At 33.2% G+C, this 144179-nt stretch overlaps 11 protein-coding genes, 1 non-coding gene and 2 pseudogenes across 15 annotated transcripts; 9 read left to right on the forward strand and 5 right to left on the reverse strand.

Annotated features, from left to right (window-relative positions):
- Positions 1 to 5591: 5591 nt before the first annotated feature.
- Positions 5592 to 20578, forward strand: LOC145567722 (kinesin-like protein KIN-14J). 3 transcript variants are annotated; one of them, XM_081627086.1, is made up of 23 exons: positions 5592 to 5833; positions 7170 to 7264; positions 7867 to 8063; positions 8174 to 8316; positions 8474 to 8569; positions 8960 to 9203; positions 11369 to 11424; positions 11518 to 11601; positions 11717 to 11794; positions 11875 to 11967; positions 12091 to 12120; positions 13448 to 13789; positions 13886 to 13967; positions 14062 to 14157; positions 14250 to 14429; positions 14583 to 14689; positions 14788 to 14966; positions 15525 to 15689; positions 16469 to 16722; positions 16832 to 16995; positions 17657 to 18156; positions 18518 to 18615; positions 20069 to 20578. In XM_081627086.1, exons 3-23 carry the CDS (start codon positions 7952 to 7954, stop codon positions 20140 to 20142), a joined length of 3177 nt encoding a protein of 1058 aa, XP_081483212.1. In that variant the 5' UTR covers positions 5592 to 5833; positions 7170 to 7264; positions 7867 to 7951; the 3' UTR covers positions 20143 to 20578. The 3 variants fall into 3 exon arrangements, with proteins under 3 accessions (XP_081483212.1, XP_081483211.1, XP_081483210.1); XM_081627085.1 differs by having other exon boundaries at positions 7170 to 7226; XM_081627084.1 differs by lacking the exon at positions 7170 to 7264 and having other exon boundaries at positions 20069 to 20577.
- An 861-nt stretch (positions 20579 to 21439) lies between these two features.
- LOC145566821 (translationally-controlled tumor protein homolog pseudogene) lies at positions 21440 to 21962 on the reverse strand (annotated as a pseudogene).
- Positions 21963 to 25441: 3479 nt separating this feature from the next.
- LOC145567723 (cucumisin-like) lies at positions 25442 to 31309 on the forward strand. The gene is made up of 9 exons (XM_081627087.1): positions 25442 to 25515; positions 26053 to 26153; positions 26291 to 26537; positions 26770 to 27280; positions 27830 to 27930; positions 28051 to 28272; positions 28744 to 28855; positions 30472 to 30685; positions 30786 to 31309. Exons 1-9 carry the CDS (start codon positions 25442 to 25444, stop codon positions 31307 to 31309), a joined length of 2106 nt encoding a protein of 701 aa, XP_081483213.1.
- A 3104-nt stretch (positions 31310 to 34413) lies between these two features.
- Positions 34414 to 39455, forward strand: LOC145569139 (cucumisin-like). Its single transcript, XM_081628504.1, has 9 exons — positions 34414 to 34487; positions 35060 to 35160; positions 35265 to 35508; positions 36357 to 36876; positions 37122 to 37222; positions 37338 to 37577; positions 37780 to 37891; positions 38017 to 38230; positions 38932 to 39455. The coding sequence occupies exons 1-9, from the start codon at positions 34414 to 34416 to the stop codon at positions 39453 to 39455; spliced, it is 2130 nt and encodes a 709-aa protein (XP_081484630.1).
- Positions 39456 to 42332: 2877 nt separating this feature from the next.
- Positions 42333 to 55405, forward strand: LOC145569140 (cucumisin-like). The gene is made up of 11 exons (XM_081628506.1): positions 42333 to 42406; positions 42625 to 42725; positions 42850 to 43084; positions 43915 to 44434; positions 44838 to 44938; positions 45024 to 45079; positions 48100 to 48115; positions 49489 to 49638; positions 49939 to 50050; positions 54472 to 54685; positions 54885 to 55405. The coding sequence occupies exons 1-11, from the start codon at positions 42333 to 42335 to the stop codon at positions 55403 to 55405; spliced, it is 2100 nt and encodes a 699-aa protein (XP_081484632.1).
- A 1551-nt stretch (positions 55406 to 56956) lies between these two features.
- On the forward strand, positions 56957 to 64703 carry LOC145569141 (dihydroxy-acid dehydratase, chloroplastic-like). Its single transcript, XM_081628507.1, has 15 exons — positions 56957 to 57096; positions 57756 to 58397; positions 58942 to 59013; positions 61574 to 61621; positions 61787 to 61941; positions 62023 to 62217; positions 62299 to 62410; positions 62533 to 62602; positions 62692 to 62750; positions 62854 to 62977; positions 63392 to 63462; positions 63596 to 63697; positions 63810 to 63890; positions 63998 to 64156; positions 64324 to 64703. The coding sequence occupies exons 2-15, from the start codon at positions 57843 to 57845 to the stop codon at positions 64372 to 64374; spliced, it is 1854 nt and encodes a 617-aa protein (XP_081484633.1). The 5' UTR covers positions 56957 to 57096; positions 57756 to 57842; the 3' UTR covers positions 64375 to 64703.
- A 970-nt stretch (positions 64704 to 65673) lies between these two features.
- LOC145566822 (protein neprosin-like) lies at positions 65674 to 68459 on the reverse strand. The gene is made up of 8 exons (XM_081626117.1): positions 68307 to 68459; positions 68036 to 68122; positions 67684 to 67918; positions 67363 to 67502; positions 67221 to 67271; positions 66918 to 67079; positions 66465 to 66833; positions 65674 to 65775 (listed from the first exon to the last, which is right to left on the reverse strand). Exons 1-8 carry the CDS (start codon positions 68457 to 68459, stop codon positions 65674 to 65676), a joined length of 1299 nt encoding a protein of 432 aa, XP_081482243.1.
- A 1358-nt stretch (positions 68460 to 69817) lies between these two features.
- On the reverse strand, positions 69818 to 78719 carry LOC145566823 (uncharacterized). Its single transcript, XM_081626118.1, has 12 exons — positions 78576 to 78719; positions 77788 to 77943; positions 77598 to 77651; positions 77372 to 77518; positions 76780 to 77137; positions 73386 to 73492; positions 71506 to 71778; positions 71019 to 71174; positions 70881 to 70931; positions 70604 to 70750; positions 70256 to 70415; positions 69818 to 69933 (listed from the first exon to the last, which is right to left on the reverse strand). Exons 1-12 carry the CDS (start codon positions 78717 to 78719, stop codon positions 69818 to 69820), a joined length of 1869 nt encoding a protein of 622 aa, XP_081482244.1.
- A 1339-nt stretch (positions 78720 to 80058) lies between these two features.
- Positions 80059 to 86807, reverse strand: LOC145566824 (protein neprosin-like). The gene is made up of 8 exons (XM_081626119.1): positions 86649 to 86807; positions 86444 to 86530; positions 86035 to 86274; positions 84463 to 84621; positions 84330 to 84380; positions 83989 to 84135; positions 83774 to 83869; positions 80059 to 80256 (listed from the first exon to the last, which is right to left on the reverse strand). The coding sequence occupies exons 1-8, from the start codon at positions 86805 to 86807 to the stop codon at positions 80059 to 80061; spliced, it is 1137 nt and encodes a 378-aa protein (XP_081482245.1).
- A 2608-nt stretch (positions 86808 to 89415) lies between these two features.
- Positions 89416 to 89488, forward strand: TRNAA-CGC (transfer RNA alanine (anticodon CGC)). The gene has a single exon. It is a non-coding gene; the product is annotated as a tRNA-Ala (tRNA).
- Positions 89489 to 97994: 8506 nt separating this feature from the next.
- LOC145569142 (signal peptide peptidase-like 2) lies at positions 97995 to 105971 on the forward strand (annotated as a pseudogene). The gene is made up of 14 exons (XR_014096055.1): positions 97995 to 98304; positions 98831 to 98989; positions 99076 to 99187; positions 100821 to 100939; positions 101121 to 101272; positions 101440 to 101613; positions 101782 to 101816; positions 102414 to 102570; positions 102685 to 102738; positions 104405 to 104497; positions 104596 to 104738; positions 104980 to 105050; positions 105231 to 105314; positions 105618 to 105971. The product of XR_014096055.1 is annotated as a signal peptide peptidase-like 2 (transcript).
- Positions 105972 to 114762: 8791 nt separating this feature from the next.
- LOC145569143 (putative aquaporin PIP1-4) lies at positions 114763 to 118393 on the forward strand. Its single transcript, XM_081628508.1, has 4 exons — positions 114763 to 115216; positions 115622 to 115917; positions 117801 to 117941; positions 118064 to 118393. Exons 1-4 carry the CDS (start codon positions 114850 to 114852, stop codon positions 118175 to 118177), a joined length of 918 nt encoding a protein of 305 aa, XP_081484634.1. The 5' UTR covers positions 114763 to 114849; the 3' UTR covers positions 118178 to 118393.
- Positions 118394 to 128076: 9683 nt separating this feature from the next.
- Positions 128077 to 131508, forward strand: LOC145567725 (short-chain dehydrogenase TIC 32, chloroplastic-like). Its single transcript, XM_081627089.1, has 8 exons — positions 128077 to 128236; positions 129286 to 129517; positions 129731 to 129810; positions 130021 to 130174; positions 130334 to 130412; positions 130505 to 130589; positions 131055 to 131101; positions 131206 to 131508. Exons 1-8 carry the CDS (start codon positions 128122 to 128124, stop codon positions 131365 to 131367), a joined length of 954 nt encoding a protein of 317 aa, XP_081483215.1. The 5' UTR covers positions 128077 to 128121; the 3' UTR covers positions 131368 to 131508.
- A 9-nt stretch (positions 131509 to 131517) lies between these two features.
- On the reverse strand, positions 131518 to 140232 carry LOC145567724 (mitogen-activated protein kinase kinase kinase YODA-like). Its single transcript, XM_081627088.1, has 12 exons — positions 140168 to 140232; positions 138072 to 138808; positions 137253 to 137936; positions 136894 to 136981; positions 136598 to 136660; positions 136213 to 136373; positions 136027 to 136102; positions 135700 to 135759; positions 135507 to 135614; positions 135044 to 135283; positions 134134 to 134225; positions 131518 to 132313 (listed from the first exon to the last, which is right to left on the reverse strand). Exons 2-12 carry the CDS (start codon positions 138623 to 138625, stop codon positions 132010 to 132012), a joined length of 2430 nt encoding a protein of 809 aa, XP_081483214.1. The 5' UTR covers positions 138626 to 138808; positions 140168 to 140232; the 3' UTR covers positions 131518 to 132009.
- Between the last annotated feature and the right edge of the window lie 3947 nt (positions 140233 to 144179).

Genomic DNA, 144179 nt, shown 5'->3' on the forward strand with positions numbered 1-144179 from the left:
CTTTATGCATTTAAGGTGTATTTGACACTGAGGTAGAATTAAAAAGGGTTCAACATTAAATATTACGTGGTCACTAATTATTCAAGAATTAAATTGGTATATTTGATTGTTTGATTAATTATTGTTGATTGAATGATTATGGTTTGAGAGTCATCACCGAGTTTAATAATCTGTAAATAACGTAAAGTGAAAGAGATTACGCACCAAAACACTTGAAACGTATATACCTTGAGTATGAACATATGGGGGGAATTATGGGGTTTTATATTTAACCATAACTTCTACTAGAGTACATGACGTTGTACACTCCTTTTATTATTATTATGCGTAGGAATTCCGCCACTTACGAGTGGTTTTTGATGCTGGCACGGTTAGCTCTCGTGTCAGTAACCTCAATTTATTGGGGGGGGGGGGGTTAATGGGAAACCCGTTCGATGCGTAATCAACGCTAAATAAATTATTTAGTGTCTAGTGAGAACTTTTATTGAATGTTGTATGCTTGAAAAACAGGTGCAACAAGGTAAGTCGTGTGTTGATAGGGAATTGTATGCTAGTGTGTTAATTACGCTTATATACTCAGCTTTGCTGATTGTGTGTTTTGTGTGTTATTGGCCTTGTCTTTATCATGGCCCTATGATGACCCATTTTTAATGGAGAGTAGTGGAAATAGGTAGAGATAAGCATTTCAAGTGATGAAGTATTTTCATAAATGGGCATGAGTGAAGAGCGAATCATGCTAGTTTCTATAAGTATATGATGTGTTTATTGCTTTATTTATTTATGACTTGATTATTATGCGTGGCTAACGAAAAGGTTTTAAGTTCGGTTTGGTTTTAATAAGGACCTATAATGGTTCCAAGTTGTAGGTTGATTTTATTTTACTTCGTTTGACTTTGGTTTGACTTTACTTTCGTTGCTTGACTTTTTCAAGTTGACTTGTTTTGAAAGGTTTTGAAATTAGTCTTCCGCTGTGTGTCTTTGATAGTTGCCTTAGCCGTTTTCACGGTGGCGGTAATGTCTTAGATATTCCTATTTAAAGTTTTATACAGGGCAAAACAGGTATTTTAAAGGAAAGGAATTTCTAGGGTATTACAGTGATACACAATTTTAAATACTTATTTGATTAAGAAAAAGAAAATTTTATACTAATTTATCATTAAATTTCTAAAACACTTATGTGGTCTAACATGTAGATATAGTTTTAATATACGGAGTACTCATTTGTATAAGTGACTCTTTCGTTATATTTCATGCTTCATTTCATTGTATAGTATACGCAAAATAAGAAGATAATAAATATGTTATAAATGTATTTTAACATTTATTATTATTGTCAAAAATATTTAACAACCGTGCATTGTACGAGATTTTAACCTAATTAATAAATACTTAATTATTTGTAAATGTCTTTTAATAAACATCAAAAATTAATCAAATAAAGAGTGAGGGATAGCTCAAGTGGTTAGAGCTCCCCTCTCGATTCCAAGTGATCTTGAGATCGATTCTCATCATTCGCCCTTATGGCGCTCTAAACACCAAAAAAATTAATCAAACAATGGACTAAAATCTCCGCTAAAACTATTAGCAAAAGTCACTAAAATCTCCACTAAAACTATTAGCAAAAGTGCACAACATACATATAGATATATTAATTACAAATACTATATCACCTTTTATATATAAGAAAATAAATACTACTCTGACCATTAATGACAAGAACAATCGATAATTGGGCAACACTAATCTATATTATTACATTTTTTGTTTATGAATTAATGCTCTATGGACATATTGATATTTTTAATTACGTAATTTACAAAATCATTAATGCTATTTTATCTTTCCCTTATTAGACAATTGATCCATATAATAGTCAAACACAACTTTTATTTTATAGTTATAGTATACTCGACTTATAAATCCTTAATTTGTGATAATATATGCGTAATAGTAAAATTTCAAAAACAAAATTGTAATTAATTTGAATATATAGTTATATTAAAATTGAAATAAAATAATAGCTAGAGGTATTTGAAAAAAAATTAAATGATGTTTGAAAATAATTTCTCTAACATCAATTATATGAATCAATTTTATTATTACTTTTTTGGAAAAATCTAATAATGCTCCGTTTAAAAGATGATTAAAAAAGAGTTGAAATAATTATTTAGGTAAATGTGTATTGAAAAATTATGAACACCAAATAATAAGGAATATATTTTCCATAAAAATAATATGAAAGATTTAGAATAATATTAGTATAGAATAATCAAATGTTAACAAAAAATAAAATAAAATAAAAAATAAAAGTGAAAAAGGGAAGGGGAATTTTGGAGGAAAAAACAACACCAGGATATGACACGTGTCACCTCCGGTATCTATTTTAGTATTAAGTATTGATGTTATATGTAGCCCTGTAGACACCTAAATGTGTCTCCCTAAAAACCAAACCCAGTGATGAATACTTTTCACGTCACTTGATTATCGAACGAGGTGAAAGTATGAAAAGTCTTGTGATATGGTCGTTTTAATAAAAATCTTTCCTTCTGTTTTCGAAAATCTACTCTATTTATGAAAATAGCTAGTCCAATTTAGCTTGGTCCATAACAAGGGTCCAATAATAGTGTAGTTGGATCGGGCTCGCAAAGAGCTTTCCAATGATATATTATAAGTCCACTTTCGATGAATAATGAGGAAGTTATGGCCAAAATACTAAAATTGGGTCTGAAATAGTTTTATGGGCCAATGATCTAGTGGGGGACCCATTAATTATTATTTCTAAAATTATTAGGATTAATTATAATCTTCTAGAATAATCTAGAAGGTTAATTTGAGTTCTAATGAAGTTAGGATTGATATTATCTTTTGAGAATAATGAGTTTGATTTGAAATAAAACAGGTGTTTTATTATGATAAAATCTGATTTAAAATTGATAAACACGGAGTTTAATTGCTTAATTATATTAGGAAAAAGATTCCGTACAAAAGCGCGTTTTATCTTTTAAACCAGCGCCAAACGACATAACCTGTCGCCATGCGTGATCCCTGTCCTTTCGCGTTGGGTCTTGTCGTTCGCAACAGGAGCCAGTTTTATTCTGATTCAAATTTTAATTCTTTTCTATCGTTTCCAGACTATATTCTCTATAAATTGGGCCGTATTTCCTCGTTTTTAATCATCAACAATCATCATTCATTCTCTCAAGCTAATAGCTTATTCTTCTCCCTCTTTCTAAATCTTTCCCTTTTACAAAATACCGCATTCACGAGATCTAGACACACCTAGCTAAGTTCGAAGTTGTCTTCGCCCTAGACGTGAAAGAAAGAGATACGAGGCATCGAAGTAAGTAATTCGATTATTTACTAATCTTTTGGTATATAAAGCATGTTTAGATTATTTTAATTCCTAGTATCATGTTATGATACTTTTATTGCTTTCTAGTATCACGTTTAGGTTGCTTCCTATTTCTTCTATCATGTTAGTATCATGCTAGGGATAAAGCTTTGATCTTTATTGTTTAGTGACATGTTAGGGTTTGTTATTAATCTTGTTAGTATCATGCCTAGGATTTTATTAATATTATCATGCTTTGATGAGAATATTATTATGATAATGATTGTTGCTTGATATATTATTATTGTTATTGCTTGATCATGCCTTCTCTTGCAGAATTAAAGGGAATTTGTACTTGTAATCACGCTTAATAAGATAATTAATAATCTTGTTTAGGCTAATATGATTATAATTCAAGTGATCACCAATAACAGATTTATTTATGCATTAATATTCAACCAATATAGATTAAACAGGTTTAGGATTAATATATTGATTGTATGTTAGTCAGAAAGCGCACATGAATATGAGAAGAACAAAGTAGAGGCCTATTTTTAGGGCAGGTTCAATCTCTTTTAGGTTGGATTTGTACCTTCATCCCCGAATATTCAGTCATGGTTTCGGACCACTATGGAGTTAGCGATCTCATGGATCGTGAAGGGGCGTAACCTTCACTCTGGGAACGGTTTACAAGTTCCTAAAACTTGTTAGCGACTCTTTTACTTTAGCTTCCTTCCCTTTGGACGCCACCATACTTAAGTGTATGATCACAGTGGGGCTCAAGTGTGGGATGCTTGAAATATTCCCTACAAGCCCTAAGGGCTATATATAAGCATTAAATACACCTTGAAAATTGTATAAAATTAGGAACTTCATGATAAAAACACGCGTAAATCAGTGTAATTAGTATTTATATTTTTATGATTTCTTAACTTTTTATGATTTTCAAGTGTAAATTTAATGCTTATATGTAGTACTAAGGGTTATGTATAACATTTTCCATTTTTTAATACAATTTTTTTTCTTTTATTGATTAAATTTAGTGAATAACCGTGCATGACACGGGACCTAATCTAGTATATATCTCAAATCATGTACAAGCCAACGAAAATGGACCAAGCTTTTTGGGCTATACCTCTATAGCGAGCTTTTCGTGTCGAAGTGGAATACTGACGATGATTTAAGGTTATTATTCATTCAAACGTGCATTTTTTTACATGGGTTGGATCATGCTAATGATGCAGGTCATTTATGATCACCTCTAATGACATACATCTTATAAATAGAAAAAAACTAATAGATTTTTACCTAGACTAATTAATTTAGAATGGTACTAGAATTTCATGGCCCTTTAATTAATTTATGTTATTTTTTTTACAATGTCTATTTATAATAAATTTTCTATTACTCTTATAGGTTGTGTGAATTAAATTTGTGATTATATAAAGTTGATTATGAACTATGTCGCCTATATGACTAATTAAATTTGATTAAGTTATTTGATTTTCTTATAGAAATTACTTACAAAGAGTGGTTGAAGTCGTTGAACTACAAAGCTGTGTAGGTAGCTGTTAGCTGTCAACAACCTGTTAGCTACGAATATAGATAATTTAGGTATGAGTGTTCGGTAGATTAGCGGTTGACTAGCTGATAATCCAACTCCCCCACTTATTTCTTATTGTATTTAGGTTAACTAAATTGCCTAAAATTTTGTATCGGTCAAAGTGTGACATTTATTAAAACACGGAAGAAGTACTTCTCAATAACAAATGAATGGTTCGAATTATAAAACTATACAGATGACCCCTAACACTAATAGATTTTCTAAATTAAATTAAACATATATTCAACCCACTATCGATTTGGTCAGGATGAGGTTGCCGCCGGGGAGGTGCCGGGATGCACATGTGACGGAAGTTGGGCATGGCCACCCACATGGGGGTTTATTGTCGTTAATAGAAAGGCCCATCAACTTATAAGTTTATTCGAAGTTCAAGATCCAGGGAAACAAAGACAAAAAAAGATCCGATCTACTTCAATTAGGCGGGAACTTTATTCTAATTATAGAACAGTGGGTCCAATCAATTCAAAACTCCCAAAAATAACCTTTGTTTTATTTTTATTTTTTTATTCTACGAATTTCCTTAAAATACGTCACAAAATTAAATTTTGAATACTCCTAACAATTTTGTACGAACATTAATTTTTTTTTTTAAAAAAAACAGACAAATTCCAAAACCAACCCTTCATCAGCCTTCACCATCTTTGCTACTGCACGAAAATATACAGGACACCAAAAAGAGGAGAGAGAAAATAAAAGGCTGCCATTTTTTCTCAAAGCAAAATTTAGAGAGAGAAAGGGAGGAGAGAGAAAGTGAGAAGGGTTCAACAATTAGGGGTTTCGTCTCCATTTTCCGATCTCATAAACCCTAGCATTTCCTTCTGTTTTTCTCTCTCTCACCTTCAATTTGCTCTTCGGATTTTCTTCCTCTTATTTTTCAGGTATGTTTCGCTTCATTGTTTGCTTGTATTTTGATTTTGTAATGTGGTTCTTAGTAGGTTTAATTTGTGTTTTTTTTGGCGAATTTGTGTGATATTTTGGCTGTTTTGACCTTTTTATTTGTATATTTGTGAATGCTTGTTGTAATGGATTAAGGTTGAATTGTTATTTGTGAAGATGAATCTGTGGAGATGGAGAATTTAGGTTAATGTGATGAAATTTTCTGAATTTGATACCTCAATTAGTTGGTGTTTGGATTTTTACTTGAGAATTTTGCTGGATTTTTTTGATTCTATGGTTTGATTGGATTTTCATGAGAGAAGAGTAAGGATTAGGTAGTTATGTAGCTGAATTTCTCGAATTCGAGCTTAGCTATGGACCAAGATTGTGCTTTTTAGCTTGATCTTGAGCTGGAGGAGAGCTCCAAGTTGTGGAGTTCAAGAATGTCAAAAGGAAATTGAATGAGCATCAAGCTATGGACTGGATCATCTTGATAGAAGTTCCCAAACGCGTAAATTAAAAGTTCATATGGTAGCTCAAATATTGCGAAGGATGAGGCTGACTGATGTAAGGAGTTGAAGCTTGCTATAGCACTATATGGTGGTAGGCTTGTAGCAATTAGGCCAACAATAAAAATGATAAGTGGAACTTTGATATGTTTATTTTGTTGTTTCAGTCAGCTATACTGTTAAGTTGAGAATTCGGATGGCTGTTTTTTGGATAGAAAGTGCTGAGATGTTTAGGATGTTATAGCTCAAGTAAATTAACGGTTGCTTTCCGTGAGATAATTATGTAGTGTACATTCACTGCACAGATGGAATGTTTTGTAATGGTTATATCAGATATGGAGTAATTGTTGAAGTACCAACATGATTGAAAGCCTAATGTGGAATGATTTAGTACGATTCTTTAGCTGTATACCTTCATCTCAAAACCTTATTTATTGTGCAATGTTTGCCTTGTGATTAAATACTTATGCTGCAAGTCAACGGTTATGAGATTGTTGGAAATGTTAGGTTGTCTATTCTTAAGGTAGTTACTTCCAGTCTTCTACTAGTTGTGCAATTCTTGGGGAAGGCTATGTCTATTTCGGTATTACCTCTATCGATCTTTGTCAGATTTACTGATAGAGCTAAGAACACTTATAATAGTTCCTAAAGTTTGAAGGTTTATTTCTATCTGAGACTCAGAGATTTTGTCGGGCGGCAATTTCCATATTTGTCATTACCTCATTGGAAATCTTGTATTAAGGTTCAGTTAGTGATGAATGTTATTTATATCTCATCTTCTGGTCAGTGCCTCACTTTTTCGCCTAAGGTTCTTATTGATCTATTGTAGGAAATGTGGCAAGTGAAAAGGTCAAATACTGTGGGAGACATATGGGGAAAAATAAAAGTATGCTCAATGTATTGTTCTCCGTGGCAATTTTTATCGTACGTGTTATGGACTTATGGCATTTACATCAACCAGTGCAATTTTCTGTGGCACATTTTTTTTGTGGAATTAATGAGCATTACATTACTCACTTTCATATTAACCTTGCAATACATCTGTCTAGCAATAATTTTATCTGTGCAAACTTTTGTCATGCTGTGTCAGTGATCCTAATTTATAGTCTTTGCTGCTACTAACTACCTCTTACCTACTTTTACGCTTGTATATTGGTAAATGGTAATCTTATGATGATGATCTGAGGTATACAATCTGTAGAATGTCATGCAATTAACAATATTTTCCCCTTCATTATTAAGAATATTAACTATATCCGACTACTGTCCCCACTAAATTGAAATAATAATAAATGGGAAGTTGTGGACTGCATCCTTCAGACTAATATAAAAAACAGTTTGATATTAGTTGTGAATATTCAGTATATTGTAATTCTGTGCTGTTAGTTCCAGTATTCAAGGGCGGTCTTTCATTCTGTTTCTAGCCCTTTTATGATGTTCCACTTGTTTTGCACGCATCTGAAAGATTAAATCATGCATCCTATGTTTTGTTAAAATGACGGTGTTGCTGTTTGGTCAATTTTCAGGGACCTGCCATGATTTTCTTGTGAGTATTTTGAAATTGCAATTGTCAGTGCTTGTGAGAAAAAAAGCATTTTTTTAAGATTTGCTATGGACCTCCAAACACAAGCGCACTTGGGAGGCAATGGGTTATTGAATTTTAATGGTGAAGCTTGTAATGGAAATGATGGAAAAACTGATTGTTTCAATAGAACTATCATGGGTACGCTCATACACATTATAATTGTTCTCAATTCTCAACTCTTCTTTCTTTACTCAGCCGTGCTGATGTTTTTTCTGTACTGCGTGCATGTACTCTAATTCTCCACTTAGACGTGATTGAGTGGCTGAATGGGCAGCTCCCTGATTTGAATGTTCCAGCAAACTCTTCACTTGAGGACTTAAGAGTTTGTTTGCAAGATGGAACTGTTTTATGTCACTTGTTGAATAGGCTTAGCCCTGGAGCAGTTGAAATGGTATATGCACATTTTTTTGTTTTTTGTTTTTTGTTTTTTGTTTTTTTTGGGGCGGGTTGTTGTTTCAGAAGCAAACATATCTATTGATTTTTTCTATCTCCATGTCAGTATATCAATCTTATTTATATATATTGATAACTGCTTTTTTCTGCTTCAGGGTCATAATTTGGAGCCCCAAGCCATGGTTGAAAGGTTTTTGTCAACTTTGGATAAAATGGGTTTGCCTAGATTTGAAGTTTCAGATTTAGAACAGGTACTTTTATGTTACACCCCATATTATACCTCTTGAATTGAGCAATGCAACTTGGGTTGGTGAAATGAAGAAATGCTCCTCATACAAAATTGGAAATCGGAAGAAAGCATGGTATTACTGTAATTTACTAAATTAATCAATAAGTGCATGTAGTAAAACTCCCAGATTGAGGCCTTGTCCCAGTTGCTCTATTTTTATTATATGCTTTTTAGAAAAGTTCTTACAAATTCACAGAGGTTCATTTTTGTCATATAACTGGAGCAGAAGAGTTCAAACAACTTTCACATCCCTTAGCGTGAAATTGAATAGAGTTGGCTTAGATGTGTCCTCTAGTGCTCAATTTATTCTTTTATTTTTAATTTTTTATTGTAAATTCCGGATGACGTGTAGGGTTCAATGATCAAGATCTTGGAGTGGCTTCAGGTGTTTAAGAGTAATTTTAGCTCTAACATTGATAGGGAAGCTGCTCGCAACCATGTGAGAAAGAAATGGAATGTGCCAGAGATTGAAGATTTGGATACTACTGATCATTCCCAGCTGGATGCTCTCAATTCTACGAAGTTTGGACCAGATAAAAGAAGGAATTCATGGGAATCAAAATTTCAAACTGTCCTTCGCAGTACTACTTTATCAGGTTAGGTCATATTCTTTTATCATAGGAATGAGTGAATGACACTAATTTTGGGAAATATTTCATAGTAAATGTCCATTGTTTCTTTGTCATCTACTGACAAACAATGAGCATGATTGTAATGCCCACTGCGTATACTTCAACATGTTATGATGTCCTCAATTACCACTGTCATAATTTCTTTGTTGTGTTTTGTAGGCCTTGCTATAAAGCCTGCAACCCCACTCTTGTATCCTGTACTGTTTTATTTTATCTCTTGAATTGAACCAGAAAATGGCTAAAGGACATTTCCCCATCCCAGTTGACAGTTGTAGCAGTAATGAATTTTGAGTACCAATCTCATGAACCAGGATGCTTGGCCTATGCTATGTCTATGCCATTTATAGACCTAGGCCTTGTTCTGCTTTCTTTAAATCCACAATAGTTAAGTTAAGTTCATATAAGGATTAAATAGTCTAGATAAGCTAAGATAAGATCTGTTTAGGTAAGGGTTAACCAATTGAAATATATAATTTTAAAAAATCAAATGAATGTAACACACCTAATGTAACAAAACATTGTTCACTGGGCTGTGTTGGTATTATTAATGATAAAGTAACTATAATGGGCGCAAATTTTATATTTTTTGGCTACCTATTTTTTCAAAAATTGATTTTATATGGATTTGTAAGGAGTGAGCTCCCAACAGAAGGTGGCATGTTCCACAATTGCTTGTTGTATATGCAGTTATTCAAAATTTTGTTTTTTTTATTATTTATTTTCTTAATTTTTTTTGTTTAATTAGTTAATAACCAAAGCATTGCGAGATCAATGTTGTGTTTTGTATAACATTCAAGCTGTGTTTCCCTTACTTAATTCAATCATTTTGTGCACCATCCCATTGTCTTTCTCCTAGCCTTTTAGGTGAATTGTTATGCATTTTGAGAAATACAACTACTATACTTAGAGTTCCAAAATTTCCAAATTTATAAAATAAAGTATGACTGAAACAATGTTTGCATTTGGTGGAGTTAGTTCAATGGAGACATATGGATGGTGCTTGGGTGAAGCATGACAGTCTTTGATCTGTCAATTTATTTATGCATTGATGTGACCTATATATACTAGTCTCCAATGCTGTTATTAATTCAAATATACACATATCAAAAACTTTTATAGGGATTTGAAAGAGATTGAGATGGAGACTTTAGTTTGACCTGCAATTTAGTGCTTGTCTAGTTAACCCAATAAAATGAGGGTTGTTGGAATTCATGGGAAGTATAATTTTTTATACCTATTTGTTAGATACTAAAAAGAAGAAATGAAGTTTTAGAATCTTACTCCCCTTAAAACATGGGAATATAGAAATTCATGGGAATTGAAAATTCCTTTATTGTCAACCAAACATGTCAAAGTTATTTCCTTGGAATTGCATAAGAATAACTTCCCTTAAAGTATAAATTCTAATGGGAATTTGATTCCTAAGCAAACAAAACAAGCTATAAGTGGGTTTTCTCCAGAGCTTGGTTCCCAGCTCCCATGGTAAATACATCATTTAAGTGCTGTCCTTTGTATGCGGTCCTCTTTGATTGCTTTTATGGTTGTCCCAGCAATTTCAGACTTGTACATCTGACTATATATATATATATGTGTGTGTGTGTGTGTGTTTGCATCAAGTTACTTAACAAGCCATTTTGTAAACTACACTTATAGCATAAAGGAGTTTTATTTTACTTGAAGACTGGAGCTCATTGTAATAAAAGTGGCTCTAGTATTGGGCATTTGGGCTTTGAAATCGTCTATCCCAGAATGAAATCCACGTGTAGTCAAAGGCAAAAATAAAATGTTTAGTATCATGTGGAAGTGGAACATTTGGCTGTTGATGAATTCATCGAATCATTGATTGTACTAATGTATGCAGTGTTACACAAAAATGATTGTATTAATGAAATAGAAGTTTAAATTTTGTCTCTATGTTTTGCTCTAATTTGGGTGAGGGAAGTCAGGGAACCTTATGTGCTTGGCTATTGTGGCATTAGATTGAAGTTTTTCCTTTTTTAGTTAATTTTGACAGTTGTTAGGTCTTGTAATACTGTTTGCCAAATAAGCCTCTGCTAATTTATCTAATATCAAACTAACCTAATTTTTACTACTATTTTCTAATCTGAGAACGATAATTTGTGTTCCAGGAAACCTTGGTCCTGATGTCAAGGTGTCAGAATTGATGAAGTGGAACAGCTTAGATGTAAGTTTCTGCATGTTTATTAAATTTCTGTGAGACTTTACCTTTACAAATCTGGCACTGGTTCTCATTCTCTTTGGCTCTTTACAAGTGCAGAAAACTCCTATGCAATTGCTGTTTAGCATGGTGGACAGGGTCTTGGATGAAAGTTTGGATAGAAAGAGTGGGGATGTATCTCATGTAACGTTTTTTTTTATAATCTTTTTTAAATGTATTTTTCTACTTACTTTTGTTCTGTTTTTTTCTTTTCCCATGTTTAAGTTCTTTTTCATTATAGTTTTAATTATGTGTTCAGCGTGTGGCTTGCCTTTTGAAAAGACTTGTACGAGAGATTGAGCGCCGGGTGTCAAATCAAGCAGATAAAATAAAAAATGTAATGTGCTTGAACTATGCAATTGATGTAATTAATCTATTTCCTAAAAGCCCGGGCTCTCATATTGCATATTCCTGCAGCAAAACAATCTCTGCAAAGTTCGTGAAGGCAAATACCTATCGAAAGTGAAAGCCCTTGAGACGCTTGCTGTTGGGGCCGCTGAAGAAAGTGAGGTAGTCTTGATTTATGCTTAGAAAGGGAGGTAGTCTTGATTAATGCTTAGGATTTCATGAGCATTTACTAGTTTTTGATTTTGAGTGACTTTTTTTTTTTTTTTTTTTTTCCTTCATTGTTAGGTTGCTGTAAACCATCTTCGGCAAATTAAGGTGCTCTCTTAATCTTTTAATTAGTGGTTCTTGATGCTTCTTATATGGTACAAAGTACCATTTCTGGATATGCTTTGACTGTATATTTTTATAAGTGCATGTATCTTCTTCCATTTCCAAAGGTCTAATATTACATATTATATACAAAGTATACATGATGTGAAGACTAACTCAAAGTATACATGATGTGAAGACTAACTCAAAGTATACATGATGTGAAGACTAACTCAAAGTATACATGATGTGAAGACCAACTCAGACCCTATTCTATCCAATTACACCCTTTTTCCTTGCTTAATGCCCAATCTGTTTTTGAATTTGGAGGGACATCTTATATTCTTCATTTAAAAGCTCCTACTTAGGGATGCCAATGGGGCGAGCAGGGCGGATGTTGGCCTTCCCATCTCTATCCCTGATTCCCCACCTAACCCGTCCCCATCATCATCCTCATCCTCTTAGCAGGTCCAAATCCATCATCATCCTTATCCTGATGGGTACAAATCTAAAATCATCACCGCCCCATCTAATCCTCGCCTTCTACACATAATCCCCGCCTTCTACACATAATCCCCCAGACCCACCTAATTTCTTCCTTAGACCCGCCTCCATAAAATGACAGCGCTACATCCTATATAAAATGATGATACTACGTATTATAGTAAATTACGGGAACAAGATCACTTAATATTACACAGTTCTACTGCTGTTGTACTACTCCCTCCGTCCCAATTTATAGTTCCTATTTGTATTTTTTCACGGTATTTTAAAAAAGTGAAAAAGTACATTAAAGTTAGAGAGAGAGAAAAGTACAATTATAGACAAGAGTTAGAGAGGGAAAGTGAAAAAAAGTACAAGACATGTGCAAAATTCAAGGGTAATTTAGGAAGTATAATGAATAAAGTTAAAAAAAATTAGGGTATAATGGTCTTTATATACTATCTAAAAAAAGAAAAAAGAAAACAAGAACTATATCGTGGGACGGAGCGAGTATTAGGCTATTATTATAATTACTGCTATATTTTACTTAAGTACTTTTTTTTTTACCAAAGCATAAAATTATATAATTTTTATTTTTTCAAATATATGAATGCCGCTCATGCAAGTATAGAGCGGGTTTGAAGGATTGTACAACCTACAATGAGTACAATCCACCCTTGCCCCATCACTCATGGCGGGTATGATTTTACTACAATCCTGTTGTTGTATTATGGTTGCTATAACACACTTGTATTAGACTTCACATCCTTCTATTTTCTCAATAATGGTAATTGATATACAAACTCATTTAATGTAGTTTATACCAGCTTTTTCTTTCTTTCTATTTTAGACAGAGAAGACCAAATTAGAGGAGAAGAAGAAACATGGCGAGCAGGATGTGGTTAGATTAATGAGAGAAAGGGACGAGCGTGATGCAGAGATAGAAGCTCTCAAACAAGAGCTAGAGGAGGTTAAAAGGTTGAATGAGAAGCATTGCTCACAATTGGAATCTGAAGCGAAAGATACTAGAGCAAAGTTGCAGGAGAAGATCATGGATCTTGAGTCTCTTCTACAAGTTTCAAATAAAAAAGTAAATGAATTGGAGGAAACATTTGAACGCGAGACTCAGAAATTGAAAATTAGAGACCTTCGTTACTCTTGCTTTGTAGATTCCCAATTTGATGTTATGAAGGTATGATATTTGTGGGTTTTGCATTTTGTTACCTGTTTGTATCTTTTTGTTTAAATGAAAGTTCCTGATTAGACATAATATTATTGTTTCGTGTAGGCACTAAGGAAGGAATTAGATTCTGTAAAGAAAGAACTTTTGATGACGCAAGACTGTTATCCTCTTGAATTTCAAATTCTAGGTAGAGATTCTCTCTGACCGTGGTGATTTCAACTTTTCAAGTCTTTCCTAAGGCTTTTTTTTTTTGATATATCTTTACTGAAACTATCTTGCAGGCACAAAGCTCAAGGAACTTGTAGATGCTGCTGAAAGTTACCACATGGTTCTTGCAGAAAATCGTAAATTGTACAATGAAGTTCAGGATCTAAAAGGTACACTTAAGTAGGCAGATTAGCATTGTGCCATTGTTTATCAAGTTTAGCTGTGTGTTTACTAAGTGATTCAATGCACTTGTATTTGGTAGGAAATATCAGAGTTTATTGTCGTATAAGGCCGTTTCTTCCTGGGCAGAATGAGAAACAGACAACAATAGAGTACATTGGTGAGAATGGAGAGCTTGTTGTTGTTAATCCCCTAAAACCTGGGAAAGACAGCCGGCGGTTGTTTAAGTTCAACAAGGTCTTTGCTCCAGCAGCTAGTCAAGGTTCTTTACTTCTTTCAGTTATTTGCATCTTTATTGTATTCATGGGATTGTGCTACATATTTTTTCTTATTATTTATTACTGGGTATTTGGAAGTTTCTGTTGCCATACAATATTGTCTATTGATGATTTGTTGACTATGTATTTGTTGGCAGAGGAGGTATTTATTGACACTCAACCACTAATTCGATCTGTTCTTGATGGGTATAATGTATGTATTTTTGCCTATGGTCAAACTGGTTCAGGCAAGACTTATACTATGGTATGGTTTCATCTTCTGTTTTGATGCTTTGCTTACCTAGTTACTTCATTTAAAAATTTCTCCTCGCTAATTTCTTCTATTTAATCCTCTTTATCTAGACTGGACCTGATATGACGTCAAAGAAGGATTGGGGTGTCAATTATCGAGCACTGCATGATCTTTTCCAAATTTCACAGAATAGGAGAAGCTCCATCATGTATGAAATTGGTGTTCAGATGGTTGAGATTTATAATGAGCAAGTCCGAGATTTGCTTACATGCAATGGTTCACAGAAAAGATATCCTTTAATTTTTGTTTATTTATTATAATTTCCTGATTTTTATCCCTCTATATGACTCTGGCAACTGTTCAGGTTCATATTATGAGCTATTAAATGTTATATTCTGATAGCTTTTTTCCCCCCTTCCACCTTTTGTCCTGCAACTTGGTTCAGTTTGCACTAAAGCACTTACATTAGAATGTTATTAATTAAAAAAAATATTGGCTTTCCATGCTTTTATCTGTAGTTTCTCTTTATTTATCAACTTATTGTTGTTGGCTTGTTGCCACTTATTTGGCCCCAGAATTATGGATTTTCCAAAAACTCCTGACTAGGCTCGATTAAGACATTTACACATTAGTGAAAATGTGACATAGAAGTACTTAATTTCCTCATTTTGCTGCATGCTTATGTGAGCACTGAGATTGACTCTATTGTCCCTATAGTATGTTAATTATCTTATGTTTTCAAATAAAAAAATGTTGATTATCATATTTATACTTGTACTTCGTGTTATCAAGATATAATAGTAATTTTTTCTGTGCTACTGGTAATGTTTTTCTTTGACTTGCACACACTTGGGATTTGGAGTTCCAGTCAACCGAATGGCTTGGCCGTCCCAGATGCAAGCATGCACCCTGTTAAGTCTACTAATGATGTGCTTGAGTTGATGAATATTGGCTTTATGAACAGAGCTGTAGGTGCCACAGCATTGAATGAAAGGAGTAGTAGGTCTCATAGGTTGTTTTCTAAAACTTCTTCTATTTATACTTGTGAAACCTATTTGTTGACTGTGCTTGTTTATGTAACACTCTTAACCATTTTGATGAATTTGCTTAACATGACACATTTATTTTATCAACTGTGCTTGTTTAAAAAGATGCACTTATTTATGCACAATAAGCTTGCATGATTACTACCCTTTCTTTGTTATTTTTTTTTTACTTGCCACATTTTTTCTCACGTTTGCCAATGCATATACTTCAACTGTTAATATGTTTATTTGCATTTGTAAATTTTATAGAAATTTAGTTTTAATAAAGTAGACATTGAGACAGATCTAACGAAATCCCATATGACTATATTTTTCTTTTAAGTATAAATCACAAAATTTAAGTAATGTGGAGTATTTGAATAGTGTACTTTATAGAAATGTTAAGTACAAAAAAAGGGAGGAAGTATTTAATAAGCTCCGGTATTGTGGCTATATTTAGAGACCATATGTTTCTACTTTTCTATTTTGTGGAATGATGACTAGGGAATTTTATGGTACTTTTGTGGCTTGAAAGAAGGATCAAAATGTCAAATATTTGATAAGATTCCTTTTCTGAGTAGAGTTGTTTTCTCTGTTCCATCTCATGCTTTACGAGCCTTTAGGCATATCTCTTGTACACCATAATTGGAATTCTATTTTCTCTATTCATAGGGAAGATTTTATCCTTAATACATGTTTGGTACATTTTGTCTTAAAAAAATTGCAATAATACTTGTCTTATAAAAAAACTCAATGTAATGTGCAGCATTCTTACAGTCCATGTCCGTGGCATGGATTTGAAGAGCAATTCTGCCTTGCGTGGTTGTCTTCACTTGGTGGATCTTGCAGGGAGTGAAAGAGTGGATCGCTCTGAAGCAACTGGAGATAGACTAAAGGAGGCTCAACATATCAACAGATCACTCTCTGCTCTTGGAGATGTTATCTTTGCATTAGCTCAGAAGAATTCTCATGTGCCATATAGAAATAGCAAACTCACTCAGGTTCTTCAGAGTTCACTAGGTATTTGGCTAGTACTTAATCCTGTGTTATTATCTTAACAATTGACTATCCCTTCATGAATTTCTTTCATTGAATCATCATAATGAAGAATCATGTAAATATGATTCAGGTGGACAAGCGAAGACATTAATGTTTGTGCAGCTTAACCCTGATGTGGAGTCTTACTCTGAAACTACCAGCACTCTTAAATTTGCTGAGAGGGTATCCGGGGTAGAGTTGGGTGCGGCACGTAGTAACAAAGAGGGAAGAGATGTTAGGGAACTCATGGACCAGGTTTGTCTCTATAATATATCTTCCTTCTGATTGATTCTTATATCCTTTAGAAAAGTTTTTCTAGACTAGTTGTGATTTATGCCCATGGAACTATGGAAGTGCCTTGTCTGCAATTTTATAGTCTCATGAGGAATTTGTGCTGGACACAGTTTACTTGTCACTATGCATTTATTAGTAGATCAACTTGGAAGCATGTTTCTCCGTAGGAAACAATTGATATTAAGGACAACGGTATATTAATTTATTACTTTTTTTGCTTGAGTTGCATTTGTGAGTCATACTATGGTGTTTGGGCTGAAAGATGAATGATATGAGAATGCCCCAGATTTGAATGACCTTTTCTGGCTTTGTAATGTTTAACATTATGAGTCATGAAGGAATCAAAATAATTTTCTCATCGAATTTTGCTTTCTCTTGAGTAAGTTGACTTTAAGAATTTATTGCCTGAACAGTTGGAATTCACTTATTTATGATAAGGGCTTGTCAAAATATGTTTTTCCCTCAGTGTCAGGCCTCTTTAGTGAAAGGATATTGCACTCAATGGCAATCTTCAAAAATACATGCAACGATTCAATTTTATAAGCTGACAACTGTGAAGCTCTGGATAACCTATAAGATCAAATGAGTTTGTACTATGCTCTAATTATTAGCTGTTTTGTAGGTTGCATCTCTGAAAGCTACCATTGCAAAGAAAGATGAGGATATTCAGCGCTTGCGTCTTGTCAAGGCTAGTACCAACAGTGAGAAGCGTGGTGTGAACCCTCTAAAGCCTGGGCTTTCTTCTCCTGGGAGACATTCCTTTGGGCCAACTCAATCGTCGCGCAAATTGTCAGGGCAGACTAGCAGACCAACTTCTGATCAAGATTATGGTTCAGAACATAGTGATAGACATTCTGAAGCTGGTTCACAGCATTCGGCTGAAGACCTTAAGAACCAGCGTGAAATCTTGAGGCATCCAGACCTTCCTGCATCTGATGCAGTTCATAATTTTAATGATGATATCGATCTTTTGGGATTTGGAGATGCGGACTCTGAAGAGAGATTAAGTGATATATCTGATAGCGGCCTTTCAATGGGGACGGAAACTGATGGTTCTATTTGCAGTGTTGTGGAGTACACACTTTTTCCTGAAGCGGCCAAACCAGAGGAAAACCTAGAAAAGTAAGCCTTTTTACATTTTTCATTTCTATGTTGCTATAGTAATCAACATGATACTGAGATACTCCATTTCTTATGACCTTGGATATGATCTATGACCTTGGATATGATCTTGATCTTGTTTACGTGTCTTCGTTTGTCATAGTATTGATTCTCCTTTTAGCAAAAATCCTGTGTTTGCTAAAGCAGATTATTGTGATAATTTGGTTGAACTTTACAGGACAGATGCATAGTGATAACCAGAGTTATCTTTGGTCATATTTTGTTTGAGATTCAAAACATACTGACGCTTTTTGCATAGGCAATTAGATTATTGAGTATGTTTCATTTTGTCTTTGACCCCTTTTATGTTATATTGTTGCAGGTCAACCATGCCAACCAAACTTCCAAAACCTCCACAAAAACAGCGGTCAGGGTCTTCTCAGTTGTTACTTGGCAAGACTTCCTCTAAAGCTGTATCAAGTATGTCTATTGCTCATTTATATCATCTTTTCAGCTATGATAATTTTTGGATACATATTGTTTCTCCTTTTATTAAAGTTTTAGTTTGTACATTACACGGACATGTATTTTGATGGGAAGATTTATGTCTTCCTTATTTTTCTATGAGGATTTTCATTAGCTTTTTTACTTTTCCTGTTGGGCAAGAGTTTTAGGAAATTTTGACTTTTACCACCTCCAAAAAACGACTTAATTGATTTTACCACCTCCATAAAAAAAAAGATTTATTTTACCACCAACAAAATTTCCAAAAATTCGATTTTACCACCAACTAACGGATTTCGTCCATGAACCTGTTAGTAGGGCCCACCTATTTGACGTTTCTTCTTCATCTTCCTCGATCTTCCATGTCAACCAACCAGCAACGAAATCAACTACCACGGTTGTCGAAATTTCGTGTAGGGCTAAGGAGGGGCCGGAATTTGGTGTGTGGGTTAGGGAGGTGGTCGGAATTAGGTGGTGGCTAGGGTTTTAGGAGTGCGGAATTTGGTGGTGGCTAGGGTTTTAAGAGTGGTCAGAATTAGGAGGGGCTTTATGGGTGGTCGGAATTTGGTGACTAGGGTTTTGAGGTCGGAAATTGGTGGAAAGGGGGTCCAAATTGGGTGTGGTGGCTGTGGTTGTGTAGTGCGGTGCGGTGGTCGTTGTGTGGCGAAAACAACGAAACCCAAAACCCTCGTTTCCCAAAACGGCCACGAATCTGGCCACAAATGGCCGACATCGGCCGGTTTTGGGGCTTAGTGGCCTTAACCGGCCGATTTCGGCCTTTTAAGGGCGGATTCGTGGCCGTTTAGGGGGGACAAGGGTTTTGGGTTTGGTGGTTTTTGGGGGCGATATGGTTGCGGGAAAGGGAGGGGGAGGGTTCAGGTGGGTTAGGGCTGGTGGTGCGACGCAGGTGGTGGTTTCGGGGAGGGTTGTGGTGAGTTAAGGGGAAGGCGGCGATGGCGCGGGGGTGGCGCTGTGGTGGTGGCTGGGGTAGTTTTAGGTTTTTTTGGTTTTTTTTTTTTAATTTCTCTTTTTTTTTAACAAATAAAATGCTGACACGTGTTACTGTGGGCCAATAATATGGCAACACGTGTACAAGGTAGGCCCCACTAACGGATTTATGGATGGAATCCGTTAGTTGAAGGTGATTGGTGGTAAAAGCCAACTTTTATTTTTTTATGTGGTGGTAAAATAAATCTTTTTTTTTTTATAGAGGTGGTAAAATCAATTAAGTCGTATTTTGGAGGTGGTAAAAGTCAAAATTCCCTTATTTTCTATTTTCTAAGGAATCGATAACACTCTTCCAATTTTACAGCTCCAGATTTTTGACATTTTTGCTGCATGTTGCCTCATGCTGTTGGTAATTTTGTCTATGACAATCTAAATGCACTATTTAACACTAATTGCTACCTATTGATCTGATATATCACAGGTTCTAAGAAACCAGCGCCTACTAGCTCTTCCTCAGTGAAGCCTAAAGTCAGGCCTCCAAAACGGTGGGCTTGAAGCTGCAATGCTCTTGCAGCTGTTGTAGGCTGTAGCGTAACTATGTAATATATATCTGTCTATCTTCTTTCAATCTTTCGTCTCTCACCACATAATGTTAGCTTAGTATGCACTTGATTTGGCAGATGTAACATATACGCGACTGTAGCGTAGTCTTCGATTGTCGAGGGGTTTATCTAACTGTCCTTTATGCATGCTATAAGAAGCAGCTCAATTACTTCATGGACTTGAAACAACTTGGTAATATTTGTAATTATGTACAGGGGGGAAAAAAAAAAACAACAAATGTTGAAATGCTTCCTACTTCGAAAATCAGATTTGCCAAATTATCTCTTGTTTTGCTCACTTGATCTGTTAAATCCAGATCTGGATTATCGAATGTTAATGAGTATTACTGTATTAAATTACTTATAAAATAATTACTGTATTTAACCATAAAGATTAATTTTTTTGTAGTGTTAATTTAACCTTATGGCATTTCTTTATGGTTTGGACACATAGTAATTATTTGGAAAATTTGTTAATTACTACCATGTATTAATGCCATTTTTAAAATTACTTTTGCGAATTAAAAAAACTTGTGACTTATTACCGTAAAATTTTTTAAAAAATTTATTTTACTATCAGGTTCGCTTTAAGTCAATTATGATATCACTTTAGACCTTTAACTTATGTTTAACCCTTAGTTAAACAATTAAATATTTTAACCCATGGTTACCCTTCTATAACTAACTTAACTAAACACCCCTTTTCAATTCTTTTTCCCTTTCACCATTTGTAAAATCCCTAATTCCCACTGATTCTTCCATCTATCTCTAATTGATCCAGGTCAATATTTAATTTGTTTAATTTCCTTTTCAAAAATTAATCTTTTACTGTTTTCGATTTTAGGGTATATTGAATTTAACTTTAGGGGTTTTACAATTTAGTAAATGTTACGTATAAACAATATACTGTAATAATTAAACAAATTAATAATAAGTTGTTTTTTTTTTTTTTTTTTTTTTTTTTTTTTTTTTTTGGTACTTTATGGTTTAATTAGGGCATATATATATTGGTGATGATTGTATAGGTTGGTACTATATTATTACAGATATTAGCAAAATAACATAATTTCAAACACTCAATATATGCTAAGAAAGTTAATTATATTGCGTTTAGGAAATTTAATACGGAGTACATACCAAAAGTTAACCAAATTAATGCAGAAAGAAAACTTAAACAACATAATAATAACCAAATCTAAAAGACTAGAATTATGCCAAACACTACTATAGTCCCTTAGCACTTGCACCCTTCAATGCTTGACTCCCTTCAAACCATGAGCGAAGTACAAGAAAGTCGGATCAATAGCACCATCCTTGCAGTAAGCCATGACCGTAGCACCATCATCGTGCATACTCTCACCCACGAAAAACTGAAGATCATTGAGCTTCGACATCAGAAACTTAGTTGCTGCCTCGACGTTCTTCTTGAATTCATCAGCCTTATCACCCTCCAACTTGGCGGTCAAGTTCTTGATGTACCTCTTAACCCATGCAATAAACTGTTTCTTATCATAGGCAGGTTGTTCTTGCAGCCTAAAGTTGTCGGCAATGTCGACAACCTTGACAGCCTCTTCGTCATCAACAACTTCTTCATCTCCTCCTCCTTCGGCAGAAGGGTTTGCACCAATGTCGACTTCAATGTGACCGCCTTTGACAACCCACTTCCCTTCTACCTCCCAAAGACACCCATTGAAGAGTTCGCTGCACCGGTACGAGTCGGACAAAAGCTCGTCGCCACTAATGATATCCTCGTACACGATCATTGTTCTAGACTTTTTTTTCTTCTTCTCTTCTAACTTGCTAAGAATAAGAATCAATCTAATATGTTTTTTTCTTGTGTATTTTTTGTTGGCATTAGTGTAATGTGTTATGGGTATATATAGAGAAACTTAAACCGCCTTAAAGTAACCTAATTCAATAAGAATTACAATTTTTGCAAAGTTTAGGAAACTTTCCTTTCAAAAATAAAAAGAGAGTTACGGGAAACTTAACAAAGGTGACGTAACATACAAGAGTACAAGGTATGTAATTTCCTAATTACACCAAGTTATCACCGCCTTATAATTTCTCCCATTGGATTGATAATCGGATAAAATTAAAGCACTCTCATAGGGCTTTTGTATTTTTTTTTTTTTTTTTTTTTTTTACTATAAATGTGAAGTCAAAGTGTAAGAGAGAGAAAGAGGGATAAAATGGGTTGGTTTAGGGGGTAACCATGGGTTAGATGGATTTTAATTTTTTTTAAGGTCGTTTAAATGCTTAACTAAGGGTTACACGTGAGTTAAGGGTCTAAAGTGACGTCATAATTGGTTAAAAGTGGAGCATGATAGTAATATTAAAATTTTAAAAGTTTTTACAGTAATAAGTCACAAGATTTTTAATACGCAGTAGTAATTTTTAAAATTACATTAATGCGCAATATTAAAATTTTCCTAATTATTTTAGCTTAGTAGATTAATGCAAGTATTTGTTTGTATTTTTTTTTAATTATTTTTTTTTTCTTTTGTGTGCGTGTTTTGGTAGATGGTTGAAAGTAAGAAAAAATTAGCTATACTAAAAAAAGTCTCTTTGTTTCCTATTAGTTGAGTCTTGAGACGGTTTAATTTTGACACAATTCTCCTAATAAGTTATTTTTACTTACTTTGTCATTCATCCTTAAAATAAAAATTTATTAGAGTATCATGTTAGGTTTATCTCAATATATATTTTTCGAATATGTATGTTTCTTTGTTTTTTCCTATTTAAATGTAAATATATCGACGTTTGTAAAACATGCATTACAGCATTAGGCCTAAAGAATTGTGTCCACAAAAAAATTAAGGGAGAAGCATCTTTTAATTATGAAGTAATTTCAACTAAACGACTATATTATCTTTTTTAATTATAACATTGAGATTTTCAAGCTTGCCTACATATGCACATTTTATAACGTTAATATATTTAAATGACTTTAGTAAAAATTGTGCAAAGTTCATATTTTGAAAGCATAAATTGTAAAAAATTTAACAACAGACATATATGACTAAAATGAGACATGGATGAATATGGAATTCTTGACGTAGGAATTGGAAAGGATAATTAAAAAGATTTGTGTGAATGGTGTAAAATTTTCAGTATTGTGATTAGAAAAATAAATAGAGGAAGTACTACGTAGAAGAAATCATTTGCAAATACGGTAACTATTATTTTATCATTACACAAAACAACTGTGTTCATCTGTATTTGAAGTTTTGAACATAGATTGACGAATTTTTCTAAGTTTGATGCTGTCGTACTATATATAGTGGATGATTATTTACTACTATTATTACTAGTACTCGTATGCTATAAGCTATTACGTATAATAATGTTTATAAATAAGATGTCAACGAGTCATAAGCTCCGATCATAACACTTGTAGAGTTGTAGCCTTGTAAGTGGGGTACAAATATGCAATTGGGTCTTAAATAGATATCAACTTGTATGCTAAAAAAGGAAATCTTCTGATATTTCTTGTTCATTAGCAACGGTCTTTTCTTTTTTAAAGAACCAACAATATTTAGTGACTATTTTCTAGTGTCCCTATTTTTAGTCTTATTTAACTTTTTACGGTCACTAAAACACAATTTTATAATCATTTTATTTCTATAGTGCATAAAAATTATACAAACTTTTTATTAATAAAATATACAAGATTAATAGAAATTTATAATCAAAGTTTTTTGAAATTTGACTCATTTATTGACCCATTTATTTGCAATGGGGCCAAAAAAAAAAAATATTTCGACAAAATACAAGTATCATCATAAGTTCTGCTGTTTTGCGATATTATGAGCATACACACTACAAAATTTTAATAAATTGTATTTTTCCGATTATAAATTGTCAAACGTAATTTTTTTTTTTTTTTGTTTTGTTTTGATAATTAAAAGCTTAATTAAAAGTACAAAAGTGAGTTTATTTGGTTAACAGAATTTAAATACGTACCTAAAAATGTTATCAGTGATGAAGCCAATCGATCAGAATACATAGATTGATGATAAAGGAATTTTAATGGACATGAGAAACGTGGATGCATATAAGAAGGGTTTTTGCATCTTACTTTCATGGGTTTTTTCTCAACCTTGTGAAAATCTCTCCAAAACTCCAACTACTGCTACCATACCAGCTACTCACACTATCACCTTGCCAAACACTCTATTTTTACCCAGGAGTAGTGTTTAGATCTAATAAAAACATTACTCATTACCCAAAATGCTACTCTGTTGAACATCCTTTGTATGTAACAACCCATCAACAACAATATAATTGTGTAAAATAATGTTAAGTTCATTATTTGATTTTAAACGGAAGTTATTTATCCTCATTTTGTTTAGAGAAACCGATCAGATCACTGACAAAAAAAATGCAAACGATCACGTGAATTATATTTTTAATCTTTAGAAGTTATTGACATGATATGTTTGAGATGCTTCAAATTTAATTTAATTCACTTTAACTTTTGCACTTATTTCTCTATTACTAAATTGATACCAGATTAGTAAAATAATAAACAATATAATTAGAAATTTGGAAAGTAATGTCATAGGAGTATTAGATTCTTGATACATTAGGGTCTTTTCATGGGTTAGATTTTTTCAATCTTTCAAAAGGTATGACATTAATTTTGTTACACTTTGTCAAGTTCCAACTTCTAGGCCAGAATTATTAACAAAATTCTATTTGTAGGTTGTTAAATATTCAAAAATTGTGAGGAACCTTCTTCCTACTAATAATGGAAACAAATACCACTTACTAAAAGTTCTTACATAGTTTTTGTTTGATTGAGTTCTTCTCTGAATTAATCAACAATCAAAAGAATGATGACAAAAAGTCAAAGGAACCTAGCCTTTGATTATAATTATTATTGTGTACGATAGAGTTGGAATATTTTTATTCTAAAATAATTGCTATATAACAAGCTGCCAAACATGTTTCAAAATGTATGATAGTAAGGAGAACTCCAAAAAATTGTAGAAAATGACTTCCAAATTGTTTTCTTACTATTCATATGTTAATCTCTTTCTAATTTTCTGTTTATTATGGCTTCAAACACCCATTATTCAAGCTGATCATGAACATCAGAGAAAGGTAAGCATCTTCATTCTTGTCAAATTAACATGCATGCCAATAATTTCTTCAAATTGAATTTTGAAATAATGTTATGTTTATTGTATTTAAACTTGATTTGAATTATATATATTGTATGATTTTTGCAGATTTATATTATATATATGGGGGATCGGCGTTACTCTAATATCTCTGCTAAGGACTTCTATTTGGACATGTTGACTGGTGTTCTTGAAAGGTCAGTTGTACATGCTTACCATTGAGAAAAGAGAAAAATCAACTGAATGAAAGATGATGGAAAAAACATTTTTTTAAGCTTATGATCATGTTTATTTTTTATTTATTTATTTTTTTTTCAACGAGATTTAATCTCATGTTTTCGGGATTTTTCAATCATTTAAAGTACGTATGAAATTATGTTGAAGTCAAACAAGGACTAGGAAAAACAAATTCTAGACTTTGCCATACTTGTGATGAAGGTTACAACGTGCGTAAGTGGTCCTCATAATTGTCATTTTTTATAGTAATCTATTTGACAATTAAGTTGGATATTGTAATAAATCTTATACTTGTAAATTAAATTATCTTCTTGTATGTACTTCAATTACCTTTAACTAATTCATGCTCATAGGCTGATAGACACACGTTAGAAAATCCCTATATTATTATTATACATGGTGTTTCGGTTCTTGGTCTTGATTATTTTTCATGCTATATATTTTCATAAAACATGAACTAATGTAATAACGTTATGCAATGAAAATTGCATTTGCAGTGTCCCTTCAGAAAAAACTTCAGAATATCTACTTTATACTTACGAGAACTTCCAAGGATGTGTCGCAAAACTTACCGAAGATGAAGCAAAGAAAGCATCTAGTACGTTCGTTGCGCTTACTTTAATATATAGTTTCTCATATTATTGTTATTATTATTATCAATTGAAATGATTTAATTAAAGTGTTCTTTGCCACCTTTATTACATATTTATATTGAGATAAAATTAATTATGATAGGGATTAATGGTGTGTTTTCGGTATTTCCCAATCGGAAGAAGAAACTTCATACAACAAGGTCATGGGATTTCATGGGTTTCTCTCAAGATGTTGAGAGAAGTGCGATGGAGAGTGACATTACTATTGGAGTATTCGATACTGGTATTTGGCCGGAATCCGAGAGCTTTCGAGATGAGGGTTTCGGTCCACCACCCTCCAAATGGAAGGGCATATGTCAAACTTCAAACGATAACTTCACTTGCAACAAGTAAGGTTCCTCTACATTATTAGCACCTTTTAAATTTTATATTCCCCTTGAGGCCTGAATAAGTGCCCTAGGGCCGCGTTTAATGTTTTTTTTTTTAATCTTTTTTTCAATGTGGGATAACTTATATGTAGACAACATATAAAGATGTTTTAATATATCTTATAGTTCAATTGTAAATCACAGTTTGAAGGAAAACGTACTTTGATATTAATTTTTGCATTATTGTATGCAGCAAGATAATAGGGGCACGTTACTTTCGAGCGGATGGAGAAATTCCAGAAGATGACATAGCGTCACCAAGAGACACAATGGGGCATGGAACACATTGTGCATCCATAGCCGCAGGAGGAGTGGTGAACAAAGCAAGTTTCCTAGGACTAGGCGAAGGAACTGCTCGAGGCGGTGTACCATCAGCTAGAATAGCTGTGTACAAAGTATGTTGGACAGATACTTGCTGGGAAGCTGATATCCTGGCTGCATTTGATGCCGCAATATCAGATGGAGTGGACGTCATATCGGCTTCACTTGGATTCGATGCATTACCATACTTTGAGGATACAATTGCTATAGGAGCTTTTCATGCTATGAAACATGGGATCTTGACCTCGAGTGCTGCCGGAAATAGTGGTCCAAGACTTAATACACTCAGTAATATTGCACCATGGTTACTCACGGTTGGAGCTAGTACCATAGACCGTAAATTTACCACACAAGTCATACTTGGTAATGGCATGGCTATTGAGGTTAGTGAATTTTTTTTTTATTTTTTATTTTTTATTTTTATTTTATATAGGCGGATTATAATCCTTGAATACCATTTTCAAGACTTTAAACAACTAAGCTAGTTAGTATGTCATCTACTAGAATAAATTGATTATAATTATGTTAACCTTTTCTATTTGTACTCCTACAAATTGAAAGGGCAAATAATGGAAAGAGTCCCGATATATATAGGTCAGGTCAAACTGAATATCATGAGTTTCTAATCAGAATTGCATATCAAATTGAAACACAAGCTAGATCATATACCTAAATTCTAGATCGTATCAACCAGCAGATCCTTAATTGGACTGACCATATCAGATTGTCATATCAAATTGTCATATAGTATTTTATATATATATATATTTCTGAGTATCAACCATTAGCTTAAGCTTTTGGTTGAATTGATCCTTTAACATGGGATCGGTGCCAGTATGACACAAAGGTCATGAATTCAAATCTCATCCATCCCACTTTCAATATTAGAGTACATTTAATATTAGAATTTAATCTTTCCTTACTTGATGCAGGGAGTTTCTCTAAATACATTTGAAGATGATGATAAGACATTCCCCCTAATTTATGGAGGAGATGCAGCAAACAAATCATATGAAGAGCCATTACTCTCCCGGTAAATGATTACAAAACATGATATTCAATTCTTAGCATGAATTTGGTTTTGAATATTGAAGAACTAATTATAATTATTATGTTAACTAGTAATCACATATATTATGTAACAAAATTGTAGGTATTGCGATTTAGACACATTAAATAAAACATTGGTGAAAGGCAAGATTGTAATATGTGATTGGATAATACCTGGGGAGGAGCCTTTTGTTGCTGGCGCGGCTGGGATGATAATGCAAGATGTCGAACCCCATGATCATGCATCTTCCTTCCCTCTCCCTGCATCTTATCTTCGTGTTGATGATGCTGCTCGCGTTCTCTCCTACACTAGAAATTTAACGAGGTATTACTCTTTTAGTCGATGTACTCTCTCCGTTTTTAAATACTTGTCTCACATTTCTTTTTCGGCCGTTTTTTAAATACTTGCTCCATTTCCTCATTTAATTTTTTTTTACAATATTTAATTCATTTTTCTCAACTAGTGGACCCAACATAATCATATTTTATTAATTTCACATTCTCTCCTCTCTAATTTTTTTTTTTCAATGAGAACACTCTCCCCTCTAATTCTCTCAAGTCTCAACTATGTTACTTATGCTTTTTTTTTATAATTTTTTTTATTCTTTCATCTATCCCATTACCTCCATATTTTATTATTTTCTTCAATTTCTCCTAAAACTCCGCGCATAGAGCAATTAATGTGTACTCCGTAACGTGTAACATACTATTATACTTATACAACACCTTTATCAAGTTAATTTTGGTTGTTTGTTTTTACAATAATGTATATATTTCTTATGTATTTATGTAGTAGTACACCAATTGGAACAATAAAAAGAAGTGTTCAAGTCGAGGATACATCAGCTCCTTTCGTTGTCTCATTTTCCTCAAGGGGTCCTAATCCAATTTCTCCAGGAATCCTTAAAGTAAGAGTATACGAAACTTGTTCATACCATCATTGCAATAATCTACATATTTTTAGCAAGTAACAACTTATCAATAACATAATACTAAAACAGACATCAAGAATGACACATGTCAATTCCTGGTGTAGTTTTTTTCTCTCCAAAACACCCCTTTCCTATTTTACTAAAATCTTCTTTGACAATATTAATATAATATAACTATCATAATATTATTACAAATCTTTTATAATAAATATATTCCTTTATAGTATTTTCTCCGTTTTCCATATCTTTTAATATATTACTTTGTATATCATATATTTAATACATAATATTTTATTCCTTTAAATAAGGTAATTTTGTAACAATATTTAAAATGATGAATCTATTAAAATGATTCTTACTACACAAATTATTATTATTGTTATTGTTAAACGGGGATTTCGATTTTTTTAATACTTTAATTGGTTTCTCGCCTAATTCTTCTAATATGAAGAATATAACAAAATGAAGGAAGATTAGCAACATATTGTAACATTATAAACATTTTATCAATGCATGTAATTAGGTAAGAAAATTTGATTAATTAAAATTTTATTCTTTTTATTTGTATATCTCCAACACTTTCATATATTATAACATTTTTGGAAATTTTTTTACCAATTATCATTAAATTGGAATTATTATTAATTAGAAAGACTTGCGTGGACCTGGTCCACAATAATATTATTGTGGACCCGAGATTATACACACGCAACTGACATTATATTGAATATAGTGACCCTTATTTTTAACATAGTAACCTTATTTTTAACATAATAACCTTTATTAAAACTTTTATAACGTTTAATATTATTGTGAACTTGAATACGACGTTATGACCCTAATTTTAACATCGTTACCTTTATTATTCATATTGACCATTATATAAAATATTTCATTAAAAATATTAACCTCTTACAGCCTATATATTACCAAAATGACTTTTATTTCAACGTAATGACCTTATTTTTATTATAGTGACCTTTTTTTTTATATTATATTAATAGAACAACCATAGTTTCTCTAATATTAGTGGTCCACAATAAATTAGTGTGAACCAGGTTCATTTAAGAATTTATGATTATTAATTCTACCTATTATGTGTAATACATAATTTTAGATACCTATTTGGTTAATAAAAGAAAATTGATACTAATTTATCATTGAATTTTTAAAACAATGGTCTAATATGTAGTTTTAATAAATTCATTTTGACTATTTTGTTATATTCCATGTTTCATTTCATTATACACGAAATATAAGAAGATAATAAATATGTTGTATTTTATTTTTAATACATTTTTTTTCTTTTATTGATTAAATATAGTGAAATAACCGTGCATGGCACGGGACCTAATCTAATTAATATATAATACTTACCTCCATTTTTTAGTTGACACATATTCCCTTTTAGAAAGTTTATTTTTAGTTGACACGTTTTCTTTTTGAGTAAGTTTTATATCTTGTTTTTTTAATGTACCCAACTTTGCTGTAACATTCTCTCATTATCTTTCCTCTCCTTAATATATGTGCCTAAGTTGAGCGTGTCGCTAATTGATTTATTTGGTCTGCGTGCCAAATTTTTAATTTCTTAGCCAGATTTGATTGCACCCGGAGAAAGCATCCTAGCAGCATATTCACCGGTTGCACCTCCTTCCGGAATTATGGGTGATCAAAGGTCCGTGAAATATTTTATAGCATCAGGGACATCCATGGCTTGCCCTCATGCCACCGCAGTTGCAGCTTATGTTAAGTCTTTTCATCCTACTTGGTCCGAAGCTGCCATCAAATCTGCTCTCATGACTACCGGTACAAATATTTTTAGCCTTTCGTAAAAATGTCTGCAAACTGATAACTCGCTTATCTTTAAAAGTTTATAACTAGTAATTTTCAATGTGAAATTTAATAGCCTTGCCAATGAGTAGCGCTACAAATGAAGAAGCCGAATTAGCCTATGGTTCCGGCCAAATCAATCCATTGAAGGCAATAGACCCTGGCCTAGTATACGACGTTGGAGTAAGTGACTACATGAAGTTCTTATGTAGTCACGGCTACAATGAAACTGCAATAAGGTTTATCACAGGAGGAAGTAGTTGCGGTCACAAGAGATCTACCAATTGGGATCTGAATTATCCTTCAATCGCGCTACCTACAAGCTTAGGCCCCTTTGACACCGTGTTTACGAGGACAGTCACAAACGTTGGTTCACCAAATTCAACATACAAGGCTATAGTAACCGTGCCAAGAGACCAGCCTATTGTGATCAAAGTACAACCATCTGTTTTGTCATTCAAATCTGTTGGCGAAAAATTGTCATTTAAAGTGAGAGTTTATGGGACAATTGGTATGAGAGCTTTGATATCATCTTCTTTGGTGTGGGATGATGGTCAACATCAAGTTCGGAGCCCTATTGTTGTTTTTAATTTGTCTTAGAATTGACAAGTTGAAAATTTCTTTTTCATCAAAATATGGGGAATAATGCAAATTAAAGCTGACTTTTACTACTTATTTTCAGAATAATTCTATTGGTGTACACTTGTATAGGAGGGTTGAATTTATTTAATTATTTAATTTATGCTTCAAGTAATTATTTTATCAATGTAATCTATCAAATTCATTAACTATTGAAACCCTAGCTTTTACTTTTCCATACAATTGAGAATATGAACTATTTATAAAGCTTTTTTTTTTTTTCCAAAATTGGATAGAATTTCCAAGTAGTTCACGACCGCATTGCTTTGAGTTTGATTTACTTACAAATCTAAAGTGCAAGACCGATTGAAAATGGTATGATTGAGAGGATTAACCTCTCAAGCTTACCGGTTAATACATCTCTATTTTTCAATGTAATTATGCAAGGCAACTCACAAGTGCACAATAACGGCTTTTACAGATAGTGTTTTGTACTTAAAATCACTATATATACTTAGCCAGTTAGGAGATGTTACTAAACTGAGTTGAACTGATTGAAAATTAGAAAATGAAGAAAATTAGGAAATGAAAATAAGCTGAAGGAACAGACCCTTAGTACGGAGTAGTACATATACATCATCTCACTTTTAAAAATTTGCAAGACATGACGGAGACGTTATAAGTCAATAGTATTATATTGAAATGTTCATTCTTCTTTGAAATATTCTTTTCACGCTATTATTCTTGAGCTTTGATGATCACTACTTTTCCAACCTTTAAAGTTTACTTATGAGAAGTTTAGAATTAGCAACTAGCTAGTAAAATAGTCAACTCATTTTTTAATTTGTAGAGTACTTCAATAGTTCAATTTAATTTGTTTTAGAAATAATCTTTATCAATAATAAGTCCAATCGATCCACTAGGTTTAAAAAATTAATGCCAACTAGTTATATGATGTGTGACCCGACCCATGTTTGATTTTTTTTTTTTTTTTTGAACACACCCGACCCATATTTGATTTTATTATAAGGAACTTTGTGAAATGAAATTTGTGAAATTAATAAATTAAAGATAAATATAATTAAAATTTGAAATCCCATAAAAAAGCTAGAAATCTAATAGAGGAGTGACCTTGATATATCGTGTATCAGACCTAATATGTTCCGTTACTATTTTGTGTTCTTACATATATTTGTATTAAAATGTTTACTATCTATTTTACTAGATATATTATGGAATGGCTTTCTGCTATAAAGTGATAACAATAATGAATAAAAAAATATGGAGGTAAGTGTAACATTACATAACATCTATGTGGCCTAGGTAGCATGGTAGATATGTTTGTTTTGTGGATTGGTATATGTAAAGGGTGACAGAAATAACTAATAAGTGGATCTTGGTATGATCCTTTGTAAATGGGAATAAAGTTTGATGTATGAGGCAAATTTATAGCAGATTGACTATGATAGTGGTTGAATATATCATTCTTATATTATTTGATTGATTTAAGGACTAATAAGCAAGGTTTGATGGAGTGTAAGAGATTGACTCATGATTTGAAGGTCTTGGGATCGGATCAAATTCTGTGACCCAGTAAATAATTCTTGGAGGTAGAGATCCCCTTTTCTTCCCCCTTACAATCTTTGGATCAAATTGGATTGATATGGGAGAAATTTCGTTTCATTACCTTAAAAAATTTAAATAAACCATGTAACTACAATTGCTAGCATGGTTGAAGGTTTATATTAAATTAGGATTATTAAGAAAACTTCACATATATATATTTAAGAATCATATCTTCTAGTACTTGTATTTCCTTTTTTTCATTCAATCCATTGTTTGCCTTCATTGTTGTAAGAAGTAAGAATGGTCTAAATCTCAATCAATTTTTCATTTTACGACCTCTCCAATAGTAAACAAATTGTTCAATAATTATGCTAAGGATCTATTAATCTGATACAAGTGCTGCTTATTAACAATTTAATATTGGTTTTGTTGGATAATTTACTTTATTTATACTTAGCTAGATTAAGTATATATTTGAACTAATCAATTATAAGCTAAGAAGGAATAAAAATGTTGTTTTCTTCACGTACACAACCCCCCCATCCCCCCCCCCCCCACCCCAAAAAAAAAAAAAAAAAGAGATGAGAGAGAGTTAATTATTCTTTTGAATCCATCAAAAAAAATAAAAGTGTTACCAATTCTCTTAAAGTGGCATTATAAAAGAAGCTTAGTTCAGTTGTAATTGTTCGTAGCTAATGACATTTGAGAGTATGGCTCCCAAATTATTTTCTCTCTATTATAAGTGTGGAATCCTTCTAAGCTTCATCTGTTTATGGCTTCTTGCGCCGCTTAATCAAGCTAATCAAACTCAAAGAGAGGCAAGCATGCATATTAATCAAATATTTTTGTTTTACACTTACACTTATTTTTGCATTTTTTGAAAGAAAATTTGTTGCTTGTTATTCTTTTTTGATATACTCATTTTTTTTTTTTTTTTTTTTTTTGTTTTCGAATCTAAATATATAATACCTTAATATTTCTTTCTCTTCTTAATGGTATAGAAATTAGTCCATGCATAGATGGCTTCTCCTTAATATAAACTACTTGGTCATTGTATCAATATATAGTAACTGAGCATAACAAAAAAGAACAAGGGGAATACATCTCACTAAAAACATAGTTTGATTATTCTTCCTTGGAACGTACAAATTAAGGAATAGCTATCAATCATAAGTATGTAGGTAAAATTTAAAGTAAATTTTAAATACTACCTCCGTTTCATATTATTTGTAACAATTAGACATTTTTCCTCTCTACTTTTATCAAATCGTTGCAAATAATATAAAACGGAGGTAGTATTATGTTTATTAGCTCTGGATCGAATCTCCTCAAAACCACCTAGCTGTGTGATGCATGAGTTTTATTTCTTTATATTATTTAATAAAATTTGCTTTTGTTTGTAATAGATGAGGAAAGATTCATGGAATGAAAGTTTAAATTTTGACTATAGTTTTGAGTTTGAAGAACGTTATTGAAATTAGGAAATGAAATTGGTTCACTCGCCTTATTATATCTTACTAATTAATCAGAGTGTATTTATGTAGACTTATATTGTATACATGGGTGATCGGATTAATCCAGACGGTTCTGCAAAAAGCCTTCATATTGACATGTTAAGCAACGTTCTTGAGGGGTGAGGACAATTTTCTACTCTACTTATCATATTATATTTTATATTATTATGGGTTTTTTAATGTAACATTCTATAAAATTTAATAATATTCAAATATAAATGTTGAATTGAAGACTGGCCACATAAATTATTTTTTTTATTTTTTTATTATTTTTTTTTTCTGGTCACACCGTATGGCTAGTTGGCACACACTAAGTAAACCCCTTACTTACGAGTAATTCTTGACCGGAAAACCTCTGACCAATTGAGTAACCCCTGACAGAGTAAGGGCCTGTTCTTTTCAGCTCCAATCAGTTCAGTAAATCAAAACAGGCCCTAAGTACCCCTAATAGAGTGAGTAACCCCTATAGTACTAACAAAGTATTCGCATGATATATGGTTGGCCATACAGTGTAGCCATCCATATGCATATGAAAGTTTGTGTTTCTTTTAAATTTTGTTGCAATGTAACAATAATATTCTTGCCAAAAGTTTCTTGATAAAATTTCCATTTATCCTCAAAATCAACCTCTTTATAATTTACAATTTATATGTTGGTGTCATTTTACATATGGACGAAACAACTATGTTAGTGTGCCTTCTCACAAGGTTTCGGAACACCTTCTATATTCATACGAGAATTTCCATGGATGCGTAGCAATACTAACTGAAGATGAAGCAGAGGTTATCGCTGGTACATTACTTTGAACCTTTAATTGTACTACTCTCTTCTAAGAACTTATTTTCCCTAATTGTACTAATTGGAACTTACGTACAACAATATATCGATTATGCAAGGCATGAATGGAGTTGTTTCCGTTTTTCGAAACGAAAATGTTTACCATCATACAACAAGGTCTTGGGATTTCATGGGCGTCCTTGAGAATGTTGAGAGAAGCAACATCGAGAGTGATGTTATTGTTGGAGTTATTGATAGTGGAATTTGGCCTGAATCTGAAAGCTTTCAAGATGAAGGTCTTAGTCCACCTCCCACCAAATGGAAGGGCCGATGTCAAACTTCACAAAACTTTACATGTAACAAGTAAGATTTCTCTTTTTATACTAAAGTATGTCAAAATTTACATTTTTGTAAATTTGTGAAATAAAAACTATTCTTTAATCGTCTAAACTATATACTCCCTTCGTGTTTTAATAAGTGTTACACTTATCAAATACGGTCGTATTTTAATAAGTGTACACTTTCATTTTTAACAAAAAGTTACAATTTTAATATTATATCTCTCTCCTCTTATGGTTCTCATCCAAACTCACCACTACTTTTTTTTATTTTTTATTTTTTTTTTATTATTATTTTTTTTTCTCTCACATTCATTATTTTTCAATAAATTATTAACCACCCCATCTTTTTTTTACAATTTTTTTAATACTTTAAGTACCTTACTTACCTCTTATCTTATTTAAGTCAATTAATTTGCCTAAAACTATGTGCCAATCAAAGTGTTACACTTATAAAAACACAGTGAGAGCGAGTAATATAAATATTTATATAACATAATACTCCTTATAATAGTTTATTTTGAATATAGTAGAGCTGATCATGTTATGCCCATCTCGATTTTTGACCTGCTGGCCTAGCCAGATGTCAAGTTGGGCCCGACTAAATATTTTTTTTTTTTTTTTTTTTTTTTTTTTTGTTTTCCTGTGGGCCTTAGACATGTTTTGGCTAACCCGAAATGTAGCCCTTTGATCACCTCTAGATTATAGGATTGTGGGAGGAACCTAGCCTTTGATACCATATCATGTACTAGTATTTAGGATGAATATAGCCAATCCTTGACTAGAGAAGCTTGATGGTATATACTCCATATACTAGTAATAAATTTTGAAACAATTTAATCTTACCATTATTATATGCTTTCACTCTTGTAGCAAGATAATTGGTGCTCAATATTTTCGAGCTGATGGAAACTTCAGCAAGGACGAACCATCACCAAGAGACACAGTTGGGCACGGAACACACACTGCCTCCATAGTTGCTGGAAGAGTTGTACAAAGCGCAAGCTTCCTAGGCCTCGGCCAAGGAATTGCTCGAGGGGGTGTACCATCAGCCAGGATCGCCGTTTACAAGACGTGTTGGTCCTATGAAGGTTGTAAATTTGCCGATGTCTTGGCAGCATTTGATGCAGCCATATCAGATGGAGTGGACATCATTTCAGTTTCACTTGGAAATCCTGAAATCGAAGCATTACCGTACTTTCGTGATCCAATAGCCATAGGATCATTTCATGCAATGAAACGAGGAATCTTGACTTCTACGCCTAGTGGCAATACTGGTCCTGGTCTTCGAAGTCTCAGCAATTATGCACCATGGTTACTCACCGTAGGAGCCGGTACTATAGATCGTAAGTTTATCACTAACGTCCAACTTGACAATGGCCTGGTGTTTGAGGTGAGTTACATACTATTCTTTACTCCCTCCCAAAAATTCACATTTAGTCGTGTGATATGTTATTAAATTCATCTCGATGTGTAGTTTCATAATGTCAAGAATTTATATTTTTTGGTACGGAGTAATATATAATCAAAGATATTAATGGTCAAATGTAATCCGTAAAGTAGTTGTATTTAGAAAGTTGAAAGGCTGAAAGCTGTAATGTTCAAACATAAATTTTGTTAAATGTACTCTTAATGCAGGGGATTTCACTAAATACATTTGATCTGGAAAATAAGACTTTCCCCCTAATCTACGGAGGAGATGCCCCAGACACGTTATTCTCAAACTCAACACTTTCAAGGTATTATTATTGTACAATTTGTGAGTTTATGCTTAGATACAGAGTTGCTGCATAAGTATATTTGCTTTAATTAATTGTGAATAATTTAATAGAGTAAAATTTCACAAAATTGCAGGTATTGTTTACCAGATTCATTAAATAAAACATTGGTGGAAGGCAAGATTGTAGTATGCGACATGCTATTAAGACCCGACCGTGGGTTAGAGGAGGTTTTTGTTGATGGTGCAGCTGGGACAATAATGCACTTTGTTGAACCCAATCTTTATGATACTGCACTTTCTTTCCCTCTCCCTGCATCTTATGTTCGCGATGATGATGCCGTTCATCTTATTCCCTACACTAGAAACTTAACAAGGTAGTATTAAGTTTGAACTTTTTTCCCGACCCACAATATGAATTAGATTTCATGTTGTCTAAAAGTATTTTTATTATTTTAAACTATGGAGAATCACAACAGGCAATGATGACACATCTAATTTAAGCTCGTGGGTACCACTCATAAACGTTTACCACGACTTGTTGCCATTATTAATTATTTTCAATTGTCATGTGTGTAGTACCCCATTTGGAACAATACATAAAAGTGTAGAAGTGAAGGATGCATCAGCACCATATGTAGCTTCATTTTCCTCCAGAGGTCCTCATCCACTCTCACCCCATATTCTTAAGGTAAGAGATTATGTACTCGTCTAATGAACTGACCGATTAATCATCATTAAGATATAACTAGTACAACTACGCTAAATCAAGCCAGAAGAACTAACATACATACCGGGGTTGATTGCTAATTATAGCCAGATCTAATTGCCCCCGGAGTGGACATTCTAGCAGCTTGGTCACCGGTTGCATCTGTATCGAGAGTTGAAGGTGATCCGCGATCTGTGCCTTATACCATAGCATCTGGGACTTCCATGGCATGCCCACATGCCACTGCTGTTGCTGCTTATGTTAAGTCTTTCCATCCTACTTGGTCCGCTGCTGCCATCAGATCTGCTCTCATGACTACTGGTACGGTATATCTTTCTTTGAAATATATTATTGTTACCATATATCTAGACTTAGTTAATGATTATATATGCTATATACTCTCTTCATTCCTGTTTAGTTGACACACTTTAACTGTCACAATGTTTAGTTTTAGACAAATTAAACTTAATAAATGACTCTTTGTAATTGTATGATACGAGTATTTAATTAATTGGATATGGAGGTTTTTTTTTTTTTTTTTTTTTTTTTTTTTTTTTTTTTTTAAATACAATTAGTGCGTGATTGGATATTTTTTTTATGTAGTGTTTGAATAGTACGCAATATTTTATAATAGGCAATGGATATATAATGGGTAAAAGATGAGGTGAATAATAATAATAATAATAATAATAATAATAATAATAATAATAATAATAATAAAAAAAAAGTGGATTTATGTGATTATGTAAAAAAAAAACAGAAGTTTGTCAGCTAATTATGAATGACTTTATGAAGAAATCTTGTCAGCTAGTTAAGAATAAATAAATAAATAAATAAATAAAAATAAAAAAAATAAAAACTAGGAACATATGTAGTTCATATATTCTTGGACTAGAAAATTGGTACTATTTGTTGATGTAGTGTATCTAGGGGTGAGTAATAGTAATATTAGAGCTGATCAAAGTTGGCCCGGCCAGAGTATAACACAGCTAATATCTTCTTACGTTTATGCAATTTGACAGCTCTACCTATGAGCCATGCTAAAAACGGAGAAGCTGAATTATCATATGGTTCAGGCTACATTAACCCCTTGAAGGCTGTAAACCCCGGCCTTGTATACGATGCTGAAGAGGTTGACTACGTGAAATTCTTGTGCAGTCAAGGCCTCGATGACAATAATATGAACCGAGTAACAGGAGATAATAGCAGTTGTCAAGGAAATACTACTAATTGGGATCTTAATTACCCTTCAATCGCGCTCCCTACAAGTGTAGGCTCCTTTAGTTCAATGTTTACTAGGACTGTCACTAATGTTGGATCCCCTAATTCGACGTATAACGCTGTAGTTACTACGCCTCAAGGGCAGGCATTGTCCATCAAAGTGCAACCATCTGTTTTGTCGTTCAATTCTCTTGGACAGAAAATAACATTTACAGTAAGGGTTTCAGGGACAATTGGTATGAGAGCTTTGATATCATCTTCTTTGGTGTGGGATGATGGTCAACATCAAGTTCGAAGCCCTATTGTTGTTTTTAATTTGTCTTAGATGTTTCATGTTTGGCTTGAAAACTAGATCTATATAAATTTGGATAAATGGGTCAAGTTTGTACATGCATTGTTTTTGTTGATTAAGGATTAAATTGTTCACAATTTGTAAATATATTCAGTAAAATATATTGTAGTAACATGTGTTTGTATATATATAGACATATACATTATACATACTAAACTTGTAGTTTTGTATACTTGTATGTCAATTGGATTGAAATGGATTATTTTGTGTTGATCATCCACTCCACCTCCAGCGGCTTGCATTGCGGACTTGGTCGCCAAATAGACAAGAGCGTGCTATATGATATCTATCTAGCGTGAAAATACACAAGATGTGTAAACAATATAAATATAGGTTAGTACGTAGACTGTAGACTTTAATTACATTCTCCGTTCCACAAATATTGCAACAAAGAATGGAATTTCATATCCAAATCACGTTTTATATATTAAATATCTATAATTATATAAGAGTAAAAATTATAAGAAGTTGATAATGTGAAAATATTTTACAAGACGAATATAACAGGATCTCACTTGGCTATATTTTACGTTACGTATAAATCATAATATGTGGTCAAACAAGCTTTATAAATAATGTAAAAGTCTAATTGTTGCAATATTACTAGAATGGAGGAAGTATATTTTAATAAATGCCAGCTATTTTCATTTCATTTTTAGCCTCCTTTATTCTAACAAGCAAGATATTTCATTAATAATGTCATCATCCATCTAAAAAAAGTTGTAATTGTTTACTTGTTTGGTAAAGAAAACGTACACAACGTTTTGGTACGGTGTATGCATTGCAAGTTGTGCTTATATATAACTTTTTATATGATAAATTACATTATAATATGATCAAGTATTAGAAGTATATATTAGTTTGAATTTATCAACTACAATAAGAGTTAAAAAGTCAAAAAAGTTTGTCACACAAACTTATAATATCATGCAAGAAATCTAAAAATTAATCACTTAAGTGAGACCTATTCTTGTTATGAATGAATCGAATTGAAAATTATAGTCGCCCAACCAGGTGGTTGGGCCGTTTCTTTTGAAATGGTAATATAAATGTTAATAGTAATTTCATTTTATATATATATATATATATATATATATATATATATATATATATATATATATATATATATATATATATATATATATATATATATATATATAAACACGAATTTGATTAGGAGAGTGATTAAGATCAATAAGCTGATTATGGCTTCCAAATTATTTCCTCAGCATTGTAATTACCACGTTTATCTTCTCAACCTCATTATCTGTTTATGGCTTCTTTCACCCCTCACTCAAGCTACTCAAGATCAAAGAAAGGCAAGCATCATCTTAATTTCTTACTTTATACCTACAATTTTTTTTCCTTTTAATTTTTATAATTTTGTATTGTGATGTGTTGCAGCTAAATTAAATCATATTACTCCGTCGGTCCATCCATTTAGTTTATTATTTTGGGTTACAAAAAAAAAAAAAAAAAAAAAAAACACGGATTAGAGTGTAGGCGAGAGAAAAACAAGTAATTTATTTAAAGGTATATATAAAAGTAGCCTTTGAAAATTAGTGTAAGCAAAAGTAGGGAAGTTATTGTTTGTTGTATGTGCCTATGTGGAGTAAGTTTGTATGGGATTATAAGCGATAAAAAATGGATAAAATAAAGTTTGGCATGAAAGATCGAATGAGTACGTGAAGCAAAAGTGTAACCAACAGTAGTCAATAGCAGCATCAGCAACAATAACAAAAAAAAAGTGTCACTATGAAACACAAGGAGTGTAAAGGAATTCATAACCAAATACTTTCTATGTTATTTTTTACTTGACCTGTTTCTTTTATCACGTTTGTCAATGCAAAACTTTAACAATCAATAACTTTAATTCTCCACGAGTAAAAATTATAAAAGTTATATATTACGATAGTAATTATTGAGACGAATTTTAAAAAAAAATACTTTATGAATATGTTTTTCCTTATATATTCTTCACAAAAGACGGTTAAAGGAGGGGTGTTGAATAGTGTAAAAGTCAAAGCGGGTCAAGTAAATTAAAAAAGAATGGAGGAAGTAGGAATTACGGTGGTTTGCTAAGAAAGGAAGATATGTTATTCATGCATGCGTGCAAGAAAAATCAACTATATAGCCCTATGGGGGTCTAGGTAGTTGCATGATTTATTTATTTATTTTATTTATTTATGTATTTATTTATATATTTATTTATATATTTTTAATGGAGTTGCATAATTTTTTTAAGTGTAACTTGAATCCTACATGGATTTGATAAACTCTTTGGAAAATATATATATATATATATATATATATATATATATATATATATATATATATATATATATATATATATATATATATATATATATGAATAAGGCTCTTTGTGGTTCATTTCAATTTGGCTGAAATTATATTATTTGATCATATATGTCAGATTAATTTATTTGAATAAAGAATATTTAGTATGAAATTATCTTAACTTATTTGAAATTGTTTGAAATTAAGTCTTAAAACAACTTATTTTGTTTGAACTAAACTTACTCGTATTTTAGTTAAAGAGAACGAAAAAGCTCTCTTATATATTATCCTAATCGTAATTAGAAGAACTAATGATAATTGATCGGATTTTGATTGGGTGGAGGTTCACCCACATCCATCTGTCATTCAATTCCCTCCACCCAAATTAATTCTACCGTTCATTTAATTCGGGTTTTCATCCATTCATTTGAAATGGGTAGATCGGGTTTATGGATATCCATTTATTTTGGACATCCTTAGTAATAGAGCAATAATCCTTCGTTTAACTTACCTATTGTTGTCTATTTAATTATGTAGTCTTATATCGTATACATGGGTGATCGGATTAATCCAAACGTCCCGGCAAAAGACCTTCATATTGATATGTTAAGCGGCGTTCTTAATGGGTGAGGACCCTTTTTTTTTTTTTTTTTTTTTAATGTTTTCTTCTAAGAATTCAAAAGCATTAGATTTTTTTATCCTACATTTTAGGTGTATGTCATTTAAGTGTGAGTTAAGTCTAGTTGGTAACTAATGGTATAAAATGGACATCTATTTTCTTTGTACTACGTAAATTAAAACTAATGTAATTGAGATTTTTTTGATTTTTTTTTTTGTGGTTTAGTGTTCCTCGTCACAAGGTTTCAGAACACCTACTTTATTCTTACGAGAATTTTCATGGATGCGTTGCAAAACTAACTGAAAACGAGGCAAAGATTATCGCTGGTACGTTACTGTGACCCAGTTCTTTAGTTATACTCCGTAGTTACATAGACTTTTTTTTTTTTCTCTCGATTTTATTGTACTAAGAAAATATAAATTGTAACGTTTTCGTTAAAAATTGTGCCAGATATGGTAGGAGTTGTTTCAGTATTTCCAAATGAAAAGTATGACCTTCATACAACAAGGTCCTGGGATTTCGTGGGTTTCCCTCTTAATGTCGAAAGAAGCAATACCGAGAGCGATGTTATCGTTGGTGTTATTGATTTTGGTATTTGGCCTGAATCCGATAGCTTTCGGGATGATGATCTCGGTCCACCACCCACCAAATGGAAGGGCCGATGTCACAATATTACTTGTAACAAGTAAGTTCTCTTAACATCTCAAAGTTCTTAAGTTCTTAACACTTTACATTTTTACGTTTGCAAACCTAACACTTTGACTATTAATATCTCTAATTTTGTATTACAGAATAGTAATAATAATATTTTAAAAATGACACTAGTAATAGAACTTACAAAACATGGTCAACTAAACTGGATTTGTTCACCATGTATAAAGTCAAAAAATTAAAAACTTTCAGAAACGAATGTAATATATAGTATTTCCTCTTTGCCATAATACATGACACAGTTAAACATTACACACATGCCAATGTATTAGTTTGACTTTATTTTTATAAGCTAAGCGACACACGAAAATTCGTATGTGAATATATCAGGCTCGATTCTCTGTTTTTTCTTTTTGGATGGAAGATTTTTTTTTTTTTTTTTTTCAGATGGTAGCTTTTATAGGTGGTAGTTTTTTTTTTGTGTAGATTTTTTTTTTTTTTTTTTTTTTGTAGCTTTTTTTTAAAAGACAAAATTCAGAGGGGTATTTGTGGAAAGTGAAATTTATCGCCCAAAACCCCTTTTCACTTTATATATAGGATATAATTAAATATTAATGAATTTTTTTAAAAAAAATTATATTATGAAACATTATATTAAAACCTATCTAACAACATATTTAGTGATAAATATATTTTTATTATGTTAGTAAAAAATTATGGTCAAACCTATGAATAGTGAAAAAAGTTCAACCTCTTATATATTGTGGGATGGAGGGAGTAGTATCATGGATTTACATAGCAATTAATTAAGTCAAGTTTGTGTTCTCTAACCATCATCTAATTATAACACCATAATTATTGCAGCAAAATAATTGGCGCACAATATTTTCGAGCGGATGGAGAATTTAGCAACGGAGACATAGCATCACCTAGAGATACAAACGGACATGGAACACACACTGCCTCGACAGTCGCTGGAGGAGTTGTGAAAATGGCTAGCTTCCTAGGCCTCGGCCAAGGAACTGCTAGAGGGGGCGTACCATCTGCAAGAATCGCGGTGTACAAACCGTGTTGGTCTGACAGTTGCTTATTTGCTGATATATTAGCAGCATTTGATGCAGCTATATCAGATGGAGTGGACATCATTTCAGTGTCACTTGGAAGTAGTCGAGCCCGAGCACGACCGTACTTCATTGATCCAACAGCTATAGGTGCATTTCATGCAATGAAAAAAGGTATCTTAACTTCTGCTTCTGCTGGAAATAGGGGTCCTGGACTTCAAACTCTTGGGAATTATGCACCTTGGATACTTACGGTTGGAGCTAGTACTATGGATCGTAAGTTTACCACTAAGGTTCAACTTGGTAATGGCATGGTGTTCGAGGTTAGTCTGAAAATAAATTATTAGAGTGTAATCAAATTTGATTAGTAGGATAAAACTTGATTTTTTTTTTTTTTTTTTTTTTTTTTGGTTTCCTCCCTTTAACTTGTTTAGTGTCTTAATAATATTTTATTTCGTATAAGGCTCTATTCACTTCACCTTAAAAAAAATAATATTTAGTAAAATTAATTTTAGTTCAGCAAAAATCAGAATTTCATTTTAGTAAACTTAATTTTAGTTCAATAAATATAATTAAAGTTCAGCAAAAATAATTTCACTTCAGTAAAAAAAAATTTCAATAACGCAAATGTAAGGTGAAGTGAACAGAACCTAACAAAAAAGAACAGAGAGAGTATTACTTATTTTGTGGTTCATTGTTATTAACAATATATATTGCTTAATACAGGGAACTTCACTAAATACATTTGACACCCAACATAAGACGTTTCCCCTGATTTATGGAGGAGATGCACCAGACACTGAATTATCAAACTCATCAAATTCCAGGTATGATTGAATAATTCTTTAATGTATATGAGTAGTTACGTTGTTAATGATCTGATTGTATTATATTTGTCACACAATATTTCAGGTTTTGTTTACATAATACATTAAATAGTACATTGGTGGAAGGCAAGATTGTTTTATGTAGCACTGTCAAAACGGTTTGACAGTTCGGTTTCGGTTCGGTTTGAAATCGGTTCGGCAGTTAATCAGGTCGGTTTGGAATCGGTTTAATTGTCTCGCGGATCGGTTTTGGTTCGGTTTAAATAGTTATCAGTTCGATTCGGTTTCGGTTTATTCTTAAGCGGTTTTAATTCGGTTCGGGTTGTAAACAGTCCGGGTAGTAAACGGTTCAGTGCAGGCGGGTTGCGGTTTGTTAACGGTGCGGTGTAAACGGTTTTTATCCCGGTTCAAACAGTTTCAGGTTGGAAACGGTTTCGGGTTAGAAACAGTTCGGTTCTTTTTTGGTTCAGTTTATAACTGGTTCGGATCTTTTTCGGTTCGGTTTTTAACTGGTTCGGTACTTTTTCGGTTCAATTTATAATTGGTTCGGTTCTTCGATGGTTTAACCAATTTAATGTTATTCATATCGGTTCCATTTCAAGTTTACTAAATTACGGTTCGGGTCGGTTTTCGGTTTCAAAAAATAAATTGTTTATCGAGTTGTTTGGATTCAGGCAGTTAAATGGCTATGGTTTGAAATTTGATAGTACTTGCAACCTTTTGCGTTCACAAGTTTTAAATAAAGTCGGCAAGTCGCGAATCATTTCATATTTAGGCAACATATTATAAAACAAATTCTTATTTATTTTATAAATACATATTATGTTCTGTTTCAAGTTTAGTCGTACTGATTTTACTAGTTTATTACGAAGTAGATTATAAGAGTTAGTGTATTAATGTATTATTGTTATACAATTAGGTTATTATATGCTTCTTATTTAATCATTTATATACTACGCATACAATCATAATCATGACTTGATGAGTTCTTGACTTCTTGTGAAATGGAAATTTGCAATTTGGTAATTCGATACTTGATTAGTCAACAAGACTGATAATTATGACTCGTTTATCATTATATATTTTTATGAAATTATGAAGATATTACAAAGTGCTTTGATTTGTATAATGAAAGAAAACACTAATGACTAATTAACAAGGTCATATTGATTAGTTCAATCGATCATATGTACACATTATTAACGCGTGGTATCTAACCATCTCAGTATCTCATAGATAAATATTCGTATCATCGTTATTCGTATGTATTAGTACAAAGTCATAGCTCATTAGTGATCTTTTTAAATTAATCTATTTATACATTTTATTAATATAACGTTTTTATAATTATTACGTGTATGAAAATAAAGATATACTAGTAGATGTTTTAATACGTGTCTTGGGCACTGATCCCGATCAAATGGGGCAAAAAAATACTAAAGAATTGAGGGAATAATATTTTTGTAGATGAATGTACAACACACAAACACACACGGATCACCACTCTCAACCATAGATTAAAAAATCAATGGTTAGATTCTTTCTCCCACAACACACACGGATCACCATTCTCAACCATAGATTAAAAAAATCAATGGTTAGATTTTTTCTCCCACAACACACACGGATCACCAATCTGAACCATAGATTAAAAAATCAATGGTTAGATTTACATGAAACCACTCTCACCCTTTTGAAACCCTTTCACTCTCACTCTCACTTTACCACTCATCCTCACGGCGCCTCTCCTTCTCACGTCTCATCGCCTCTCCGTCTCACGGTGCCTCTCATTCTCACATACATTCAATCACGGTTTTTGCTGTCCTGATTTCTGAAGCTGTCCTGGCGCCTCTCTCTCATTGAGTCATTGGTGTTTGCTGCCCTAAATGCTCCAAATTCAAGTAACCACTCTCTCTCTCTAGATTTTAATTGATATGTTTTGTTGGTATCATGGTATGAATTAGTTTTTTATTTTTTATTATTTATATTTTGTATATGTATTTCTTGTAATGCATGGCAATTGAAAATGTAAATTTGGGGATGAATGGATGAATTGACTGAAAGTGTTGAAAAATGGGGTTGTGATGATTAAGATGAACAAAAGCGGTTCATCATTGCTGTTTTAAACTTGGAGTGAAAAAATATGGTATAGTAGTGTTTACAAGTTAAAACTTTTGGGAAAGAGTCTCATTAAGCAGGGAGATGTGGGTGTTGGTAAATCTTGAGTGCCCCTTTTAGTTTTTATTTTTATTTTAAGGATATATTGGTTTTGTACTCTCCTTATTTCCTTGCATGGATAAGAGGCATAATCACTACTTGGCATATATTTTTTGATGTACCTTCCGTCAATTTAGTTTCGTTTACTTAGTGGAAGTCTCAATTTATACTGAGATATCAAATTGGTATCCTGTTTTTAAGCCTTTTTTAGTGTTTTAATTGATTATTTTGGGTTTTGTCATTGTTATACATGTTTAGATTTATAGGTAGTTTTCTTTGATATTCTGTTATTCATTCACTTTTCAGAAAGTCATGTTAATATGTTATTATGCTATGTATCTTTTGTATGTGCCTATGTTATTGTGGCATGTTTCCTTGCTTTATGTCCTATTATTCATCTAAATTGTTGATTCTTCTAAGTTTAGATCAGTCTTTAGTGCTTGATTATTCTATTTTTCGCTTGATTTTATTTCATGATTTATGCAATTGGTATTAGGCATTTTTGTATCTGCATTTCAATCATATTAAGATAGATTGCTGAGTATATCCTGCATTTTAATCTTATTAAGATAGATTGCTGAGTATATCCTGCATTTTAATCTTGCTATGTGCCTGCATTTTATTGTTGCTGAATATATGCTGCATAATATTGTTGCTGAATATATGCTGCATTTTAACTCTAACATGTGCTTCATTTTCATCAAGATAGATTGCTGAATGTGTTGTAAATTTGTAATTCTTGTTAAGATTGCTGAATATGTGGCCTAGTATTGATTTTGTTTCAAATATGGTTTGCTCAACTACATCCACTTATGATGAAATTTGTTGTTTTGTTTCTATTTTTTTAGTAATGGAGCAAGAGTTTGGAAATTATGATGAGCACACTATAGATTCTCAAGACACTGTTCAGAATCAAGATAGCTTTTCTTTTTCCTTAAGCCTAGGCGATGCTACATTGGGGTGAATGTTCTGCTGTGTCTGCTGTTCTGCTGTTCTGCTGTGTCTGCTGCTCTTCTGTTCTGCTGCTGCTGTTCTGCTGTGTCTCTGCTGTTCTACTGCTCTTCTCTGCTGTTGCTGCTGTCTCTGCTGTGTCTGCTGTGTCTGCTATGTCTACTGACTGTTTTAGTTACTTGACATCCGCGGGTTTTAAGCCTTTAAGGGTGTAGGTAAATGCTGTGGCTTTTGTTGAGTAATTTCAAGAAACTTTTTTGCTAAATGCATTTTAAAAAATATTATGTAAACTGGCAGTTTGGCTGCTTTTGGTTATTTCTGTTGATAGTGATGATGATGATGGTGATGAGTGGCATTGTTGGTCAATGCACTTTGTGATTGTATTATTTGCTTGGGGTAAATTTGAGTACATTGTTACTGTGTTTCATGTAGATGAAAACTTGATGAATTTAGAAGTTGGAAGTATAAAACCTTGGTATTTTGAAGGTAGCTCTCCTCTTACATTTGAAGTTCATTCAAAACAATTGAGAAAAATATAGCAAGCCTTTGAATTGACTCTAAGGGATCCTAACCTTTATGATTTTTCAAACTATTCAGGATGTGCAATTAACTGTGATATTCAATGGCCTATGGAGTTAGAATCTTCCTAAGGATTTAATGAAAAGCTTTTTTTCCATTGAATCCATGTCTAACAGTTTGAGACACTTGAATTTGTCCTATCCAAGTTCCAAAATTTCCATCTTTGACTGTAATAGAGAAACCGATAGTCTGCAGGTTTAATGATAAGTTTGGAATATTGTGTGTGGCTCTTTAGAAAAATTAATAAATTTGGAATATATGCTAAATATATTCTAAGATTTCTAATATTCAATCCAATTAATTATATAAAAAAGTTTGTACTATTCAAAATAAAAAAAAATAAATAAGTTTGTAAACGGTTCGATTTATAAGCGGTTTGGTTCATAAACGGTTCGGTTTATAACCAGTTCGGTTTACAATCAGTTCGGTTTTTAAATGGTTCGGTGCAAACGGGTAGCAGTTTGCTAACGGTTCGGTGTAAACGGTTTTTATGCCAGTTTAAACGGTTTCGGGTTGCAACCGGTTTCGGGTTAGATACGGTTCGGTTCTTTTTCGGTTCGGTTTTCTTTCAGTTCGGTTTATATTCGGTTCGGTTTGTTAACGGGTTCGGTTCTTATACGGTTTAACATTATTCGGGTCGATTCGGTTTCGGGTTTACTAAAATACGGTTCGGGTCGGTTTTCGGTTTCAAAAAACTCGGTTTTTAATCGGTTCGGTTCTCATTTGGGTCGGTCGGTTTCGGGCAGTTAAACGGTTTCGGTTTGAAATTTGACAGCACTAGTTTTATGTGATAGATTTATAAGTGGGGAGGAGCCTTATCTTGCTGGTGCAGCTGGGGTTATAATGCAAGATGTCGAACCCCATGATCGTGCAGCTCCCTTCCCTCTCCCTGCATCTTATCTTCGTGTTGATGATGCTGCTCGCGTTCTCTCCTACACTAGAAATCTAACAAGGTTTTATATTATTTTTGTGCATTTTTCCTCTGTAATAATACATGTAATTATTCCTAATCACATCCAACATCCAAGAAAATTTCACAAAATTGACATATATGATAATATATATCATGTCAAATACACTTATAAACCTTCTGAATATAGAGTATTCCCTCTGTTTCAAATGATAATTTCATCCAAATTCACTTATAAGCCTTTTTATTACATACAGAGTACTCCCTCCATTTCACATTAATCTCTAAATATTTGTAATATGAAAACTGATCAAAATATCATAATTCTCATATATGTATGCAGTACTCCATTTGGAACAATACATAAAAGTGTAGAAGTGAAGGACACATCAGCACCATATGTAGCTTCATTTTCCTCAAGAGGTCCTCATCCACTCTCGCCGCATATTCTTAAGGTAAGAGATACTAGAATATACGTAGTAATTCGATTAACAACAAACAGTGTCACGAAATAATTTCCGTAGTTTCATTAGAGTGTAGATTAGAGTATATATACAACCTAGCAAATAGATTAGGGCTCATGAGATAGGCCCGATAACTATACACTATACACAATAATAGGCCCTAACACCCCCCCTCAAGTTGGAGCATGCAAATCACAAATGCCCAACTTGCCAAGTAAATACATGAATTGACTTTTACTCAAAGCCTTAGTGAATATATCCGCTAATTGGTCCGTTGTCTTCACATAAGACGGACTAATGATACCATCCTGAATCGCATCACGGAGATAATAACAATCCACCTCAATGTGCTTGGTACGCTCATGAAAAACCGGATTCTTCGCAATATACAAAGCAGATTGATTATCACAAAACAAACTCATAGCACGGGGATGCGAGACACCCAAACTCAGAAGAAGGGCCTTTAACCATTTCAACTCATCGGTAGTTTTAGACATTGAGCGGAATTCGGCCTCTGAAGAAGACTTGGCCACAGTGTCCTGTTTCTTAGTCTTCCAAGATATAGGAGAAGCACCAAGAAACACCAACCAGCCAGAGATAGAACGGCGCGATAAGGGACAACCTGCCCAATCTGAATCACACCAACCTGTAATATGTAAATCACAATCTGAACTCAAAAGGATTCCCTGACCCGGACATCCCTTCAAGTATCGCACTGTACGAAGAACCGCTTCCCAATGGTCCTGTCGCGGGTGTTGCATAAATTGAGACAAAATATGAACCGCGTATGCCAAATCCGGTCTAGTAAAAGACAAATAAATCAGACGACCCACAAGCCGTCGATACTGCTCTGGATCAGAAAAGAAAGAGGACTCTGATTTCGCCAGAGTATGATTCTGCTCAATAGGAGTACCTGCCGGTCGAGCACCTAGCAAACCAGACTCTGCAATAATGTCAAGTGTATATTTCCGTTGACATAAAAATATGCCTTCCGGACTACGAGCAACCTCAACACCAAGAAAATACTTCAAAACACCCAAATCCTTCATATGAAAACAGTCACTCAAATATGTCTTGAATGTTGAAATCGCAGAAGAATCATTACCAGAAATTATCAAATCATCAACATACACCAGAACACTAAGTTGAATAGACCCAGATTGCAGAGTAAAAAGAGAATAGTCAGAGTACGATTGCACAAATCCGTACCTTTTCAGAGAGGCGGCCAATTTAGAATACCAACAGCGAGGTGCTTGGCGAAGACCATACAACGACTTCAGAAGACGACACACCATATTAGGCTGAGAGCCATGAAACCCAGGGGGAAGCTTCATATAAACTTCCTCATCAAGATCACCATGTAGAAATGCATTGTGGACATCCATCTGATGTAATTCCCAATTCTTTGCAGCAGCGACAGCCAGAAAAGCACGAACAGTGACCATTTTAGCAACGGGAGCAAAAGTCTCATTGTAATCAATACCCTCAACCTGATGATTACCAAAGATAACAAGACGAGCCTTCAATCTCTCGAGTGTGCCATCAGAATTAAGTTTGATCTTGTAAACCCATCGACACCCAAGAGCTTTCTTACCCGGAGGCAATTTTTCCATTACCCATGTGCCATTTTTTTCTAATGCATCAATTTCTGTTTGCATAGCCGCTTTCCACCCCTCATCTTGCATTGCCTCCTTGAAATTACGAGGCTCAACCATCATATCAATAGCTGCAATAAATACACGGTGTCGCACAGAAAATTTATCACAATTCACAAAATGTGCTAAAGGATAGGGAGTACCTGAGGAGCTTGGAGTGGTCGATGAACTGGGAGAGATAGATGGACTCGGAACAGAAATAGTATGTGCAACATAATCCCGATGCCAACCCGGGGGATGTCTATGTCGTTGACCACGACCAAGATCAAGAGATGATTCAGAGGAGAGGCTCGGATCAGCAGCCTCCAAGGCAGAAGCAGTAGCAGAGGGCACAGAAGGTGCAGTAGTGTGAGGAGCATGGGGGGTAGTACAAGTAGTGGCAGCGGCATCACAAGCAGTGGCAGGGCTGCTCGTTGCTTGTGGTGAACCGAGGTCAATAGAGGATTCACCAACCTCCAAAACATTTTCCAAATCATCCAAAAAATCATGATCAACTACCACATTTTCTGGTGACACACCCTCGCTTCCGACATTAGCATTAAGTGAGTCACTAGTAGGCACAAATGGGAATTCAATCTCATAGAACTGGACATCACGCGAGACAAAAATTTCACCAGTTTCAAAATCATATAACTTCCAACCCTTCTTGCCATGAGGATAACCCACAAACACACATTTCCTACTCCTAGGAGCAAATTTGTCACCCTTAGCTTTTTGATTATGAGCGAAGCAAAGACACCCAAATACACGTAATGTATCAAAGTCAGGTTGTTTGCCAAAAAGCATTTCATATGGAGTTTTCTTACCAAGTAAAAGAGAAGGAGTGCGATTAATCACAAAGACCGCCCCAAGAATACACTCTCCCCACAAATCAATAGGCAAATTGCCTTGAAACATCAATGCTCTACCGACATTTAATATATGTTGGTGTTTACGCTCAACCCGACCATTTTGTTGAGGAGTACCGACACAAGAGGTTTGAAAGAGAATGCCATGTTCATCAAAATAAGGAAGCATGTGTTTGAATTCAGTGCCATTATCACTTCGTACACACTTAACAGTAACATCAAATTGATTTTTAACCATAGCAAAGAAAGAGCAAAAAGAAGAATAAACTTCAGTTTTATCATTCAGCAAATAAACCCAAACACCTCTTGAAAAATCATCCACTATAGTCAAAAAATAATGAGCACCACAAGTAGAAGCCGTCTTATACGGTCCCCACAAATCACAATGTATCATTTCAAGAATACGGCTAGCACGACTATCACTATCAGGGAAACTAGCTCGGGTTTGTTTAGCGAGAGGGCAAATTTCACATGCTTTATGTAAACACTTAGTACCAGAACTACCTTGAATAGCAGGAAGTAGTTTGACAATTTTCTCCGACGGATGCCCCAAACGACGATGCCACAACTCAAATGTAGAAATCGCTGGACCCGTGATTGCACACACTTTCGGGAGACGCCGGAAATAATATAGTCCATCTATTCGTTCACCACCTCCAATTAAGCTCCCCGAGGATTGATCCTGTATAGCGCAAAGAGAATTAGTGAATCGGACAAAGCAATTAGAGTCATCAATCAACTTAGACACCGAAATCAAATTGCAATTTAATTGCGGAAGAAATAGAACATTTTCGAGAGTAATGCCATCCGCCAAGACAACACGACCCTCCTTAGTAGCCATGGCCTTAGCACCATCGGGAAGACCAACAAGACAAGAGGTGATGAAGTGAGCATCTTGTAGAAATTTCTCATTGCCGGTAACATGATGGGATGCACCGGTGTCAATTATCCACGAAGACAACAAATAACCATCATCAGCATAATTAGTAGGAGGATCGAATACACCACCCAAGAGGGGAGTAGTTGCGTTAATAGAATGTAGTGGTAATGTAGAGGAGGCAGCAGGGACCACGGGCTGCCTGTGGCTGGCAGAAGTTGCCACGGACTGCCCGTGGCTGGCCCAAGTAGTTGTGGCAGTAGGGGCCACGGGCTGCCTGTGGCTGGCAGAAGTTGTAGAAGCAGGCAAAGTAGCGACAGGAGGCAGGGCAGTAGCAGCTCCACAAGGCAGACCTTGCGGCATAGAAACAACAGGCAAAGAGGAAGCACCAAATAGAGCAGTAGAATCGGCAGCCGAGCGACGTTGATGACCATATTTGGTCAGCCACCATTCGGGTAAGCCATGAACTAGAAAACAACCATTGTAATCGTGACCCGTACGATTACAATGTGTACAATAGAGATTCGACTTGAGTTTGGGAGTAATAGAAGAAGACATAGGATGAGTGTCATACACCATTATCGATCAATGAATGTCTGAGAAATTCGAACCAAAAATCCGAAGTAGTAGAATAGAAATTAGGGTCCAAAGAAATTAGTTTCCAATACCAGAAAATATAAATCGAAGCAGAAATTAGTTTCCAGAATTTCGAAGCAAACTAATCAAGCTTGAAATTCGATTCAGATTGTAAAAAAAAAATTCAGAAATTAAGTGTAGAGATTTAGAATATAGAATTTAGAAATTTAGGGATTTAGAGTTTTATTGGCTCCGATACCATGTCACGAAATAATTTCCGTAGTTTCATTAGAGTGTAGATTAGAGTATATATACAACCTAGCAAATAGATTAGGGCTCATGAGATAGGCCCGATAACTATACACTATACACAATAATAGGCCCTAACAAACAGAATAACTACAATAATTAAGGTGGAGAAACTCACTAGTGAAAATGTGCAATTGTTAATTTCAGCCCGATTTAGTTGCCCCTGGAGTGAACATCCTAGCAGCCTGGCCACCGATAGCATCTGTTACCGGTGTTGAAGGTGATACGCGATCTGTGCCTTATAACATGTTGTATGGGACTTCCATGGCATGTCCACATGCCACTGCTGTTGCTGCTTATGTTAAGTCTTTCCATCCTACTTGGTCCGCGGCTGCTATAAGATCTGCTCTCATGACTACTGGTATAATAAGTTTCTCTAAACCTTCTTTTATCTTACATAGTAGTATTTCTTAATTAACTTTAGGCAATATAATGCATATTTTTCTTAGAAAACTTAACTTGGTACATAATAATTAATGTATACTGTCACACTACATACATTTCTTGTACATAGACCAGAAATAATTTATTCCTATGTTTTGTTTATACAAATTTGACAGCTTTACCAATGAGTAATACAAATGAAGAAGCTGAATTAGCGTATGGTTCAGGCCATATTAATCCATTAAAGGCTATAGACCCCGGCCTAGTGTACGATGCTGAAGAGGGTGACTATGTGAAGTTTTTGTGCAGTCAAGACCTCAACGACACTAATATTGGATTAATAACCGGTATAAACAGCAGTTGCCACAAAAATAGTGCTAATTGGGATCTTAACTACCCTTCAATCGCGCTCCCTACAAATTTAGGCCCCTTCGACACAATGTTTACTAGGAGTGTCACTAATGTTGGATCTCCAAATTCTACTTACAAAGCAGTAGTAACTACGCCGCAAGGGCAGGCATTGTCTATCAAAGTTCGACCATCTGTTTTGTCATTCAACTCGCTTGGACAAAAAATGTCCTTCAATGTGAGGGTTTATGGGACAATTGGTATGAGAGCTTTGATGTCAGCTTCTTTGGTGTGGGATGATGGTCAACATCAAGTTCGAAGCCCTATTGTTGTTTTTAATTTGTCTTAGAAGTTCTTGATGAGTTGCAAATTGGATAAATCGAGTTAGTTTTGTGTTGATGTTGTCTAATTGTCTATAAGTTTCTAATACAATAGTGGTATAGAATATTAATAATGTCTGCACCAGGGTGTACCAGCACCATGCACATGGTACACCTAGTTATAAAAAAAAGGCGGAGAGAACATTAAATGTTTGAAAAAAAACATATAAGTGTTTGACAAATAACATGTTTGTGTTTGACAAAGAACATGCATTACCAAAGAACATAAAGACATTACGAAAAGAACGTGATAAAAACTTTATTAAAGTTTCAAAAAAAAAATTTTACCAAAGATATCATTTCCCCAAAAATAGTTTTTTCTCCCTCTAAAAATTCAACTTTCCATAATAATTTTAGTTTTCACTCTCAATTAAAAGAACATAAGTTGTAATGTAAAGAACATATACTTCATACCTAAAGAACACACTGATCAAACTCAAAGAACATACGATAATAAAAATAATTTTATTATATATGATAATTGAAAAAAAAAACGATGTGTGCGTCACTCATTACCTCAAGGAACATACGAGCCAAATTCAAAGAACATACTTTGTATAATTAAAACTCAAAAAACATGTTTAATCAATATATGTTAAAGAACATAAGTATAAAAGAACATATCATTAAACATATATAGGTATGTTCTTTGTCAAATATAAGCATGTTCTTTGTCAAACACGGTATGTTCTTTGTTCAACCAAATTGTATTATTTCCGCTTTTTTTTTATTTATCGGGTGCACTATACACATGGTGCACCCTGGTGTACTATTCTATTTTCAGAATTTAAACAACGAGTGGGATCTTACCTCTATCTAATTAGGCCTATATCTGAGCTAGAGCGTGTGCTTACCCAGGGCCCATGACAGAGAAGGCCCAAATTAAGTTTCCTTTGAAGTTTATAATATAATACGGAGTATGTGTTATTTTTATAAAAAATTTAGCAAAAAATCAATATTTATTTTCATCCACCTGGTTTGTAGTTTTGTGCATGTGACTTGGTGGTTGATGTGATGGGATATGTAATACCTCCTACTCGGTTGAGGGTTTGAAATCTTTGAATACCCTAGATGCACAATTTTTTTATTTTTTATTAATCATCTTAAGTTGACAGTATTGACACAAAACTTTGGCCATAAAGGCAAGCTATAAACTATACATAAACATCATCTGATCTATTGAACCGCCCACTTCAAACAAAAAGGTAAGCTAAGGTTCGCTAGCACAAGTTTGTGTATGAGCGCCAATTATAAAAGAATAATACATAACCAAATTTAAGTAAACTTTAAACTGGATCGTTAAACATGACTCACTTAATCACTTGGCTCACTAACACTATACGTAGGATAGAACGACCCAACCCATACCCAACTAATATAAACCTATAACATGACTTATTTTAGTTGACAAGAGGATCTAAAAAAGAAAAACTAAACAACACACATGGCTTGTTTTAGTTAATTTTTAAAATTAAACTTTGGTTAATATAAACCAAACTTGTTATACATTCACTTTTTATGGTCCCATTTTCTCTGAAAAAAACAAAAAACCCACCAAAAACACACTCACTTTTGATTTATTTAAATTGGCGGTCGGTGCCTCGCATCAACTTCCACTGCTTACTGCCCAACACCAGCTTTCCCGATCATCTCCGCCACCGTCAGTTTTCTCTCCTCCTTCTTCTTTAACTACTTTCTATAATTGTGCAATTTGATTCATATTCATGTTTTCTTTTCTTAATTGATCAAATTTATCATGTAATGTACGGAGTTGTGATCTTATTTGGTCAAAAATTGCATCTTTATTGTAAGTATTTTGATTTTCATTTATTAATCATTGCTTTTACTTTGTTAATTACATTATTGTTTAAGTGGGTTTTCAGTATTACTGAAGAATGATTAATAGAATTGTTTTAGCTTTTCGAAATTAATTACATGATTATGATAATAACCCTTGATTAAAAGGGAGAAATGTGAAGTGGGGCCAAATTTTTAGAGTTAATGGTCAAGACATTACCTGTGAAATTAGATTTCTCTAACAGAAAATGTTAATCTTTTTTTCAAGAAATTAGCTTTAGTTAATTAAATTTTCTAATATTAGATGGACTAATGTATCTGTCTTTAATTTTTTAGTAATCTGAAAGTGGCTTTGATATTGTCCGTTTTTAAAAAAATTTTGTAGAGATAGTAAGTCGTGAGTCATGATGTAGATGGGACTCAATCCTATTACTTTGGATTATTACATCAAAGAAGTTTCAAATTCTTTTGTTACATGATTCTTCGTTGTAATTAAATGTCTTCAGTTTGATTTAATCTCAGGAATTTAGTTCCAGCATATTCAATCAGCATCATATAGTTTGGAATCACACATTGCTTGTGAATTTGAGAGCTTAAATTTAAGCAACAATGCAAGCTGCTTTAATAACACCAAATGTAAGCTTAAACCTTTCAACACCTAAAGTTTCGAAAGGGGTAGTCATTCATCATTCATATATTCCTGTAAGATGTCTTTCTGTAAGAGCATCATCTGCACCTTCAACCCCGACTACTAAAACATCAACCAATGAGACATCAGAATCATCTCATAAGCTCAACAAGTACAGCTCTCGCATCACTGAACCGAAGTCTCAAGGAGCATCACAAGCTGTTCTTTATGGAATTGGACTTTCTGATGATGATATGCACAAACCCCAGATTGGTATTTCATCAGTTTGGTATGAAGGTAACACTTGTAATATGCATCTATTAAGCTTGGCAGAAGCTGTTAAGGAAGGAATTAAGGATGCTGGGTTAATTGGGTTTAGGTTCAATACTATTGGTGTTAGTGATGCCATCTCAATGGGTACAAGGGGGATGTGCTACAGTTTGCAATCTCGAGATCTGATTGCCGACAGTATTGAGACTGTTATGTCTGCTCAATGGTATGATGGCAACATTTCAATTCCTGGGTGTGATAAAAATGTGAGCATTTGGCTACTTGTTCATCATCAGCAACTCTTTCTATTTTTTCTCTGATTGTGTTATCATACTTTATTTCATTTATCGTTGTCGTAAATTCTATTTAGAGACTTAAGTGTATTGATTTGGTTTCATTTCTATGATCTGATTGTGTATAGTTTTGTATATCCAAGCTAGATCAAGGATGCACAACTGTCCTGTATTTGTTTTTTTTTTTTTTTTTTTTTTTGCAATTTCCTTGATTTTCGGTTGGGTGACAGATTGGCAGTCGGTGAATTTTGATGTTTGTTTAACAATCTGTCTCATGCTTATCTGTGAATGTTGACTGCTAACTGTTTTATGGCTTATGTTTAATTTGATTGTCATGCTATCAAGCTAATTATTGTGATGGATTTGAATCTTGAGAACTTTTGTGCTTTTGGTTCTTTCTTATTGAAATTTCAAGGTAGATCGTATGTCTTGAAGTTTGAGATGTTATATTGATTTACTATACAGTAAGCTGGTACATGATATATATGGGCTGTGACTGATTTCTATATCTATGCAGATGCCAGGTACTATCATGGCTATGGGACGTCTAAATAGGCCTAGTATCATGATATATGGCGGTAGTATCAAGGTTCGCCCCTCCTATTTTCTTGATGTCTTACTTAACTCGCTCCTTGTGTTAACCTAATAGAATCTTTCTCCAAGTAGCATTTGCAATCTGAAATAGTGTCCTCTTCTTTTAAGAGGCTTTTTGCAACTTTTCTCCTTATAGGAATAGTTATATGTTGCACTTAAAAAGTAGGGCTGGCAAACGGATCAGGTCGGGTCGGGTTCGTGTTCGGGTCAGCTAATTTCGGGTCAGCGACCCCCCAACCCGAACCTGATCCATTTATGTTTTCGGGTTGAAAAACCCAACCTGAACCTGATATTTTCAGGTTCGGGTCAACCTGAAATTGACCCACTTTGACCTGTTTTTTTTTTCCTTTCTTTTTTGGGTTTTAAACTTTAAATCGGGTTGCAGATTATCGGGTTAGGGGTTGGCCAACCCGAACAACCTGATTATTTCAAACAACATGATTTTTTAAAGAAACAACAATTCAATCCATATCATTCTCACAATATAAAAGAAATTAATCAAAAACACAAGTGAAATTTGGGTTAAATTTGTAACAAAAAAAGCCAAACAAGTGGCTATTAAGATGAACTTACCATATAGATCTATTAATGATAGTTTTATAGTAAATTTGCATGAACTCCATACTTATTTCTCATCATTATGTATTTATGTATAAATGAAAAAGATGAATAAAAAAATTGAATGAAACCCATAACAGTAGTAACGAGTAATGATTATGCATGTACATTGTAGATCAACTAATAGTCTAATACTAATTTCCAGAGTACTGATTAAGACCGAAGCTTGAGGATCAGATACATTGAAGCTTGAAGGAGGTTGATTGGTGGAGCAACCAAGTGACCCAACCAGAGTTGCAGACCATGACTCTTCCTTGAGAAATTGAGAGTTAAAGAATAAAGAGAGAGAAAATAAAGGAGAGAGAAAGAAAGTGACTTGAGTGCGGCGCGGCTGAATAATGTTAGGCATTTAGGTTTAATGGTTTATGATTCATATATTGGGCTTGGGCCATGCTTTACTTCAAGGTTTTTGTATAAAAAATTTAGTCTAGCTTACGATTAATTATTTTTTCGGGTTATATGGGTCATTTTCGGGTTGAGAATTTCAACCTTAACCTAACCCATTTAATTTCAGGTCGGGTTCGTGTCAACCCATTTAAAAAATCGGGTCAAAAATCTCAACCCTAACCCGTTATTTTCAGGTCGGGTTCGGGTCGGGTTATCGGGTCGGGTCAGATTTTGCCACCCCTATTAAAAAGGGTTCAGCTACTTTAGCCCACTAATTTTTCTATAGAAGTTCAGCTTTTCTGCTTTAAAGATAACTTGTTTGGAGTTTAGCCCATTTACTCTTACTTTCTAACAGCTTGTTATTTCTGACTTTAACATTATTGTGTAGAAACTCCAGCAGTTATCAGTCTCTTTCCTTCCTACATCATAGGGTCTTATCTTCCTGCATGAAACTTTATTGTCATTGCTAGTTTTCCTCTCAAGTCTTGCTTCTCATGCAGTTCTCTGGACTATTCCATCTTACACATATAAACTCTGCTGAAATGATATAGTACGAGAGTTTTGGGATTTCCAATAGCGCAAATAAAGTAAATGCAGCAGCACTAAAACAGGAAATAATAACAAGACGGCAGACTTACTTGAGTACTCAGGAATCGGGAGATTAATCACAACATAATATATTATGAACTATTTTTGGATGTGCGATATGGTGCTGTTAGAAGCTCCAGCTCCTTAAACCTCGTGATTTTAGCTGTATAGTAATACGAAGAACAATATAATACGAAGTACAATAAAGCTTTGGTAGGTGCACCAGCATGCCAAGGATCCATAAAACAAGACTACTGCTGGAACCCTGAGGTACAGGAGGCCAATCTGTCAGAACCTGCTGGCAGAAGCTAAGCCTATATATGGCCGTGCCACTTCTTGCACAGTCATGCCAAGTATCCTGGAGTATATCTCCACCATGCACTCTTCAACTGACCTCCTTAATGCTTTCTAAATAATCTCTGCAACCAATACAAAAGACATCAAATTTCAAATACGACTCATATGCTGGAAAAAGTATAGTTCTTGACCTTCTTGTTGTATTGACACTTCAAGATGTTTCTGTTTTAAACATGCAATTGAAATAACTTTAGTTGACTTTAAACCTTTGATATATAGTGAGTGGTGGAGACAGTAGAAAGATTACTTCACTTGCTTGAGGCATGGCGATATTATACACGTTATCTGAATACAGGGCTGTAATTTTTTTAACTCTTGCACTTATGGGAGCAAACTAGATGAGCGAACTGTTACTGACACTTGCATTGTAACAGAACCTAATAAATCAGGCTATAATTTTAACAGATCAATGCTGTAATTTCAAGGTGGATAAATAAATTTGCATATAAGTGCCATGCAATTATCTGTCTTTTACTGACTAATGTCTCTGTTTTAGGAAGATGCTAGAATCAGGAACTAAAGTTTTGCTTTAATGCATCTATATTTCTTCACTGGAAAGATGCTAGAATCAGGAACTGATGGGTGGCTTTTATTCTGAGTTGCAGCCTGCTCATTTTCGAGGACATACCTTTGATATTGCAAAAGCTTTAGAGGTACCTTATTTTTCACTTTGGTTACTGAGAGTTTCTTATATTTAACTAGTTATCTAATGTGATGCCGATTATGTTAGAACATGACATATATGAAGATGAACTTTAAGCTCTTGTATTTTTACCTCATGTCCAGCCCTTTGTACTTACACTTTTCTGTTACCATAGTGTTATGGGGAGTATGTTAGCGGAGCTATTTCTGATGAACAGAGAATGGATATTGTCCGGAATGCCTGTCCTGGAGCAGGGGCTTGTGGTGGAATGTATACAGCAAATACCATGGCATCTGCCATTGAAACTATGGGAATGACTCTTCCATACAGGTATACTATTTGAATAGGTGTTTCTTTGTAGAATAATTATGCGTGGAATTCTGATGTTTCTTTTCGATTTTACAATACTAGCTCTTCAACACCAGCCGTAGAGTCTCTGAAGTTGGATGAGTGCCGTCTTGCTGGAAAATATATTCTTGATTTGTTCAAGATGAACTTAAGACCACGAGACATAATTACCGAGAATTCTCTGCGTAATGCAATGGTTATGGTCATGGCCCTAGGTGGGTCTACCAATGCTGTCCTGCATCTGATTGCCATTGCTAGGTTAGAGCCATTGCCACCAAATTTCTGTACTTTCTTAGAGCTGAAAATGCCTAAAAACAGGATCAATGTTTTCCTTTGCAGGTCTGTTGGTCTAGACTTGACTCTCAATGACTTTCAAAAGGTTAGCGATAAGATTCCATTGCTTGCAGATCTTAAGCCAAGTGGTAAATATGTCATGGAAGATTTACACAAGGCAAGTTTATTGCTTCTCTCAGTTTATAGTTCTTGCCTTCTTGGTCTCGTAGTTGCTGAGCTTTGTTAGGATTGTCTATGATATTTTATTTTATTTTTTTTGGCTGGGCCAATATAATGCAGATTGGTGGTACTCCTGCAGTGATTCGCCACCTTCTTGATCTGGGATACTTGGATGGGGATTGCATTACTGGTATATATATAGGATATCAAGAATAGTGCATGCAATTAAAATGCAATTATGGATCTTTTATTCACTCTTCTATCTGTCACATTGTCTAGTTACAGGGAAAACACTTGCTGAGAATGCCAAACTCTTCCCCGCCTTGGCTGAAGGTCAGGTATGAAGTATATATATTTAGTGTGCTTTTTCTTGGATATTAATCATAACGTCTCTTTTTAAAATTATGGTTTAACTGTTCATATATTTGGTAAAATATTCAGCAAATCATACGGTCACAATCAAATCCCATCAAGGAAACAGGACATATCCAGATATTGTATGGTAACCTTGCTCCAGAGGGTTCTGTAGCAAAAATTACTGGAAAAGAAGGATTATATTTCTCTGGTACTGTTTCTTCAAAAACTAAAAAAATTATTTCTCTGGTACTGTCAGTCATTTCTTCAATATTTTTTTGATTGTTGGAAGTAGCAACATTTTCAAACCATTATGTGGGTGGTAAATAAAGTAGTAATGATTCAAATGTACTTATATTAAGAAGTCTCTTGTCAATATCCATGACAATGCTTTAAGCACCTCCCAAAATATCTGTTTCTTCATAAATTTACATTAGACTTTAAAGATGGTATTGATTGGAAATGAAAACTTAGGGAGCTGAATTACCATTGACATTAGCTTTAGGCTTCCCTTAAGAAGTTGCATATAATTCAATATCATTACCAACCAAACAGGTTTTTTTCCTTTCAAGTTTCAACACTGTTTCTCAAGAAAATCCAGTAAATGATGGTATAAAATTTTCAGGTCCTGCACTTGTTTTTGAAGGAGAAGAGGCTATGGTTGCTGCCATTTCAGAGGACCCTCAGAGCTTTAAGGTTTTTACGCTACATGTTCTTTTAATGCATGAGGAACTAGAAGATTTTGTTATCAACTTATCATGCTTTAAAATGTTTAATTTCCTGCTTTGTCTGCAATTCAATGGCCAATTCTATCTGTACTATTTTCCAGGGAAAAGTTGTTGTTATTAGGGGAGAAGGGCCTAAAGGCAGACCAGGTATGCCTGAAATGTTGACACCAACTAGTGCAATAGTGGGAGCAGGCCTTGGAAAGGTTAAATTATACGAATACTATCATCAATATTTAGTGCCTCTTATTTTTCATTCATGTTTACTTTGATTTTCAATATTTTCATTTCGTCTGATTGTCTTTCAAACTTTTGCAGGATGTGGCTTTATTGACAGATGGAAGATTTTCAGGAGCTTCACATGGATTTGTTATAGGCCATGTTTGTCCAGAAGCACAGGTATATTTATCTTTTTAATCTTCTAAACGAATCTATAAGAGTAAGCATCGAAATTATCTGTATGTTCTGAATTTCTGATGAGAGCTTCGCTCATTTTGATTTTGCAGGAGGGTGGACCAATCGCTCTCATTCAAAATGGAGATATTATTACAATTGATGTTCTTAAGAGGAGAATGGACGTTCACTTAACAGGAGAGGAGATCAAAGAGCGAAGGGAAAAATGGACTCCACCTCCTTTTAAGGCAAATAAAGGAGTCTTGTACAAGGTACAACTATGTTGAATTTCTGCAATTAACATTGATGGAAATTAAATGGATTATACATCTGATCAATCCAATATAAAATTTGGTGCTCCCATATAGTTATAACATTTCCAAACAAAGAATAAAGTTTTTATTTTTCGCTTGCTGATAGTTATTTTCTTTGTCTTTAGTACATCAAGAATGTGCAGTCAGCTTCGAGGGGTTGCATAACTGATGAGTAGCAGACATGAAATCGAGATGTTAAAACTGCATGCATTGAAGATTCTCTGAGAGGTATTGTAAGTTTTCGGGTTTCCTTGTTTGTATGCTGTCAGATGTACAATATATTGATAATATATGCCCATTTTAAAAAATTAGATATAAGCGGTTGGCTTCCCTAGTAAGTACCCCATGCTCTATATTTAAATACCTCGTTTGTATATCGAAATCTTTGTATACTTGAGGATTTCAATTCTCAATATTGAGCAACCAGTCAAAATCTTGTCAATATATATACTACTCAACGTTATACTTTCGAACAGTTGAGCCAGTTTCTTTTGTTAGTTTTGTAATTGAGCGACGTTTATGTTAAAATGCCTAACTATATTCATGTGATTAAGTCCACGGTCATTGTCTCATAGAAAACAAAATGAGTTTCATGTTTGTCACAAAACTGACAGTTCGGTGGTCCACCACAGATGTCCAACCACCCCCACCCCCACCCTGACCGTCACCTTCATACTTCACTAACAATCAGGCTTAGTTGAAAAATGTTTTGAGATATTTTTCATTAATAAAATTGTTTGGACTAACCAAGTTTGGTCCATTATTGAACAAGCTTTTGAAAATCCTTCTTCTCAGGTTATGTAAGTTTCTCCTCTCAACCTACTCTGGTTATAGAAATAAGCGGAGAAATAATGGAATCAATGTAGCTATAACATGTTGCTCAGTTGCTCTCTGATGCCATATGATACTGCCTTCCTGTTAGTTGTGTTACATCGTCCATAAAATCTTATTGGACAATGTTATATTGTGTACTGTTAGATATCCCTTGCTACTTTCTGTTGTAAAGTGGAAAGATCAAAATACTTACGGTCCAGTAAGTGAACAACCGCATAAACTTCAGGACAAATAAGGATTTTCCTAAAAAGTTCTATTTTAGACAGAGATAGGAACTTAGAAGGAAAATATAAATGAATCTTCAAAATGTATAGTGGACTGTTATTTATTCAACAAGATCTTGAGAAAGAAAGAAAAAGTACTCTTAAAACATAAAGTGTGCTGTTTGTGTTCAAAATTTTCTTTGAATCCCATTTCTATTCAATTAAAGAGTGATTTATACAATTACAAGAATTTTCAGGTCAGTCAATTTTATTTGTGATTTACAATTTGTGAGCTTTAATTGAAGATCCTAGGAAAAAAATCTCTCTTTTGAATTAAATTTTGTTATATTTCTGTGTAAATTCACTAGCGGTATATTGCTTAAGGCACATAGCAATTTTTTGGTTTAGATCAGATATACATGGCTGCATTCATTCAATTCATGTTTCTGCTGTAAAGCAAAAGAATTTTGATGCTACTGTAGCATGTAGCAAGCATTTACCACCAGGCTGGCTACTAACTGAACCATCGACACTGGCAACCTGAACAGAAGCAGCACTAAGCTATTCGAGTGTAACATCATAACTCCATACACTAATTTCACCACATACTCCTCCATTGTTGGCAAGTACTGCTGAATAAAAAGGGAACCGATGAAATTTGAGATTTACATCACCAGTATGCAGTGTATATTATGTTCTGCATATTCTTTACAAGTAGATTGTTTTACAGTAACATGCAGCTTGAAGTTGCAAAGATGCTATGCAGTTGTACATTGGTTTTGCACGAGATTGAATGGTTACGTTTTATTTGTGATTTTTTTGTTACTTCGTTGCCTAAGTAGTTGAAGAGCAATAAGGTGATGTTTGCTAGGAGATCTTACAGCTAGGTTTCATCCGTATGTCAATTGCAGAATTTGCAACTATTACAGCTTGTTTGTATAGAGGTATTAGCAGAACTTGTCACGAAATATGTCTGTACTAATATTCTAATACTAGGAACTCAATAAGAGTATGAACTAGTATTGGCAAAGTCCATGAAATTTTAAATGAGCCTAGTTGTATCACTAATCAATTGACCAATTGAGATTTATACGAATATGCAGTATACATCGAAAATTCGAAAATACAACAATGTCTCTGTCCTTCAGAGTCAATTAATTGAAAGAAAATGAGTTTCATGATAGTTAAGGCACACAATTTCCTGGTCCGCCAACAAACATATGGTTTACATAGTCACCACCAACATCTCCACCATACTTAGCCCTGTAACAATTTGGTTTAGTCATAATCTGTTTAAAGTCTGTTCCATTAAGAAAAAATTGTGGACCTATCACTCTCATCTTTGATATAAGGCAAGCTTTTGCATATCCTTCTTCTGGGAAATGACCACTTCCCATTGCTGGAGTAACCGTTGTTGCTGGGCTGTTAACTTCTCCTCCCCAACCAACTCTTGTCGCCCCATTCGTTAAGGTACTAAACAGCTCCTTTGGAAAATATCCGACATGCTCAGTTCCAAAGGAAAGCCACCAGTTTTTCGTATCTTGATCCTTTGTTGGTGAAAGCATCTCCAATAGTAAGTTACAAGGTATTGTAGCATCCTTATACGAATATTTTTAAGCTACAACACTTATAAGCTAACGACGTAGTAATTTGTAACACATTGTAAATCGTGTAAAAAAAACCTTAGAAATACAAATACCTGTTGAATCGTAGTAGGTATAAAAATATTGTTGACCGGAATAAGTTGATATAGGATCTATAACTTGGCCAAGAGTATTGCTTTGAGTAATTTGTACAAATCCTGGACACAATGCATTGTAACACCCTGTAGTCTTCCCAGTATCCTTCAGCATGTGTTTTCAAAAATTATAAGAGTTTTATTTTCAGATTTACTTGTTTTATTTTATGATATAAGTTGCAATATCTCATGTTACTTTGTAATGTACCATGTATAAGGGTTTTAAAAAAAAAATTGGAATACTTACAGTCCAGTAAGCGTAAAATCGAGAAGAGTTCTGTTTTAAATCTGAATTTACCTGAAATGTTTGTTAAACAATTGTGGTGAGCCGAACTTACAATAAGTTAATGTGAAGTATTTTTTGTTAGAAGGCGAGACACATGTATTACCATCCAGCCTGCTTGAATAGCGTTGCTAACGGCACCATCATAACTTGCAACAAAAACAGAAGTATCTGAGAGTTGGTTTTCTAAAACTACAGGACTCCACACGTTTATATGACCAGAAACTCCTACGCTGTTGGTTGATGCTACAACAGTTGCAATCTGCCACAGAAATTCATTAACATTTACGGAGAATAAGAAAGTCTAGTATATTAAACCCTTTTTTAATTATTTTTTTGATCATTTTTGCGTGAATTATTACATAAAAAAACATCTCCAATAGTAAGTTATAGGGTATTGTAACTAGCATCTTTTAATCATTCTCACATAGTGTCCGGGTATTGTTAGGAGTAACAAACTTGGAAGATTTGGTGGTTGAAATTGTCGTCCCTAACAAAGATGGGAATATTTCCATTGCAAGGTCCTCATCTTGGATCCTTTTGACAAGGACAGTTCCTCTAGGACATGTTGTACTTTTCGGTACAAGTTGTGAAGGCGTTAATATTGTATAAGAGCCAATAATTGATGTAGTTTGCTTGGAGACCTTGAAATTAGGTTTCATCTGCATGTAAATTGAAGACTTTAGTAATTCTTAGGACTAAATTGTCACTCAAAAATTCAAAATAAGCTAAGGCATGCATAAATTTAGCATTGAATTAAAGAGATGGACTGAACAAACCTGAATTGAGTGATTTTGTAGTAGTGGATTATCAAATGCAAATTGCTTGTTTATCTCCACGCAATCCAGAATGTCACCATGCTTTGTCTGGTTGATGGCAAAAGAAGTACATATCACACATTACATGTATTGTTGCACCCAATCATTCATTTATTTTGCGTGTTGATTTATCTTGCTTTAAATTATTCTCTTGTAATTTTCATTAGACAGCAATATATAATTTCTCGACTGTAAATTAAAGAATGTAATGTAGGATTTGAGGTTTACATACCCGGAAACTACTAATGGTTGGCTTGTTGATAAGCTCAAGTCGTTTTTTTACCATAGAATTCTCTTCTTGAAATAATAATGTTACTTCTATTGATTGCATCAAATTCATGCCAGATAGTAGCAAAACCAACAAAATCAATTGAATTTTCTCCATGTAGTTTCAAATCAACAACTACAATCTACAAAAACAAAGTAAAAAATGAACATATAACATGCGTATAACATATGGTTATATATATATGGTCCAATATAATCCATCATAAATGCTTCGTTATCTTTGTTGATTGTTGCCAATGAATTTGACTAGCATAATCTCTTTCCTTTAACTATGATTTGTCCTTTTGTGTGGTAATTAATAATAATATCCTTTTTATTATTTAATCTGTTTCGAAATAAAAGACATGCTACCTTTTTTGATTAACAACTGGTTTTTGGGCCTGTGTGATATCTCGAGTTATTACATATACTAAAATAATTGTGAATGGTATTAGAGATACTCAGATACATATTAAGACATGTATTACACTTTTTTTTTTTTTTTTTTGCTTTGCTATTCTTTTCACAAATCAACCTTGAGATCAAGAGTTCGAATATTATACAAGCCATGTGTATAATTTTTAATTAATGTGTAATAACAGGGAATAATACCCAATAAAGAAAGTCGAGAAAGTGACACATGGCATGCATACTTGATTCAAAATGTTTTGGAGAGTGCCACGTGGTATGTGGACTTGATTCAAAATTCCTTTTTTACATAGTATAGACTTAAATTAACATGCATGGGGTTTTATGTGATTGAATTGAATTTGTTCAAATGTTAGGTGAACCGTGTTTATGTTATTCTTTTCGCAAAAAGGTGTGTCATAATAAATATTTAATCTTCCATCTCAATGGTTTGCTAGCAACCTTTTAATTGGCCACAAGTGTTTTCTCTCCTATTTTTATACCTAATATGTTATCACCATGTGCTCCTGTTATGCCATGTGTCAACACTCCCCATTTGATTTCCCAACAAAAACTCTGTTTCTTATTAGTTGCAGCAAAGGGGTATTAAAAGGAAAATCGACACATAAAAAGATAACATCTAATATTCCATTTGACACAGAGTGAGGCCGGCCATGGACATCCGCAAACTCACCCAATATTGCTCAGCTATGCTCTAAGTAATCCTAAACTCTTGGTGCATCTAAAGCATCCAAGACCATCCCTAATTTTAACCAACTAAACTAGGAGTATTTGACAACCACTACAAATATTAAGGTTGGTGTAGAGTAGCTTTTCTCTTCTCAAAATACGTAGTCATCATTACATTGTCCATGTACTATTGGCAAAGTCCATGAAATTCAATTGTATGTACCTAGTTTTATCACTCACTAACCAATTAACCAAATAAGAGTTATATATATAATTATATAGAATGCATCAAAAACCCGAAAAATACGACAACTCTATGTTCTTACAATCAATTCATCGATTGAAAGATGAGTTTCATGACACAATTTGCACAATAACTCAAGCATTACAATTTGCAGGTCCACCAACCAACATATGATTATCAAAGTCACCTCCAACATTTCCTCCATAAATAGCTCTGTAACAATCTGCTTTAGTTATGGTCTGTCTAAGGTCTGTTCCATTAGGAAAATATTGTGGACCTATCACTTGCATCTTTGATACTTCCTCCGTTTCTTTTTACTTGCAACACAGCCTTGTGGCACGTGTTTTGAGGTCGGGTTTGTGTAATGTAAACAGACAAGTTATTCATTATAATTTTTACAAATGATACTTAACCCTATTCTAATCTTCGTGTAAAAATTATATTGATAAAATCGCTCGTTTATCCTCACTAATCATTTCCTAAAACTGCGTGCCTAAAAGGTGTGTTGCAAGTAAAAGAAAACGGAGGAAGTATAAGGCAAGCTTTTGAATATCCGTCTTCTGGGAAATTACCACTTCCCATCGCCGGAGAGGTAGCCGTCGTTGGGGTGTACACTTCTCCTCCCCATCCAGCTCTTGTTGCACCATTCGCTAAGGTGCTAAACAGCTCTTTCGGAAAATAACCTACATGCTCGGTTCCAAAGGTAAGCCACCAGTTTTTCGTAACTTGGTCCTATGTCAATAAGAGCATCTCCAATAGTAAATTACAAAATACTTTATTGTACTTGTCATATGACTATACGACACTTTTTAGTTTTTAGGTAGTTAGAACTTAGAAAGTACTATGATATGATGATTATGTGTAACACATAGAAAGTCGCCAAATTATATATATTTATTAACTTATAGAAGTATAAGTACCTGTTGGATGGTAGTGTTTGTAAAAACTTGATGACCCCAATAAGTTGATATAGGATCTATAACTTGGCCAAGAGCAACGCTTTGACTAACTTGTACAAATCCTGGACACAATGCATTGAAACACCCTGTGGTTTTCCCTGTATCCCTCTGCATATGTGTCAAAATATATCATTAATTTCGGATTTTAATTATTTTATTTAATATACGGTGCAACATCTCATGTTACATCGTACGGAGTAATGTTTAAGGGTTAAATAAAGATTATTAGGATACTTACGGTCCAGTAAGAGTATAATCGAGTAGAGTTCTGGTATAAATATAAATATACCTGAAGTGTTATAAACAGTTATAGTGATGAGCCAAACTTACAATAACTTAAGTATAAAGGAGAAGGCAAAATTTTATTATGTATTACCGCCCAGCCTGCTTGAATAGCGTTGCTAACGTCACCGTCATCACTTGCAACAAAAACAGAAGTATCTGATAGTTGATTTTCTATAACTACAGGACTCCACACGTTTATAAGGCCTGATACTCCAACGTTGTTGGTTGATGCTACAATAGTTGCAATCTGCATAGAAAATAACAAACCCTTTTTTATATATATTTTCATGATTTGAAAGATCAATTTCGCGTAAATTATTACAAAAAAAATAAGAAAACACATATAATTTTGTTATAGACTTTTCTTCATGTAATTTGTCAAGATAAATTGGTGTAACGGGTAACAATATAATCTAATTCTTAACATAATAAATGATTAAATATTACGAGGATATGAAGTATATTACGTCCTAATTATGGATTTATGATAAATTATTATAAAACCTTTTTTTTCTTTGTTAGTGTACTTTATCAATCACAATTAAACATTTAAACCTTAATTTCAAATTCATACTTACGTAGTGTCCGGATAGGTCAACGAGACGTACGTACGTAAAGTCGACTGAATCAATGTTAGGAGTTATAGACTCGGTCAATTTAATGGTCGAAATTGTCGTCTTAAATGATGATGAAAATTTCTCCATTGCAAGGTCCTCTTCTCGGATCCTTTTGATAAGAACAGTTCCTCTAGGACATCTTGTACTTTTCGGTACAAGTTGTGGAGGCGTTAATATTGTATAAGAGCCAATAGTTGATGTACTTTGCTTGGAGATCTTGAAATTAGGTTTCATCTGCATGTAAATTGAAGATTTTAGTTAATGGTAGGACTATATTGTCAATCAAAATAAGCAAAGGCATGCATAAAATTCAGCATGAAAAATAAATAAGAAATGGACTGAACAAACCTGAATTGAGTGATTGTGTAGTAATGGATTGTCAAATGCAAATTGCTTGTTTATCTCCACGCAATTCAGAATTTCACCATGCTTTGTCTGATTTAAAAAAAAAAAAAAAAAAAAAAAAAAAAAAAAAAAAAAAAAAAGAATTACATGATCACACATTATATGTATTGCACATTTGCACTCAATCCTCGTTAAATTGACAATATAATGCATTTATATTGAAGTTGGATATGTATGTATGGGCGAGGTATACGCTGGAGGTGGCTTATGACATGACATGACCAAACATGAAAAAATCATGTTATGTATTGTGTGTGTTTAGAGATATCAATGGGGCATATGTTGGTGTTTCCATCCCCATCTCTACCTAACATTTTATCTCCATTCTCATTCCCATCCTCATCCCCATCCCCGCAACGGATCCAAAAGTCATCCAAAATCCAAAACCATCCCTTTTCCCTCCTCCTCCCACTTGGATATTCACCCCCACCTAATTCCCACTCAAGATCCACCTAATTCCCGTATCCCAAATACACAATCCTACATAATTATTATAGATTATAATAAAAAATATATATATATCTTTGCTAATATTACACACTTTTTTGTTTTATAAAATAAATGTACTACAAAGTATTATATTTATTATTTTATTTTACTTAATTTTTTTTCATAAAGGTGGGGATGGGGCGGGGATGAAGTGGGTTGGGTCAGGTAGGGATGAGGCGGGTACAACCTAAAATCCCCCCCCTGCGGCTGACCAATCACCCATGACGGGTATGGTTTTTAATCCCTATCCCCGCCTCACCACTCGCTAAGCCAAGACTTATTTGAGCCCCATTAAGGCAAGGAATGGAGTTGTGGTGGGTCTCCTACTTGATCCGCCCCACTGACATCTCTACCGTGTGTTAAGCCAAGCTGGGCCTAGGCCACTTTCTTTTTTCTCTGTTGAGAATTGCAACAAGGCATAGTCTGACATGAAAAATCACACTAAAATAACTAAGTAGATTCATCCATGGGACAGACCCTAGTCAAGTCCAAACCATATGAGATTGACCCACCCGTCTCACAACCATCTTTAGTTTTGTTGTTAAATGTTACGCATTATAAATAATTGCTCTTAAATTGTAAATTGAGTGTACCCAGCCGGAGACTGCAAATTAAAAATCTTTATTTTACATCACATGTTTTACCATCCATTATAAGACAAATTGCACAAATATTTGTTTTTTCTTTTGCATTCAAATTCTAAAAATCATTCATTAATATTTGCTTGTTAATTCATCTAATTTTAAAGAATTCTCCACTAATTAATTTTCATGATTTTCTCCAAACCTCTCAAGTGTAGACAATATTATCGAAACTCTAAATTTATTAGGAGGTTACATACGTCAACCCTAAATAGAGGAGAAAAACGTATAGAGGATTTTTATGAACTTTAAAACACAATTAGAGAATGTATGTAACTTAGGATTTGAGGTTTACAATTTACATACCCGGAAACTCTTAATGGCTGGCCTGTTGATAAGCTCAAGTCGTTTTTTTACCATAAATTTCTCATCTTCAAATAATGTTGCTTCTAAATATTGTACCAAATTCATGCCTAATAGTACCAAAACCAACAAAATCAGCTGAGTTTTCTCCATGGAGTATCAAATTAACAACTACAATAACAAAGTCAAAAATTCAATGAATTTGACTTTTTTTTTTTTAATTTTATGAGCAATATCTGGTTTCATATAACGCATGGTGACGATGACATATATTATGGCCATCTTCTATGGTAAAAAAAATGATATTATATGTAAGCCAGCTCATTATTTTAGAATTTTTATGTATCCTTCTTAAATGCTTTGTAATCTTTATTACGAAGTATATTGATTTGTTGCCATATGTATTTGATTGACATAATTTTTTCCTTTTATTAAGATTTTTTTCCTTTGTGATGAACTGATACTACCTATAAATTCATGAAATATTATTACGTTTTGGCAATTTTACGTGATTATTTATTATTAAGGAAAATAAACTAGTTTCCTAAAAAAAAAAAAAAAGGGAAAATACAATAGTGAAAAGTAATAAATAATAATTCACTGTCAAATAACATAACAAGTACTCCATATTAAATATTTCTGTATTTTTTTTTAAATTTTTTTTAAGACAATATTAATGCATTATTAAGGCAGGGAAATAGGAATATTTATGTTGGAAGTAGGTACATAGTAAATATTTTGGTAAATAAAAATTGCTTTGTGAGTAGGTAAAGTTTTTGGTACTCCGTAAATGAAATTGCATTGGAAATAGTGTAAAAAATTATTTTAATCTAGCTAGAAAATTATTCAAACGTAATTTAGGCTCTGTTCAGTTCACCTTAAAAATTCAGTTCACCTTAAAAAAATAATATTCAATAAAAATAATTTCGGTTTAATAAAAATAATTTCGGTTTACTAAAAATAATTTCAGTCCAGCAAAAATTGATAAGCCCTCGTTCGCTTCACCTTATTTTTGCTGAACTGTAATTATTTTTACTGTATTGAAATTTTTTTTTGCTAAACTTATATTATTTTCAATATTAATTTTACTGAACTAAAATTATTTTTGCTGAATTAAAATTATTTTTGCTGAACAAAAATTATTTTTACTGAATTTCTATTATATTCCTTCTTTAAAGTTACTGATTTTTACTGAACTGGAATTATTTTTACTGAACTGAACTTAATTTTACTGGATTGAACTTATTTTACTGAACTGAACTTATTTTTACTAAATTAGAATTATTTTTACTCAATATTATTTTTTTAAGGTGAAGTGAACATGGCCTAACTCTAAAGAAGAAATATAATAGAGGATCAGTAAAAATAATTTAAGTTCAGCAAAATTAATTTCAGTTTAGTAAAAATAATTTAAGTTCAGCAAAAATAATTTCAGTTCACTAAAAATAAAAGGGAACGCAAAATATGACAAATGTAATCTTGCAGCAACAATGGAGGGAGTAATTAATACTCCAAATGGTTTCTTTTTTATTATGATTTTGTCCTTAGCTTCTATGGGATAATTAATACTCTCATCGTTCCTTTTGTATCGTCTTATAATGCAAATTCTTGGTTGAGTTAATCTTCTAACATATGGTATTAGAGACTTAAAGTTAGTGTGATAATTTAAGGATGTCACGGCTTCAAATCTCATTCACCTTTTTTCAAGTGGAATATCTAGCGAGTGTATCACAAATTCATAATTAGCTTACTACTAGGAGTAATGAGTATATAACATTTTCAATAGTTTGCTCTTATGTACACATCTATACTACGGAGTAATATATTAAAAAGTGTTTTGAAATTTGAACACCAAACCTCACCCTCCACGTTTATACATAAATACGTATTAGAATGTAGCATAGAATAAAAGCCAAAAAAATTCATAATTGACATTGACCATCAATTGTAATCCGTTTCAAATTCCATTCATTTACTTCCAATTATCAATTTATTTTTATTTAGATCCAAACTCAATCAAAGCTTAAGTTTGTAATTAAATAAAATTTCATGTAATCAAATCCAATGGGTCTCTGCCGCCCTTTTTTTCTTTTTCTCTGTTATCTCTCCTCTCTCTTCTAGAGTTTTAGTTTTCTTGTCCGTCTAGACTATTTCTGACCCTTTTTCTTTAATTTAATTTTTAGGGTTCGTTTGGCATTACTATGGTTTTCCGTTTCTTTGATTTTTGTTTTTTAAGAGCATATGATATATGTCCTATAATGAATCAAAAACAATTTAAACTTATTAAAATCATGATAATTTTGAAAACTGACAACAGAAAATTGGAAACACCTTTTTCTTGTTTCCTGTTTTTGGTTTTTGGTTTTCAAAAAAAAAAGAAAACTGAAAACAAAAAATGATGTCAAACAAGCCCTTAATTTTTTGTTTTGTTTTACGTTTTGTTTTGTTCTCTCCATCTATGAGAGTCTCTCCCAATTTTCTGGGTTTTTTCCAATTTTTTGGGATTTTGATTCTCATCCATGGATGGGAATTTTATTTTTAGGGTTCTTATAATAATTGGGAAGGTAATTTGGATTCCTATGGATCTGAAATTTGTCATCAACTGGTCAATCAAAACATGAGCGCGGATTGCGGAGATCTCAACTTGGAAAGATGCAAAGACATCGAAAATCATTGCTCGCATCAAGCTTGAAGCGGTGGACTATGAGTTATGCCAAATTTGCAAATTAGTTATGATTTTGATTGTAAAAATTATGATATTTTTTCTAAATTTGTGGTTTACAGATCTTTATTATTATAGATGTCGTATGGCTATTATTTAATGATATTATTGCTTCCCATTCACAAAAAAAAAAAAAAAAAAAAAAAAAAAAATCCAATGGGTCTAGAATTAAAGCTTCAAAAGACCATATAGTTGTCACATGAAACTTCAATGTTATAACCCAAGATAAAGTTCAGATGACACACTAATTTTATACTCCCTCCGTTCATAATGTTAGTCCCATATAGAATCAATCACATAAAATAAGAAAACAAATATATTTGGAATCTAACATTAAAGTACAACAGATTTCATAATTAGTTTACCTTATTTAACTTTTTTGATTTTTCATTAGGAAAGCACAAGTCATAATTGCATAATTTAAGGTAAAAAATTTCTTACTTAGAGTCATGTCATCAATCCACAATCAATTAATTCTAAAAAAAAAAAAATCAAGTTATAAATGAAATATATTTAATATGAGTAGATATTTTTAAAACGCCCAAAATAATATATGGGACTAACATTATGAAACGGAGGGAGTCTATACTCCAAAAACGTCATTAATTATAACCTTGTTTAATTTTGCCACCATAATTAAAGGGTACTAATTTCATACTTCAAATTAAGTTATACTTTTACAATTTGGTGGTCCACCAAAGAGCATAAAATGTCCAAATTGACCACCAGAATCTCCACCATATTTCACCTTATAACAATCAGGCTTACTTACACCCATTTTAAGGTCTTCTTCTGCAGGAGGTTTCTCCGTACCAACCAAGCTTAGTCCATATATTACACAAGCCTTGTTAGGTCCTTCCTCTGGGAAATGACCACTTCCCATCCCCGGAGCCGCCTCCTTTGGCGAGGTATAAATCTCTCCTCCCCAACCTGCTCTTGTTGCCCCGTCCCCTAGGGTACCAAACAGCTCCTTCGGCCAATATCCTACTCCTTCATCCCCGAAAAATAGCCACCAATTCTTTGTTTTTAGTTCCTGTACTTATCAATAATGATACGATTGTTATTTTCCAAATAATAGGTCACATTTGATTATTATTATTATTATTATTATTATTATTATTATTATTATTATTATTATTATTATTATTATTATTATTATTATTATTATTATTATTATTATTATTATTATTATTTTACCGAGTACTCATAGTTGGAAATATAGTTTTACTTTTAAATTATAATGTATCATATGACAAAATTAAATTACCTGTTTGATGGAAATATTGATAAAACGTTGTTCACCTTGGTAAGTTGAAACCGGCTGTAGAGCTAGGCCAGGAGTAACCTTTTGACTAACTTGTACAAATCCTGGACATAATCCGTGGTAACAACCTGTGTTCTTTCCGGTGTCTTTCTACAAAATTTGAAATTGGTGAACAAATTACGGTACTTAGTTTGAAAAAAACATCATTGTTAGTTATTGGAATACTTACGGTCCAGTAGGCATAAAACCAAGTATTATTTTGGCCAAATACACTAGGATTCACCTGAAATGTTTAAGTTGAGACAAAGATTGATTAAAAAAAAAATCAAAAACTCTTTAAGCGAGACGAATTTACAATAACTTATGGTGAGATATTAAAAGTGATTGACCAAACAAGTAAGGAGTACATATATATTTACCACCCAACCGGCTGATACACCGTTAACACCGGAAACATCATCACTAGCAACAAAAACCGAAGCAACTGTTAGTTGATCCTGTGTAACCTCAGGATTCCACACGTTAATTACTCCATTTGCTCCTAAGTTTTTGGTTGCTGCTACAAGAGTTGCAATCTGCCAAGGGAAAAAAAAAAAAAAGATCGAGAAAGGACTAAAAAAGAAGATATGAAATGTCCAATTAACTTGTTTTATCTTTGGACAAGTATATGACATTCTCGACAACAGTATATCTTTATAATAAGCGTCTTTTCATATAAACATGTTACATACTTTTACCATTACTAAATAGTTGCACCATATATCTGGTCAAACTTTTACACCATTGACCATAAATATAATTTACACTACTGTATAAATTATAAGGAAACATAAATCTTGTCAAAGCGTCTTAATATGTATTTTTTTTAAAAAAACATTGTATAACTGCATTATTATTAGCATTATATTAATGGTCAAACGAATGCACTGAGACCATGAGAAAAAGCAAATGATGCAACCATTTTAGTAACAGATAAATTAGTTTTAACGGTTTTGGAATCTAAAGAACAATGAGTATTACTTGTACTATGTTTCAATGCAATTTTAGGGTGTTAACATTAATAAAAACATTGTGACATGATTCATATACGGAGTAAGTAAAATAAATTCAAAATCTCATAAGTTATTATTCCTTGCAATTATAATCCTAATAAATGCATGCTACAATAATTTAGCATATTTAATCTTTGATTAATTATATAACATACCATGAAGCTTTTAATTGATGGCTTGTTGATGAGATGAAGTTGATTTTTAACCATCGTTTTTTCATCTTGTGAAGATGTTGCTTCTAATCCTTGTATCGAATTCGTCACTAACAAAACTAAGATGATCAACAGACTTCCTTCCATGATAAATTGGATCCTCGTTGATTGTATCAGAACATATATTAAAACTATCGAAACACTGTCTCCTATCCTGTATATATATGTATAGAAAAATAAATTTGTTTAATGTTTAAGGAAATAACCGTTTTAAAACAAAAAGAAAAAACACAAAGCTACCATAAACATTGGGAAAAGAAATTAATATTTAAATGTGGCTAGCCACATCATGTGACCAGCCATCACGGGTTAATATTTTAGTGTTATAGGAGTTATTCGGTGAGTGTTAATACAGGCATTGTTGTTAGAATCGCGATCCGGATCGTGCGATCCTATGATCTAATTTTAGCCAAACGATTCGGATCAGATGTAGAATCACATAGCAAGCAGGATCGATGTATGTAGGATCGTGTAGGATGTGCAGGATTAGGTAGGATTATGCAGGATCAGGTTGGATCGTATAGGATCGGGTAGGATCCTATTTGTTACTTCAATTATTATTGGATTGTACAGGATCGGTCAGAATCGGATAGAATCGTGTAAGATCGGCCGGAATCGCGTAGAATTGGTCAAAATCCTACATTTTACTTATTAAAATGAGCCTAAAGTAATCAAACTTTTCTCTAAGCCAAGAAAATTACTATTCAACTACTTAAACTATAAATATTTTAGCATTTTCATGGCTTAAAAATTATGTATCTAGTTATGTAGCAACCTTTTATTACTCTTTTTACCAATTTCGTAGGATCTCACGATTCTACTATTCGATTTTACCGATTTGATCTCACTCTCCTTACCGATCCAATATGAGATCCCGATCCTAACAATCTTGGTTACAGGGATTACTCTTCAGTGTTATAGGATTACTTGACCAGCATTACAGGGGTCAGGGGTTACTTGGTCAGCTAGTACTATTATAGATGTTACTTTGCTCTTTTATAAATGGCCACTGCGCACGTACAAGACTCGCCTTTTTTTTTTTTTATATTACTTTTGTTGTTTATGGTAAGATTAATTTTTTTAGGCTAAATATCTTTTCAAAATTGTATTAATTGTGAATGGATATCAAAATCACACATCAATCAATGCAATTAATATTTTATTTCATTTATTAATTAACTTTTCCGTAGCTCTTACGATTATATTCTTCCTACCCCATTTTCTGAATTTTTTTATTGTAAATGATAATTAGATTATCCAATCTCACGAGACTCAATTCTTAAATCCGCCATTAAAAAACAAGGATTATTGCATAATAAAAAAAAATTGGCATTGACCAACATTCTTAGTTTTATTATTATCATTGCACCACTCTAATGAAAGAAGAAAAATAAAGTTTAATCATGCATACATTATTATTTAGTATTCAGTACTTGCAACCAGCAGGTCCACCAAAATAAATAAAATTCTTCCAATTTGAAGATTCATCATCATCATCTCTATCATGATTATCATTTGTACCAAGAGATGTTCCATGCCAAATATCGTAACATCCAGGCCTTGTCATATAATATTCAATAGCTTTTTCATCAGGAAAACCTTGTGGTGCTCTTAGCTCTAGCCACTTCATAAGGCATGCGACTGAAAAATTTTCCTTAGAGAAACGACCGCTTCCCATGGCCGGAGTCGGCTCCGTGATCGGGCTTTTAATTTCTCCTCCCCACCCCGCTTCTGTTGCTCCGTTGGCTAGGCTTGTAAACAACTCAATCAATCAATCAATCAATCAATCAAAGCCTTAATCCCAAAAGTGGGGTCGGCTAACATGAACCAAATTTGATTATTCCGTGTAGTCATCAACATAAATCTTTCTCCTCCATCCCTTACGATCCAAAACTTCATCCTCACGTAAATCCATGCACTTCATATCCTTCCTCACTCCTTCCAACCAAGTCATCTTTGGTCTCCCTCTTCCTCGTTTAATCCCTCCATGGTCCCACTCTTCCACTCTTCGCACCGGTGCACCCTCGGGTCTCCGTCTTACATGTCCAAACCAACGCAGACGATTTTCCCTTAATTTATCTACAATGCCCGCCACACCTACTTTCTTGCGAATAACCTCATTTCTGATTCTATCTCTTAAAGTGTTTCCACACATCCACCTTAACATGCGCATTTCCGTAACCTCCATCTTTTTAATATGCTCTTTCTTAGAAGCCCAACATTCTGTACCATAGAGCAACACTGGTCTTATGGCAGTCCTGTAGAATTTTCCCTTCAACTTTAAGGGAATGCTGCGGTCGCATAACACTCCCGTGGCCGCTCTCCATTTAAGCCACCCTGACTTAATCCTGTGGGTCACGTCTTGATCAATGTCACCATTCTTCTGGATGATCGACCCTAGGTACTTAAAACATTCACTCATGGTCAAATCCTTTCCATCCAAACTCACCACTTCATTGCTTGTCCCCCTCTGAGTGCCAAAACGACATACCAAATATTCAGTCTTACTCCGACTTAGCTTAAACCCTCTAGATTCCAACCTTTGCCTCCATTGCTCCAACTTGGCATTAACCCCATCCTTAGTCTCATCCACCAAAACGATATCATCTGCGAACAGCATACACCATGGAACCTCATCTTGAATTGGTCTAGTTAATTCATCTAGAACCGTTGCAAAAAGAAAAGGGCTTAATGCAGACCCTTGATGCAATCCGATTGTAATAGGGAAATCTTTTGTCAACCCTCCGCATGTCCTCACATTTGTTGACACATCCCGATACATATCCTTAACTAGGTCTACATACCTTCGTGGGATACCTTTCTTCAACATTGCCCACCAAAGTATCTCTCTTGGCACCTTGTCATATGCCTTCTCTAAATCAATAAAGACCATATGAAGATCTTTCTTCTTTACCCTATAAAACTCCATCATTTGTCTTATCAAATGGATTGCCTCCATAGTAGATCTCCCAGGCATAAAACCAAATTGGTTATCTGAAATGCTTGTGCATGCCCTCAACCTTTGTTCAATCACCCTTTCCCACAACTTCATAGTATGGCTCATAAGCTTAATTCCTCGATAGTTAGAACAATCTTGAGCGTCTCCTTTGTTTTTATAAACCGGGACCAAGGTGCTCTTCCTCCAATCTTGTGGGATCCTTGTAGCCGTCCATATCTTGTTGAAAAGGTTTGTTAACCAATCAATACCAATCTTACCCAAACACCTCCACACCTCTATCGGTACCCCATCAGGGCCAACCGCCTTCTTAGGTTTCATCTTCCTCAGTGCAATCTCCACCTCTACTCTCCTAATCCTTCGCACATACTCCATGTTGATTTCTTCATCACTCATAGAGGTATCTCCTATCACAACTCCATTACTTCCATTAAATAATTCATCGAAGTACCCCTTCCACCTGTCCTTGATGCCCTCCTCTTGCACTAGGACCATTTGGTTCTTATCTTTGACACACTTCACCATGCCAATATCCTTCCTTGCCTCTTGTCTTCTCTTTGCCATCTTATAAATGATCCTTTCTCCCTCCTTGGAATCAAGCTTTTCATAAACCTCCTGATATGCCTTTTCTTTTGCTTGGCGAACAGCTGCCTTTGCCTTACTCTTAGCCTCCTTATACGCTGCAAAGGTTTCATCACTCCTACATTTTCCTAAGGCTTGATAGCATTCCCTTTTTTGCTTAATTACTGCTTTCACCTCTTCATTCCACCACGAAGTATCTCTCTGTACCGAAGTTCTTCCCCTTACTTCCCCTAAGACCTCTTTGGCCACTCTTAGGAAACAGTTCTTCATTCGTACCCAAGTCATGTCCGGATCCACCTCTCCATCCCAATCCGCTTCTTCAATTACCTTTTCTGTAAAAACCTTAGCTTTTGCATCCCTTAGGGTCCACCATCTTATCCTTGGTTCTTCTTGTCTAACTTTTTTCTTCGCCTTCTCTTTCAGACGAATAGTCATTACCAATAGCCGGTGTTGGGTGACCACACTCTCCCCTGGGATAACCTTACAGTTTATGCAACTTTGTCTATCTATGCTCCTTGTGAGCAGGAAGTCTATTTGAGTTGCATTTGCTCCATTCCGAAAAGTTATCAAGTGTGAATCCCTCTTCTTAAACCAAGTATTAGCCAAAATTAAATCATATGATTGGGCAAAATCCATAATAGCTTCACCACCGGCGTCCCTCTGCCCATACCCAAAGCCTCCATGGACACTCTCATAGCCATCTCGGCTCGCCCCAACGTGCCCATTTAGATCCCCTCCAATATATAACTTCTCTGAGTGGTGGACACCCTGCACCACCTCGTCTAGGTCCTCCCAAAATTGTCGTTTCTCTTCTGCATCTAAACCCACTTGGGGAGCATAAGCACTGATAACATTCACAATCTCCTTGCCACATAGCAACTTCAGCCTTATCAACCTATCGTTCTTCCGATAGACCTCGATCACCTCTTTTGCCAACCTCTCATCGAGAACCACACCAACTCCGTTCCTAGCTCCACCATTCCTTGTTCTGTGGCTCGTTTCTTGCCCAACATACCATACCTTATACCCCAAAACCAAGCCTCGAGCTCCTTCTCCTGTCCATCTTGTCTCTTGGAGGCACATGATGTTCACGCGTCGTCTTTTCATTACTTCTACCAATTCTGCTGATTTTCCCGTAAGAGACCCCACATTCCAAGAACCAATCCGCAAACTAAATTCTTTTCTCCCACGCTCCCTCCTGATCCCAACTCCAAGCCCTTGATTATTTGACACCACAATTGGGCAATATGGCGCGTCGCTTCTGGGCGACGACCTAGCAACCCTTACATACTTATCACTGCACCCGGGTCTGGGAAGTGCAGCGCGTCGCTCAGTAGGGAACGCCCCAATGGCACGCCCTTGCTCATTTGACACCACACTCGGGCAATGTGGCGCGTCGCTTCTGGGCGACGACCTAGCAACCCTTGCATTCTTATCACTACACCCGGGTCTAGGAAGTGCAGCGCGTCGCTGAGTAGGGAACGCCCCCACGAAAATATCTGTTTGGCTCATGTCATGGGATGTGACGAAGTTTTATACTGGCTGTCACTGGCCTACCGTAACCCTCCTCCTTTATCCAGGCTTGGGACTGGCAGCGGGAAACCCACTGGCGGAGTTCTAGGCTTGTAAACAACTCCTTCGGCCAATATCCAACGGTTTCTTCTCCGTTTAGGAGAAACCAATTCTTCGTTTTTACGTCCTAAGTACACATCAATAGTAAACAATTATTAACATGTAAAATCGTACGTAACATGTAACACGTAAGTGACACAATTTTAATTAATCAAAAATTGGGATAATTAATACGCGAATAGTTACCTGTTGTACTGAAAGGTCTAAGAAATATTGGTGACCTAATCTTGTTGATACCGGACTTAAAGCTTGGCCAAGGGTGACTTTTTGACTAGTTTGTACAAAACCTGGACATAATGCATTGTTACAACCCGTGCTCTTCCCGCTATCTATCTGTATTTATAATCATAATAGTCTCGTTATCAATTACTTGTGTAATTAATTTAATACAATATAATCATAAAAATCGTGTTATCAATTACTTGTGTAATCAATCTAATACAATATAATATCAATTGTTGTTATTGATGTATAAAAGATGATATGAAGAACATGTTATTGATGTATGTATAGCTCAAATATCTTACCGTCCAATATGTGTATAGTGTAGGAGAGTTGGGATTTAGATAAGGATTTACCTGTAAAAAATTCATTTCTAGAGATGTAAGTAGTTAACGAGAAAATACGATAATTTAATGGGACAGAGGGAGTAGTACTTACAGCCCATCCTGCTACTATAGCGTTAACATTAAAACCATCGCCACTTCTAACATAGAAAGTAGCATCACTAAGTTGGTCTGGTTTCACATCATTTAGGTTCCATATGTTTATTTTCCCCGCTGCTCCTGTGTTTGGAGTAGCTACCCCTATACTCGCAATCTACAAAGCATTACAATTTGGTTGAGTAAATAAACTTATTGTTACTCCGTAGTATTAGTCTGTTAGGCATGACAATGGGTCGTGCACGCAGATGAACTACCACATAGTATTTCAAATAATATTAGTGGTTTACAATAAATTAATGCGAATTAGATTTGTTTAAAATTTTATAAAAAATACAATACTAGCCTAATAGTGCTGCTCGAAACAAGGCATAACGGCTCATTTGACTTGCAATCATAAATTAAGGGCATTAAAATATGACAGCATGCCAAATGGGCCATTATGCAGTCATATTATTGCATAATTGCATGTAATAATTTATGGGTAATGCTATATGTAGCCATAAGGGCTATGTATAAGCATTAAATACACCATTGGAAATTGTATAAAATTAGGAATTCATGACAAAAACACGCGTAAATCAGTGTAATTAGTGTAATATTTTTATAATTTCTTAACTTTTTACGATTTTCAAGTGTAAATTTAATGCTTATATGTAGGCCTAAGGGCTATGTATAGCATTTTCCATAATTTATTAACAAATTTCAATATTATAACTCAATAAGGAAATTTCGATAATTCAATATTATTGCATTACTGCATGTAATAATTTAATTTATGAACAAATACACATATTTAATATTTTCAATGAGTTTTCCTTGTAACAATTAAGGGCATTATTGCATGTAATAAATAAGAGATTGCATTAAAATACGTACTCCTTCCGTATCTTAATTAGATGCCTACTTCTCTCTCACAAATTCTTAAATGAACCTAGTTCACACTAATTTATTGTGGATCACTAATATTAGAGAAATTATGATTGTTTTATTAGTAAAAAAAAAAAGGTCACTATAATAAAAATAAGGTCACTATGTTGAAATAAAAGTCATTTTGGTAATATATAGGCTATAAGAGGTTAAATTTTTTAATGAAATATTTTATATACTGGTCAATATGAAAAATAAAGGTCACTATGTTAAAATTAGGGTTATAACGTTGTATTTAAGTTCACAATAATATTAAATGTTATACAAGTTTTAATAAAGGTTACTATGTTAAAAATAAGGGTCACTATGTTCAAAATAATGTCAGTTGCGTGTGTATATTATTGTGGACCAGATCCACGCAAGTCTTTCTGCTTCTCTCTATTATGTGAGTAATAAATGATAAAAATAGGCATTTAAAATATAGACGGAGGGAGTATATTCAATGAGTTTTCCTTGCAATTGTTGCAAAATTATTACTCCGTACATCATCTGATATTGCATGTAATAACTTTGCAGCAATTATTGCAAGGAAAACTCATTGAAAATATGTGTATTTGTTCATAAATTGTCGTAAATACACAATATCAATTGAGCCGTAATTATAAATAAGAAAATTTTTTAATTGGTAAAGACCGATTACCTCATTGACTAGTTGAACATCATTAGGGTGACCAAATTTGGAGGAATTTGAAGTTGAAAACGTGGTGTCATATATCTTTGAGGAAATCTCCATCATAAGATCTTTCTCTTGTATCCTTTTAATGAGCACCGTTCCTTTTGGACATCTCATGTTCTTTGGTTGAAGTTGAGAAACACTCAATATTGAAGATGAATTATCATTTAATTTTGTCTGCTTTGGAATCTTGAAATTAGGTTTCATCTGCACATTTAATCGAAAAATTGTTCATTTTTTTTAGAGTTTTTTTCATAACAAAATTTATTGATTTATCGCAGTTAAAAAAATATATTAATAACAATCCGTGATAATAATAATAACAATAATAATACTCCGTAATTATAATAAATGTTGAAGAGGAAAACAGTCAAACCTGTATAGAGTGATTCTTTAGGGAAGAATGATCAAATGCAAGTTGCTTATGAACATCCACACAGTCCAAAACATCACCATGTTGAGTCTAATTAATTTAACAAGCAAAATAAATGGAGTTAGTTAACTTCACAAAATTAGCTTCGATTTCATGATTTATAATAAAATTAATATTTACACAAATGCAAGTTGAGGATGGTACTCACCACAAAACTTTTAATTGCTGGTTTGTTGATGAGTTTGAGTCGCCTTTTAATGGCTAGTTTTTCAGCTTGTGACAGTTTAAATTCTGATCCTCGTACCAAATTAAGATTATAATATGGTACTATTAATAAAACCAATAACATTAACAAATGTTTCTCCATTTGATGGTTTTACGATCGGAACTATATAATAATATATGTGTAGAGCAACTCGAAAAATTTATGATTATGAAAGAAAAATATGCGAGTATATATAGCTAGAAAAAGCTATGGAGTATTCATCAAGAAGGCTACTTGGACAAGCTAGCATTGATTATCCAATCGCAATATTAATTTGAAATTTAATACTATTCACACACATTTTTTAATTTTCCGTTTAATCAAGAATTTTTAAGTCCCAATTGGTAAAAGTTTATAGTAGTAACTTTTAATCCAAAATATTTTCATTATTTGATTTTTTTTTTTTATTTTATTACAGCGATCATCTGTTGATTATATTGTATCATCACATTTCATTTAGAAGTTCAAGCTGTCCAAATGTAAATGTTATGACTTATGAGTGGATAGTCTTTACATAGTTCTAGGCTTTATTTCATTTAATAATGCATGGTGCAAATATATTGACAAATGGACAAATAAAATAGAATGGTTTTTCAAAATAATTAAGGTTATCAAATTAATTAATTAGACAACTATTGAAACTTTGATAGTCCGAATGAAATTGGGAAAGACTTTTCAACAGCTATAATAAATATGTATCAATTGTAATTTCTCTAAATCTGACCCTAAATATGTATCAATTGTAATTTCTCTAAATCTGACCCTACAAATGTAAGGCACAATGTTGTTCCTTGAATTATGTTGACCTTGAAGTGTCTTTTAACTATTTCTCTAAAAAGGTCAGTTACACAATTTCCGACCCTAATAAAGTATAACCAACATTCACTTCGTATAAATGTAATTGTCGTCCGCAAATTTGCCCACCAACAAAACAGGGATTTTGCTAATTAATTGGGAAACTAATCAATATTACAGTCTGTGGACTTTGCTAACTGCTAGGATTTCTTGCTATATGTCGATGTCGAATTTCAACAATTCTCCAATAGCAAAATTCTCCCAAAACCCAAAAATATTAATGGCTTTGTTCTTTTGATCAGCTTTCAGAGCATAGAAGAGCAAAGAAGGTATCAGCACAACAAAACAACTTTATTTATACTCAACGGATGAAAAACAAATATCAGCAAAGCAAAGCAGACCACAACAGCTCAAAACAATAAGACCTAAATCTATTTGATAGCTAATTTGAAAAGTAGGAAACTGATCCGATATTTATATATATATTTTTTTTGGTAAAATATATATAATGATTCAAGCATCGGTTCCAAACTTCTAATAACAAAATTATAGGGTACAATTACCGATAATATTTTAAAGCTAACGTGTATCCAAGTATAAATCCAAATATATTTTAATCCAACTATGCTATGCGTTTCCCTCCAATTGTCCCAATAACCGGTAGCTTGCTGAAGGATATATATATATATATATGATTTTAATTGCCACGTGTCAACACATGACTGGTAAAAAAAAACTTTAAAAAAACCTCTAAATTCCCAGCCACCTTCCCCACCGTGAAACCCTAACCCCACCCCTAAACTCGCTGAAAACTGGCTGGCCGCCCCTCTTAACCATCAAAATCAATCAGCCCTTTACCACCCATCCATCCACCCCGACCTTAAACATTAAACCACCAACCCGCCCATCGAATTGAAATCAGGCACCCCCAAAACCACCATCATCTTTACTCACTGCTTGAATAACGTTGAGAGCATCTGATTCCATCCAAATGCAAGCATAACCCAACCGTCGAGGGTAGGTCGGTTGGGATTGTCGAGCACAACCCAGATGTGAGCATAACACAACACCGGTTGGTGGCTTTTGGGATCGAGGTGGCTGGATGGGTGGTTTTAGGGATCGGGGGTAAGTTAGTTGGGATGGTAGAGGGTTGGCCGATCAGTTTCGATGGTTAAGGGGGTTGGCCAGCCGGTTTCCTGGCGAGGTTAAGGATGGGGTTAGGATTTTGCGGTTAAGTGGGAATTTTGATTTTCTAAGTTTTTTTTTTATTTTTTAAATTTTTGACCAATTGCGTATTGATACGTGTCATTATAACATGTTATAACAGGTCGTTAACTTGGTGTTGATCAATTACGAACATTAGAGGCAAACACATAGCATAGTTGGCCTGGGATAGATTATTAAAAAAAATTAACCTTAGTTGGGATTCACTTAGGATTATTATTAGAAGTAAATCGCCAATAGTTGGGATTCTTAAAGCATATTTTTCCAAAAAAAATGAGGGAAAGAAAGCTGCGTTAACTAAACTGGGGTTGTGTTTTACCAAAGTATCGATGGGGTTAGATTTTTATGAAATTGCATTGTCGCGGGATTTTTTTTTTTTTATTTTTAACACAATTGTCCGTAAGAGTATTATTTTAATCTATCATTTATTCAATTAGCTGAAATCATGATGTAATGAATTCAAAATAACTAATTAATATTATAATCTACCGGAGTAACTATTATCATATCGGGTATTTTGTCGGGTCATTTTCTACTTTATATGGAGTATAAAGTATTTGCCTTATTTTATTCAAAAAAAAAAAAAAGTATTTGCCTTATTACTTACGGTTAGTATTTGAGTATGCCAATACTTGATTGCCTTGTAAACGTCTGATTGAATAATTTTGTTGCACACAATATTTAACAAGATGGGGGTGTAGCTCATATGGTAGAGCGCTCGCTTCGCATGCGAGAGGCACGGGGTTCGATTCCCCGCACCTCCACATTTTTTCATTTTTTAAGTATTAAGCAAATTTTTTTGGGTCATACTTTTTCCCACCATCTTAATATATCTTGACAATCTTGTAACGTTGATCATGTGAAGATTATAAAAATAAATAAAAGATTATATCTTTGATTTGTTTTCCTATACTCAGTATTGAATAAAATCAGAATGGATGCTGGATTACATGAACCAGGCTGTTAATTCAATCCATTATAATTGTTTCATAATTTATACGATATGATCATAATTATGTCCTTTATTTTCTACCATGTATGCAATGTGTCCAAACGATGTGGCAACCATTGCATTAACTTGGTTCTTTTTTTTTTTAATGATGCAGAGTATAATTTGGCCATAATAATAATTCACATATAATAATTGTAATTACCTTAAATGGTTATAATCTTATACTTCCAAATGTAACGATCTCGAGTATCATTAAGAATTAGATAAATACATGAAGAAATTCAAGTTTGTCTATTTTTTTTATAGGGATCTGTCTTTCTTCTTTGATTTAATCGTCAACTGTTTAGAGGTAAGAATTTCAACAATGTTCTTTACTTATGTTTTGATTTATTGTTTTTCTTATTTGATTTTTTGTTCTATACTTATGTTTTGTTCTTAATGGATGCTCAATTGCCACTATATATACTTATGTTTTGTTCTTAATTATCTATTATTGTTTATCAAATTATATGTGACTTGGATATATATGTATGTATGACATGATGAATTCATGAAGTCATTACTGGTCTATTTAGTTGATATAAATAATTCAACATGCTATCCCATTTATATATTGAATGTAATTCTTATTGAAGATTCGATTTCTTATTTAGAATCTACTACACGCATGATATGTTAGAGGTTACTGATTATGTTAATTTATGATTATGGCGCGTGAAAACAACACAATAGATAAACATTCTTGTATCATGCAATGTTTTCTAGTAGGCTTTCATATAAATATTACTGATACGTGATGATGTACTAAACAAAAAAAATTTGTTTTACAAGGATTACATTGAAGAGAGGTCAACCAGATATTGCTGGTACAGAATGAGTGACCAGGGTGAACAATATGAGCACAGTTGGGAGTTCGAAAGAACTGAAAATGATATGGATTCAATTCGTGTTGATCATCACTCTAGGCCAAGTTTTTCAAGTGATCAAAAACAAATTAAGCCAAAGCCGGCTATTGATCTTTTCTCCGCAGAGGAAATTGCTCAGCTAACCTTGCATAACCTTGCACATCCTACTGAGGAAAAAGAAAACGACTCGAGTTTTGGAGAACCTAACCAGCCAAGCAAGACTCAAGAGAGAAAAACTCCAAGGAGGAGAACAAAGAAAACATGTTACCAGAAAGCATCAGATGCTGCATTGCTGAAATTGAGAAGGCATATGGTATCATTGGTACAAGAAATTGATACCACTAGGGAGGAATTGATTGCATGGATGCACAACGAATTGAAATTTCCCTCCAAGAAAATCAATTCTTTTAATCCTAGTACGGATAAGATCAGTCCCTTCATTCCTAGTGGAACACGAGTCGGTCAACAGCAAACCATGAAGAGAAGCAGAAGATCTCCGATCTATATTTTTAACCGTAGGAGAGAAACATCAAGGCAGATTGCTGAAAATTATGAAGGTGCTTGTTCAGATAATGGAGTTGCCATACTGCCAACAGAGGGTGAACTTTATTTATGATAATAATAATGAACAATAAGAGACAAAAGGAAAAGGAGGCAATCACTTCTGAAATAATGAACCAGAAACATGTTATTGATGATAATAATGCAGGTGAATTAGCTGCAAATAATTATCTGACACTGCCTACCATCATGCCTCATAATCAAGCCATAAACAGCGAAAGAAATGCCAATTTGATGAACCATCATCAAAACAACACAATCCCTACTCAACCTGTTCTAATGAATTATGCAAGTGCTAATGGACGGAACATTGGCTTAACAATGGGAAGTGGATTTTCATTTCCAATAGTTCCTCAAGGATTGAATAATCATAGACGATTTGGGGTACAAAGCCTACAATACCTTACTCGGAGCACCATGATAGTGTCATCGTCGGGAAGAGTTTCTACTGGGAACCATGCTTTTATGGGAAGTTTTGGTACTGTGAATACACAACAAATGAATTATTCTCAACAAGGTGGAGTCGTCATGGCGGCGTTACAAGGCCAACAAACCCAAAATGTTACAACTGGAGTCCCTACCCAAGATTTGCCTTAGTAAGCAAGCCAAGAGAAGGATCAAATGTGCGCAACAAATGAGGCAACCTTTGCTTGCATATGCGTCAGTGAATAAAGGGATCAAATGGTTAATTAAGTTATCCATATAGAATTGGTAGCATTTTATTTAAATTATATATGCATAGTATATAAGTTCTTAGATCGTAATATTGTTTGCTTAAGATATGTATCAGTCTTTCCTTTACCGTTAAAATTTGTGTTTTCTTATTTCATCATTTAATGAACCACCGTTTATTTATATGATCATATAGAAACAGTACATGCATGAACGTTATTGATCTCCACTTTATATAGTTCTAACACGTGACAAACTAAGAAAATGTCCATGTGCTTTGTCTTGGTCTAACTACAAGATTTGTGTCTTATTTGGTCAATTGGTCGTTCTAAATCTTCCAATCCCATACAACACTACAAATTTTTTTTTGGGTCCCATACATTTTGTTTTGCAACATTTTCTCCAATACGGAATAGTAAGCACTAAAGTATGTATGGGCAGTGCACCCAGTTAAAAAAAAAGACGGAAAGAATATTATTCGTAGGTGTTTGTAAAAAAAACATATTTGTTTTTAACAATGAACATGCATTACTAAAAAAATATAAAAATATTACAAAAAGAACTTGATAAAAACTTTGTTAAAATTTCATGAAAAATAATACATTAACGGAAAAATTCTTTACCAAAGATTTCATTTCCCAGTATTAGTTTTCTTTCTCTCCAAAAATTCAACTTTCCATAATAATTTTATTCTTCTGTTTCTGAAATTATATTCAACTAAAAATAATTCAAGATTTCATTTTCAAATTAAATTTCAAAATTCAAAATAAAATATGTTAAAAGAACATATGTTAAAGAACTCATCACCTTAAAGAACATACGAGCATCTTTCAAAAAAAAAAAAAAAAGAGCCAAATACAAAGAACATACGAGCCAAATTAAAATAACATATATCGTATTATTGAAAACCAAAAAACATGTTTAATCAACATATGTTAAAGAACATACGATTGAATGAGGCAGGAAGACGCTTGGGAGTTTCTTGGGGACCGTTTTGCCCCTCATCCTTGATAACCACCGTTCACGGCAATCATCTTTAGCCGGTGATTTCTTCGACCACCATTAAAACGGCCCTCTGATCAACACAAAAACCCAAAAAAAAAAAACATATGTTAAAGAACATAAGTATAGAAGAACATATTATCAAACATATATAGGTATGTTCTTTGTCAAACACAAACATGGTCTTTTTCAAACACTAATATGCATTTTTTTTTTTCAAACACTAGCATGTTCTTTGTCAAACACTAGTATTTTTTTTCCATGTTCTTTAAAATATGCCTAATGTTCTTTCCGGATGCACCATACTATTTTCAGTAAACTACTCGTACTACTTGTATTTATTTATTAAAAAAAAAAACAGTAGTATAACCTACTAATAGTCTAATAACCTCCACAATCCAATTTATTTATACTCGTATTATTGTTCGGTTTGAAAAACGATTAAAAATCTTAAACTCTTTTGAAGCCTAAATTCCAAATTAACTTTTTATTTAACTGTTAATTTAAAAAAAAATTATATCAAAAAGATGGGTAAGAAACTCTTGTAAATGCTAAGAATAACAAGAATAAGACATTATAAAGGAAACTAGTATTAAACCCGCGCGTTGCACGACTGTTTATTGTATTTTTGATTTTTTATTGTAAAAAAATAAACATCAATAAAAATAATATGGGATCTCAACATCATACATAACGGGTTAATATATATTTTTTTTTAATATATAAACATTACTATCGAATCTTATAGTAATTGGCAATATTATAACAATAGTGTTAGGTTAGCATTTTTAATGTACAATACACATAAAACTCTGTCAAATTTAAACAATTTGTCATCTATAATAGTTACAATTTATAAATGTTGTATTAAAAAAATAGATCAAATAAAAAATTGCTGCGCAAATCTAATTCAAATTTACAAAAATAGTTCTTAAAAAAAACCAAAAAAAAAAAAGAAAATATCAGAAAACAAAAATGAAGTAACAAAAATTAAATTCATAATTGAGATCGTTAAAAAACAAACTCAAACCTTAAACATTGTAAAATAATTTTTTTTTTTTTTTACACAGTAAAAGTAAATTAATTATGAAATTTGTTTAAAAATCCAGATGAAATTTTGAGACACATTTTTTTTGAATGGTAAACACAATTTTTTTTTTCTTTGTTAGGCAAGTAAACACAATTGTTTTAAATAAAAAATTAAACATCAATGATCCAAAGATACAAAAGCATTTGAAAATAAAATTAAAATCCTATATAAACTTAATAAAAATCAGATCTGAAAAAAGTGATAATTGATAAAATTTAAAAATATTGAAAATAATAGAAAAAAAATTGATCATTTAACATTGAAATAGAAAAAAAAAATTATACAAATTTTTATGAAAACCTACACAAATTGTAAAGAAAAATTTGTTTAAAAAATAGAATTCAAAAACAACGAAAAATTAAAAAGAAATTTGAAAAAAAAAAAAAACTGAAGTGTAAATAAAGTGTAGATCAAAAAAATACCTTTGAATGCTCCTATAAATTCAATACCGCCATTAGTTTTTGAAATTTGTACAACTTGAAAATAATTATTTTTATACAAATTATAGACTTTGGGTAAAAGAGTAGAATGGTAAAATCAGTGAAAGAGGGGGAAGGTAAATTATTATTTATTTTTTGTGTAACTGAAAATTTATATAATGAATATAGTGAAACCCAAAAGACACATATGAAAATTGATATTTTAAAAGGATTGTAATCATTTAGGATAAACCTGAGACTTTTTTTGTAATTAATTTTTTTTTAACATTTTAGTTGAAACCATATATATATATATATATATATATATATATATATATATATATATGTATATATATATATGTATATATATATGTATATATATATATGTATATGTATATATATATATATATATATATATATATATATACATATATATATATATATATATATATATATATATATATATACATATATGTATATATGTATATATACATATATATATATATATACATATATATGTATATATACATATATATATATATATACATATATATATATATATATGTATATATATATATATACATATATATATATACATATACATATATATATATACATACATATATATATATACATATATATATATATATATATATACACATATATATATATATATAAACAGGAAGAGGACAAGTGTCCTTTAAACATATACATATATATATATATATATATATATATATATAAACAGGAAGAGGACAAGTGTCCTTTAAACTTCCTGTTTTAAAATAATAGTATAGATATATATTAACCTTGCTTTGTTTTTGTTGATTTTTTTTTTTTTTTTTGAGGAAAAAGGAAATGTTAGACCCTGTTTACTTCACCTTAAAAAAAATATTCGGTAAAAATAATTCCAATTCAATAAAAATCATTAACTTTAAAGAAAAAATATGACAAAGAATCAGTAAAAATAATTTCAGTTCAGCAAAAATAATTCACTTCAGTAAAAAAATTAAAGAATATATTCAAAAAATTCTAAATTTTGAATTAGACTATTTTTGGCCTTTAGAATTTAAAAAAGCTAAGTTAAACCCAAGAATAAATGCATTAAATACAGTAGATAATTTAATATTTGTTCCTTAACTTTTAAGTTGACTCGGTTCAGATAAAAAAAGAAACGTTTAATTCTGCAAATTCATGATTTGTAAGATGCAAAATCGGTCTTACAAAGTAGTTTTTTTTTTTTTTTTTCCCAAAAGTTTTTGCATGCTTCTGGTATACAGTAATTTTAATGTACATCCAGTTATTATATATCAAAAGCTATCCTTAGTCCCATAAAAGTTACCCTTATTACTTAGTTACTTTTAGGGTGTATTCTATTCACCTGATTTTTACTTAGCTGAATGATAGGCGTGTCGCGTACCTAACAAAAATAACCTAACAAGACCACTACTATGTAGACGGGCAAGTAAGGGTCGCATCCCAAGAGACTATAGTTCAACTAATTAATTAGACTCAAGTAACTGCTAAGCAAGTAACCAAATCAAATAAGTGAGAATTAATAACTAAGAACAATATCAACTAATAAGCAATAAATAATAATACTATGGAATTAATCAAGAACTAAAAACATCTAAGATTAAGTATCCCCACTAATATGAATCAATGCAATAGAACAATCCCTTTCCCTCAATTAAATCAATTAATATTTCACAGGACAGATGCTCCCTAAAACAATACTAAGAGTTTCTTTCGATCAACTAATAGCTTCCCTAACATGCAATCATGCCTATTTTCATGGAATCATACATATTAAAGACATTGAGAACGGCATCCTATAAGTCCTAGCAAGAACAATTAGCTATTTTCATGCATAAAAGCTCCAACTTTTAATTAGGGTTCTAATATCAATTAAGAATCAACTTTCGTTGTAAACCTAATCACATTCAATAATACTATTTCTAGTTAATCATTGATAATAAAACCAACCCTAACAAAGAGGAATTATAAATTAATCAAATTGGAAATTGGGAATCAAATAACACATCAATCCATATTAGGGTTCAACCTAACCCTAGATTATGAAACTACTCACACATGATAATAGAAATAACAAGAAAAATAATTAAAGAAAACATAATAACAATAGAAAATTAAAGAGATTAAAGATGAAAGAGAAATACTTGAAATTGAATTAAGATGAATGTTTCAATGGAGTTCTATGTGTTCTATCCAAAACAACGTAGAATGGAAAAGGCTATAATAAAAATTAGATGTTTTAAAATAGGGTTAAAACCCCTATTTATACTTTCCTAAAAATAAACATAAATAATAAATAAAATAAATCTCCTGCGCACACGTACACGGCCGTGTGCTGATGGGTACACGACCGTGTAGCTGACCTATACTTGATCTTCAGATTTCATCATATACGTACACGGTCGTGTAGTTGAGAGGTACATGACCGTGTAGGTAGACTTCATACGGAGATGGAATCACACGACCGTGTAGCTCGTGGTACATGACCGTGTAGCAAACATTCATACTTGGAACTATCGCATGACCGTGTAGTTAAGGGTACACGACCATGTAGCATGTAAGCGTGGATGGAAGAATCACACGACCATGTAGCATATGGTACACGGCCATGTAGTATTATCATCAATCATCATCTATCACTCCAGCAAAGCTCCATTTCATCCTGAAATCACAATATAACAACCAAACAACCAGTATAGAAGAAATCGAGTCCAACTTGGATAAAACATACAAAAACACGAACTATAAGTTGAAATTCTATAGTAAACGCATTCCAAATAACCCAAGAATAACGGTATAATATCGACTTATCACTGAACTTATTATCCCTTATTTTAATTATAAATTAAACTTGCCCTTGATTAACCCTTATCACAACTTATCTGAACTTATTTTTCCTGAACTTATCTTATCTGAACTTATCAGAACTTATTAACCCTTAACTGAACTTATCTGAACTTATTAATCCTGAAATAAGTGAAAATAAGGTGAACAGGACAGGGCCTTAATCTTATAAAACTACCCTTAAACTATCAAAACTTACACAGTGTCACTAAAAGTTATCAATATTTCTTTCTTTTTTATTCTCGACATAATAAATTAGTAAATTACTGTATACCTGTTTTTTAAAAATATTTTTTTTCTTTATACTAGCACTTCTTCTGTTTTTTAATTTGACTTATACACTATTCATGTGATTTATTTTGACTTATACACTATTCATGTGATTTACTTTGACTTATACACTATTCATGTATTTTACTTTGACTAGTTTTGACGGTTTATACTAAATAAAAATATAAGCATGCGGATCTTGTTAGATTCATTTATATAAATTAATATTTTCATAACTTTTACTAATCTCTCGCCTAAAATATTGATGGTCAAAATTGTGTCTCGTCAAATATGCAAGTGCGAAGTTTGACTCTAACTTAATGAAAAAAAAAAAAAAAAAAAAGTGTCTTAGTTGATAGAAAACGATAAAGAACTTGACCCATGAATATTTGAAAGCAAGAAGATTTATTTAAGATGAAAAGGCATAATTTTATCTTCCACCTTTCAAATTAGCGTTCTTGACAAAAACCAACACTTTTGCAGAAAACAGGGAAGAAAAAAAAAAGAGTAAAGTACAAATTATTTCGCCATTTTCAATTTTTTATACAGCTTCAAATTCTTCTTCTTCCCCGTCAAAGAAACTTGTTAAAAGATAAAAATTTTGCTTCTGCTATAGTTGCGATTTCTGTTAATTGGTTCATCAGTTGATGCTCCGAGGTTTTTTCTGCAGAAGACAACATAGTATCAAATCAAAACACTGATGAATTTTCAGAGACTAAGCTTGTCTCTCTTACTTTGTACTCTAGTAGTGAGTGTCAGAGCTGGGGACATTGTTCATCATGATGATAAAGCTCCCAAAAAACCTGGGTGTGAGAATGATTTTATTCTGGTAAACTTATAATTCTCTAATACCCTCTTTCTATTTTGTTGTAATTTCATCTGGGTTTTTCTTAATTGTGCTGTTTATTTGAGTTTATGTATGCAATTTCATAATTTGATTTTCATCTGGGTATATTTTGATGCTTGTTGGAATGAAAGTTTGATGAGTATTGTTATGAACTTATGATTAAATTTGTTTTTCAATTTATACTATGGATTATTTGTATAATTGTACTAGTATTTTTTTTTATGCTTGGGAGAGTTGGGACTCGGGAGGAAATTTTGGGTGTTAAGGGAGCCGGAAATGGTAATGATGTAGGCAAGATTCGATCTTAGGTTTTCGGACCACCCCAATATAACTAAGTTAGTTGGCATACATGAGAGTACTTCTTTTGAATCCTGATGATTAAAAATTTACTTGTTTTGTACTGTTAGGTAGGATGATTCAGTTTGTGTTAAGGGTAATTCTTAAGCTAGTGACTTGTTTGCTCTAGAAGTATGATTGATGATTTTGTGGTGATGGCCTCCTTGCTTAGGTGAAAGTGCAAACATTAGTCGATAACAACAATGATCAAGAATTCGTTGGTGTTGGTGCAAGATTTGGTAAGAGGATTGTTTCGAAGGAGAAGAACGCTAAAAACTCGCGCCTGGTTCTTTCTGATCCTCCTGATTGTTGCACTAAGCCAAAAATAAAGGTTGCCATCTATTAACTTTTGTGAAGTGAATTGAGATTGCATATATCTCCCTCTTTTTTTCTGCTCATTCATGAATTGTATGGTAGCTTGCCGGAGATGTCATTATGGTACACCGAGGTCACTGCAGATTCACCACCAAAGCGAACGTTGCAGAAGCTGCTGGTGCCTCAGCAGTTCTAATTGTAAATGATCAAAATGGTAATTTTCTGAAAACTTAACTCTCTTTGCTTTATAGCTGTGTTGATTATGAATAGTCAGCAGATAAATGGCTGTTAAAAGAGCACTTCTGTCTGTTACTGTCTGTTAACGAGCCTCCAGATAAATAATCTTATCATTACCAGAAGTCTCCGCAAGTTGCTAGGTTGTCATAATAAGCTCATTTATGTTTTAAGTTTCCCTTGCCATTACAATTGTTTGATTAATATACATTAAAGGTAACAGATGTTAAGCAATAAGCATTGATGTTTTCTAGGTTGCCTTTGTAAATTCAGAATGTAAACAGCTTGATTCCCTCTATCCTATATTGTTTGCAAGTTTTGGAATTGGTGACACAACATTGTGTGAAGAGGGATTACTATGTGTTGGGAACCCTGTCATAATGCTAGGGGTTTTTTTTGCTAAAGAGAATCTGTTTTACAGTGATTGGGACTTTGAGAGACTATTAACTAATGTTTTGGAATGTGAGGATGCTAGCTTCAAGGGGTTCTGCCTGTTGAGATTATATTATGACTATGAATTCATAGTGATGGGTACATGATTTGAAAAGAATGGACTATGAACCTTGTTAGATTATCTTTTTCTGAGAATTAAATATCTTTCTCTTATCACTTTTTTGGCCACAATCAACAAAGCTTTAACTACATTTGTTTTGCCATATAAATTCCTTGGATGTCAGAAATGGTAACAACAAGTAAGACATTGTGTTATGAGTAAACTACTTTTTTTGAAAAAAAAACTTAACTCTGAGTCTCTAACTAATCTGAGAGTAAACATTATTTACTCCACGGCAAAAAGTGTAAATGAAATGTAGGACAGAGAGAGTTGTGGTTTTAAAGAACTGATTAATCGCCTTTGCTAACCCATGTATTATGACAAATACTCTAAGATTATGGTCCCTACATTTCCCGTAAGACTATGAGTAATCATTTTGGACTTCAGTACTGTTTGTATTTTATAACTTTTCTCCTGGATAATCCTTTGTAAGATGTTACATTTTTTAGAGGTATTGTGTTTTTGATTTTATAGAAAGACAAAGGATATAGTATCCAACAGTTAGGCATGAAATAGAAAAAATGCAGGAGACATTGTATCTATAGGCTTATATGAGTACTAATTGTTCAAAGAAGTGGACTTGGTCAAAGGAATTGAAATATGATCTATGTAATGTGATAGTGCGAAACTAGAATCGACTATGGTTTTAATGACTCATCTTTAGTGTCATCCTTCTAGTCTTTGGTGACACTGTGTCTCATTGAATTTCCAAGTGTATAAAGCGAGAACATGTATAATGTATGTAGTACCACCATACATGTTGCAGTAATCTGATCATTTCTCTGAGAGTTTTTGTGACACCATGAATCTTAAACAGGCTCATCAGAGCGCCATTTATATTAGTCAGGCCATTTTCAGTCAATCTTCTGTACTAACCAAGAGTAGCTTAACTGGCTGTCAAAAAAAAAAAAAAATTGTAGCTACACACACACATTGTGTCTGTATGCGTATATGTATTACGTGTATACGCATACATATGTATATACACTAATACAAATACATACTTCGTATGATTTAATTTGGAATGGATTATAAAATCAGCTATTTTATTTGTTTGTAGAACTTTACAAAATGGTTTTGAACCTGATGAGACTGATCTCAATATCCATATACCTGCGGTTATGCTCCCTCAAGAAGCTGGTAAAACATTGGAGAAACTACTGTCAAATGGTTCTTCAGGTTAGCTTTCACCCACTCACACTCTTCCTATCATGAATGATGAGATTTCTAGTTGAATACTTTCTTTATCCTAACTTGATGTACATGCTCTTAATATATCATCGCATCTCAGTGTTGCCTTGAATCACACCACATGATAATCTCTGTAAAGTGTTTCTAAACATTTGTCTCCTTTGTTCAGTATCTGTGCAACTGTACTCTCCACGACGACCGGTGGTTGACATTGCCGAAGTGTTCTTATGGTTGATGGCAGTTGGCACGATCCTGTGCGCATCATATTGGTCAGCTTGGACTTCCAGAGAAGCAGCTGCTGAGCATGAAAAACTATTAGAAGTAGGTCTCTTTAATAATCTATTATCCAGTTTTATTTTGTATTTTTGTTATCTTGGCGTAAGGGGTAATATGAATGGGCATGCAGGTATTATTGATTAATCAATAGTAACGTATCTCCTTTTATTTATGGTTAGCTGCTGATTGTTTGTTGCAAATTTATTTCTTAGGATGCTTCAGATGAACTCTCAAACATGGGCTCTGGTGGTATTGTGAACATCAGCACAACATCGGCTCTGCTGTTTGTTGTTGTAGCTTCATGCTTTCTCATTATCCTTTACAAACTGATGTCTTCTTGGCTCATTGAACTATTGGTGGTGCTTTTTTGCATTGGTGGTGCAGAGGTTAGAATTTTTTTCACAACTTTTTTCCCTTCCTTTATATTAATTTTTGATATATACTTCCTAATCTCTGCGATATAAACAAATCACCTTCCTCAGATTTTGGCTATTAGAACAGACCTACCACTTCTGTACTTCTGAATAGCTTTCTTGTGTTCTTTTATTTTTCAGGGCTTACAAACATGCTTGGTTGCTTTACTTTCAAGGTACATATGCTCCTAATTTTGTTCCTAGTGAAAACTGAATGCCACAGAAAACAATCCGAGTTCTGTAATACTTTGGCAGTTATTTATGTAACACCGTCATTACTTAGTTTGCTTAGGATATAAGAGGCTTAGTGTTAATTCTCATCAATGTGTATTTTCTGATCTCTAATGGCCACAAAAATTACAACTTAGAGGATTACTCATTGCTTCTGCCGGAACTTATTTCATCAAATTTGCCAACTTAGATAATCTGCTAAGAATTAACATTTATAGTACTGTGATGCTTCTTAAATATCCCCTCCACTCCTTCAAGTTTGGAGTTCCTTCGATCTCTTTGAGTTGGTTACACTTCCTCTCTCTTCTGTTTTCACCACTTCCTACTCTACACAAAGGTACCCACATGGTTGCCTGCATATATTCAACTAAACTATTATATTGTATACTTTTTTCTCCCACTTGTACCCACTCTTATACCCTCATTCTCTTAAATGTGCATGCAAGCAGTATTTGTAACTCAAAAAATTTAAGGGACTAATGTACAAATTCATTATGTCTAATTATCACATAAATTTTGTAACAATTCGATTTACATTGCAGATGGTTCAAGTTGTTTGCTCACTCATATGTGAAAGTACCTTTTCTTGGAGCTGTCTCATACCTTACTTTAGCTGTTTCACCGTTCTGCATCACATGTGCTGTGCTTTGGGGAGTTTATCGAGATCTCCAATTTGCTTGGATTGGTCAAGATATACTTGTAAGGATGAAACACTGTACTGTTACATCTTGTATAAAGTTATTTTAAATATACATTTGTCGTTCATAATATTATTCTAGTGTTGACTTTATAATCGTTTTTATGACAACTCAGGGAATCTCTTTGATAATGACAGTTATTCAAATTGTTCGGATTCCAAATCTCAAGGTAATGAACCCCTCCCTTGTCCTCTCATCTTTAAAAACAAATTGTTGAGAGAAGTTACTCAGATGCTATCTTAGTCGTCTATATAATTTTCAATAATTTTAGAAGTAAGGGATTGTTGTCTTCCCCAAAATGTGATCTTTTACCCTTATAAAGAAAATTATTGAACTTTGAAACTGATTCTATACTTGGACTAAACTTCTCTTTGCCTGCTAAGGGTGACTGGGTGAGCACTGAGCAGCATATCAGGCTTGAAATTTAGGGTTGCAGTATTTGGATGTGCCCCATAACCGAAACAAATATAGGGAGGGCTCCATTTCTCAATTAAAGAAAGAACACTTAGTGAAATGTAATAATTATATACTCAGTCTAAAACTTTCTTGACTAGGTAGAATTATGGGCTAAAAAATTGTTAACTTGTGCTTTCTAATTGTCTCTAACATGTCCTGGATCTTCTACTAGTATTTGTTGATTATCATTTGCCTTTTTTGCACATTTTTCCTGAGCTTGTGAGTTTTTTTTTACTCAGAAATTTGGTTGACCGTTGAGGTACCTTGTGGCAGTAACGGAGAAAAATAGTTACTCTGTACAACTTATAATCCTGAAAACCTTGTTTTAAATTCACTCTGTCCCTAATTATTTGCCCCATTTGACTTTTTACGGACCTCAAGATACATCTTAGAACATTAGTATCTCCAATTTTATACTTACAAAAATTATAGAAATATGATATTCTTAAAGTAAGCATTGTAACGAATCTAACAAGATCCCACTTGATTATATTATTCCTTATATATTAGTGAGAATTTGTAGTCAAAGTTTTTAAAATTTGACCCCAAACTATACAATAGGGAAACATATAGGGACGGTGGGAGTGCATGCTAATTTGGTGCTAAGCCCTGCTATCCTCTTCCTGAAAATGAAAATAAGTTCATGGAAGAATATAGCTTTCCTGTACTATTAGACCTTTAGCTATGAAAAAGCTCAACCTGGCAGAAACTGTTCCAAGTTGGGGAAGAGCAGATCCTGACCCAATCTGAACAGCTATTGTGATGCCGCACTGTAATTTTGAAATTGTATGTGCTTGGAATCATGGATATAATCATACTGTTTTCATAGTTGTCTCATTTGAATCCTTGAGAGCTAGCTAGGAAGCATGGATAGTTCAATTGATCATCGTACCCGTACCAGAAACCTGTTCCACACCCGTATCGTAATTCGTACTGGGTATTTTTCTTTTTCTTTTTTTTTTTTTTTTTTGAAGAAATTGGTACGGGGTATTTGATTTTATTTTATACTTTTTTTTAACAAACTTTGTTTTTAATGAATTCATTTTAATGAATTTTTAATAATTCTCTTCATCTTCTTTAAATATATAAATTTGGATGTATCAAATAATATTGAGAATTTCATAAAATCTTCTTTTTAAGAATATATTTATATTATACTTAAATAGTCATACCCGTATCCTCTATTTTTAAACTAGTGTATTACGTACCCGTCTCGTATCCGTACCCAATTTCGTACCTGTAACCTGTTCTTATGCAACCTAGCTTGGGAGTGCTTTCTTTGACAATCATGAACAATTGGTTTACTATTGAGATAAATTATTTGGTTAAATTTGTGATGATGTATGTTTACAGTTTACTATCTATGTTATGTGAACCAGGTGGGTACGATTCTTCTCTCCTGTGCCTTCTTGTACGACTTATTTTGGGTCTTTCTGTCGAAGAAGTTATTTCATGAGAGTGTGATGATTGTGGTAAGTAAAGCTTTATCTACCACTGTTTGGCTCAAAAGGTTCACCGAAATGCATACATTATTTTAATTTTAGTGCCTTTTTTAATATTTTTATTTTAGGTAGCTCGCGGTGACAAGAGTGGGGAGGATGGTATTCCGATGCTGCTGAAGGTTCCACGCATATCTGACCCATGGGGTGGTTATAGCATCATTGGTTTTGGTGACATCCTTTTGCCAGGATTGCTAGTAGCTTTTTCACTAAGGTAGTAATGAATATTGCTCTTGCCTAAGGTTTTTCATAGTTCTTGGTACATTTCTCTGCCCACCCAATTTATCCCTAAGTTTGTTTTTCTACTGTTAGTGAGAAGGGCCTGCCAACCTAAGCCCGTACAACCAGGCAAGGCACGAGTTCTGGTAGAAAAAAAGAGTAGAAGTTTTAAGCAACCTCATGGAATTTTAGTAAGTCTACTGATGGTATATTTTTTTTATATATCTGTTTGACAGGTATGATTGGTTGGCGAAGAAGAGTCTTCGAGCTGGATATTTCTTGTGGACGATGATTGCTTATGGATTAGGTTAACAAACCTGTTTACCTTATCTTGTTCCCATTGCTCATTCATCTTTGTTAGTTTGTTATTTAAAGCATGGTGCATAAGATCAGCTCTGATCCACATTGTTAACTTCTGACAGTTTTGTATAATTGATCTTCCTTTTGATGCTGATTCTTATGTGAAACTTTTGAACGCTATTGACAGGTCTTCTCATTACGTATGTGGCTCTAAATTTGATGGATGGACATGGCCAGCCTGCCTTGCTGTATATTGTCCCTTTTACTTTAGGTATGTTTCCTGATGCACCACAAAGGCTTTATCTGCTTAAAAGACTTCCACTCGGTTTGGGATTTAAAGCAATGTACGGTTTGAATCAAAGATCCTCATCAGTCATTTGTTATGTTAATGCTATAACCAAACAATCAACTTAGTGCATGAAGCTCTCAACCGTAGAGAAATCTGACCACTTAATTATTCACTCAGTGTTACTGGTGCAATTGTGTAGAGACCGTAAACAATTAATTATGATGGAAGAACTCACACACAGAAACATCACTTTTTACCGTCTAATATGATTGGCGTGAATGCCAGGAACATTATTGATGCTAGGAAGAAAGAGAGGCAATCTCAAGAATTTATGGACAAGGGGGGAACCCATCTGGCCTTGCTCTCATATGCAACTTCATAAGCCCGAGGAATCAATTCAAGGAAAGTAAACCCTCGATTAACATTCGATGTGATTACATAATAGGGATATGTAGTATATTCAGTAGATCACTAATTGACTACTAATCCTCTAACTTCTAAATCCTAACAGAGGAGTGCTAGGAGAGTGCTCCCTTAAATCCTATATAGTATATTGCCTAGGAGGCTATGACCAGAATGTATGTATGGTCTGCTTATGTTTCTAAAGTAACTCTTTAACCTGATTATGTATACTTTTCATGATGAGCCGTGTGCAGGAAACTACTTATTATACGTGTAATCATCCTAATCGAGATGAGTAACTTCCTTCAGGTCATGTGCTTTTCATCTTGTACATTAGTAACATCATTGAGCTGATTATTTGTGTTGATTCAATTTCTAGAGAATGGAAAATTTTCAGGAAATTGTCTTAAAATTATCGAGAACAGCAGATGAAGATAATTCGATTGTGAAACATTAGGTGTGGAATAGAGCTAGCTAACATCCGGTTTTTTTTAGCATTTTTTACTACACCATTGTGTGGCTCATTTGGTGGCTGATTCCTGGGAATGAAAGTCTTTGTTAATTGTGCTGAAGTATTTGTCTTCTGCAACAAACTTATACTTATTACGTATTAGCAGACTTGGCTTCTAGGATTCACCGAGGGAATGAATTTTCCGTCCTGTTTCGCAGGAGCTGCTCTGGTAACATCAGTCTGGTGCATTCTCTTGACTGGGGAATGTTTAATGCAGCCATTATTTAGGTCATTTTGGGTTAGGCTTGTCGTGCTCTTCTTATGTCCTGACCATTAAGGCTAGGCTGACCAGGTGCGCAGCTGTCTACCCATAAGTCCTGACCATGAAGGCAAGGCCATTCTTGCAACCAGGTTCACAGCTGTCTATCCGTAAGTCCTGACCATGAAGGCAAAGCCGTTCTTGCAACCAGGTGTGCAGCTGTTTATCGGGTGCTTACAGCAAACTGATTTCCTGTGGTTGTGATGGCATTATGATTTGAACAGATACCCTGCCACCCCGGAGCTTGTTAGTTGACCGCGGAGAGGGGGTTGTTGGGGGGGGGGGGGGGGGGGGTGGAGGGGAAGCAATGATTGCAACAATGCAACTTCAATTTAAGCAAATAAATTTTCTACCCATAATTTGAAGAAAGACAAACTCAAATCAAGCCTTCTTATTCTACTGTATTCTCTAATCTGTTACATTCTTAGTTTATTTGATTTATTCTCTAATTACGCTCTTTGTCTTCCTTTTAATTTTTTTTTTTTTTTTTTCAATTGTTATCTAGGATATATTCTCTTCTAGATGCTTGTTACTTATCTTGTTAAAATTGGACTAGAAATATTCAAATCATACACTTTAAATTCTTGTTTATACTATAGATCTAGAAACTCGAACTATTACCAATTCATGCTTGGCAAGTACTTCATCTTTTGAATTGCACACCATTGATTTCAATTAGTTTGGTAAGCTAGATATTCCATTCATCCTTTTATTACATACTTGTATTCCTTTTTTGGGTCATCAAAATTAATTGCTTGTTTCCATTTATAAATTGTACTTGTTTACAATATTTGATTTGTTATCTTTTTTCTTTTTTGTACTTTAACCTCAATTCTCAATATTTTCTCTCTCCTAATTCCCAACCACTTTTTCTTTCTCTCTGTCTCTCTCTAACTCCACATGCATATTTATACTCCTAATTACTCCGTATTAGTTTAAAGGAATCTTTAATTTTCTTAATTCCCGTGCAAAATGAGAAATAGGCATGTAATAAAAGGACGGAGGGAGTACCATTTTTAGACCTTGTTATGTCTTTAATACCACATAGGTCTTATGTATAACGGGTGTATCACATAGAGAGATACAACATTAGAGTCACCCTAAACTCATGTGGAGTTGACTTTAATGTGAGACTCATATGTAAATCAGTTTACCTCTGTAGTTGACTTAAGTTATTAGTGACCAACAATAGACTAGGATCATAATTTGATCTTATATACTTGTATCAAATTTCCAGTAGGCTTGCAACATAAAAATTCATTCGAAGAGAGTGAAGCCACATACAAGCCCAACATGAATTGGTAATTCACAAGATGAAGTACTTGCCAAATAAACACATCCTTAGCTTAATATTTTAAACTGTTCTATTGTTTATTTATTTATTTTAATCTATTAATCCTTTTGGCAACGCAAGTTTAGTTTGAGGGGAAATGTTAGTAGGAATTAGTATTGCAAATCAAGGTCCTATGGAAAAGAGTTCATACAAACTAACTTAGAGCTATCTTTAGTATCCCTTCTAGCAACTAAATGGGCACGGTATTTCTTGTACAATTAACATAGGAAAACATGAAATCATAAAACAAAGATTTCATACTACGTACAAATATCACCAAAAATCAAGAACGAAAAATAAAATGTTTTGGCAAGGCAAGTTAAATTTCTTTGAAGGTGCAATTGCTAATATATAAACCTATTAAAAAAAAAAAACAAAATTTTTTTAAAAAAGAATGAGATACAAACAAGAAATTAGGTTGTCTTGCCTATAATAACGGATCATAAAATAGCAAATAATTGTAGGATGGTAGGTCACACCTACTGTACATTAGCAAAATATTTCCGTTGCATTGCATGATTTGCATCGTATAAATCGTGTATGTGAATCATTTCATGTAGATAACGATTGAGCGCGCGGTGTGCCATGTTAATTACTCGTACTTCTTTTCAGCACACAAGCATATTACTTCATCATTTTTGTTCCATTTGAAAAACTATCTACGAGTTATTAAATTAAATATTAATATAACAAGGAATTATTACAATTAATGGCTTTTGGTTACCGATTTAGGGCACGTTTGGCACTTGGGGGTAGTTTTAAGTAGCTTTTAGCTTTGAACTTTCAATTTATTAAGCTCCTGATCTTATTGTTGTTTCAATGAATACTACAAAAAGGGAGTTGAATTGTATTATGACAGATTTATCAAATTTTTTGCGAAAATAAAAACAAGTAAGCTTAATTAAGGAAGAGAAAATGCAAAAGAGATTTTACGTGGAAAACTCCTTGGCCCTAAATAAGGAGAAAAACCACGACCACAATGAATTTTAGGAAAAGAATCTTCACTAGAATAAGGCAAAGACGTATTACAAACTAAAGACTCCAACTTCGAGTTTCTCAACGAACTCAAAACCCCAAGCAACCAGTCACCCAACTTGTTACTTTTCTCTTTCTCTCTTCTCTTTCTCCTAGCTTCACTCAAAGCTAAAACATAAGTTCACTCAAACTTCCTAATTCCCCAAAATACAACTCGAAAGAATTAACTCTAGTATAAGAACATAAGAATACTCTATTTCACTATCAATTTGGAACTGGACTCTTAACTCAATTAAAGAAAGTAAAAGATGAAATCTATTTGAGCAAGAGTAAGTTTTTCCAACTGAAATCATCTGATTATTTATAGACCAAAATTGCTTTGGAAAAACTTCTTTGTGCTGCTTATCCATGTCGCCACTACTCAGAGTCTGTTCTGATTGACTGAACTGAGCTGAACTGAACTGAACTTATTGGAGCTGAACTGAACTAAACTAAACTGAATATTTTATGAGAGAAGAAAATTAAGAATTGAACTGAACTGAACTTATTGGAGCTGAACTGAACTGAAATGAACTGAACTTGAAAATAATGTGAAGAGAACAGGCCCTCAAACCCCACTAAATAGAACATGCCCTAATAATAAGGACACGAACTCCTTAATGTACAAGACCATTACATAGAAAAAGTCATAGAGAGTAGTCCGCAAGTTTTGGAAAACAAAAATCAAATTTTATTTATTTAACAGACATTTCAAAATTTAGAGAAAATAAAATCCTTTTTATAAAACAAAAGGATAAGATTAAAAACTCAACTATTTTCCTAAAATTAAGCAACGCACAATTTAATCTTTTTAGACCAATTCCACACAACTAAGTTAAAGTTTAATTTTATCCTTATACTTACATAAATCCTAAAACATAAAAATATTTTAGTCTTCATATTTCTCTGTTGAAGCTTCTACTCCAAGGTTTCTGTTCCTTGAAAGGAACTTCTCTTCTCTGGTGAAACTTTTGTTCCTTGAGGGAAACTTCTCTTCTCAAGACTTCATTTCTGAAGCACCAGCTCCTGTGATCTTCTCTTTTGGATTACTTTGTCTCTGGCTATCTTGTTCCTCATAAAATCTTTCGTAAGACAACTCAATTCTCCTAGTCATTGCATCTGATCACACACTTAAACAATCAAGCTCTCTTATTAGTCTGTAAATAAATTAGGTTGTGTCATCATCAAAATCACAAGGTCAACACTTACTAAATCAGCTTATAAGGAAGTTGTTCCAGCTTAATTGAAGGTTGATTTGCTACCCATAATGAAAAGCTAGGTTAGTTTTTTAACTTGCAAGGCTAGTTTAGGAAAACTTAGGAACATCACATAGAATAGTCATGTCATACAATGTAGAGTTTATGAAGCAAATAGATAACTAGAGTTAATATAGGAAACATAATTGTATGTAGAGTTCTAGTTGATGACTAGATTATATTAAAATAAAATGCGTAAACATATTTCATTTTCTATATCATTTAAGTTTAATAGTTTTTAATTTTTGTAGCATCAGAAAAGAGTTTACATTAAAATATAATTCAAATTAATGGAGTATATAAATTTATGCAACGACTACTTATAAATTAGAATAATTAAAGAGAATAATGATGTTAGTTGTAAGTATATATATTCTTATTATTTTACCTCATACATTATCACATATACGAGTTTGAATTTAGTACGTTTCAACTAAGTGATGTCGTTAAATGAGTAATCATACAAAATACGGATCATCATAGAGTTGTCGAATCAAATTTTATGTATTAGAATAAAGAACAATTAATATTCTTACTTATGTACCTCATACAATCCCAAATATAGTAATATTGTCTCTAGTATACAATCCCTTATTATATTTAACTGCTAGATCCTTTTGATTTGTAATATGCAGTTGTTGCTCATTAAACTAATGTATGCGACTTTCTATTCTTATATGTTGCTTCATAAACACGAAAGTCCCTGAATTAGTCTTAAGTGTATATTTATATTTATGTAATTATCCTACAATGTCATAGTAATATATATATACCAAAAACAATATCATTGGACCATAACTCTAATTAATATAATTGATGACTAATAAACCACTAAACAAAAATAGTAGTGTAAGTTTTTTTTTTTTTTTTTTTTTTTTTTTTGGGGGGGGGGGGGGGGGAATATGGAAAGATACACAATTATATCACAGAAAGTATTGTTAGTCATATGCATGGGTGGCAAGTGTGAAGAAAAAAGCCAAAAGAGTAACATTAATATTGTGAATTTGTGATGGAATTACGTAAACCTAATAATTTTAAATTTAAAGGGTTGTGCATGCATGTGAGATGGCCACGACGAAGAAAAGGGCAAACTCCAGGGGGGTGTTGGGTCCCAATTAACAATGTGACTTGTCTTATCCTTGACAAAAAATCTATGTTTGCTTCTTCTTATAACTTTCATAAAAATTATTAATATGTATGTAAAAGAAAATAAAGACACAAATTTATACATACAAAGAGCTGAGGGGTATAGCAGATGAGACTGTAGGGAATGTTATACCAAGAAAATAATGTGGATTAACGGGACTCATGTATGTGGTGGAACATGTCGTCGTGACTCCAGTGAGTATACGTATTTACGTGGTATTGAAAAGAATAGTCGGGTTTTAATTTGTTTCGATCAAGTGTACTCTTACACCATTGATAGATAAGTTCGGTTTTATTAAAGACACGCTTTGAAACGAGAGGAATAGAAAAAAAACAACTATCTTTGCGTGTATCTTTTCTTGAACTTATAATGACTTCTATGGCTTTTTTTTTTTTTTTTTTTTTTTTTTTTTTTTTTTTTTGAGGAAGTACTACATACATTTTACATATATGGGTTATTAATATATTATATTGGTTTTTAATGCTCAAGCTAAATTTGGCCATTGTTCTTGTTGTAAAAAAACATCATATTAATCATCGCCCTATTCTATTTAGCTTATTTCCACTTATTTTAAGAAATATAAGTTTCAATATGAGCTATAAACTCAAATAATATAAGTTCTGAAAAATTAAGTATCAAAAGTTTACCCAAATTCGATCAACAAATAAAATAATTTATAATAAGTCCGATCATTCAAATTCTCTTAGATAATTAAGTTAACAAATTAGCTCAAACAAGTGTATATAGGTGAAAAACATATGAATAGAATGCAACCTCGGCTCATATAATGTGCGAGGCGTTTTATTATTGGTATTATTTGGTGGCTCAATTTCAATTTCAATTAACTTTTAAAACTAATTTAAAAATTTGATTCGTTCTAGTATTATGTGACCGGTCTCAATCGATTCTAGTTCTAGTTAGATCCTAAAAGTTTTCCAGATAAAAGGAATAATCTTGCTTCACCCTCAATATATTTGTAAGGTTGTCAATGAATTCACATTGTAGAGATTTGTATACCAAGTAATAGGACCACAAACATTGTTATTGTTGGTATCATCAAATTTCGTGGATACGTACTCATCTACTACATATACATACCAAAATGAAAAGGCTAGGTCAGGGTTCGTTGCTTTAAGACCCCATTCCTCCACTCCATGTGCTCCACTCAGTTTCATGCCTTCACTTTTCTCTACGGAGAACGATGGGTGTATATATCACATACTAGTATTCATTTAATTTATGTATCTATACATCTTCAAAATAAATGCCAATTACTCTAAATCCCACAAAACAAAATCCAAAGTATTTGAAATTCAAAGTCATTGACAACAAAAAGTCAAAAATGGAATGCTGCTTCCGTTTCTGAAAGTTCTTAGCTTATTTTAGCTTTTGACAAAATTGTTCAAAAACTTCACTCTGATTATATTGTTATGGGATCTTATAAGATTTGTCTTGATATTTATATTGTCTCAATATTAGATCAACTTTAGTAAATCATTGGTCGTACGTACTTCAATCTTAATTTGAAAATATCAAGTTAAAGGCAAGCTAAGGCAAAAGATTCTACTAAACTGGTACCTTAAGTTCAATCTAATTAACATTTTACATATTACACTGTTAGAGATATGAGATATCGAAAAATATATGAGATAAAACCTTTATCATAAAATCAAGTCTTACTTGATATTTATTTGAAATTCTATAGAAGTATAACATATTAATAGAATTTTTATTAGGCTTGGGCTAAATACACAAATTTAATTAAATGCTTAAATCATCAGTGGTTGGATATTCTTGTGCAAATAAATAAAATACGAAAAAAAAAAGTATGTCGACAGCCAATATTCTTCCCACTTTCCAGAATATATTCCTTTCTAATTTTATTCTAAGTTCCATTTCCAGTAACACATGTAATTATTCTAATTATAGCAATATTACTTAATGATTATCCAAGACGTCATGATGTGTATAAGTGTGTAACGGTTATAAAAATCATAAAAGACCTTTCCCAGTACTTAAAATAAATAATAAGCTGCTTGCATTGACTTATAGATGATAATTGCAACCCTAATTAAGTAATAAGATATATATTTTATAGCAGCATAAAAAAGAAGTCGTGTAGCTTAGGGTTTATTCAACCCAAATTGAGGCGAACTCAGACTTTCAATTGAACTCAAAAACCGACTCAATCTCGGTGTTTTTTTTTAATTACATGATTATAGCTAGATTTTGTGATAACTCATTTATTAATTTAGCCAAGTTCAATTCATAATGGATTTGTATCACAATTCACAAATTATAAAAGACACTTACACTTATAACATGAAAGTCAGCGGTGACTTTCCGACCAATGGTAGTCTCTTACAACATTTACCCTTTTATAAGGTAGTTTCTTAATTATAACATTTTCTTTATTAGGTCACGCAAAAAAAGTGTTTTATAAGATAATTTTTCACAAAATGTCCTTTTATGAAATAATCACATTCAATTCAAATAAATTACTAATAAGCTGTTCTTGAGGGATGATTTAGAATTTTATGATCAGGCTATGTTTTAGGGTTTGAATGCCTATAAATAAATCTTTCTTGGGAGCATTTGGTATTCTCAGCTCTCTTTTAAAAGGTTTCAATTGGTATATGAATTATACGGAGTATATGTTTATATGCTCCATCCTTTTTCATACAGCTCTTGTGTTTTATCATAACAAATTAAATGTTATTTTATGTCCATACATATTGTTGTCTGAATTCCGTATGATTTTAACATCAAACCTGCCTTTATGCATAGCATCTTTGCTACGTACCTAATAAGAAACGATGTAAAATCTAATCTATTATTTAAAAAGAAAGAAAAATGAATTAAACCATTCGTATTCAGATTTTAGTGAGACGGAAAGGCCAATTATATACAGTAACCATCAATCCACCTAAATCAATAATCAATTAATTAACATTTACTAAAGTATTTAGTAGCTAGCTAGCTTAGAAACCACAATACTATACTTAAAATCATAGCTACCATAGGGAAAAAAAAAAAATCACCCGTTCTTTTTATCTTAACATATGCCTTATTAAAATTAAAGTTTCATATATCGCTACATCATTTTAAATTTTAGAACAATTTTGACACCCAAATTGTATGACTTCCTTGCCCTTACTACTTGCTTGTTAATTTATTTGTTGTTTTTCTCACACCGGTCAAGCTAATTAAGCAATCAATTCCCGACTCTTTTTACCCTTTCTTAATAATATAATTTGCACAAAACTTAATCATTCATACAAAATTATTTTAGTTGTAATTGAACTTAATAAAATCCTTGCTTTCTGCGAACTAATTAATTAATAGGACTTATTTTTCTGGAACTTTATCTTATTTATATCTTATTAGTAGGTCAAAGATATAGATTATTTGAAACAAAACAAAACAAACAAACAAACAAAAAAAAAAAAAATGAATACAAGGTACTCCTTGGTTTCTATAAAAGAAACCCATATAACTAAACCCCTCACTTACATCAACCTCTTTACACAACCATCTTCCCATCTTCCTACACAAACACAAAGCAAAGAGAAAGTGAGTAAAAACCCCAAAAAAAATGGCAGCAAAAGACTCGTCATCAAGGCATAGGTCAAGGGATGATGATGATCATGACGTAGATTTGGGACTAAACAAGTACCCTGATAAAGTACCTATTGGTACCTTAGCTCCGGCTCCTTCAAAGGACTACAAGGACCCGCCGCCGTCTCCCATGTTCGAGCACGGCGAGCTCAGGACTTGGTCTTTTTATAGAGCTGGTATTGCCGAATTTGTAGCCACCTTCTTGTTCGTCTACGTCTCCGTTTTGACTGTCATGGGCGTCGGCCGCGCTACTAACAAGTGTGCCACTGTTGGTGTTCAGGGCATTGCTTGGGCCTTTGGTGGCATGATTTTTGTCCTTGTTTATTGTACTGCTGGTATTTCTGGTAATCAATTTCTCCTCTTGAATTATTTTTTTATTTTTTTATTTTTTTTTATATTGTATAGATTGTTTCTATATTTTTTTTTAATGCGACAATTTTGCAATGGCTACCATACAACAATTTTATTTGTAGCCATTGTAACCTCTCATGTTATTACTAGGTACATACTTATGTGGTTATGTCACATTTTATGTGTTGGTCCAAATAAAAAATTAAAATATAGTATCTGACATGAATGTTTGAGATAAAAAAGAAGAGTTCATTTATCTTACGTCATTATCCGCTATTATTTATATTGACTGTTAGCTTTACAAGTTTTGTGTTTTATACATGATTAGTAATATAATTATGTTGTAATATGCTAATTAAGAAAAATTAATAATAATTTGTTGGATTGAAATGTGGCAGGTGGACACATAAACCCAGCAGTGAGCTTTGGGATGCTATTGGCAAGAAAACTGTCCCTAACAAGGGCAGTATTCTACATGTTGATGCAGTGTTTGGGAGCCATATGTGGTGCTGGCGTGGTTAAAGGGTTCCAGGCCACCCCATACGACGTGTTGGGTGGGGGCGCGAATAAGGTTAACCTTGGTTATACTAAGGCTGGTGGTCTTGGTGCTGAGATTGTTGGTACTTTTGTTCTTGTTTACACTGTTTTCTCTGCTACTGATCCTAAGAGAATTGCTAGAGATTCACCTATTCCTGTAAGTTTTATCTTGTTTAAATTAACTCTTCATTTTCTTTCATTATTTTATTTCATTATTCTTAACTATATACTTCATTATTTTAAGTTTGTTTTACTAAAAAATTTCACAGAATTAAGTTGTATAAATTATTATGCTGAGTTTTTAATGAATTTGTATAAAAACTTCGAGATTTTAAAATAACCACTGTGACGAATATTTAAAAATTCGACATAATAATTATTTAAAAATTTGTATGCATTACTTTAAGTAAAATTAGGTTGATTAAAATTCACAAATTTTGACCTTGATTAGAGAAATAATAATATAACTAATAGATGAAGTATATGCGTGTTAATATAATTAGCTATAATTATTATACACTAGTTTTTTAAAACCATCATATTTGTTCTTTTAATTTAATCCAAAGTTTGAAATCATCATAGCCATAGCTTCCAACAAGTCAATAGAGGAAGCCCCAGTTTCTCACCGTGAGAAACAAATTCGTTTCTCATGGGGGCATTTTTGTGAATAAATCAACAACTTTTTCAACTTTATTCAACTGTGGAGCCCACAATATTGCAAAAAGTTGTTGATTTATTCACAAAAATGCCCCCATGAGAAACAAATTTCGTTTCTCACCATGAGAAACAGGGAATTTCCCCAAGTCAATTGGTCTAAACTAGTTTAAATGTCTCTAATAACCAAACACAATTGATATATTAGGAACAACTCTTACACAAGTAGAAGTGCAAAAAACTTTGAGAGAGTTTAATGTCAAAATTGATTCGATCATCTAATAGATACTTGTTTGATTGACATAACACATGTTAAAACAGCTGAATAATAGAATTGAGTTTTTGTTAATAAAATTATATTGCCAAAAATTGAATAAGTTTATTCCTAAGGTTCTAAGATCAAAATTCAATTTCTAACTTGTGAAATAACTCTTTTACGTAAGCAACATTTTCCACCTTCATTAGAAAGATTCACAACTTAATTTAATAATTCAGCACAACTCTTGCATGTAATTTTTTTTTTTTTTTTTTTTTTTTTTTGGTTGCAAATTTGATTTTCCAAAGCAAATACAAACACTGGTTTCTGCATAAATCAAAGTTGCTTGTAAATATCCCTTTTTTTCATTCTTTTGACTCATAAAGCTGATTAAATGGGGTAGCAATTGTACCAAAACTCTGTAAAGTAAAACTTGTTCAGATTTTTCAAAACTAGTACAAAAACTAACAGATTAACTGTAACAATCTATTTGGGGTATACTCACTTGTACTATAAAAAATATGTAGGACAAATAATTCAAATTATATTTCTGTCTTTTTTTTTTTTTTTTTTTTTATCTTCCTAATAACATAATAATAATAATAAGATCGATTAGTACCATTCAACTTATAGTGATTGGCTGATATCTCTGTACTCGATGATTTGTTGCCATATGTAGTAAACCCCACTCATTTGGATTCAGAATCACAATAATAATGTACGTATTACAATGCAACTTACTGTACATCACTTTCCAAAAATAGCTGTGTGAGTGTGACATGTCTCATGCTTTATATCTACTGCACAAAAAATGTCATTGCATGCCTTATTGTGGGAATTTAATTTTATTCATTGAATGTTTTTTTTATCAAATCAATACATACTAGCCATCAATAATGTGTGTGATCTACATTGGATAGTATTTGAGTGATCGATGAAGCTAAGCCGTGGAGATTAAGATTCAATCATTGCAACAGATAATTTATTCGGCTTTTATATATTCTTGTATTTACATGAATTTCAATTAATTATAATCTTAGTAACTCTCATCTAAACTTATCTAAAAAATGAACAAGACTGGCTACATATATATACTAATAATTATGTTATTTTGTAATTTTAATTTGTAGATACTGGCTCCGCTCCCAATTGGATTTGCGGTGTTTGTCGTTCACTTGGCAACCATACCAATCACTGGAACTGGGATCAACCCAGCTAGGAGTTTAGGAGCTGCAATCATCTACAACAACGCCTTAGCTTGGAATGACCAAGTATGTTCCTTCATTATTAATTAGTGTTAATTAATATGATATTTATTTTCAATCATTTACATTATGATTTTTATTATTATTATGTCCTCATTAATTAATTATGATCTTAATTAATTATGCAGTGGATATTTTGGGTGGGACCCTTCATTGGAGCTGCTCTTGCTGCTGTGTACCACCAGATTGTTCTTAGAGCCATGCCCTTCAAGACCCCTAACAATGACAAATCTTCAACCTAGTTTAATTCATTTAAATAATTTATATAATTCTTTTCTTGTAATTTGTCCTTTATTTTTTTTCCCTCTCCTCCACCTCCACCATTCACGTATCTTGTGTCATTTTGTGCTTAATTAAATGTGTATGTTATTAATTAGGTTTGTAATGTATAATTGTTAGGTAAATTATAAATGTAATGTGACGAGTTTGATCTATTTTATTATCTCATTTCTCTATCAATATGAATGAATGAGGCCAAATATATCTAGTATTGTTTTGAATTGGAATTAAGGCTTTGACGTTGTACAATAGCACACAGTTGTTCTTATATATAGAACATAGTGGCATGCATGAAGTTGATTTTTGTGTTCAGTCATATTCAATGTCCAAATTTTCTTTCCTACGGACTCAAATATGACTCGAAATCATTAAATCGCAGTGCGTGGAAGTCAAATTAAAATAGATGAACACGTATCTAAACTTGTTTTTCACGGATGACATCCTAAATTTAATATGCAAACAGTACAAAATACGAATTAGAAATTTTTAAAAATCATAAAATTTACTACCTTGAAAATGATTGATAGAAATGAAATCAATTCAAAAGATTTTAAAGATGTACAATTTTGTAAGTATTCATTAACTTGTGGTGGTAGCCCTACTAAGCTATAAAGTTATGAGACTTTAGTTTGTATTTGTGTTCAAACTCGAAGAAAATGTTTTTACGAACAGCGGAACAGGGTCACTTATGCATGGTCGACATATATGCATGGTCGTTATAGCAACCTTTACAAAAAAAGCTAGATTTAATATGTCATCCTTGATTGATGTAGGGCCTGTTCATATTCACTGAACTGAGCTGAACTGAACTGATTGGAGCTGAACTGAACTGAACTGAACTGATTGGAACTGAACTGAACTGAATTGAGCTGAAATGAATATTTTATGTGAGAGGGAAATTAAGAGCTGAACTGAACTGAACTGAACTGAACTGAACTGATTGGAACTGAACTGAACTGAACTGAACTGATTGGAGCTGAACTGAACTGAACTGAACTGAAATTAAGTAAATGTGAACAGGCCCGTAGTCTACTCAGCTCCATTTTTATTGGTTGCCAGTTTGCTACAAACACTTTTGGCATAAATCTTTGTGTATAAACCCTACACTATCTAATGAATTGATTACAGAAGGTAACTATTGAGCTCCTGATGAACAAACTCACGTGTAAATGAAAGTGTTTGTCTTACATTGAAGGAGCTTAAAAGTGTTAGAAAGTGAATCTCACATTGAAAAACAAGAAAGTTATATCTTCTTTATAAAGCTAAAGGGTTACTCCCCTCATTGCCATATGGTTTTGAGGTGAAACCTCATTGGACTTATGAAGTGGACACTTGTGACGGATTTGGCCTAGACTTGTTTATTAGTGAACTAGATGAATTAATAATTTATTAAATTTAAATTAAATTGTATTAATTAAGCATATATTTTTCTTCTTGGTGATAAACTTATTAATTTTTCCATTATCTAAATTTCACTATGTATCTTTTTGAAATTATGTGTCAAAATGATGTGTTGCGAATAAATAAAAAATAATTTGATAATTTTTTTATAATAAAAAAAATTAAAAAAATAATAAAACTGATTTTGTGATAGGAAGTAAATTGAACTATATTATATTCCAGCCCATCATTTTAGTTGTCCCATTTTCTTTCTTTTAAGGTTGTATAAATTGAGTTAAAATACACAAATAATGGAAAATACACGTCGCTTTAAGACAGACGTAGCTAGGAGGGAAGAAACATCCTCAAGGAGTGATGGCTATATTATCACTCCATATATATTCCATTAGTCCATACTAATCAATCTTATTCGATTTAAGTTTTGCAAGTCCGCTTAATTTAAGCACATAACTTCAACTATTACTTATAAAATATCCTTGGTTATGCACCTGAGGTTCAGGTGTATACAATTTTTTTACACTTTTTAAGCCATTAAATCGCTACCGTAAAACTTTGATTATAATAACAGTACAATTTTCTGAGATTGCTAGTAAACTCTTTCTTAATGACATAATTAATCAACAACCACGACTTATATTATATTATTACCCATGTAAAAGATATTCTACAAAGATTAGGAAAATAACATATAATTATATAGTTATATGTTCCAAAACTATACTCTAATGAGAAATTCTCAACTTAGGGCTTGTTCTCTTCGGTTCATTTTCAGTTCAGTTTAATTCAGTTCCAATTAATTCAATTCAGTTCAATTCCTAATTTCCTTCTCTCATAAAATATTCAGTTCAGTTCAGTTCAGCTCTGCTCCAATCAGTTCAGTAAATCAGAATAGGCCTTTACAATACTCGTTTGTATATTAATTTGTGGCTTTATTTGTTTATAAATAGTATCATCCTATAGACCAAAAAAGAATTATATTGATACCAATGAAAGTGAAAATCTCTCTCTCTTTTTTTTTTTTTTTTTTTTGCGTTGACTTCTTGTTGAAACTACATACTACTACTCTACTAGCTAGTAATGAAGTAGTATATTTGTGATTGACAAATACTCCGATCCCTCCGTATTTTACTATTTGCTCCACTTTTTTTTTGTGACCGTACTTTAATACTTGCTTTATTTCTTTTTTGAAATTTTTTAACAATATTTTATTATTTTCCTTCCCATTAGTGATCCCCTCATATCATACTTTAATATTTTTCATATTCTCTTCCCTTCACTTATATTCACTTTTACTTTATCAGATTTTATACGTTTCAACCAACCTCACTTCCATCATAAAATAATTTTTTTTTTTTTTTACTATTTCTCCTAAAACTTCATATTCAGAGAAATGGAGCAAGTTTAATTTTAAAAATTTAAAATGCAAAGTAAGCACAACTTAATACCAACAAACATTGTTACGGTCAGAGATGTCCAAAGCACACCCGACCTGACCCGATCCAAAACCAACCCGAAAAATATATGATTTAGATTTGGACTCGCGTGGACATAATAATTTTGCATGATTCAACTTTAAAAATTAACCTGACCCAACCCGACCTTATCAGATCCGACCCAATCATCCAAATTGACACCTCTAGTTATGATCATTAATGGAGTAAGTTGACCCGACCCAAAATACCGACCCAAACCCGATTATAAACCGACCCATCTGAACCCACCCGAAAAAATGGTGACACAAACCCGACCTGACCCGACTTGAAACCAACCCTAGACCCGAGTTGACCCGAGTATGTGAGACCCGAACCCGAACATGACCCGACCTGGAGATGACCCGACCCGAATGTAACCCGTAAATTATTGACCTAAACTGAACCCGACTTGAATCGAAATTGACCCAAACTCGTTTTAACCCGTCAAAACCCGAATTTAACCCGACTTGTTACTAAATCGACCTGAATTTAACCCGACTCATTCCTAACCCGACCCGAATTTAACCCGACCTGTTACAAACCCGACCCGAAATCAACCCGACTTGTTATTGACCCGACCCAAATTCAACCTGACTTGTTATTAACTCGACCCGAATTTTACCCGACCTATTACTAACCTGACCCAAAAATTCAACCCAATCTGTTACTAACCCGACTCGAAATCAATACGACTTGTTATTGACCCGACCTAAATTCAACCCAAATTGTTCCTGACCCGATTTCAAATCATCATAAATTCAATTTAGACCACCTTATTATTGTTTGATTAAAGCATTTTGTCTAGGGAGACCAAGTCGGTCCAGGCCAGCAAAAGAAAGGAGCATCATCCCCAAATTTAAGAGTTAAATATAGTATATATTTGTTGTATGGTCAAAGGAGATAATTATCTTCCTAAATTATAGACTATAGTTCCCTATTATGTTGCCATATATATTATAGTCAAAGGAAATAATTAGCTTGATAAAAATGATAATTATCTATTTATAGTTAGTTGAAACCGAGTATGACCCGACTTGGAAATTACCCGACCTGATTGTAACCCGCAAATTATTGACTTGAACATAGCCTGACTTGAATTCGAGAATGACCCGACTTGGAAATGATTCAACCTGATTAAAACCCGCAAATTATTGACTTGAACCGAACCCGACTTGAACCCAAGAATGACCCGACCTGATTATAACCCGCAAATTATTGACTTGAACCGAACCCGAGAATGACCCGACCTGATTCTAACCCGCAAATTATTGACTTGAAGCGAACTCGACTCGAACCCGAGAATTACCCTAACCCGTTTTAACCCGAATTAAACCCGACCTATTGTTCACCCGACCCAAATGTAACCCGACCTATTATTAACCCGACCCAAACCAATAAGATGTATGACCTGACGTGACCTGACTCAAGCATGACCCAACCCGAACCCGACCCGCATAGGTTACGGCATTAACCTGAATTGATCCGATCCAAGTTGACCCGACCCACTCTTACCCGACCCAAATCCAACCCGTTTTTCCGAATTGACAGCTTTAGGATTAACGAGTAAAACTATTATAGGGCAAAAAATGATGACACTCCAACACGTATTTCCTAAAACCCTAGCATGAGAAAGGAAGTGCTTCTTTCATGTTGGAAAATCATTGAAAGAATGAGTGTAACAAAGCTCAAGTATTGCCGACGTGACGACGTCAATCAGACCGCTAATCCGTATGAGATGGCAACCTTGGATGCATCCCAAAGTGGGCCCAAACACTAATAAAGTCCATAACGTGAATACTTAGAGTTAGACCACGCATGTTCATAGCTCTTCCGCAACCACACTACATCCAAACCAAGTCCATGTCAACAAGCCCTCAGCTGGCCCATCTGAGCCCACTGTTTTTATTATTGGGCTTTTATCCAACACCAACTGGCCCACAAGTGTAATCAGATCACCTGACACTGACATTTCCAACTATCATTTTTTTCTTCCTTTTGAAGTACCAAGTAATTAATTCATGACAAACAAATCTTCCCTTCGTCCCAAATTTCCAACTATCAGTCTTAGGGCATGTTCTGTTCAGCTTAATTTCAGTTCAGTTAAATTTAATTCAGTTCAATTTCTAATTTTCTTCTATCATAAACTATTTAGTTTACTTTATTTCAATTCAGTTATTTTTAGTAAATTAAACCAGGCCCTTAGTCACTTACATACTCAATAATGAAAAATGTTCTCTCACATTCCATAAAGTTAGACAACATGCCTACATCCGACACATTTTTTTTTTCATTTTTTTTATCCTCTAGACTTGTGCTAATAGAATAGGAGTAACTAAAAATGTGTTACATATCTTATAACCAACTACTTAGAAGAGTTCCCCTTTTTTAATTATGAGTCTTTAAAATTAACATAATTTGTATCAATATGACAATTTTAAGTTCAAAATACAACTTATATTACATAATAATAATAATAATAACTTTGACTCAGGTTTAATTATTAAAACTCTTTCAACCAGTAAATTAATATTGTAAAAAAAAAAAAAAAAAAAAAAAAAAAAAAAAAAAAAAAAAAAACCCTAGTAAATTATTGTTTATAGAACCAAGAAAAATTTGCTGTTTTGATGAATTTTGGTGTTTATTTGGAGAAATTCAATAACGCACTTAGAACTTTAGAATCTCTATCATTTAATGCAAAATTTAATTCATTTGTCGTTGTTAGCTATAGTGGGCAGACTGACAGTGTACAACATTAGGGATAGTTTACTCTCTATCCGATTCGTTTTGTAATAATCGTAACACTTTGACTTTTGCACTATTTATATGCATATTTACTTTGACTCTATTTTTTATCATTTTGTAAAAAACATATATTGTGATGCATACATATATATATTGCCATGTAATATATTTTTAGACTAATCTTTATGTATACTTTTATTAGATCAAGCCTTTATACATATATATCGGTTAAAATTTTGTGATTATTATGAAACAAAAAGAGTAACTCAAACAAATGCATACTACTTCAAAGCTCTACTTAGTTCATCATTTGGATTTGCACGTCATGTAAAGCAAAAGCAATAATAATAATAATAATTATTATAATAATAATTCGATATAATCATTGTCTCCCTTTTTTTTTTTTATCTACTTAGTATTATTATTTATTTCGGTCCTGATCAATAATTTTGATGGATGGTGAGGCCCTTGATTAGATTTTTAGGGTTCATTCCAAGGTTGTCTTCTATTTGAAGAGTCTTTACCTATTTTTGTGGATCTTCCTTTCTTCTCATTAAGGTAATGACCTCTAACACAATGAATCAACACAATGTGATGTGAGCTTCAATACTTATCCTCATAGTTATTACTTATTACAAAACCTATAATGTTTCAGTAAAATAAATACAGAAGATTATTCCTCAATCAAATTTACCCATGTATACTTTAACAACTTCGTACTTAAAATAAATAAATAAATAAATAAAATAAAATAAAAATTAACAACTTCAACTACTTCTTACCAAAAATATACAAGCAACTTTTAACAACTTCTTACCAAAATATTTGGACTATCCGACTTTTACCATCAAATTTCTTATATACCATAGTTGCCGTTGCTATAGGAAAATGTGTTACTTCATACGTATCGTCTAATAATCAACAAAAACTTGTGTATACATACAGTCGAAGTAACTTTATTAAATTTAGGGTAATTTTCAGATTTTTTTTTTTATTTTTTTTGGTAACTTTTATCAATAAAACATAAATAACTTTTATTTATATCAAGGTAACTAATATATACTTGGTAACTTTCATTTACTACAGGATAACTTTTGATCATTTTAAGGTAATTTTATAGCGAATATATAATAATTTGTTATACATCCGATTTTTTAAAATGTTTGTCTACTACGTATAATCAATTAGTTGACAGATTGTAGTATCTTTCGCCTTTCCTCTTCTCTTCTCTTCTCTTCTCCTCTTTTCTACGGTTTCTCCAAAATCGTGGCTGTTTAGGCCGGAAATAGTCTAATTTCTTCGGAAATTATACTATTTCCGACCCTTTTCCCTAAATTTTCTTTAGTTTTGCAATTTAGGTTTCAATAAATCTACACGAATAAGTGTAGATAAGTCCGTCTCCCTATGGTAGAGTCGTTAGTTTTTGTTAGTTTAGTTGTTTGTTTATGTTTAGGGTTTGTTTGTGTGTTAGGGTTTATAAAAAAGGTAATCATCTTTTGCCCTATTGTCAGTTCTTTGGTAAAGATTTGTTCGGGATCGCAACGGTTGTCAAGTTTTCAAATCTGTTCAAGCGAATCAGATGAAAATCATCCTTACGGCTACAACAAATCGTTACACCGTTTCTCCGAAAAGGCTGTATATTCCAGTGATGTGTGCGAGAGATGTATCACAGTGCAAGATTCTTTTAACGATCGTAGCTTTGATGAAGAAAACCCTAATTTGATTCAATTTTATGTATTTGTTACTGTAGATTTCGTTTGTAGATGCCGGATGACTTTTATTAATGAATTGATGTGTTTCAAAAAAAAAAAAATAGTTGAAAGATTTTTTATTATTTTTTTTAATTTTACCTTTATGTATACTTATTATTGACTTATTGTTACTCCATCCATTTTTAAAGAGTTGCTCCACTTTTCTTTTTCGGCTGTTTTTAAATACTTGTTTCATTTCCTTATTTGGAAACTTTTACAATATTTAATTCAAATCTCTTGCCTAGTAGACCGTGGACCCAATATAAATCATATTTTATTAATTTCATATTCTCTCTCCTCTAATTCTCTCTCCTCTAATTCTCTCAACTACTTTTGCTTTTTACAATTTTTTAATCTTTTCACTACCCCATTATCTCCATATTTTATTACTTGTTCAAATATTTCCTAAAACTCCGCGCATGGAGAAATAAAGCAAGTATTTAAAAACGGAGGGAGTATTACTTATTATTACAAACAAAACAATTAGTATTATGTGCACCTGGCCTAATTTACACCCAACAGAAGAAGCCCAGACGAAAAAAACCCATGGAGTTCATTTTTTTTAAAAAAAAAAATAGTATTATGTGCACCATGGTGCACCTAGAAATAGGTGCACTTGGCCCAATTCGCGCCCAACAGAAGAAGCCCAGACGAAAGAAACCCATGGAGTTCATTTTTTTTAAATAATAGTTTCTCCTCTCTCCAACTGTCATATCTATTTTTTATTTCATTTTAAAAATTTTCTCTCTCCTCTCATAAATTAAAAACCTTCCTGAATTAATTCTTTTGTATTTTCTCTTTCCTCTCATCATTTTTCTCTCTCTAAAAACTGCAATCTACCATGGTAAAAGACAAAAAACACACGAAAACACCTTCAAAAAGATGAACATCACTTAAACTTCTTTAATTTTCCTACATTTATGTTAAATTTGCTAATATAATTCAACAAATTGTAAAATTGAAACTATGTTCTACTATATAATTGATCTTAAATTGTTAATTTTTAGAATTGAATACTAAATTGAACCCTAAATTTTTTGAACTGTACAATTAGTCAAATATTCAACGTTAGAACACCAAAAAGAAGAAATTAGATGATGTATCTAAGAAAAAACCAATTGTTAAAAACTTCTGAACCCCAACCACAAACCACTGAACACTCTACAAAAACCTCTGAACCCCCTACAAAACTTCTGAACCTCAACCACAAATCACTGAACATCCTACAAAAACCTCTAAACCCCTACAAAAACTTTTAAACCCCAACCACAAACCACTGAACACCTTATGAAAACCTCTACAAAACTTCTGAACCCCAACCACAAACCATTGAATACCCTACAAAAACCTTCTGTGACTAGTCTACTACTCGCTTACCGGGAGTTTTAAAACGAACCCCTTACAAAAACTTCTAAACCCCAACCAAAAATCACTAAATCCCCTACAAAAAATTTCTGAACTCTAACCACAAACCACTGAACACCCTACAAAAACCTCTGAACCCCCTACAAAAACTTCTGAACCCCAACCACAAACCATTGAATACTCTTCAAAAACTTCTGCACTTGAAGACACTGCTCAAAATGGCAATTGTTTAGATATATAAATTATAAAGTACAGAATGCCAAAATTTTTAATAAAATTAAAAATACGATCTAAAACAAAAAAAAGAGTTCATAAGTATTGTATCTCATGTTTAGAATTATAATAAAGATGTTCATAATTCCAAAAAACACATGTCGGTAAACATATGTATTCAAAGGAAACGTATCATACGCTCATATTTTTAACTTAAATTGTTCAAAATACTAAAATATAATCAAATACAGAACTGTTCATAACAAAATACACAATTATCACTAAAAAAAATCAAAAGAATATGAAAGCTACATATTTCGAAACTCAAACCTAGCCATGGTGATTTAGATAATGAAATCTCATCGGAAAATAATCATCTCCGTCGTCTTAACCACCTTCTCCTCGACGACGACGCCATTTTTAGCTTCACTACTTCATTGTTAAAACTCCATCCATTAACAAAGCTTCAAATCGAAGGTTGAAGAAAATAAAATTTGAATTTAATCAATAGTAATGAAGGAATTCAATCTATGGTGATCAACAATGGTGATGAAAGAATTTAATTAAAATGATAATGAATGAATTCAAGAGAGAGAAAAATAAAATAGAGGAGAGAGAAAATAAAAGAGAAAAAAATCAGAAATTAGGAAAGTAGAGGAGAAAAGAGAAGAGACAATATACTTTTGTTGGTGGTTCACATAGAACTAGATGTACCATGGTGCATATTATAATTTGCTCAAACCCCATTAAGAACTATCAATGAATTGGGCTAATGACCCGAACCAACATTGGCCCAATAGTAGACCTTAGGCCCATGACCCACAAACCTTTTTTTTTTTTTTTTTTTTTTTTTGAAAAAATAAATTAATTAAGAAAGAAAAAAGCAATTAGCTGAGAAATCCTTGAAATTGTAGAAAATTAAAAATTACTAACAGGGTTTAGCAATTTCTGGAACGAAAAAAGATGATGAAAATATGGCCATTTACAAGAAAAGGAGCATCTGGGTTTTCAGCTGCTTCCACCGCTAAAGAAGTTACTCATGGAATTGATGCTAATGGCGTCACTGCTATTGTTACTGGTATTCTGTCTTTTTTTTTTATATAAGATTTCTTTTTTGGTTGAATGTAATGCAACTATAAAATTTCATGGTTCTAAAGTTCATATTTTTGGGTAATTACTTATTAATATGGAGTACTATATGATTTGACATACGAGTACTATATTTCTGTAAATTTTAATTTATGATTTGTTTCTGGAATTTAATATGATCAATTTTAATTATGTATGTTCCTATTTTCGGTTTAAAATTTAAATATGTAATGGATTATGGTGTAGTTTAAGAAACATTTTGGTTTATTCGGTGTCTAATTTACTTACTAGAGATAGAGATAGATGCGCGGTAGAATCCAAATCAACAATATTTTGTAATACGAAGTACTTGAACGAACCTGTGCACTTGTACGAGATATATCCAATTTGCAAAGTACGAGTAACATAATTTGACAACATAGCAACAAAGTTGTGTTGAAATGTTACTCCTTTATTTGTATACATAGTATAGGACTAGGATTTTTAAATCCTCTAACTCTAGTCTAGTTAGTCTCGTGAATAAATTACGATAATTTTAGCATAGTCCGTATGTTTAGGGGTATTATTGTGTCAAGGGGTATTAGTGTTGAGCTTGAGCATACTCAATTGATCTCTATGCAATGTACTTGTATATAACTATCATTATGGGAGTACCGGTGCTATGACATTTGGGCTAACTTATCAAACTCGTATGTACACTATGAGCTCAATTTAAGCTTATTTTGTTGTCACTGATGCATGATTCTTGATGGTGTGTTAAATGACCGTCATCTGCTAGATTGTTCTTACTAACATGATCGAGCATTTGTTAGTTGCCTTCATCACTTGATTTTGAGTTGGGTGAAAGGTTATATTTCCATGTTTCTGTGAAATAGTTCTGCTACTATAATCCTATTATGCTTTAGTGTGTAATGTCAGGAATAAATTAGTATGCACTTTGCTGGTTTAGTACTTGTATAACATATTATATATATGGTTGAATAATCATGGTCTTATCTATGTTGCTATGATTTCATTTTATGACACCAATGATTTTAGGAGCAACAAGCGGTATTGGAGTAGAAACAGCACGTACACTTGCCTTGCGTGGGGTTCATGTTGTTATGGCTGTGAGGAATGTAGAAGCTGGCAAAAGTCTCAAAGAGAAAATACTGGAAGAAATTCCTGCTGCTAAAATTGATGTTATGGAGTTGGATCTTAGCTCATTAGCATCAGTGGAGAAGTTTGCATTTGATTTCAAGTCCTCGGGTTTGCCCCTCAATATTCTCATGTGAGGATACTGAACTGATTAAATGTTGACCTGAGCACTTGACTTTTTCCAAGTTAAAAGATTGAATTTCTAGAACTTGCAAAACTACTATGTACTTCTTTGAACTTGCTTACATAACTTACATTGGAGATGTGTAGTCCAATTGCTTTTTTGTGCAGCTATAACTTATATTTTTTGAAGTATTAGTGCTTAACGAACTCGTATTTTTTGAAGAAACAATGCAGGGATTATGGCTACTCCATTTCAGTTGTCCAAAGACAACATAGAAATTCAGTTTGCAACCAATCATTTAGGTGAACAGTCTTTATAGTCTTATTGCTTTCTGATCCCTCTCCCTCCTCTCTACTTTCAGGCCATCAATGAGATTCGCTGTTTCAGATCTATTTTTGGTTCTTCTCTTATTTCCTTGAGTGGTTCCTGACTGCTTTAGAATGTTAAGATATATTTCCACTTGATGCCAAGGATAATTGATTGATTACAGACTATAATCATGTAAATTCTAGGTCATTTCCATTTGACAAATCTGCTATTGGATGACATGAAAAAGACATCCCGTGAAAGCAACAGGGAAGGAAGGATTGTCATTGTTTCATCAGAAGCCCATCGGTTTGCTTATAGTGAAGGAATTCGCTTTGACAAAATCAACGATGAGTCAGGGTACTAATCTCGTCTTATACTTGAGAACTCATCTTTGCTGTAAACTCTAATATTTTGATCGTTCATGTTATTTCAGTATGTCAATGGTCTGCTGAGCATAGGTTTATATCATATGTGCAAAATACTGGGCTTATGACCGTTTTGTTGCTAAAAATGCAGGTACAACAACTTGCAGGCTTATGGACAGTCAAAGCTTGCTAACATTTTGCATGCAAATGAGCTTACCAGACAACTAAAGGTACTTTGCCCATTCAGCTCATGATTTCATGCATAAGCCTTTATCATTTATCCAGTACCAATTTGTTGTACCCCATTTCTCTATTAATTTAGGAGGAAGGGGTTCAGATAACTGCAAATTCACTTCATCCTGGATCCATCACAACCAATCTTCTGCGTCACCGCAGTTTTATCAATGGTAATTTTAAAGCTTTAGTCTCAATTTGGACTTATACCTCCTGGCAAAACATGTGACTGAGATCTCCTCATTCATTCTATTATAAGCCAAGCCTGATAATTAAAACTCTGTAAATAGTGTAAAGCATAGGTAGAGATTATTAGAAATAATATTATGGTCCTTCCAAAAGTATTTTTGATACCAATACAACAATGTATATTTCATACATTAAATCAAGGTTTTTCTTTCAATGAAAAGAAAATTTACTAGTAATTTGCAATGGAGTAATTAATCATTTTCAGTTGAAGTTCAAGAGTATTCATACTAACATATACTTCGTCATTTTTGATCTATTAAATATGAAGTCGAAACATTCTCCAATACTAGACCATATTTCTGAGGAGATGATGTTTGTATAAACTATATATTATTTCCTTGGTGGCTTGGTTGTAATCAATTCTATATGCTCACTGTGCTTTAATGCAGGACTCATCCACTCTCTAGGGAAATTTGTGCTTAAAGATGTTGAGCAAGTAATCTTCCCGACCCTTTATTGACCCTATATTGCAGAGTTTTATACTTCAGAATTCAGATCTATACAACAATCTCTAAACTGTGGTCTTGGTTTATATGACAGGGTGCTGCGACATCATGTTATGTGGCATTACATCCACAAGTGCAAGGAGTAAGCGGTGAATATTTCATGGATAGTAACATAGCTCAGCCAACTTCCCAGGCAAAAGATGCTGTGCTGGCAAAAGAATTATGGGACTTCAGTTTGAAGTTTACAAAATCCTAGCTTCAAGTTAAGTTCAGTTGGCGGTGCAGTTTATATCTATGAGCTGTTTTGACGTCTAGCATACTGAAGATACTCTCTATAAGTTGAATGAGCTGTAACTATATCATAGAATGGGGACTTTTGCCATAGATTTCAAATGCTTACGAGATATTATTCAGCAATATTTCTGGCAAAAATAAATGAGATTTTCCATCAATATGCATATTCAGTAGGATATGCAACTGAACCTAATCAAATAATACAAGGCGTCATAAGCTAGCCTAAAAATTTGGGCTGTTCACTGATATGTACATACAGCAAATTATAATCGCTAAACTAGCCTAAGAAAATTATCTAGCTATCCACTATGTTGCTCCTTGCACGAAGTGAATCCCAAAAAAATCCGATCTTCCTTCTGTAAGCTTGGCCAACCCTAGAATTTCTACTTACATCTATAATACTACTCCAACTGTACATAAATCATTCACCCTGCAATACAACAAGCCTTCTCCCAATACAAGACTGTCAAAAATTTGTCAAACAATACAGCATGAACTTGACAATTAGAATAACAGGGCCTAGGTTCATTTGAGATGATCAATCATGAGTTGCTGAGATACATGACTGGCCAATACTGACTGTCAATTACAAATTTCCCCTGGATCACGATGAATTCACCTCTGGAATACCAGATAAAGTTTCTAGCTTTGTTTTGCAGAAGGGGTTACCACTGGCATATAGACTTTTTTGGGACCTTCGATAAGGAAGAGAATGGTCCAAATGCTTAACTGGGAAAGCAACATTGCCACTGGTGCAAGCCCTGCAAGGCGTAGATGAGCCAGAAGCAGTCTGAGGGCTGGATATGGTAGAAATTCTTCTGTACATTGGCTGTGATGACTTTGGATGCAAAAGAGGACTACCAATAGGAGAAACTGGACATGATATATGCTTTGGCATCGGAGTGTTCCTGCATAGAAACACAACAGTAAAAGAACTTCAGCATCTATAGAAAATATATACTCCATTTAGAATCAATTGTCACTGAATTTATCTCAAGCAGTCATAATTGGGCATTCATTGTGATTTCAATATAATGTTCATTTTAATAGTTATCTCCTTCCCATCATCACTTCACCACCCCAATTAAGTGGACTGCATGGTTATGTTTATAATACGGATATGTATTTGTTACACCAATTTAACTCATTGGCCATTAAAAAAATTACAAGCAGGATCAAGTAAAGGAAATACCTTTTTTATCATTGGTGATTTTTGATCTTATGAATGATACATACAATAAAACAAGACAATATTATAATGTCTAGAAATCAATCAAAGCCTTAATCCCATAAGTGGGGTCGGCTACATGGACCAAATTTGATTATTCCGTGTAGCCATCGACCAAAATCTTCCTCCTCCATCTCTTACAATCCAATGCCTCATCCTCATGCAAATCCATATACTTCCTAACTCCTTCCAACCAAGTCATTTTCGGTCCCCGTCTCCCTTGTTTAACCCCTCCATGGCCCCACTCTTCCACTTTTCGTACCGGTGCACCCTTGGGTCTCCGTCTTACATGCCCAAACCATCGCAGACGACTTTCTCGTAGTTTGTCTGCAATTCCTGCCACACCTAATTTCTAGCAAATAGCCTCATTTCTGATTTTATCTCTTGGAGTGTTCCCGCACATCCATCTTAACATGCGCATTTTCGTAACCTCCATCTTTTTAATATGCTCTTTTTTAGAAGCCCAACATTTTGTACCACTGATCTTATGGTCGTCCTGTAGAATTCTCCCTTCAACTGTACGGGGATACTTCGGTCACATAACACGCCGTGGCCGCTCTCCATTTAAGCCACCCCGACATTAATCTTGTGGGTCACGTCTTGATCAATGGCACCATTTTTTTGAATGATCGACCTAAGATATTTAAGACATTCACTCATGGTCAAGTCCTTTCCATCCAAACTCACCACATCATTGCTTGTCCCCCTATAAGTACCAAAGCGGCATACCAAATATTCAGTCTTACTCCGACTTAGCTTGAATCCTCTAGATTCCAACATTAGCCTCCACTACTCCAACTTGGCATTATCCCCATCTTTAGTTTTATCCACCAAAACAATACACCATGGAACCTCATCTTGAATTGGTCTAGTTACTTCATCAATAAAGGATTTTAATAATCTAGGTGTATTCAATCCAAACTCCTAATATAATCCAACCATGGTTGTAATGTGCATGAAGAATTTTGAGCATTAAGGCAAGATCACAGCACAATCAAGGGGAGAGAAAATATGAATTAGAACGAAGAGAATCGCATCTCACACTGAACAGAGGAGACTGACATGTTAATATTTTGAATATGAATTACAAGCCACTTATTTTCTTGTCCATGTTAATAAAGCCACTCTCATATACTTCTTTTGTTCTTTTAATATTGCAACATAGGGGAGGGCACATTTTCTTTTGTAGTGGGAAACAGGAATAAAAGAGAAAGGGGAAAAAAAATGCAAATTGCTCATATGATTGTAAGTATAAACTATAAACTATAGAAACAAGTGTTAAAAGGTAAGGGTATATTGGGTATTTGCAGTGTAAACATACATATTTGTTTTCCTATAATGGGTATGGTGCAACACTTGTGAAATTTCCTTAATAAGCAAGTGCATTCATTAATAATAATCAAGATGCTAAGGTGATCCAAATCACACTGTTCAGTTATAAAATAAATGCCAACTTTCTAATCACCAGAAGGCAGAGAACGCAAGGAGAGAAGAAAGAACCTGGATCTAGATCCATTTGTAATGTCCCTGGACAGCTGCACAGCCACTCCTTCCAAGTCTGAGCTTGAAATTGTTTTCGCGTGACTCATGCCCTGTAATTACCAAATATTTAACCACATATAGAAGCTTCTGCAGGCAACAAATATATAGTAGCAGAAAATCTTTTGATCAACCAAATCACAATCAAAGCTAATTGCATATATGTAGTATGATTTGTACTAGTTTCTCTCCTTCAGGCCCTCTCATATAAGTATATAGCCCTGTGAAGTGTAAACCAATCTCCCCACCATCCCCCCCCCCCCACCCTGCCAACCAAATTACATGCAATTCGTAAAGAGAGAAAGAGGGATAGCAACTTTTTCCATTTCTCAGCCATGTACATAGATATTCTCAGTGATATAACCAAGTTGACATAGTGAAGGTATGCATGCTACTTACGGAAGTTGAGCAGAAATCACATATAATAAAGAACACATTACCTAGGGAAAAGTTTCAAAACATATCCGTCTTTATTAAAAAATTACTAAAGTTTTACTCCAAGACATTGGTCAATTTACGTGCAAGGATATCAAGAAACAGAAAGTTGGAAATCTAGCAGGATAGTTAAGCAAATGTGCAAGACTTACATTCATCTACCAGCAAAGGAAGGAATCTATTATGCCTAAGAAATTCACATTACCCTCCACTAAAATTTAACCATTTATTAAAAATCCAGTACTTTCAAGCTGTTTCATGAACTTTGCAGGACAAAAGACCAGAACATGGTGCATGAAGCATATTAACAACACTGGACATCCATAAACAATGCATATTTACACACTATTGCGACAAAAGGAAGCCTTCATACAATTATGTAGTTTTTAGCAATGAGCTGTCATGTGATATATTTCCATCACTACAAATTTCATACCTTATATTTTTCTGCATCACAAGGTGTATAGTGCGGCCCAAGTGGATCTAAACTTATTGAGCCTTTTACAGGTGAAGTTACATTTCTGACGAAAGGATGCCCCAACAGCTGGATAGCAGAAGGACGATCTCTCGGGTTTCGCTGCAAACATCGCCGAATAAAGTCCTTTCCTTCCATTGAGATATGATCGGGGACTGTAGGAAGTTCTTTGCTGTTCCCGATTTTGAAGAGAGCTGCAACCTTCAGAACAAACCAAAACAAGAATGATTAAACTCATATAATGACGGGGGGGATCCAGAGAGAGATCAAGGCACAAGTACTACTGTCGCAATTAGTGAAATGATTTTATACCCTCCAAACTATCATTTGAAATTGCTACGATGGGAAGTGGTACAAACAAGATCATAGTTCTGAGACGAAACATGCAAACATCAGTCATTAATTAACACCTCATGCCACTCACCCCTTCATATTGACTCCAAGGAGGTTTTGATGTCGCCATCTCTATTACAGTACATCCCAGACTCCATATATCAACAGCAAGGTTGCACCCATTCGAGTTCCTAATTACCTGAAGTAAAGCAATATTGATGAATTCTGGAAACCCTGGTCAGAGCTCAAATTGAAAACCAGAACAAAATATCAAGTGTGCTAACCTCAGGAGCCATCCAGTATGGGCTTCCTTTGAATGAAAATGGACATGACTGCCCAGTGATCTGCAATATTGTCAGATAAGTCTTTCAAATCAACAATTTATGTACAGAAGACACGGATACAATCACAACAGGTCGCCAACCAGGATATTCTAAACTAACCTATTCTTCTTTCTTCAAGTCTATCTTGACATAAATCATAAAAGGATAACAAGACAATTTATTGTTAACTACTTTAAGATTTTGCTTCATATGTAAGGGTAACAAAACAGATAAGAATACACATTGAGCACTGGAGTTACAGAAATGAGAAGTGGAGTATCTACTTACATGTTTTGCCATGCCAAAATCTGCCAATTTAACCTGCCCACTTGGGTCCACAAGAATATTGGCTCCTTTAATGTCTCTGCACAGCACATACCATCAACAGACTATGAGAAGTAGCTAGTTTAAATATGACATACTAACCAAGCAAGTAAAAGCAGATGAAAGCAATAAACTTTTTGCGACGTGAACCTGTGAGCAGTGTTTTTAGAGTGCAAATACGCAAGTCCAGACAAAATTTGGCGTGTATAGCTGCGGATAGCTGATTCGCCAAGCTCACCATATTCCCGAAGAATTTTATATATAGAACCACCAGAGACATATTCTAAGTATATATACAGTTTGTCATCAACCTACAGGAGATTGGAGCCTCGTATAATGTTAATATAGAACATAATCCCAGATCAGAAAAAGAATTATTTAACTCAGCAGGATGAGATAAAAGGAAAGCAAAAGAGTTGAGTTTGCAGCGTAGATAAACCATAAGCATTAATACCCTCACAAACAAGGTTCTTAGCAATATATACCAAACAGAAACAATTCCAGCAATTTTTTTTTTTTTTGTTGGATGCCTTACCATATCAGAATCAAAATACTGCACAATATTTGGATGTCTAAAGTGGCTTAGCAGAGTGATTTCCTGCAATATAATCAACATGCACAACAATATCTTTAATGGAAATATAAATCAAATGAAACAAGTACTAAGGAACATCTATTCCGTTATAAATGTATTTTTTTTTATTATACATATAAAGGGGGAAGAAACTATTTTGTTCACCCGTGAAATCTCGACAATTGACATAGGCTTTCTTTATATGTTTATTTAATTATTTATTAACACAAATAACATAGTGAAGAGTGAAGGCATACTTGTCTTAATTGCTGTACACTTTCCTTTGACTTGGAATCATCAGAGAACAAAGTAACTTCCTTCATTGCACACATCTCGCCAGTTTCACTAACAATCAGGAAATGGTAAATCAATGAAAACAATTCAAGAAGTCATATTAAGCAAGAATTACGATGAGGATTATATCAATAAACATAACTGAACAGATCATGTATGACCAGAGCCCAAAGTAAAGCAGGAGTAACAAACAGATGAGATAATAAAGTGTTAGAGATTCAAAGAATTCAACATAAAGTTGCTATATTGAAGAAACTTCCACTACCAACCATATTAACTAATGATGCAAAACATGGCAACTTCAGTTAACAAACAGACAAACCTGTTAAAGCCCAAATAGACTTGACCGAATGTGCCACTTCCTATAAGCCGTCCTTTTTTCCATTGTGAAACAGGGCTTGTTGACACTGCTGGTCGAACATGGATTCTTGGATTAGTAGGAGTATTTACTCCTACATGTGAAGATGAAAATGGACAAGAGCTGCAGGCTGTTGCAGGTGGTAGTGGTAGCTTGTGACTCTCAGGCTTTCCTTCACCAAACCTATCCATAGGATGTAATGGACTCACAACGCCGTTTTGTATGTAAGAACCTCGACTAGGACTAATCATTATAGGGCTTGGTATTGGAGAATACTCTGGTGTACGCCCAAAGAAAAACTGATCTGAGACAGGATTAAGTCCTGAAATTTTTTCAGAACCCAAATTGCAGCAATGTTCAGGTCCAACCAAATTCATATCTGAGCATGGTGTTCCTACACCAGAACTGGATCTGATAACTTGTTCATGAGTACAAGCCTTTACTGGGCTTCGTGAAGGACTTGAAGTGTAGCTGTCTGGAGCACTGAAGAAACCAGCACGAGGAGCAATCTGCAGTTTGGTCACTTGGGCACCAAATGATCCTTTTTTGGTAGATTTCAAAGGAATATGATCACTGATTGGCAGGTTAACTTGCTTTAATTGATCCTTCAAGATTCTTCGAGCAATGATAGAGGAATGATCCATGTGCCTTCATACATAGTTAAAAATAAGAATTCTATCAAAAAACAAAAAGACAAGCAATAGGCATCATTAAAAGATTTAAACTATCCATTTGGCATCATATACATGATGAAAAAGAAAACGTTGGTAAGATATAGCCTACCTGGAAGGGCTGCTGATAGCTGTTGCATTTCCACTTCCATAATCGGAAGCCTGTGGGCTCAAGAACTGGGAATCAGGCTGATCATTTGTATCAACTGAGCTATTACTAGAGATGGAGGCAGTAACAGAATCTCCCCAAGCATCCACAGCAAAGGACTGTTCACGGTTATGTTCATGTCCAGAGAGAAGATCAGAATTTGGCAAAGTGTGAGAGCATCCATTTAACTCCAAGCTCGATGGGATATGTCCAGAAAGAGGATGTCCTACTCCTACCCCTGAAGAATGCTGTACAGGAAGAGGAAGAGGTTGAGCATGAGGTTGCTCATACAAGCAATGGCAAGGCGAAACTTGCAATGAGGATAATGCAGAATCTAAGTGGGGTGATCTCTTTTCTGAGCAATCATCTATATAATCCTTTCCTGATCCTACTACACCACCAATTTTCTTCTCTTCCGAACGAATGTTTAATTTCCTTTGTATTAAATCGATAAAACTTCCTCTGTTTGTCTTTCGTTGAACCTTTTTGGATGACGAATTGCCCCACCACATAGACATATCTATGTGCAAATATACACCAGCAATGTGCTACTTGACTTAAGTACACTCCCTGAAGAGAGATAGCTGTGACTTAAATGTGAAAAAATGGATCTATTGAAGAGAAGACAGATGCCACTCTAGCAAAAATGCAACTTCAAATGCCCGATGATTTCCAGACTTCCAGCATGATTTGCAAAGAATCTGTTCAGAAGATTTAGATATTAATACGACAAACATACATACTGTCACATTACAGTAAGACAGCAGAAGGGGGGACGTTAAGGCAGATTCAATAGATCCTATACAGAATTGCTTAGTATGATGATGGCATAATATAAACTTCGTGAACAAAACAACTGTCAATCGAATCATTGGCCAAGAAAGGCAACTGAATCGACATGTTTATCCTCATATCAACACAAACACACACATAACGTTGAAACTAAAGTATAAAGGTCTACAAACAAAGCAACTTCGGAGCTTTAATACTAGAAGATTAACACCATTAATTAAAAAACCTCCCTTATTCGTCACTCTCATGTATTGTAGAAATATTCAGAATTTCAGACTGTCAAATCATAGCAAAAGGCTTTCACTCCCATGCACTTTTTAACAAACTCAACACTTCAGATTTCGAAACAGTAAAAAATACTCTTCTCAATCTGCTTGTGAGACCTTTGACACACCATTAAAACTAATCCCCGGGAATCCTCAATATTTACTTTCACAAACATTCTATAAATTTTCACACAAAGCAAAATTAATCTTAATTTCGACAACAACAACAACAACAAACACCTATGTACAAGATTAGACTAAATACTCCAAAAATCCCTCAAAGGAAGGAAATTTTAACTTAATTAAATAATTACCAATTTCAGTGAATTGATACTGAATCAAACTCTTAAGTGGCTGATTTTATGATCAAACTAAAATTTATGTAACCTAAATTACAAAGGTAAAAATTATCATGCTTATACACACTAATTCGGTATTTCCTAACACGCACACTAGCATGTCTATTATGTTCCCGAGTACACCTAACCCCGGATTCCGGGAACACACAAAAAAAAACATAACATTTAACACTTACCTTAACTAGTTTGTGAAATGAATAAAGCATTAAAGCCTAAAAATGAACCTGTTATCAAAATCACATCTTTATCTCAGCATCCTTAAATTACCCAATTTACATTCTTAAACAAACATTACATTTATATATAAAAAATATTACACCAACTTAATTAAGCAAAATAAGTAAGCACAACATTGACGAATTCCAACATAATTAACCCTTGAAATTAATAAGCAGACTAAGTCAGAAAACAAAAACAATCATCATATAAACCTTAATAATCGAATTAATTCCCAAGTCAAATAAACATCAAAGTAAATCAAATAACCCATGAATTTATATTTTATTCACATGTCAAACATCAACTCGATCAAAACACTTTAAAAATCCAACATTTTTAATATAAATTGAAAACCCAGAAATCCAATTAAATTACCCAATTTATAGAAGTTATAACATTTGATAAACAGTGAAGAACAAGTTACCTGGTGATTGTAGAGGAGAGAGAAAATTTGAGTGTGGTTTTTTGATTTGAGAAGAAGAAAGACCCTGACCCAAGAAATACGACAATTATAAAAATAAAAATAAATTGAAATAAAAGGAGAATTTTGACATCATCTACTACGTTCATTGGAGGATTATGTGACGTCAGGTGATATTAACCAACGGTAGAAGAAAGTGAAGTGAGTCACACATAAAAGCATTAATTTGTCTGATTAATCAATAATCATGTTTTAAGTTATAAGCTTAAAAGTTACAAGAAGCTTGTGAAATTAAAGTATTGTTTAAATGTTTAAATTATTCGGCTGAATCACGTTAATTGTGACTTTTTCATACTACTACGGATTACGGAGTACTTAGTGTATACTTGCTCCTATTAAGTTAATGTGACCTTTTCTTACCACGGATTACGTAGTATATTAAATATTAATACTTGTATTAAGTAATGTTCGGCTGTAATTGGTTAAGCTAATTATATAATTATAGATAATGCTATATGTAGTATTAAGGGCTATGCATAAGAATTAAATAAACTGTTGAAAATTATACGGAGTATAAAATTAGGAATTTATGACAAAATCACGCGTAAATCAGTATAAGTGATTATTTTTTATGATTTCCTAACTATGCACGATTTTTAGTGTGTATTTAATGCTTAAATGTAGCCCTAAGGGCTATGTATAGCATTTTCCTATAATTATATCTACATATTTTGTATTAAGTTACCATACATACGAACTTTTTTTAGGGTCTGTTCTGATTTACTGAAAACAATTTAAGTGAACTGATTGGAGCTGAACTGAACTGAATTAGAATGAGCTGAAATGAATTGTTTATGAGAGAAGGAAATTAGAAACTGAACTAAACTAAACTGAAATTAAGTCGAAGAGAACAAGTCCTTAGTCACCAAATACAAATAGAGAACTTTGAAATTTACTTCCTCCGTTTTTTTTATTATTACACCATAATTTTGGCATTGGGAAAAGGTAAGAGAAGGCAAGGTAAAAATACAAAAGTGTCCATATAATGTAAACATAGACTAAATAATAAGAGTAAAATAAGGAATGTTGGATATTTGCAGTGTGAACATAGGAAAATGATGCAATATTTGTGAAGCTTTTATAAAAGGCAAATGGTGCAATATTAAAAGAATGGAGGACGTATGTTTGTAAATTTTCAATTGAATTCTTTGCAAGTGAGGTTACACCACGAAATGTCAACTTGTATGGTAGGATTTTTGCTCTTTTTCTAAGGATTTAAGTCTTTCATTAGATTTAATGAAATTAAGACTATTAGGTCATGTATTCATGTGTCTCTTCCCTTGATATAAAATTGAACTTTAATTTTTACTAATTCTCTATAGGTTTTTGAACTGATTGAAATTTATTTTAATGAAACTAACTTATACCTAATATTATTTGTTTAAGTAGAAGTGAATAGAGTTTAATCTTCTCCTAAATTTATATAATGACAAAAATTTTCTTTTATGTCCTCGAGAGTCAAGATCAACTAGCTTCTTTCCCACCTTTTAGTTATTGAGGTCACCTCATGCATTAGTTGTGTGATGATCATGCAACCCGGATATTTTGGTGAATACAACTTCTTTATTATTTAGGACCAGATCAAGGAACCAAATTCTTCTTCACATTATGGCTCCCTAATCGGAAGAATTTCTTCTAGTAAGACATGTTGTGATTCCAAGGGCGAATGAACTAGCTCTTTCGGAATGGCGACCACAAAATAATATTCAAGGATCTATATAAGTAATTCGAAAGGTAAAAGAAATTATTTTATATGATTATAAGATTCACCTTGTTAACAGCAAAAGATTGCTTTTGGAAGTAGTTATACACTTTATACCTCAGGACTTTTTCTCTTTATCATGCTAACAGGTTGAACAATAGAGTCTACCTATGGCAAGTAGATCTTTTTTTTTTTTTTTTTTTTTTTTTTTTTGTAATGTACCATCTCAGCCTTAATTTCTACTATATCATATTTTTTAGGGCACACCGTACCATAGATGTTAGAGGTAACCACACTATAAAGCAGAAAAACTCTAAAAACAACTCCGTAAATGAAATGAGTAATATGAAGGTTGATTAATGAGAAAGGTCACTGCAAAACTCGCTAAAAAAGATATTGAACATGTGAGAGAATTTGAACGAATTATGGGATTTGTCATTAAAAAATACGGAGTACTTGATGTTAAATTGCATGGTAATGTTTAATAGGGTGCTTGAAGAGATATTTTCATTCAAGCTACCCTATTAAGTATACAATTGGGAAGATAAAATTGAACTATAAGCAGAAAATTTTGGAGGGAAAATAAAAATAACATGCAAATCATTATGAGTTAATGTTGTGTGATAATTTTGGTAGTCTACCATCGAAAAGTTAAAGTTACTAATGGTAATTACTCACAAGTTCGTAGATAATAATCTAAGTTACAATTATCAAAGCATTAATACATGTATACTATGCGTTTAATTTCTTTTACGAATTTATTAATTACTTTTGATTTGAGTATTAAATTATGGAGAATTATTTGTACCATCAAAACTTTGGTTGTTTCATATAGTATGTCTAATAAGATTAATATGAGGTCAACACATTTTTGGTATTAATTAATACGAAGGGAGTAATTTAATTGAGTAGGGGAACACTAATGATGTCTAATAAAACATACTCCGTACTTCGTAAGAATTTACAAGGAAATATTATGATAAGATTATTTAAAAAAAAAAAAAAAAAAAAAAAAAGCCAATTTTGGAAGAGTTGGAGAGCAAATTAAAGTAAAATAATTCTCCAACACTGACAATATAATCAGTGTGGTGTTTTCAAAAAAAAAAAAAAAAATATAATCAGTTTCGTCATCGCATACGACGACGTTATAACCGCGTAGATGTCAATGCATGAAAAGAAAATTAAAAGGTCAATTTATCAAAATTTGTTGTGTTTTTAAGATCACAATTAACAAGAAATTGACTCATGCAAGCGTAACCGTAGTCCTTATCACTCCATAATCTTCTAATCGTACTTAATTAACATTGACACTACTACTTTACATCACTCTACCGCGTTGAGTAAATTACTTGCTAGCTTCTGCATCAAGCAACCTCAAATACTTGACTTGGCTACTATACAACTCGGTCAATATGTGTGCTACCTTAGAACTTAGCCTTATAATCTTTTGGAAATTTTGACATTTGCTATCACTAAAAACACCGTGCTTCACATTTACTATCGGTTTAATCTTTTTTTACTTTACTACCACGCAAATCATACTTTGTTAAAATTAACTACCTAATGCCTTATTCCGTCAAAGCTTGGTTCGTGGAGGCAGATGCACGATCCGCATGGTGCATCTGCTCCAAAGTACAAAAAGGCGGAATGAACATGCACGTATATAGTAATGTACATAGGCATATAAAAGAACATAGTGTTCGTTTATAATGTACATGGACATATACATAAAAGAACATAGTGTTCATTTATAATGTACATCAGATTTTTGTGCAACAATTTTGTGTATTATTTTTGTATAATAATATAATTATTTTTTTTGTATAATGAAATAGATAAATAGTACTTTAATTATTTTTTTTACCATACATTAATTATAAATCATTTCAATTTGTTTTACCAAAAGTTCACTTTCTCTCTCCAAACAAAACTTCAAACCCATTTAAATTCCTCAAACCTCAAGCTAAGTTTCAAGAAATTCGAAATTTTGAGTCCAAAAATTGTTCAAGATGACAAATAAAAACGAAAGGTAAGACCAAATTCGACATTCATACTTGTTTATTTGACATTCATACTTGTTTATTTTGAGTTTGAGTGTTTGTTTTTTATAAATTTGATTGAAAATTGTAATATTTGATTTTATTGGGAATTAATTGCGATCTTGATGTTATTTTGTTGTTGCAATGAGAAATAAAATGAAGTTCTTGAAGAAGATCGACCGATTAATACATTTTGGAAGAAGAAAGCAAGCAA

This window comes from Chenopodium album, chromosome 11 (assembly GCF_948465745.1).
Source record: "Chenopodium album chromosome 11, dcCheAlbu1.1, whole genome shotgun sequence".
Lineage (NCBI taxonomy): Eukaryota > Viridiplantae > Streptophyta > Magnoliopsida > Caryophyllales > Amaranthaceae > Chenopodium > Chenopodium album.

Coding starts and splice junctions, on each gene's coding strand:
- LOC145567722 (XM_081627086.1), top strand. CDS start 7,952: ATGGACCTCCAAACACAAGCGCACTTGGGAGGCAATGGGTTATTGAAT. Junction 11,602..11,716: donor AGAGTGGGGATGTATCTCAT/GTAACGTTTTTT, acceptor TTATGTGTTCAG/CGTGTGGCTTGCCTTTTGAA. Junction 18,616..20,068: donor TTCCTCTAAAGCTGTATCAA/GTATGTCTATTG, acceptor GATATATCACAG/GTTCTAAGAAACCAGCGCCT.
- LOC145567723 (XM_081627087.1), top strand. CDS start 25,442: ATGGGGGATCGGCGTTACTCTAATATCTCTGCTAAGGACTTCTATTTG. Junction 26,154..26,290: donor TGAAGCAAAGAAAGCATCTA/GTACGTTCGTTG, acceptor TAATTATGATAG/GGATTAATGGTGTGTTTTCG. Junction 28,856..30,471: donor TTTCTCCAGGAATCCTTAAA/GTAAGAGTATAC, acceptor TTAATTTCTTAG/CCAGATTTGATTGCACCCGG.
- LOC145569139 (XM_081628504.1), top strand. CDS start 34,414: ATGGGTGATCGGATTAATCCAGACGGTTCTGCAAAAAGCCTTCATATT. Junction 37,223..37,337: donor TCAAACTCAACACTTTCAAG/GTATTATTATTG, acceptor ACAAAATTGCAG/GTATTGTTTACCAGATTCAT. Junction 37,892..38,016: donor TCTCACCCCATATTCTTAAG/GTAAGAGATTAT, acceptor TGCTAATTATAG/CCAGATCTAATTGCCCCCGG.
- LOC145569140 (XM_081628506.1), top strand. CDS start 42,333: ATGGGTGATCGGATTAATCCAAACGTCCCGGCAAAAGACCTTCATATT. Junction 43,085..43,914: donor CACAATATTACTTGTAACAA/GTAAGTTCTCTT, acceptor TAATTATTGCAG/CAAAATAATTGGCGCACAAT. Junction 44,939..45,023: donor TCAAACTCATCAAATTCCAG/GTATGATTGAAT, acceptor ACAATATTTCAG/GTTTTGTTTACATAATACAT.
- LOC145569141 (XM_081628507.1), top strand. CDS start 57,843: ATGCAAGCTGCTTTAATAACACCAAATGTAAGCTTAAACCTTTCAACA. Junction 62,218..62,298: donor CATCTGATTGCCATTGCTAG/GTTAGAGCCATT, acceptor TTTCCTTTGCAG/GTCTGTTGGTCTAGACTTGA. Junction 62,751..62,853: donor CCGCCTTGGCTGAAGGTCAG/GTATGAAGTATA, acceptor TAAAATATTCAG/CAAATCATACGGTCACAATC.
- LOC145566822 (XM_081626117.1), bottom strand. CDS start 68,459: ATGGAGAAAATTCAATTGATTTTGTTGGTTTTGCTACTATCTGGCATG. Junction 68,123..68,306: donor CAACCATTAGTAGTTTCCGG/GTATGTAAACCT, acceptor GCCATCAACCAG/ACAAAGCATGGTGACATTCT. Junction 66,834..66,917: donor CAGGTATTTGTATTTCTAAG/GTTTTTTTTACA, acceptor TATTCGTATAAG/GATGCTACAATACCTTGTAA.
- LOC145566823 (XM_081626118.1), bottom strand. CDS start 78,719: ATGGAAGGAAGTCTGTTGATCATCTTAGTTTTGTTAGTGACGAATTCG. Junction 77,138..77,371: donor TCAATATTTCCATCAAACAG/GTAATTTAATTT, acceptor TGATAAGTACAG/GAACTAAAAACAAAGAATTG. Junction 70,416..70,603: donor CAAACACTACCATCCAACAG/GTACTTATACTT, acceptor TTATTGACATAG/GACCAAGTTACGAAAAACTG.
- LOC145566824 (XM_081626119.1), bottom strand. CDS start 86,807: ATGGAGAAACATTTGTTAATGTTATTGGTTTTATTAATAGTACCATAT. Junction 84,622..86,034: donor ATGTTCAACTAGTCAATGAG/GTAATCGGTCTT, acceptor AATGCTTTGTAG/ATTGCGAGTATAGGGGTAGC. Junction 84,381..84,462: donor CTATAGTAGCAGGATGGGCT/GTAAGTACTACT, acceptor AATTTTTTACAG/GTAAATCCTTATCTAAATCC.
- LOC145569143 (XM_081628508.1), top strand. CDS start 114,850: ATGGCAGCAAAAGACTCGTCATCAAGGCATAGGTCAAGGGATGATGAT. Junction 115,217..115,621: donor TTGTACTGCTGGTATTTCTG/GTAATCAATTTC, acceptor GAAATGTGGCAG/GTGGACACATAAACCCAGCA. Junction 117,942..118,063: donor CCTTAGCTTGGAATGACCAA/GTATGTTCCTTC, acceptor TTAATTATGCAG/TGGATATTTTGGGTGGGACC.
- LOC145567725 (XM_081627089.1), top strand. CDS start 128,122: ATGATGAAAATATGGCCATTTACAAGAAAAGGAGCATCTGGGTTTTCA. Junction 128,237..129,285: donor CGTCACTGCTATTGTTACTG/GTATTCTGTCTT, acceptor CAATGATTTTAG/GAGCAACAAGCGGTATTGGA. Junction 129,811..130,020: donor GTTTGCAACCAATCATTTAG/GTGAACAGTCTT, acceptor TGTAAATTCTAG/GTCATTTCCATTTGACAAAT.
- LOC145567724 (XM_081627088.1), bottom strand. CDS start 138,625: ATGTCTATGTGGTGGGGCAATTCGTCATCCAAAAAGGTTCAACGAAAG. Junction 135,615..135,699: donor CATACTGGATGGCTCCTGAG/GTTAGCACACTT, acceptor GCTTTACTTCAG/GTAATTAGGAACTCGAATGG. Junction 132,314..134,133: donor ACAAATGGATCTAGATCCAG/GTTCTTTCTTCT, acceptor GTTTCTATGCAG/GAACACTCCGATGCCAAAGC.